General features: G+C 43.9%; 3 protein-coding genes across 3 annotated transcripts in view; 2 read left to right on the forward strand and 1 right to left on the reverse strand.

The window, feature by feature from the left end:
• Positions 1-3,313, forward strand: part of LOC145341942 (histamine H2 receptor) — a 7,163-nt gene extending 3,850 nt beyond the window's left edge. Inside the window, exons 2-3 of the mRNA XM_080187023.1 lie at positions 1,642-1,856; positions 3,299-3,313. Coding sequence (XP_080043149.1) covers positions 1,642-1,856; positions 3,299-3,313 — 230 coding nt within the window. The remainder of the gene's footprint in view (positions 1-1,641; positions 1,857-3,298) is intronic.
• A 2,575-nt stretch (positions 3,314-5,888) lies between these two features.
• sult5a1 (sulfotransferase family 5A, member 1) lies at positions 5,889-13,269 on the reverse strand. Its single transcript, XM_080188093.1, has 6 exons — positions 13,121-13,269; positions 11,736-11,944; positions 9,823-9,949; positions 8,754-8,848; positions 6,506-6,686; positions 5,889-6,118 (listed from the first exon to the last, which is right to left on the reverse strand). The coding sequence occupies exons 1-6, from the start codon at positions 13,257-13,259 to the stop codon at positions 6,006-6,008; spliced, it is 864 nt and encodes a 287-aa protein (XP_080044219.1). The 5' UTR covers positions 13,260-13,269; the 3' UTR covers positions 5,889-6,005.
• Positions 13,270-29,311: 16,042 nt separating this feature from the next.
• On the forward strand, positions 29,312-121,074 carry dpep1 (dipeptidase 1). Its single transcript, XM_080187055.1, has 11 exons — positions 29,312-29,316; positions 80,424-80,591; positions 95,146-95,272; positions 99,618-99,750; positions 102,671-102,821; positions 104,014-104,083; positions 105,838-106,014; positions 110,956-111,040; positions 114,335-114,410; positions 117,648-117,783; positions 120,907-121,074. Exons 1-11 carry the CDS (start codon positions 29,312-29,314, stop codon positions 121,072-121,074), a joined length of 1,296 nt encoding a protein of 431 aa, XP_080043181.1.
• Positions 121,075-121,896: the final 822 nt, after the last annotated feature.

Consider the following 121,896-nt stretch of genomic DNA (forward strand, 5'->3'; position numbering starts at 1 on the left):
GAATGAAATTCTAGGTTGTAAATTTAATTTTTCACAGCAGAGCTTTAGTAATGAGTTTAAAACCTCACTCTGCTGAATATACCTGCAGTAAATTTCAGTTGCTGCTGTAGGAGTAGTAGCCCTGTACAGGAAATTCTCACAGTTGCTAATAGACTCAGATTGAAATAACTGCAGCATGAACAAGCAGCTTCTAGATTTCTATATTTAACTGGGGACATGTGCAGACTCTAGAAGTTGCTGTCAGAGTTTCTTCATTCTTGGAATGAGCACTGACTGCTATTTGTCTTATGGTGGATTCCAATAATTAGTGTAGCTCAACTATCATGAACAAAATGAGGAGATTCCTTACCTTTTTAACATGAGCTACATCAATAGTTTGAGCTATTGCAATCTTATTGAATGGCGGGGCAGGCTCGAAGGGCTAGATGGCCTACTCCTGCTCCTATTTCTTATGTTCTTATGTAATCACCTATTAAAACCATTCTTCCTGTTTTTGTATTCAGTGCCCCTAGGTACAGAAACAAGTGTCCCATATGCTTCTAAGTAGAATTGTTCTGCCATCTTCAAAGATTAGTGAATACACACCCCCAGATCCCCCTCTTGCACAAAATTGTCCATTTAGATTATACTGTGCACTCCCTGACGTACACTATTTGCATAAACTTATTTGCTCAGTAGCTGCCTATTTCACCAGTGTATCTATTTTTTTTGGAAGTCTGTTACTAGCCTGCTTATTGCTGAGTGTATAGTCAGGTTTTGTATCATTTGGCAATTGCAGTTAAATAATTACTCATACTGACCTGCCCCATGGTGAGGGGTCATTCCCCTGCCCCTCTCCCAATCTGCACCATTAACTACTTTAAAGATTAAACAATTATAAACTCTTCAGACATGAATGGTTAGGTGATACACTGGGTTAAATGGCATCTTTCAGCTCAAAATGTGGCTAAGGTTCAGCCATTAAATCTCATGTTTGCTCATAAGGGACCTGTATTTGGGCAGTCATAACACTGTCCCTGATGGGTGTAGCATTAACTGCCCCTAACTTAGCATCAAATACTCCTTTCCAGAGACTGAGGTGGTTAATATGGAAATTGAAAAATATTGAGGCTGGGTAGGGAGCTTAGTTCTACTCAATTGCATGGTGGCACAATAGTTAGCATTACTACCTCAGTGCCAGGAACCTGGGTTCAATTCCTGGCTTTGGTCACTGTGTGGAGCTTGCACATTCTCCCCTTTGGGTGATCAAGATTTCTTCCCACAGTCCAAAGATGTGTGTTAAATGGATTGGCCATGCTAAATTGACCCTTAGTATCAAGGGGATTAGCAGGGTAAATATATGGGTTACGGAGATGGTGCCTGGGTGGGATTGTGGTCAGTGCTGACTCAATGGGTCTCCTTCTACACTGTAGGATTCTATGATTCTACTCTTAATTTGGACAGGATGAGGTTAGTTAATGGTATTTCAAAAATTCTCCCTCAGTTGGAATCAGTTTATAGAATTCTTAATTTGCTGATTTAATATTTAGATAAAAGTTGGTGATGTAATTTGAACTGGTTACTTATTTCAAGCAAGCAATGCTCAGTAATTTCCTGCATTTTGAATTGAGTGGAATCTAACTGATTGTTTTTCCAATTCAGCTCTGACACAGCAGGGGACACCAGACTGGTTAGAATTCGTGGCCCTTTGGTTACCTTGTGGAAATGGTTTCTTCAACTGCATTGTATACTTCTGGTTGAATAGGAGTTTCAGAAAAAAGTTTCAGGAAATGGGACAACGCCTCTGCTGGTCCAAGTGCCTTGTTGCCCAAGATGGTTCAACTTCACAAGTCCCTGATGGAAAAGTTGTCATCAAGGTTTGGAAACACTATAGTGATACAGCAGCAAGAGCTTGCAGCATCTCTTTGTCCACTTGTGATCTGGTGTCCACCAGCAGTGAAACCATTTTATCCAATACATAGAATGCCAGGTATGGGGAGAAGAAACATAATTGTAGAAAGATCCCTGCTGCTGTGAAACAAACACTATATGAATGGCACATTTGATGGTTGTGCTGTAGCAGGAAGTGTATTGGGTGAAGAAACCTGTCTTTGAAGCATTGTTTATGTGAATGTTCCCTTCAATATAATAGAAGCTAGAATTGAAGTGGAATTGGAAATTTATTTCAACTTGATCTTTTGTTCAGATACAACTCAAGTGATAAGATCTATTAAATGATTTGGTAGAATGTGTTTGTCTCAAGCAATGTTGGTTGATTTTCAGTGTTTGATCTTCTGAATTTATTAAAGTTAGCCTGTTGTACTTTGCACCATCTTGGAGCTGTCAAATGCCAAAAACCTGCTTGTGATTTTTAGATTTGGTTGGTTCCTGATGAATTTTCACCCTGAAAAAAAAATCTGAACGTAGCAACTATCCTGGGGAGGGTTGGGGTGGGTTCTCAGTTGAGATTAGGTTGCAGATGTACTGGTGTTTCTAGTTGAGACATTAAATTGCACCAAATCAAAGTGGCTGCCCCATGCTTTTATTTTCCATGGCAAAATCTATTGTGAAATAACCATTGCAATTCTAAAATTATATTTTACTAACTGTAAATGAAGTGATTTTAAAAAAAGATAAATTTCGTCACCTTGCCCCTTGTCCATGACATAAACATTTGATTTTGTGCACTGGGCAGAACTTACATTTTGTTCAAATGTCCAGTGTTGAATTTAAAAAAAACCTCTTTAAACCAATTGCTAATTGTACAGAAAATATGGGCATTGGATCAACACTGGGAGCTTTATAGACCTTGCCTGCATTCAGTATATGGATTTTAACAAATGTCATTTAACTTACAGCTTGTATTTTTTTAAAAATGATCTTGGAAGGCACTCCCCCAAAACATGGGTAAAAGTCCAATAATCCTGCCTAATAAAAAGGAAATAATTTATTCATGAATTGTAAACCAGTGGACCTTTTTCACCTTGCTACTGTTTCCCTTTATTACATTTGACAGTGCTAGTATTCAAACTGTTCAGCTATCTAGTGGGTCTGACTGTCTAAGGAGCCTTGTGTCACTCAAAGAATAGAAGTGCTTGGAGTTTCTCTGGTCAGAACCATTTGAGGTGTCACCATGAAGTAGGCGATCATTTTGATGGAGCTCATATGTTTTGCTTTTTGACTTCACAATTTCAAAAGCTTGCAGTGTTTTCTTCCCTCACAGAAGCTCACTGAAATGAGACTGATATAGTTGCACTCTTCTTCTCTAGCCAGCCATTCAGATTGGGTCCTGTTTCATTTTGGCTTTTCTTTGCTTTAGACCGGCCTGCGTTAGCGAGTGGTAACTCTACAAAATCAATAGTCCCCATGACTGATATTAATACAGATTGTAACTAACTGAGCACAAACAATATTTGCAAGAAATTTTAATAGAAAAAAGAAACTTTTAAAAATTTTTAATGTATTATGTAGTGTTTGGAAATCAGTCTGCATGGTCACAAAGTGAATTTACCTTTTTAGAGAAGTGACTAAAATGTGACAATTTCTTAACAATGACCCTTTTGTCTGACAAACTTTTGAATTCTTGGGATTATCAGAATTTTGCATTTGATTCAAGTGCCTGGTGTCAAATTTAAAATGCTAACTGTTAATAAGGTTGGTTTTTTTGAGCAGATTCTTCAGTTTCCAATTAAAGGAACCAATCTAGCAAGTTAAAAATTGAATTTTGAAATTGCATGCAAGTGTTCCTAGTTTGTACTAACCAAAATGTTGTAGTAAGGAAATTGGCAAGTACAAGTTCGAGTAGTGAAGATATACTACTGCCTCATTACTGGAAAAGTTTTGTAAGCAAGTCTTTTCAAATCTTGTTTTAAAATCTTTATTTTTGGAGGATTTGGGGGGCGGGGGGGGAGCATTGCAGGGGAGGGCAATTTAGGGATTCTTAACTTTTGTGCAATGTTTCAACTTGTTGATGCTCACTTAGCCTTATGTCATGTTGAATACTTTTGGTTTTGTCTGTACATTACACTCAGGATCTGTACATAAGAATTAATAACCTTGAGTTGAATACTTTGTTTCTTTGGCTTGGATGATCTTGAAAATTTATCAGATTGTGACAATTAAACTGAATTAATATTTGAAAATAAAGCTATTATGCCTTAAGAGGATCCTTGTCATTCTTATACATTCAACACTTTTTCACAGCACAAGTGATTTGTTTTCTCCTATAGCTTCAGGGAAACATAATGCTGCGAATGGTCTCTGACTTTTGGTTCATATGGATTTAAATATTGAAATCATAGAATCCCTACAGTGCAGAAGGAGGCCATTCAGCCCATTGAGCCTGCACCAACAACAATTCCACCCAAGCCCTATCCCTGTAACTCCACATTTATCCTGCTGACAGAGGGCAATTTAGCCTGGTCAATCTACCTAACCTTCACATCTTTAGACTCTGGGAAGAAACCAGAGCACCCAGAGGAAACCCACACAGACAAATTCCACAACCTGGGTCCCTGGCCACTGAGGCAGCAGTGCCTAACCACTGTGCCACCATGCCACCCAATGGTTAATATTGGATGATGAACATGTATATAGGTTTGATTTGGTTAAGTTATCAGTTGATAAACTTTGTGACTATAGTGATGGTGATTTTTCTCTATTTGTCATAAACTGGTCTAAGTTCAAAGTGGTAGTTGATTTCAATCTTCCATGTTTAAAGCCAAGCTGCCTAAACATGTACACAGTTTCAAAGCCAAAGGATTCTGATGAAGCAAAACCCAAACCAAACAATTGCAACTTTTTATGGCCATTAAACTGTGCTAAAAATGTTATTCTGTATTCATGCATTCCATTTGAAGAACAAATACATTAGAAACTGAATGTTTTATTAAAATTTAATTATACACACAAGGTAAATTCTTGAACTCCTTCAGCATTGACTATAACTTTTAGAAGCTTATTTATGCTGTCAGAAAATTGTTCTATGTTTAAAAATTGTAGCTTTTTCCCCATCATGAGATGCATAGTTGATTTAAATGTACATGTCACCCTCCTGCCTATCTTTCCTTGTTCCTTCTGTGTTCCTTCTTTCACCACTGCCCTTCTCCACCCCACTCCCCATTTCTCTTCTCCCCAGATCCATTCTTTTCCCCTTGAAATTCAGGGGCCTGATCCTGGCAATTTTCTTGTACTTGCAAGAGGCCATCCTGTATGGGAGCATGGATTCATATTTAAAAAGTTATACAGGCTCATTGATTTGAAACCAAATGCTCACAGCTGTCAACAGATCACCATAAAGGCTCCATGACTAGACAGTAATCTTAGTTAGTTTTTTCTCTCCTCTTCCAGAGAGTTAACTGTATCCTTGGGACTGAGATCCATTAATTCCACATGGAGTAATAGTAGAAGGAGGGGTGGGGGGGTTCTCAGCTGGAGTGTGCTGGTGGGTGCATTTACCCACTGAACCCTGTTGATTCCCCCATACAATAACCTACCAAAATCACTCTTGCTAGTGGCCATTAAGAGAGAGAAGCATCTGGTGACCAGACTTCACAATAGTTGGCGTTTGCAGAAGTTTTTTGAGTTAACAGCTACTCAAATCTGCTACAATTATTTAGTAAATCCCAGTTTGCTCTTAGGCTTACTGCAGACTTGCAGCATTCTACAGTTTGCCAGCTGTGCTCTTATTTACAGACACATTGTCCTTTTTCCATTCATTATTTTGTTTGACTGTACTGAGAAGTTATTATAGCCAATAGAATATCTTAGACCTGCAAGAAGGGTCTCTAGTTTATCTACGCTCACTTAAATACTTCTTTGGTTTCATATATGGTCAATAATGGAACAGCACTTCAAATAAAACTGAATTTCATACTGCATATACTATATCTATACAGTGTTGTCTGCTGCATGTATAGCTGAAATTATGTACTTTATTCCTTTCAATTTTCTGAAGCCCTTCCAGTGCCCACAAGGAAAATGTTTTGGATTCTTGCTTATTAAGCTAGTTTAAATAATTTTCTGTCTTAGAATGTCCAGGTAAACCGAATGTTGCAATCGCTCATTTTGTCCTGGAATATCTTCTCAAAGTGTTTCTTCTGCTCATCTGTGAAATGTTCCTTCCAGTCTCCAACTATACCTAAAACAAGGCAAGTGACAGACCATCATGACAAGGGCAAAAGGTAAAAGTGTAAAGTTTATTTATTAATATCACAAGTAGGCTTACATTAACACTACAGTGGAGCTACTGTGAAAATCCCCTAGTTGCCACATTCTGGCACCTGTCTGGGTACACTGAGGGAGAATTTAGCAATGCACCTAACTTGCACATCTTTTGGACTGTGGGAGGAAACCAGAGCACCCAGAGGAGACTCATGCAGGCACGGAGAATGTGCAAACTCCATACAGACAGCGACCCAAGTAGGGAATCAAGCCTGGATCCCTGATGCTGAGGCAGCAGTGCTAACCATTGTACCACCATGGAACCATAATATTGTAGTTGACTTAATCCTCTGTTTCAACTCACCTTTCCTCATGAATTTTCCTCTTTTGTGATCCATAATTTCATTGGGAATGAGAGTGTAGTTGATCATCTGATTATCCTTCATGTTTGTGAAATTGCAGTGCCACACGATTGTGTCTATGGTCTCTGGTAAAAGAGGATGTTCCAAAAAATTGCAGATGTTTTTGACAGAATATTGAAGATCCTGAGGAAAATAGCAAATGAAGGCTGAAGACTCAAAATTAAAAATACAATGCAAGTTTTATAAAGTTTTCTTGTTTTTCTAAGACTTCAAGGAATAGGATTTCATAGCCGCGCTAGTCCTGAAGCTGGAAAATTGTGCCCCAGGGTCAACAGATCTTTCTGTGGTCTGTTCCTCACCCACTTTGATTACTGTGGTGGGTGGGCTGGTAAAAATCCAGCTCTCCAGCCTCCTCATTGACCATTTCAATCCTTATCCAAACTGTCAGCTAACCAACTTTCTCTCAGGTACGTTCCAGCAATGGTTGTCATGCAACCGTTATCAATTATTATGCATTAAACTTTTATCACTTTAGCCTCGCTGTAGCTTCAGTTTGTAAAGACATTGACCAGAATTTTACCATCCCATCCACCACAAGAATCGGAGCAGGCAAGGGGCAGACAATGGAAAGGTCAGTTGACCTTGGGTGGGATTTTACAGTTTTTGGACAAGCAAGGCCGTAAAATCCTGCCCATTGGATATGATTTTCTGCTGCCGCTGATGTCTATGGCATTTTGCGTCGCTTGCCTGTCTTACTGCCAAAATGCCTGCTGCAAGGGGTCTCCTTCAGTGTGACAGGAAGATCCCATCAATAGGAAGGGCCAGAAAACCCTAGCCTTTGTCATTTCAAAAAGAACTGGGTAGGGCAGTGTGTTAAATCCAGTAATCGCATTACTACAAGTAAGTTAGTTGGCCTTTTAGGATGGCATCTCTGCAAAGACAGTTTCTAATGAACCTTCCAGATCAAAGGGAACAAACATCTACTTATGGGCCAACTGTTCACAGAATCACAGAATACTACAGTGCAGAAGAGGCCCTTTGGCCCATCAAATCTGCATCAAAGCATGAAATCCCCTGACCCGCCCATCTAATCCCATTTGCCAGCTCTTGGCCCACAGCCTTGAATATTATGGCGTACTAAATACTCATCTAGGTACTTTTTAAAAGATGTGAGGTATCCCAATACCACCACCCTCCCAGGCAGTGCATTCTAGGCTGTCACCACCCTGTTGGGCTGTTTGGGAGCAAACATAGTAAAAAAAAAAATCCAACTAACAATTTTAACTTCCATTTACAGATACCACAAAACTTGGACTGAGGAAGGAGGTGATGATTTCAAGAGGGCAGAGCTAGGCTGGTGGAATGGGCAGACACGTGGCAGATGGCACTTAATGCAGAGAAATATAAAGTGATACATTTTGGTAGGAAAACTAAGGAGGGGTGAGCCAAAGATGAGATTTGAAAGAGGGGGCAGGAGCCCTGCAGTTTTCATAAATTGATGCTGGCAGGGTTGGTTGGGGAAGTAGTTTATTTTTTCACAGGATGTAGGCATTGCTGGCTAGGCCAACCTTTATTGTTAACCCTTTGAAGATAGTGGTGAGTTGCCTGTCTGAACTAGTGCAGTCCACACAGCAATCCCGGGTTCTATAAACAGAGGAAGTGTGTATAAGAGCAAGTATGTTATAATAAACCTCTATGAAATACTGGTCTGGCCTCAACTGGAGTATTGTGTCCAATTCTGGGCACTGGACTTTCAAAAGCATGTGAACCTTTTCGAGAGGCTGCAGAGAGGATTTACACAAATTTTCTGGGCATGGGGTTCTTCAGTTAAATGGACAGATGGAGAATTGGAACTGGTTCTCCTTGGTGAAGTGAAGGTTAAGGGGATATTTGGCAGAGGAGCTCCGGGTAGATGGAAGGCTCGAGAACCGGATTTGTTAAGAACCTTGGGTGACATAGAGAAAATCTAGTGCACAGCAAGTGGTTAAGACCTGGCGTGCATCGCTTTAGATGGATAAGTACTTAGAATTTGCATGGCTAGGGGGGAAGGGTAAGGCAGTCGGACTAGCTGAATTTCTCACGCAATGTTGACATGACTGGTCAAATAGCTTCCTTCTGCGTTGAATTTGTATGAAATTGAATGTAACAAAGTTTGAGATACAGGAAACATTCATTCATTTGCCAGAAATTCTGCAAAAATTATTATTAGAGCAATTGTTTTTCACCAGCATAAACCATTTTAAAACCTACCTTCTTCAGTTCCTCATAGGTTATGAACAAGAAGTTGAATTCTTCTCTGTGGCTTAGCCAGTCTTTTATGTGTTCAAACCATGATCCAAAATGCACTGAAATAAGATGAAATAATAACATTTAGATTTTAAGTCCTTTTTACCTGTGGTAAAATTGTCAAGCTGGTCCCAGTGCCACTTTGCACTCTGACTTAAGGATTTCAAAGCTCGTGCTAATACCGAGCTTAATGTGCTCACGTTGGAGGGTGACTTTGAGATCTTGCCTTCCAACTCAAAAGGGAAGGAGGTAAATAAAGAAATCAAACTGATGAGGAATTCTTTAAAGAAAATCTTCACCATCCCTTCTGTTCCTTACAGGATTATTTGTGATACGCTGGTGGGTCATTATAATAAAAGCTTGCTCCTGGACCACAATCTCAATTTTGAGGTCCCTTCTGTTACAATATCTTTTGCTATTATTTATGCTCAAAATACAGAAAATTTGACTTGCATTTTCTGACTCTGACTCCTGTGTGGGAATGCATGAATTCATCACACAAGGACACAATGGAAATCACTTCATCTCTGCTTCCTACTTAATCATGGAATCCTACAGTGCAGGAGGAGGCCATTTGGCCCAACAATAATCCCACCCAGGACCTATCCCCCTAACCCCATGCACTTACTCTACCTAGTCCCCCTGACATTAAGGGGCAATTTAGCATAGCCAATCCAGCTAACCCACATGTCTTTGGATTGTGGAAGGAAATTGGAGGAAAACCACACAGACAAGGGGAGAATGTGCAAAGTCAGTGACCCAAGCCGGGAATCAATAACCAGGTCCCTGGCACTGTGCCAGCCACTGTGCCGCCTTTAAAGATGACTTGAGTGTAAATGATATTACTTCCATACCCCTGAGAAAATGTACACATCATCATCATCATAGTTGTAAGTATCACTGGTTATTGCCTAGCAGCTTGCTGCAAAGGACAGAATTTTTATTTCATTGGTGAAAGTTTAAAATGTCAGCTAAAGAAATCCCCATTTGCCCTGATGTTTGCAAGTGCATTGAACAAGGTAAAAATGTGTACCTTCTCCATGTAAAAATTTCTCCAGAAATTCACCAAAAGTTCCAGGCTCTGGAAGGAACTTTGCTACTTTGTGGAAGTAATAAAATGAAACAATTACATCCATTGGATTTCTTGCAACATAAATCACCTGTAGGAGAGAGGGAGAGAGTGAGGTGTTCGGTAAATTAGAAACCGTTTTGATACAACAGAGATACAACTGTTTTGAAATTCTGATTGCAATGTGTTTTGTTTTTTCATTTCTTTCTAAAGAGTTACAAAACAAATGGATAGAGTAACGGGGCAATCCATCTCCTTGTTTGCTCCAAGAACCAAATGCAAATTGAATCTAATTCATGGTCCCCACAAGATAGACATACAAGATCCAAGCAGACAAGAACAGGTATTGTATCTTCTCTTGGGCTTGATCATACACTTGATCTTAACCAGAAGGCCACAGATATGTTTGTTATATAAAAAAATTATTCCTTTCTTAAGTTACAAAGCCATTGCGGAGAGTGGACAGGGCAAGCCCTTAATCCATCTCCATACTTAGTCCAAAAACCAATTCAAATTGAATCCAATTCAAGCTCCCCACAAGAGAGACATTCAAGATCTAGGCTGACAAGAAAAGGCATTGCTTCCAATCTCATGACGATTGCTTCTTTTAAACAAAAGGACGAATTTGTCCATTCTGCCTGCCGCAGGAATCGGAACAGGCAAGGGGTGGACCATGGAAAGGTCCGTTAACCTCAGGCTGGATTTTCCGGTTTCGGGGTGAGCATGGCCGGAAAATCCCAGCCACAGTTGCCTTTGATTCTGTTCTGTAAGGATTGGGTAGCTCAGCATCCCCTGTCAAATTCAGCCCAACCTGATGGAAAAAAAGCCTTAGACTGCATAAGTGCTTTGTCCGAAATGTACTTGGCAAATATTTATTAGTTCCTGGTGGCAAATACTATAAAACTGGCATGTAGAGAGCTCAATTACAATGGTTGGTGCATAAGAAGTGAAAATATTCTTATGATTCAATCATTGTAATGCATATTTACTGCTGTATCTAATCTGGGTATGCTCGACTCTGAAACTGGATGAGAAAACTGAATGACTGTTTAATTTCTCAGTGTTAATCTTCATAAAACATCAACAATCTTTTCAAGATCACATTCTGCTATAGTGCTGAGCTGGCTGGACCCAGTTCAGAATTGCTTTCGGATTAACTGCTCACTAGCTGTGATGTTTAAAAATATTACATGATATTAGTTGGAAGAAATGCAGAAATTAGCTTAGCAAATTCAAAGATAATCATTAAAGCAAAACAAGATTTTACATCCTGTTTGCAAGCCATAAACAATCTCCCTTTAAAAATGGTTTATTTTGAAATTAACACTTATTCTGTGAAGTATTTTTGCACTAAAACTACAAAAACAAAAAAAAAACCTGCTGAGAAGACTCGTGCCTTGTAACATAAGTGCAATCCTAGCAGGTCAACTCACAAACATGAGTTGCTTAATTTTTTATCTTGTGAAAAGTTGATCTAGCTTACACTTTTCTTCTGGAGCAGGGTTGCATTGTTCCTCGCACTTGTAGCAGACTCTGGTCAAAGCTATGGTTTGGTTGATTTGGTAACTATTTTTTCCCAATAGAACATAGCCTCAAAATCAAATGTTTTTTTTTCACAATGTTTCACATGGCATAACTACACAGTAAAATGTTAATATTACTGCTGCAGTCTCACCCACACTCTGCAGGAAGTTAAAAATTGCATGAAAGTGCAAAGTCAGGCTGGTTTTTACTACAGTGTAATGTGGAGATGCCGGCTAAAATTAACCTGGTGTTGTCAGACTTCTTATTTTACTACAGTAACACTTCTGGCAGATTTTTATAAATAGTGTCAAGTTACAGAAACGGGTTGTATTGTCAATCTGGTTGATGCATACCTTTGCATTAGATTGTTTGAGAGATTTGGACAGTATGTGATAGGGAAGGTGCGTGGTAATGATTCGATGGCTTAATTTGTCCTGCAGAACATCTTCGCAATAGTAATGTTCAATCCATGGAGTTCGAATCCAGTTTGGGGTGGTTTTAGCTGGTACCTGGTTTCCATCACTGTAAATGAGTGTGAGAATCTCCTGCATCCATGTTGTACCTATGAATGTTAAGTCAGTTGAATTATTGCACTACATCAGTCTACCCAGGTCACATAGAAATGAAATGGTTGCAGCAACTAAAACTATTAGCATAATGCTGCAACTTGCAGAATTACTACTGACAAAGCTGAATAGAATTGTACACATTGGTTCCTATTTTATTTAAACTTTGGTCCATGTTGTTGGATTTAGGGTTCCAGATTGTCTCTAATATGAGCTAACTGGTGCAGTACCAGCTCTACAATTAGGAGTCTCCGCTTTACATTGCTTCAACGCACGCACGCACAGACACACACACACACACACACACACTTACAGTTTATTTCTCTCCATACTCTTGATAAAATGTAGAGCATGACATTGTCAGGCTTCACTCCTGGTTCCATGACACCTTCTTATTTTTCACATCCTTGATCTCTAGTAATTGGACCAGGGTCGGAATGAAAAACTAGGACTGATTTTAAACCCCAAGCATGAACTATTTGGCAGCCCTTCACAATAGTTGGATCCTCAGAAGAGCAGAGTCCAGGAAGCAACAGAGATTCTACTCCGTTCAGACCATCTGCACACCCACTGACTGGCAACTAAGTTTTTAAGAATTAAGTTTATTTATTAGTGCCACTAGTAAACTTGCATTGACACTGCAATGAAGTTACTGTGAAAGTCCCCGAGTCGCCACACTCTGGCACCTGTTCGGGTACACTGAGGGAGAATTTAGCATGGCCAATGCACCTAACCAGCACGTCTTTCAGGCTGGGAGGAAACAGGAGCACCTGCAGGAAACCATACAGATATGGGAAGGACATGCAGACTCCCTATAGACAGTGATCCAAGCTGAGAATCGAACCCAGGTCCCTGATGCTCTGAGGCAACAGTGCTAACCACTAGCACGATAAACTAAATATAGCACAATATATAGGACAAAAAGGATCCTGCAAGACACACACACACACACACACACACATACAAATCATGCTAATGAAATACATAACACTGGTGTGAAAACCTTATGGTGCACAGTTGTTTCTGACAGTAGACAGTTGTGTAATAAAATATCTCATTGTAAAGTATTTGACCACATTTATATTTAGTACTGATAGTTGTCAGAATGCAACACTTTGAGTAACTATTGCAGAAAGTAGTGAAGAGATACAGGCATATATGGGTGCTCTTACCTGATTTGGGGTAGGTAACGATCAGAGTGTCAGTTTCATGAAACTTGAACGTCTCAGCAAATCTCATAGACTGCTCTGAGTGCAGATGTCTTGGGAAGTTAATGCCTGAGTAGTTCAATGTCACATCCAGATTAGCCATGACTGCTTACTGTGAGTGAACAGATGCTTTGTGCTGCGCTCAAAGCTTTTTATGTCTTGGTAACAGGAAGTCAAGCTCATTGACAATGGAAAAAAATTGTGGCTGCTTCAGCAGTAATTTCCCTATCTCCTGCCCCACTGCTTCTGTGCTTAACCCTGACGAAATTACACCCAGTGACAAGGTAATTTCAGTGTTTGGTTTTCATGGAGGCTAACACAACAAAATGTGGTCCCAGTTATACACAATATTCACAATCACAGTTTCCATAAGAGGTGACGTGGTGTATGGTCAGGAGCTGCCTTGTTTGTTAGTTACTAAAATTAACTGACATTTGCAATGCATCTTGTTATAGTTAAATTGGGCATTTGGCATAAACTTGTGAAAAAATAGAAAACAACAGGAAGCAAAGGCAATAAGCAAAAGTTAACTCTCAATGGAGGATTGAAGAAACATACTTGGCTCAGGAACATTCTGCAACTCAAGTTTTACTCTTTTTGTTTAGATATCAGAATAGCAGATAATGGAAGGACATCTTCAATATTACAAAACAGAAACCAATCAATTTTGTATCTTTAAGGCTTATTGATTAGTGTCACAAGTGGGCTTACTGAAGTTACTGTGAAAGTCCCCTTATTACCACACTGCAACGCCTGTTTGGGTACACTGAGGGAAAAATTTAGCATGGGCAAAAATCTAACCAGCACATCTTTTGGATCGTGTGAGGAAACCAGAGCACCTGGATGAAACCCACACAGACCCGGGGAGAATGTGCAGATTCCACACAGGCAATAACCCAAGCCAGGAATTAGAACCAGGCTCCCTGCTACTGCGAGGCAGCAGTGCTAACCACTGTGCTATCATGGTGCACCTCCAGTGATTGATGTCTCAAGATAGTACCTTACTGAGCAATACTGATGCTATCATGAAGGAGTCCAATTATTTTGTTTCACAAAGAATACCTTCTATTAAAGATGCCTTGAATTTGGCATAAAACCAGCCTAAATTAATCTTAGAAAGATAAGGAGGATGAAACAACATAAAAGGAAATTGGGGAAGCTATGAAATGGGCTGTAGCCTATTTTGCGTTACGACCCATCAATTTCACGTCCAGTTTTCAAAATCCTGCTGAATAAAATACTCTGGGCTGAGCTTTCAAGTTTGGGGAGGGAGACTGGGGCCCAAAAATAGCGAGACCCTGCTGGCATGCCAGTTTCCCAACCCTTTTCTTGGTGTCGGCCATTTTGGCCAAAGTAGATTCAGGCCTGGCAGGGTCTGAAGGGTATAGATAGAGTAAACAGTGGCAGGCTTTTTCCTAGATTGGAGACAAATATCACAAGGGGTCACGAGCTTAGGGTGAGGGGGGAGAAGTATAATTTGGATACTAGAGGGAGGTTTTTCACACAGAGGGTCGTGAGGGTATGGAATGCACTACCAAGTAAGGTGGGGGAGGCAGGCACGCTGGACTTGTTTAAGGTTTACTTAGATAGGCACATGAGTGAAACAGGGATGGAGGGTTGTAGAAAGGGTCTACAAAGTTTTAAAAAGGGTCAGAGCCTCGGGACATTACTGGAAATCTTACGCTACATGTTGATGTTTTGTCTCTTTTACTCCACAGGTGTGTCGGTCCACCTTGTTGTCTAACGAGGGGCATGCACACGGTGGGTCGTGCATGGGCTGCTCTTGGATGTTTCGAGAGTGGACTAGTACTCCATGTCGTTGTGTGTGCTTAAAACTGGACCAGCAGATGAGCACCACAACAGTTCAGTGACTATCACTGCCATCTGTGCAGATACATGGATTTGGGCCAGTGTCTGTGGGAGTTTGCGCATTCTCCCTGTGGTTGCGTGGGTTTCCTCCGGGTGCTCCTGTTTCCTTCCACACCCCAAAAATGTGCTCTTAGGCTGATTGGTGTAACAAATTGTCCCTAAATTATTCTCCTCTCAATCTGGTTTCCAATGGGGGTACCATATGCATATACATGGGTCAAGGTATGTGTAGGAAAATGCTTTGTTAAGATGGCGGCACAGGCTCGTTGGGCCGAAGGGCCTGTTTCCCGTGCTGGGTTGTTCTTTGTTCTTTGACTGACCATCCCCACGAGGTCAGGTAGCCAATTAGACTCATTAACAGCCTCGTTGACGGGTAAGTTATGGAGGCTAGCTGAGTTTTTTTTTCAGTCAACCTCCTGTTTCCTAACATCATGGTGTGGGCAAGGGGCAGGTCCAGTGCTGGAGATGGACAGCAAGTAACAAGCTAGGATGCCTGTACTCCAGGGTGCCTGAATTCCACTCAGGCCTTCAGGTATGTAGATAAAGGCTGTCCTGTGGAGGGACTCCTCTCCCACACTCACCCAGAGTTCTGCCTTGGCTGCTTTCTCTATTTTTAAATTGCATTTGTTAGAAGTGGCTAAACAGGCACCTTCATGTTGAAGGTGTTGAAACACCTTGTCAATTGTTTAGCATTTATTGCAGCCGATTGCTGCTCTGAAGCTGCAGGGCCCCTTATTGGCTCTCTTGCTATGAGCTATGGCTTGTCTGCCGCCCTCAGTTGAACTGGAAAGCTGTATCTGTCCCAGTTAAGGGATGCCCCTCAATCAAAATGCCTATCAGTGTTTCCTTTTCGGGGGTAGATTCAGAATGGCTCCTGCACCGTGCCCCTAAAGTGAAAATTCAGCCCTCTTAGTTTATTGCCTGTCATATGTTCACAAAGCTTTGGAGTCTGATTTCTTATTCTGTTTGGTGATTGATGAATATTCTTACAGACTTGAATCAGGCTGTTTCTGGGGCTGGTAACTAGGTTAATGTGTAAATGACCTGGGACAAGTCCTCTGATTTCTTATGGAACACAAAAGTGTCCTCAACATGCACAAGCTCAGGCTGTGCAGGGGCTGATAAAACTCCTAATACGTCAAGGGCTAGGAGTGAACCCTTGACACTCCTAGACCTGGGCTAGGAGTGTCTCAGCTCAGGGACACTCTGGGCTTGAGTGAAATTAAATCTAAGTGAAACGTTCCAAGGTTCCAAGGTTGCACCTCCCCTCCTCCGTTTGCCAACTTTTGTCCATTAATGGTGTGGGTGGGTCCCACCAGTTAAGTCCAAGCCTGACAGCCCATAGGAATAACAATCCCTGCGTTGACCAGCGTGGGGGTGGGTTGATTGGAGAAATATTGTGGCCAGAGTGAGGGAATCTGGAAACTCCACCCCACCCCCACTGTGAGCCAGTGACTGTCAGAACTTCCAGTAGCGTGGGGCAGTTGGGCACCAAAAAAAAAGCACCTGAAGCAATCCTTCTGCCCACTGGCTTAATGTTAATGAGGAACTCTCACTTACCCACAAACTTAACAACCTGTTAGACATGGAGGTCACTGGTAGGTTCACTGGAAATATGAGACCTGTGTGCTCAATGTGGTTTCAAACCCCTCCTCCCCCATCTCCCCCACCTCCAGCCTCAATGTCCGCCAGTGAACAATAACAATTACTAATGGAAATAACCTGAACGGCTCTATTTAATGACCCAAACCCTCTGAAGGAACAAGAGTGTTGGCCCTTTAACGCTGAGCGTAATTATCACAATTCCTTTACAACACAAAATAATATTCTTCAATTTTACATGAAAAACCTTCCACCGACTTTAACCACCCCTTATTCATAAGATCACTGGACACTCTCTTTGTCTTTCTCAAGTGGGTAGAAACCATCTGACAGTAACAGTAACAATAACAAGAACACCACAGCTTCAGCCAAGTTACAAACATAGTCAGTTTTTCCATCACTGGGCTTCCTCCACCACACACACTAAATGCCCTCTCTTATTGATTGCTGTGGCATATTGGAAGCATTCACTTCCTTTACGTGCTATTTTTGCAGAGAACACATTAGGCAGGAATTTTAATTTCGAGCTCCTTACACAGAGCCAGCAGATATCAAATTTCTGGGACTTTTAAAATGAAATTTTAACACCCCCCCCCCCCTTCCTTCTAGATTGAATTTATCTCCTCATTCTGTCAGAGGCGTGACCATGGCAAGCTTCCTTTCAGCTGTGACAGCAGTCATTTACACTGCCGCCCATGCGATGAATCAAATGTCTGTCTGCAAAAATGTGTCTCTCTAATTTCTGTCCGTGAAGTTGCTGTAATTGCGTGTAAAAGCCCTGGGATAGTGTCCAATTATGCAAATATTCTTTCTGTTAATGCTTCCACATCTGCCTCGAATGGGATCAGACACACCTTTTGAATCCATTTAAACCAACTAAAGCTTTAGTTGAATTTTGAGGAAATTCTGCAATCGCATCTCATTACTTTCCCCTGATATCTGAGAGTTTTTAGCTCATTTTTATTCTCTTCTGAGCGACTGTTTGTTAACCCCCTCACAAGGTTGCTGTGGTTAATTAAAGTTTAAAGTTAAGTACATCTATTCACGCTTCCTTCCATCATGGCACAGTAATTAGCACTGCTGCCTCATAATGCGAGACCTGGGTTTGCTGCTCAGCTTGGGTCACTGTCTGTGTGGAGTTTGCATGCTCTCCCCGTGTCTGGGGGGGTTTCCTCCGGGTGCTCCAGTTTCCTTCCACAGTCCAAAGATATACTGGATAGGTTAATTGGCCATGCTAAATTCACCCCCAGTGTACCTGAACAGGTGCAGGAGTTTGGCAACTAGCGGATTTTCATAGTAACTTCATTACAGTGTTAATGTAAGCTTACTTGTGACTAATAAATAAACAAACTTTTTTTTAAACTTTCCTGTATATAATCAACATATAGGCTTTTGTCTGTTAATTCTCTCTTTCTGAAAGTACCTAGTATATTACTGTTGCTGACTGCTATCTGAAGACATGGTACCAAGCTAGTGCTCAAATAGAGAGTTGGTTAGCAGATAGGTTCCTCATGGTGAGATTGCATGCAGAGTTCCGTGAGTGGGACAGAGGTCCAGCACCAGGAATAACTCAGTCAGGAATGGCAAGTGATCAGGTGAGGTTCGGATCCATAACAAGTGAGGGACAATCAAATAAAAATACAGAAAAAAGACTGTCCTAAAAATCAGGCCAGAGAACTGTGCAATCATTACAGGCTGAGCTTCAGAAAAGTGTGCGAAAGCGGCTACAGCGACACTCATCCCAGGTACAATAAGAGGAGGAAGATCACAGAATCTACAGTGCAGAAGGAGGCCATTTGGCCCATCAAGCCTGTGCTGATAACGATCCCACCCAGGCCCTATCCCCATAACCCCATGTGTAATTCCCCTGACACTAAGAGGCAATTTATCCTGGCCAATTAACCTAACGCACACATCTTTGGAGTGTGGGAGGAAAGCCATGCAGACACAGGGAGAACGTGCAAACTTCACACAGACAGTGACCCGAGGCCAGAATCGAACCCAGTACCCTGGTGCAGTCAAAGGGATATTGCCAGAATATTCATTCCGGGCGGCACGGTAGCACAGTGGTTAGCATTGCTGCTTCACAGCTCCAGGGACCTGGGTTTGACTCCCGGCTCGGGTCACTGTCTGTGTGGAGTTTGCACATTCTCCTTGTGTCTGTGTGGGTTTCCTCCGGGTGCTCCGGTTTCCTCCCACAGTCCAAAGACGTATGGGTTAGGTTGATTGGCCGTGCTAAAATTGCCGCTTAGTGTCCTGGGATGTGTAGGTTAGAGGGATTAACGGGTAAATGTGTAGAGATACGGAGGTAGGGCCTGGGTGGGATTATGGTCGGTGCAGACTCGATGGGTCTGCATCGTAGGCTGCTACGAACTCTATAAACTATGAAAATGCCCAGCATGAATTTGGACACAGTTGACCTGCTATCTGAACTTAAAATATATAAGCTGTACAAAGCTATTGTCTATGAATCAGCCAAGCAAGCCATAAAAAGTTGCTGAGCAGCTGAGAAAGAAGTTGTATACAAGCTGAACATGTCGGGATTAATAGCAGAAGAGCTGAAGAATCTCTAAAAGATGTGATGAACAAGCAGTTCAGAACCAGATTAAACTTCTGTATTCACCGACTAGAGTTCACTTTGATAACAGCCTACAGAATCCACAGACCAGGTTGGCAGCAGATGCAGAGACGAGGTTACGTACCGTGATTTTTTTGGACACGGTACTAGCAGAGAAAACCGTTGAGTTGGTAATTGCATTCACTCCATGGAACCATTCCGGAAGGATCTGCTGGACCAACGCTTTATGTTTAGCAGCAAAGAGCTACCCAAGAATGAATGTGAGTGAAAAGCAATCCTCGCAAGTCGACAGGGTTCACAGATCCTGAGAACACTTTACACCCAAACCCAGCAAGATAATCTGGAAGGTGCAGCCTTCTGTGTATACCGAGGAAATGCCCAGTTCTCCAGCAATCCTGCAAAGCACATGGCAGACAGGGTCTTTGGCAGTGGGAGTGCAGTGCTTTCGAGCAAAGTCTGATGCAGACGGCCATGTACAGATCCAAACAGATCCATGCGCAACAGATACCCTCAAGCAATAAGAATGACCGCCCAGTATCCCATCAGACACATTTAGATGAGATAACTGACAAACCAGAAAATGATGATGTCATGCTTGATATGACTATTCGTGGTGAACACATCTTTCATATCATTATCATCTCACTATGAAGTATTTGCCAAGATTCAAATTACCTGCCCTGAAAAAATTGGTCACTATTTGTTATTGCACCAGATTGACACACAGGGGGAGGTGGCAATGTGCTAAACCTGTGAATTCTCATACAGGTCAAGTTCTCATAGATGTCAGATATAAAATGGTGAAACTTTCCACTGTGCAACTTTCAGTGTACAACAGTTCATTCATTTTTATTCATTCATTGGACATGGGTGTCGCTGGCTGACCAGTATTTATTGCCCATCCCTGCTTGCCCTTGGGGGGCCAGTTGAGAGCCAACCACATTGCTGTCACATGTAGGCCAGACCGGGTAATGGCAGCAGATTTCCTTCCCTAAAGGACATGGGTTTTTCTGACAATCGACAATGGTTTCATGGCCATCACAGATTCTTAATTCCAGATATTTTTCTTGAATTAAATTGCACCACCTGCCATTGTGGGATTTGAACCTGAGTCCCCAGAATGTTAGCTGAGTTTCTGGATAATATTACTAGGCCATTACCTCCGGCAGGGTCCATAGTACTGGACAATTAATACAATCAATTCTGCTGGGTGCCACAGTTCGTCAACATCATGGAGAAGAAAGGCCTAGTGACCAGAGGTCTACCAGCATGCTGTGATTTTTAACTTTATTTATTAGTGTCACAAGTAAGTTTACATAAACAGTGCAATTAAGTTACTGTGAAAATCCTCTTGTCGCCACATTTCAGTGCCTGTTTGGGTACACTGAGGCAGAATTTAGCACCAAACCAGCATGACTGGATGGAAACCAGAGCACGCAGAGGAAACCCACATAGACACAGGGAGAATGTGCAGACACTGCACAGACAGTAACCCAAGCTGGGAATCGAACCTGGGTCCTTAGCGCTGTGAGGCAGCAGTGCTAACCTCTTCTTCACCCAAAGATGAATCTGTGGAATTCCCTGCCCAGTGAAGGAGTTGAGGCTACCACACTGAATGTTTTTAAAGCAAGGATAGATAGATTTTTGAACAGTAAAGGAATTAAAGATTATGGTGAGTGGGTGGTAAGTGGAGCTCGAGAGGCCAGATGGCCTCCTAGTTCTTATGTCCTTACGTAACCATTGCGTCATTGTGCTGCCCTCTTACACTTATGATAATCCATGGAATTAGTCAGATATCGCAAGACAGCTCAACCTCAGGAACTTCTCCTATCACCTCATTTCACAATCTAACATCAAAATATCCAGAATGCTTTAGTGAAATTGGCAGTTTGCAACATTAAACTTGCAGAAGAACATAAATTGATCTAGTAAATTTTGCACAACACAAAGGCCAGCAGTTACACAATGAAACGGGGAAAGATTTTACTTTACAAAAACAGTGGAAAACCATTATCAAAGGATTGTCTGATTCAGTACCGCATGTCCATGAACATGGGAGACCATTTTGGCCTTATTGTGACAATCTAGACATTTCTGGGGTGCCATTTGTAAAGACAGGCCATTTGTAAAGACAGAACTGATATTCTTCAGCAACTTCATCACTCGCACATGAACACTGATCTGACGAAAAGATTTGCAAAGGAGGTGGTCTATTGGCTAGGTGTGAATAATGGCATTGACTTGGTCATTAAGAAGCATGAAGCACATCAAAGAGCATATACCAAGTTGGCAAAAAGGGCCACTGATTCAACAGGAAGTTCCAACCCATCCTTGGTTCAAAGGTACCTTTTTCATGTCTATGGCATTGACTTCACCATCATCGTCAACTACTTCACCAAGTACCCCATTATTTGACAATTGCTCGGTACATCAAGCACAACTGTCGCAAGCACTCTGAGTGCTATTTTCTGTTTATTCATGTGCCTAGAGAGGTCGTCATAGATAATGGCCCACAATTTATTGGTAAGCCATTTCAGGATATTGTAAGAAGTCTCACAACACCAGGTTAAAGTCCAAAGGTTTATTTGGAATCACGAGCTTTTGGGGTGCTGCTCCTTCATCAGGTGAGGAAGAGCAGTGCTCTAAAAGCTCATGATTCCAAATGAATCTGTTGGACTTTAAGTTGGTGTTGTGAGACTTCTTACTGTGCTCAACCCAGTCCAACGCCAGCATCTCACATCATTTCAGGATATGAGTGAGAAGTGGAATATTGATCACATTACTTCTTCTCCTTATATCCCTAGATATAATGCCTAGTGAACAAATAAAGTACATGGTGAAATTCCTTATTCTCAAATGTAGATCAAGCAAAATCTACACATTGCAATATTACATCTGAGAGTGAAACCTTTAAATGCCATCACCTGCAGAGCTCACGTCTGGCAGGCCAGTGTGTGCCAAACAGCCTACATTTACTCTCAGAAACTAGGAAACAACTTTTAAAAGTACAGGAGAAAATGACCAAGGCGCACAATAAAAATACAGATACAGAATTGCCAGGTTCAGACTTGGGACAACAAATTCTCATCCAGAATCCCACAGAAGATACATTGCCTCCAGCCAGAGTGACAAGGATTTGTTCAGAACCAAAGTCTAAGAAGTCATTACACACAAAGGAGCAACAGTGAGGCATAACTGAGGAAAATTCAGATCCGCTCCAGGTCCTCAAACAATGTACAGTCCTAATGCATCTAGGATAAGATCCTCAATGCAATCAGGAACAACAACCAAGAACGACAATCTCATAGATCACTGTCGTGATTGAAGAAAACCTCCAGACAAGGTTACCATTACCAGCACAGCACCCCCTCGCCTTTGTGACACATTGGATGGGATTTTATGGCCTGGTTCAGGTGAGAAATCCTGCCTGAGGCCAACAGAGATTTCTGTTCCGGGAACCTTGCCCGCCCTGATTCTGGGGCGGGTGGGGGTGGTAGAGTTTCGGCCATAGGGCGGGATTCTTGCCACGCTCCCACTGCAGCGAGGTCGGATAATTTGGTGGCTAGCCGAATCTCTGCTCACTGCAGCGGGATGGGAAAATCCCACTAGTGTGAATGGTGCTAAGATTCCAGCCATAGATTCACTCATCCCATTCCATCCTTTGGCTCTGATTTTCTCTCCACAGATGCTGTTTGACATGCTGAATATTTCCTGTTAATATTTCAGATCTAAATCATCAGGGACTTTAGTTGTTCCTGAACTATGATATTGTAGAACCCAAAATGCCAAAACCTGGAAACTGTCCTAACAATAGCCTTAAAATAATTCTGTATTTTAAACATTGATTGCAGGATAGGAAGCAGAACAAAATAGTGACTGGATTGATTGAAAGGGTTAGATACTCTCTTGTTGCTATTTATAGTCAGATTAGAAAGGTGTTGTTTATAATGATGTTTGAGACGTTATTACCATCAGCAGCAGAGGAAATTACTCCCTGTTTAAACTCACCCAGATTCTCAACACATGACATGGTAGAATAAAGTCAAATAATAAAAATTCACCAAGAACCTGTGGCCGGGATTCTCCCCAAAACAAGTTCTAAGTGTTGAATTTGCGGGAAAGTGGGAATAATTGACGTTGGTTTTTTTTCAGTGGGAATTCACACCAGAATTTCCCACACTCTGTGCAATGCAGAGGCCACCAGTGTGAATATTGTTACATTTCAGGGGGTAGGGCCTATTCCCACCCGGGAAACTGGCAGCACTAACCCCCAACCCTCCCACAGCCTGATCGTGACTCTTCGTCCATTCGCGGGTCAGCTCTGAACACCTCCCCTGTCCTGGATTGCTCGATCTCCAGTCCTCCAGTTCCCCCCCACCACTCCCTCAGCAGTGACAATCCCCCCCCTTGGTTGACCACCCACCACCCAGCCCGCACCAATCGCTGGCCTCACTCCTGGCCCCATTGATGGCAATTCAGAGTGGCAGCAGGACCACCCCCACCGATCACCCCTAGGCACCACCTCAATAGGCCCTGCCCCCACGGATCACCTCCCCTATGCCCCACCCCCCCCAAAGTGCCCACTGGGTATGGGCACTTTGGCTGTGCCAGGAGCTCAGGCTGGCATTGCCAGGGTGCCCATGCCCAGGGGGCACCATCCCCTGCTGCCCAACCCTCTGGAGGGGCCCCAATTGCACCCCCCCCTTCACTCCACTAGGGTCATCCCACTAGTTCCCCAAAAGTGGGGGAATGGTCTGAACCCCGCTGGAATGAAATACTCCTGGCAGGGTGGGAGGTGCTAGCAGGCCTGGAGACTTCAGGACCGGGTCCATTGGGTTGAGGAGGAACTTTTTCACCCAGAGGGTTATGAATCTGTGGAATTCCCTGTCCGGTGAAGCAGTTGAGGCTACTTCATAGAATGATTTTAAGGCAAGGACAGATACATTTTTGAACAGTAAAGGAATTAAGGGCTATGGTGAGCAGATGGGTAAGTGGAGCTGAGTCCACAAAAAGATCAGCCATGATCTCATTGAATGGTGGAGCAAGCTCACATGCACGAATCCCTCGAATGCCCAGATACGAGATTCTCCCACCAAGCTGCACTGGAAAATTAGCGCGGCGGGGTAGGAAAATTGCTCCTTTATTTCTACAGCGGCTTTAGCACAGTGAAATGTCTTATGTGCCTTCAGTGGCGTGCTACTGAGCAACATTTGACACTGAGCCACATAAGAAACATATAGTGAAATCTTTCCAGTGGTGGTGGGCCCTGACTTCAGGATAAAATGCAGCTTCCAAGACAACCTAGCCAATTCGGAACAGCAGCCTGGCTATCCTAGCCACTGGCTCAAGCAGAGAGTCCATAGTCCTGTAACCTTAGCAGGGACACTCCCACATTCAGATACCCTCCAAGGGGTTGTATGTGAGTTAAAGTTAAAGAGAAGTTAATTTATTAGTTTCGCAAGTAGGCTTACACTAACACTGCGATGAAGTTATTGTGAAAATCCCCCAGTCGCCATTACCCCAGTCCAACATCAGCATCTCCACATCACAACTGAGAGAACCTGCAGAGGAGCAGATAAAATCCTGCTGGAGTTAGAGGAGCGCAGAGATCTTCAAAGGGGTGTGGGCCTGGGTGTGCAGCTGAGAAAAGAAGCTCGCTTTGTCCTTTTCTCCAGGATCTGGGAATAATGAATAGTTTTGGCAGCTGAGATGAAGGAAGGAGAATGCTGTATGTGCTGCAGCCAGATTCAGCTAATCTCACCTGCCATCATCCGTAAGGTGGCATGGTGGCACAGTGGTTAGCACTGCCGCCTCACAGCACCAGGACCCAGGATTAGTTCCGGTCTCAGGTTGCTGTCTGTATAGAATTTGCACAAACCCCCTGCTTGGGTTTTCTCCCAGTGCTCCGGTTTCCTCCAACACTCCAAAGATGTGCAGGTTAGATGGATTGGCCATACTAAGTTGCCCCTTAGTGTTAGGAGGATTAGCAGAGTACGTACATGAGGCTACAGGGATAGGGCCTGGTTGGGATTGCTATCGGTGCAGACTTGATGGGCTGAATGGCCTCCTTCTGCACTGTAGGGATTCTATGATCCATTCAAACTTTCATCCCTTAAGCTAACGGGAATGGAGATGAGGACAGGAATGTCTGGGGAGAGAGTAATACTTTTATCGGAAAATGATAGAGGTGGGGATTTTGAAAGTGCAATTGTAAGTGAACTGAGTGATAGTTCTTCCCATGTGATTGGGGTGGGTGGGTGAACACAGAAGGAAGTAGGATTGGAAGGGGAGGAAGAGAATGAAACAGGGTTCAAACACCATTCATTGAGTAGCCACCATGACTCATGTAACTTACGTCCTTCACACATAATGTGGCTTCACTTGACGTTGATTTAGCTTTTCCTGACGTGCATCCTCCAAATAATAAAACTCCTGCTGTTAATGTTCAAGGGTCACTCTCTGGGGAGAGAGTAATACTTTTATTGGAAAATGATAGAGGTGGGGATTTTGAAAGTGCAATTGTAGGTGAACTGAGTGATAGTTCTTCCCATGTGATTGGGGTGGGTGGGTGAACACAGAAGGAAGTAGGATTGGAAGGGGAGGAAGAGAATGAAACAGGGTTCAAACACCATTCATTGAGTAGCCACCATGACTCATGTAACTTACGTCCTTCACACATAATGTGGCTTCACTTGACGTTGATTTAGCTTTTCCTGACGTGCATTCTCCAAATAATAAAACTCCTGCTGTTAATGTTCAAGGGTCACCTGATTACCGTGGGGTTCTTTTTTCCCCTTTGCGTTAACTGGCAAAGTGTTTTCCATCTGTGTATATATCAAATGATGAATGAAGTTGATCACAAAGTGGCTTTCTGGTACAGGTTATAACAGAGCAAATAATTTGGAGCTATTAGAATGTGAATAAATTTGTTAAGTTAAATGAAACCCAAGAGCCCTCTCGTTTAGCAAATCACTCACAGAGTTCTGAAGAAACACGCCTATTCAGAATAAGAACCTAGCTTTTCTCTTTCCTAATTGGTAAAGACTAATTGGTCTTATATTTCTAGCAACCACTGTTTTAACTTCAGGTTTCGAACATTAGTCAGTCTTCGTTTTTATTTCTCCCATTTAATCAGCTGCCGAGTTTACCTTGTTAAATATAGACGGATGCTTTAGTTGCAATAAAATACGGTAGGATAACATTGTACTCCTAGAATTCTAATTCAGGGAGAACGTGGGTGAAAGTTTATAATATGCATTCAGATTTCCTCCAATTTGTAACCAGGTTTTGAAGGATAAACCTCTGGTCAGAAACTGCCTCCAACAATTTCATTAGCAGCTTATACGTTATTTGAGAATGAAGCTCACAGAAATGAGAACAGAGACAATTATGACTTGTTCTATGACAAGAAATTTTCCTGATGTGGGTATGCCGGCGTTGGACTGGTGTAAACACAGTAAAAAGTCTGACAACACCAGGTTTTAGTCCAACCTATTTATTTGATAATATACTCGCAAGCTTTCGGGTTAGCCCCTTTGTCAGGTGAATGGAGAGTTCTGAACTCTCCATTCACCTGACAATAAATAGGTTGGACTAAAACCTGGTGTTGTCAGACTTTTTACTAAGAAATTTTCCCCCATCCACCTCACCTTTATTTTACCTGTAAATCTTTTACATTGTAATTGCAGAAAGGGCAATGCTTGTTGCAATTTTAACTAATTGGCTCATTTACCATGTTGCAAATGTGTGTAACAGATAGACAATATTTAGTCACCATGAATTTCAACATTGCATTTTAGGTGGAAATATTTTTCAGTTGCAACACTCAGAGCTCTAGAGCTGCGGTTTTGGGTTATCACTCAGGATGGTGAAATTTCTACTTTATGGGAGGTGCTGTACACTGGTAGATGCAGTTTTCTGGAGGTGACTTTCTCCTTGAAGGGAAGGAATGCACATTTTGCACAACCCAGGCAATTTGCACTGCATTTGGGGCTGAAAGTAATAGATTAACAGCAATCAACAGTGTCCAAAGCCTAAAGATATTTTGGGGCTGGGGAGTTGGAGGAGTGGAGTAGGATCTTAAATCATTTTTTCCGAGTTATTTCTCTGGTATGCTTCTGTGACCCTCCAGTCTGCAGAGGGCCCTTGGGCAATTCAAGTTGTCAGTTTTCTGGAGCACTTCCTCTCCCTTTACGCTCACTCATAAGAGTGCTGTCTCATCCAATTGATAACATCTCTCCAGGGTCACATGGTCAAGCTCCTCATCTATAGAGACGTTTGTGAGTTCAATATCCCCCACTTCACTGCCACCAGACAGATTGCAGAATATCCAGTCTTGGATGAGCTGAAACTTCCTCCAGTAATTCATTATTAAAAGCCTTGCCTTTGTCCATGCCACCTCGCCCCACTGCCACAGGCTGCTTATTCTTACTACCAATTCCATCCCTTCCCCAGCCATTGGGATCAGGTTTAACGAGCCTGTTTATTTAAAGTTTATTTATTAGTGTCACAAGTAGGCTTACATTGCAATGAAGTTATTATGAAAGTCCCCTATTTGCCACACTCTGGTGCCTGTTCAGGTGCACTGAGGGAGAATTTAGGATGGCGAATGCACCTAACCAGTACATCGTTCGGACCGTGGGAGGAAACCGCATCACCCAGAGGAAACCCATGCAGACATGAGGAGAACGTGCAGACTCAATGACCCAAGTAGGGAATCGATCCCAGTTCCCTGGTGCTGTGAGGCAGCAGAGCTAACCACTGTGTCACCTTGGCGCCCTAATCTCAGGCCTGAAGTTTTCAGATGGTGGGGGCTCTCGCTTCTCGTGTTCCAAAGAGTTAATGGGAAACACATCCCTGCCAATTCCAAGCGTCCTGCAGCCATTTTACCTTTGAATAAGAGTTAAATGGCTGCAGGCAAGACTTCCGTCCTTCATTCAGGAGAAAGTCCTGCAGCTTTCCAGTTCCTTCAGTAACATTGCTGCAGTGGACTGGCACAAACCACCCAAGATGTAAATCTGTTGATGTTTGGCCTTCTTCCACACAAGTACAATCCTCCAGCCTACCTTAAAATTGCAGCGGGCCAGAACGACACTTAGGATGTTAATAATTAGTCACTGAAAAGCTCAACTGGGGCATGGGTGGCACAATGGTTAACACTGCTGCCTCACAGTGCCAAGGATCCAGATTCGATTCCTGGCTTGGGTCACTGTCTGTTTTAGTTGATGCCAAAACATTGAATGTATTCAGGAGGCGGCTGGATATAGCACTTGGGACAAATGGGATCAAAGGTTATGGGGAAAAAGCAGGATTAGGCTTTTGGGTTGGATGATCAGCCATGATTGTAATGATTGGCAGAGCAGGCTCAAAGGGACAAATAGCCTCCTTCTTCTCCTATCTTCTATCTTTCTGTGTGCGAAGGCTGCACCTTCTCCCCATGTCTGTGTGGGTTTCCTCTGGGTGCTCTGGTTTCCTTTCACAGTCCGAAAGACTGGTTAGGTGCATTGGATATGTTAAATTCTTCCTCAGTGTACCAGCTGGAGTGTGGTGACTACTGTGAGAATCTCACAGTAACTTCATTGCAGTGTTAATGTAAGCCTACCTGGGACACTAATAAGTAAACTTTAAAAGGTCAGGCTTCCCACCCCAGACCTTGCCCATCCCAGTGTAAAATCGTTATGTGGTCAGGGGGCAGGTGGAAACTCAGAGGGAATACTATCCCTTCAATTTCACACTATCCACCGCCACCCCCCCCCCCCCCCCCCCCCTCCGCACCCAATGCCTAAAAACCTGATGGGGCAGTATCAAACCCAAGCTGATCCTTTGTCAAAGCTTTGACAAAGGATTGTCTGGACTTGAAAACTCAGCACTTTTCTCTCCTTCCTGGTGTTGCCAGACCTGCTGAGATTTTCCAGGTTTGCTTAAATTTTGTGCACTTGACAGACGTAATTATTTTTCTATTTGTAGTAAATGAGTTTGTGTTTTTGTTTTATTAATTGTTTGAAAGATTGGACTAAATGATAATCCTATCTTTTACTGACACGGATCATGTTGGAAATTATTAATTTTAAAGCTGTGCCTCCAAGAATTGCATCAGAAGCTTATAGATGACGTGAGAACGAAGCTCACAGCAATGAGAACAGAGGCAATTACGACTTGTTGTTCTATGACTAGAAATTTCCCCCCACCCACCTCACCTTTATTTTACCTGTAAATCTTTTACGTTGTAAGTTGCTCAAGTTCCATTTTGTGCTTTCTGGGAAGCCCCGTTAGGTTTGATGAAAGGTTTTGTGTGGTGTAAGTCTTTTAATTTGAAATTTCCACTCACATTGTAAATTGTGTTAGTTTCTGACAGCAGAATATAGTTTCTTTCAATACTGTCGTGTGAAAATCTAGATCACAAAGGTATCAGAAACAAAATGTTTTCCCCTTTGTGTGTATTCCAGTCAATGTTTCATTTACAGTTTAACTTAGTTTCATAGTGGTTTCAAAAACAGATTTTTTTTAATACAAGTCCAGGAAACAATGGATTTCTGTAAATTTCTAATGTGCTCTGTGGAAGAAAACAGTTTTCTTCATGATGTTATTGCTTAGGAACGCTCAAAGTGTCAATCCCTCAATACCTTTGCCTTCAATTTGATTTATTACTGTCACATGTATAATGAAAGGCATTGTTTCTTGTGCGTACTGTTCATACAGAAGGAAAGGAGAGGGTGCGGAATGTAGTGTCATAGTTAAGGTGTAGAGAAAGGTCAACTTAATATGAGGCAGATCCATCCAAAAGTCCAATGGCAGCAGGGTCAGTTGATATGTGACCTAAGGCTTTTGTATCTTTTTCCCGACAGAAAAAGATGGAAAAGAGTAGGTCCACTAGGTTTTTTGCTAATGCTGGCTGCTTTTCCGAGGCAGCAGGAGATATAAACAAAGTCGATGGATGAGAGGTTGGTTTGTGTTACGGCTTGGGCTTTGTTCACTTTGTAGTTCCTTGCGGTCTTGGGCAGAACAGGAGCGATACCAAACTGTGGTACAACCAGGAAGAATGCTTTCCATGGTGCATCTGTAAAAGTTGGTGAGAGTCGTAGCTGACAATTTCCTTCGCCTGCTGAGAAAGTAGAGGCATTGGTGGGATTTCTTAACTATACATTTGTGCGGAGGGACCAGGAAAGATTGTTGGTGACTTGGACACCTAGAAACTTGAAGATCTCGACCTTCTCCACTTCATCCCTGTTGATGTAGACAGGAGCATGTCTTCCACAATGATTCCTGAAGTCAATGACTATTTCCTTCATTTTGCTGATATTGAAGGAGAGATTATTGTTGTCTCATCAGTTCACCAGGTCATCTATCTTTTTCCTGTGTTCCGCCTCACCATTGTTGGAGATCTAACACACTATGGTGGTGTCATCAGCAAACTTGAAAATCAAACTGGAGGGGAATTTGCCCACACAATCATAGGTGTATAAGGAATATAGTAAGGGGCTGAGGACACAGCTGGTGTTGAGTACGATGGTGGATGAGGTGTTGTGGCCTATTCTTACTGATTGCAGTCTGTGGGATAAAAAGTCTAGGATTCAGTCACAGAGGAAAGAACCAAGCACCTGGCCATGGAGTTTGGAGATGAGTCTCGTAGGAATAATGGTGTTGAAGGCAGAGTTGTAGTTAATAAATAGGAATCTGACATAGGTGTCTTTGTCATCCAGCTGCTCCAGGGTTGAGTGTAGGGCCAGTGAGATGGTGTCCACTATGGACCTAAAGATCTATGATATACTTCACTGTGTCCCTGATGTCTGTAGAACTTTGGATAAGTTGGGCATGTTAGTAAAGCCTGTTGTGTATGGCAAAAGTAGATATGCAAACCAAGATCATGTAGATAGCATAGCTGATTCTATTTTAGACTTCAGTAGCATTCTTTAACATGTGAGGTAAGCCCAGAGTTAGTAATTATATTGCAGCAATTCCTCATTTTAGATGGAAAAATTACGCAATTATGGAAATGTCCTTCACCCTCTGTGGCCATGATTATGCTTTTTCTCATTGTACATCGAGTAGCTCTTTACCCAATGGAATGACACAAAGCGACAAACTAATCCCTTCAGGACGCGTTAGCATGCATTGTCCTCCAGACTAGACAACCACCACAGCTCTGGCTGGACCCACAGAAAGAACTATCTGCTGCTGCTGCTTTCATCAACTAAAACAACTCATTCTACCAGGATCATACCAGAAAGCATTGATAATCCCAGCTTATTCTCTGTCCTGTAAACAGTCTATTAAACTCCTCCATCCCCGTCTCTTCCATCCTTACCTCCCCGCCCCACCCCCACCCGCAACACTAAATGTGAATACTTGTGAAGCACCTGGCATATTTTATCATGTTAAAGTTGTTTAAATAGTAAAGGTTATGTTATTTAGTGCTTTTTGTTAAGAATAGTAAATTCTGGTGTAAAGAGCAGTTTTAGTTCAAAATAGTAAAAATGTAATAAAGATTAAACAAATGTGAATAAAATGAAGTCTGAAGAATGGGGTGAAAGAAAAATTGATAGGAGTACAGTTGTTTGAAGGGGTTTTGATATACAAATTAGTTTAGCAGCACGGTAAGCAGATATTTACTTAAGTGAAGTGGGGAACAATAGGATTTTAGGTGTTAAAACTGCAGAAGAAATGAGTTTCAAATGGTGACATGAGAATGCAGTTCACATGTATGTGCAAACTCCACACAGACAGTCACTGGAGGCTGAAATTGAACTCGGGCCCTTGGCGCTGTGGGGCAATAGTGCTAATCATTGTGTCACCATGCTACCCTTGGTCACAATACTCCTACGCCATTCAGTAAAGTGAATGTTTTAACTCATTTACCATTCCATCACAGCTTCAAAAACATCCTTTCTAACCTACTGCCAGGAACGAGGAGAATTCAGAAATTGTTTTGTTCCTGTGTGCAGGAAGTGAAATCTTGCGAGCTGCAGTGAGTTTAGTCTGACATCGTCGCAACCTGCAAAGAGAAATGTTTCCAAAATAAGTTGATCCACGTAGTCATCAGGGCAAAACTATCTCTCGTTACATCTGAAGCTATGTCACTTCAAAACCATGTCAAAGTCAGCATTTTTCATTTGCAAACTGCTTACTTTAAAGCAATTTTTAGAAGTCGCAGCAATGATGAAGTGTTCTCTTGAAAAATCCATAAGGAGCTTTCTGCCCCAATTGTCATGACCTTTCCGCTGATATCCTTGGTGTCACCAGATACCAGACCATTTCCCATTCTCATTGCCTGCTCTGGTACCCCTCTCACCTCAGATCCCCTGATTTTGGGTCTGAATGAACTCCAGCAACACTGGGCTTTGCCATCCATTGTCAGGGAGAGTTTGAAGGTCTGCAGACACTCCCTTACCAGCAGATACCAGAAACAACTCTAAATGTCTCTTCTCTCGGATATTTTGGAAGTCCTATTAAATGGTTGACGTTGTAAAATGGGCGATTTAAAATGGCCCATCCAATATGTGGCCCACTGAATTTTCCTTTTCACTGAAGTCAACGCTAGGAAAATCGTGTGGGGGCATTTAGTAGAACAATATTTGCAACTGTTGTGTAGCTATTTTCATAGCGTCTCTGAGAAGGTGTCCATCCTCAGTGTGTCAGGTATCGGATGTTTTCCAAGAGCGATGTCAATTTTAGCGCAGGGAATCTGGGAATGCGTCAATCGAAGCAGGGGATGCTCCACACAAGAAAGTTTAAAATAGGAATCAACAAGCTCAGATTGTGGAAATGATGAGCATAGCACAAGACCGATGAACAGGCAATCAACATTTTCAGTATGCCGCTAATAATAATGTCGCTGGCCCATGGTCAACTCAAGTGAAAAACAAAATATAATGTTGCTATAGTAGCAGCAGCACCAGATGTTTGTGTGGCAATTGCAAAATGGGAAGTCAATTTGAGAGAAAGAAAGTTATATATATGTTCCTTAAACTATTTATGCTGTAACTATGGCCCACATTTTCTGATCCTGCCTGCCACAGGAACTGTTGCAGATGGGATCCAGGTGGGTAAATTTGATGTACCAGCAAAAGGTTTGCTGACTTCAGGTGGGAATTTCGGCTCCTATTGCAGGTGGATGAGGAAAATCCCGCCCTATCCTAGCATATCGAGTTGAGCAAGCATTTAAAATAATGTCGAATCTGCTCTCATCTTAACTGCAGCTTTGTATTGTTTTCCATACTTTACTTCATAACAGGATCAAATATACAAAAATGTGAAAAGAATCACTATTCTTTTAAAGTTTAAAGGTTATTTTACTGTTGTCAGAAGTAGGCTTACATTATGAATAATTCTGAAAAACTCTGAGATGAGAAAGCCGATCTCACTATGAAAAATATAAACCACATTAATGAACACAAGTTGCCTGAGTTTGCAGAACCCCATCACACCCGTGGACTAAGTTCTAATGCAGCAAGCTGAATGGATCTGCGGTAACTATTGTTAGCCAGCTAGTGAAATTATCCCACTGATTAAATAGTGGCTGAGAAGTGAGAGACTCGGCAGCAAAAATACATCGATTTAAATTCTTTTGAATAGCTTTGAATTGTGAATTAAGGGATTATATAACTTGTGTTCATGTTCAGGACTCAGTGGGCTGAATTTGTATCTCCAGTTTCCAATCTGAAATAAGGGTCAGGAAAGCAGAAATGTCACCGCAGCAAGGTCCCACGGAAGAAGGCAGAGTCCCAGGCCAATTTGGAACAGTGGCTGATGCTGGAGGTCCAAGAAGAGGCCTTCCAGCCATGAAAGATCTGCAGCCCCACTTTCAGAGGTTAGGTGTTACCGATGCCAATGGGAGAAAGATACTTCATTGTTTCAAAATAAAATGTAGCATCAGCTGCCAGGTTGTCACTGTGGAAGGGTAACCCCTTCACTGGAAGGCCGGGGGCTGCATCAGTGAGTCCCTGGCAATGGCAGCTGCTTGGGGATGGGAGGGATTAATTCATAGAATCCCTACAGTGCAGAAGGAGGCCATTCGGCCCATTGAGTCTGCACTGACCACAATTCCACCCAGGCCTTATTCCTGTAACACCACATATTTACCCTGCTAATCCCCTGACACTAAGAGCAATTTAAGTGTGGCCAATCCATCCAACCTGCACATCTTTGGACTATGGGATGAAACCAGAGCACTCGAAGGAAATCCACACCGGCACAGGGAGAATGTGCAAACTCCTCACAGAGAGTGACCCAAGGCTGGAATTGAATCCGGGTCTCTGGCGCTGTGAGGTAGCAGTGCTAACCACTGTGCCACTGTGCCACCCCACAGGCGTTTCTGGCCCCAGGCCTGCAATGGGGAAAGTGCATCTTTTTTTATTCATTCGTGGGACATGGGCGTCACTGGCTGCCCTGCATTTATTGCTCATCCCCAGTTACCTTTGGTCAGAGGGCAACTGAGAGCCAACCCCATTGCTGTGGAAGGGGGGGACCTGGTGTCACATGTAGGCCAGACCAGGCAGATTTCCTTCCCTAAAAGACTTTAGTGAACTAGGTGGGTTTTTCTGACAGTCAACAATAGTTTCATGGTCATCAGCAGATTCTTCAATAGATGACTTGGCACATCCTTCGACTTGGACAAGTTGTCAACCTGCAGGGGGTGGGGGGGGAAGGCGGCTGACCCGACTTCCTCCTGCAAAAATTAACCCAGCTCACAACAGAACTTGCTGTTGGCTTTCCTGCTGTGAGGGGGGGAGGTGGCAGCGGGCGCTGTGCTATTGTCAATGGGCTGGTAATCCAGAGACCCTGGTTAATGGTCTGCGGGCACTGGGTTCGAATTCCACCACAGAAGCATTCAGTAAAACAACTGGTGTGAAAAGTCTAATGATGGCCGTTGTTGATGTTTATGAAAAATCCGCTTGGTTCACTAATGTCCCCTTAAGGGAAGGAAATTTTGAGAAGAAATTAGATATAGTTCTTGGGGCCAAAGGAATATGAGAGGAAGGGGGGGATCAGGATATTGAATTTAATGATCAGCCATAATCAAAATGAATGGTGGGGCAGGCTCGAGGGGTTGAAGAGCTATTCCTGCTTCCAGCTTCTATGTTTCTAAGTATGTTTCATTGGTCTGGCTTCTGCCTCAACATGAGACTATCTGGAAACTGCAAATGGCATTTAGTGAGTGACTTTAATAGGCACTTTAATTGGTACAATTATTAACCCATCTCTGGCAGATGTGTAGCTACCAACCACCTTGAAGCATACAGCATGAACATAAACCAGAGGCAGGAACACGCGGGCAGGTTGGCTGGTAGTGTGGCATTGCTGGCATGCCCACCTCTAAAAACCCTCCCTGGTTGCTGTGTGAAAATTCAACCCAGTGACTCTGGGTTTTAATATCATCTACATCAACACAAGTTGCTTCATCTGCGTGACCCCAGATTTCATAACATTTCCCAGGGGATGTTTCTTTCACAATCCGGAAATGTAAATATACACACTAACTTGAAATGACCAGATCAGATAATTTTACACTACACCTGAACATGAGAAAGAGCCTGAACACTTTACAACTCCAAATGCTGTTAAATTCTGAAGAAGGCTAATACTCTAGAGTCTGTGTCAGTGGAATGGGTCGGGCCTGTTGGTACAGAGGAAGGAATCTCCTCCCTCCTACATTCTGAGACAATCATCCAACATTCCCAACTTAATGGCATAGCTTTGAAAGAAATATCCTTGAGAGAAGCGTATAATTGTGATATTGACACCATTCTCATGGATGTGAGCGCATAGAATGGTACAAATGCCTTCTTCATGAACAACAATCAGCAACTTCATTTTAATTTAACTATGAATGGGACCCTCTTTTTTGGAGCTACCAATATCCCCTTATGCTCTCTTGGGCCGAAAGGGAAGGCCCAACTTGTTCCAGAACCCTGACACTGTTGCCTTGCTACATAATAATTAGCAAGAATGTCTGGAAATAAGCTCTCTCTGGCTTTCCTTTCCTCCTTTGAGAAGATGCCTTCCATCTTCTCAATGACTTTGCACAGCAATCCAGCCAAGATTGAAAAAAAGATGTAGAGAATCATAGTTATACCAAGTACTCTGTGGTGTAGCAAGTGCACTGCATCAGAGCAATCAAACAAAACTTTGGATTCTGTAATTTCAACCTTGAACTAACATTAAATTGCCCTAAACACCAAGGCCTAAATTGCTTACATGTACATCAAGATATTAATCTGTCACACTATCACACAACCGTATAAAATAGAATATATCATAAATGGCTTTGCAGCAATTTATACTGTACTGTGGGCGGATTATCTAATGTCACAAAATAGTGATGATTTCCGATCTGAAGAATTACTGACTTCAACAATTATCAGTAGAGATAAAACAGTATCTATACAACCTACGCTTTATCAAATGACTTTGTACTACTTTTCTCTCAATCACATGTCCTTATACCATTCGTTCCAACATTTGCCTGTATCTTCAACCCAACTAGGTCATAGTTCTTTCTGATGCAATTTTATTGTCTAGCTCTTTTCTTTTGTAATACTCAGCAAACATATGGTATGGGTTTTAATAAGCAGCAACATCAGAAAACTATAGTCAGCAAAGTTAATTTTAGTTGGGTCAGTCGAACCAAATGATCCCTGACTTAGTAATTGTCACTACAGCATTTACACAGTGGAATTGATGTGATTTTGGATTACTATCCACCAGCCAAATTTGAAGAAGAAAGCACTGACAAACATATCTTGTGAGAATATTGAATATAATAAGGGGTAAAGTTAAAATAACAGTAACAATAATTTCCATTCATGTAGCACTTTTAATGTCGGCAACGTTCCAAAGTACATTACGGAAATGCAATCAGCTAAAACTTGATACAGAGTTAAAGAAGATATGAGGAGTGACGAATGAGAAACCAGTCAAAGAGAGAAGTTTTTAACGAGAGAAAAAAAGTGAGGTGGAAAGTAGATACATTTTAAGAGACCTCAGAACCAGACAGGGGAAAGCACATCCAATAGTGGGGCAACAGAAGTAATGGTTGCATGGGAGTCTGGAGTTGGAGGAACTGAGTTCTTGGAAGGTTGTAGAATGGGTGAATGTTACAGAAATAGGAAGGAGAAGACATGGGGATGAGAATTTTAAAATAAATGAAGGATTAGTAGCCAACATAGATGAGGTGTGAAAGGTTATGAAATGGATTTTGAGTTTAGGATGAACATGTCTATGGAGGGTGGAAGATCGGTGGCTTGGAATAGTTAAATATAGAGGCTGATATAAATATAAAAGCATGGATGAGGGTTTCAGCAGCAGATGAGCTGGAGCTTGGATTGGAATGGGGATGTCCAAAACTTAGTGAAAGACCAATGTAGTAACAGCACCAATAACGGTTTTTATTTAGTTCTCGCTAGACTTTAAATGTATCCATAGCACAAATAAGAGATTCCTGCTTGGGCTCCTAGGAAATTAAATAACTTCATCTCTACCTATTTGCTTCATTGTCTCTCACCCGTCAGCTCTGCTCCATATTCTTCAACTTGATGTGAGAATATTGTGAAAAATCAGCAAAGACTATTACACAAATGAAAAAAAGCAAGCAAGAAGGAAAGAAACCATACTTAAGAAGTAGATGAAAATGTTTCACAGTCAATGAGTTATTTATGAAAGTAGTCACTGTTATTTTGAGAGCAGAAAAGGCTGTTACTTTGCACACAAAAGGCTCCTTAAACACATTTGCAGAATAATTGCACTTTCTGCACTCTGGTGTGTTCACCAATGATTATAGAGTGGGCAGTTCCATCGCATAATGTTTCCAAATGCAGCAAGAGCTGGACAACATTCAGGTTTGGACTGATCATGAGATGTAGGCGTCGCTGATGAGGGAGTGTTGCAATGCTGTGGGAGTGTTGCAATGCTGAGGGAGCGCTGCAATGCTATGGGAGTACTGCAATGCTGAGGGAGTGCTGCAATGCTAAGGGAGTACTGCAATGCTGTGGGAGTGTTGCAGTGCTGAGGGAGCGCTGCAATGCTGTGGGAGTGTTGCAGTGCTGAGGGAGTGCTGCAATGCTGTGGGAGTGTTGCAATGCTGAGGGAGCGCTGCAATGCTGAGGGAGTGCTGCAATGCTATGGGAGTGCTGCAATGCTAAGGGAGTACTGCAATGCTGTGGGAGTGTTGCAGTGCTGAGGGAGTGCTGCAATGCTGTGGGAGTGTTGCAGTGCTGAGGGAGTGCTGCAATGCTGTGGGAGTGTTGCAATGCTGAGGGAGTGTTGCAGTGCTGTGGGAGTGTTGCAATGCTGAGAAAGTGCTGCAATGCTGAGGGCGTGCTGCACTGCTCAAAGTGGTGCCTTTTTGATGAGATGTTAAGCAGAGGCCATGTCTGCTGTCCAAGATGAATGCACATCTCTTGGCACCATCTCTTGTTAGCATCCACACCAGGACACTGTGGCATTGCAGTCACTGAGACAATTTGAAGGTCAGGCCTCGCACATTCGGGCCAGAATCTCCACTATGCTGAGCTACTGGGTCTCATTCACTTACTGTTGCCCTTGCAACTCTATTTGTGGACTGTAATCCCATTCCTACTGCCATTTTCTGTATTAAATCGGGAGCAATGCTCCCTCAGCATTGCAACACTCTCTCAACATTGCAACACTCCCAGTTTCCTCCCACAGTCTGCAAGATGTGCTGGTTTAGGTGCATTGGCCATGCTAAATTCTCCCTCAGTGTCCCCAAACAGGTGCCAGAGTGTGGCACGTAGGGCATTTTCACAGTAACTTCATTGCAGTGTTAATGTAAGCCTAATTGTCACACGAAGAAATAAACTTTATAAACTTGAAAACTTAAATCACTTCACCAAACATTACAACTACAATTCCAAATTGGGGCACCATGCCATGTTGCAGACAGAGTTCTGGGAGTAAACTTTTCCATTGCTGCATGAAAGGGTGTAATTCATGATATGACTCTAAAACATTTATATAAAGTGCAGGAATTGAATCATTGCCAAACAAATATTATCTTCTGTTGTTCCCAGCAACTCTTCCAATAGAAACTGATAATAGTTGAGGAACTAAATGGTTGAATGCAGAAATGACCAGAAATGCCTGGGTGTACACATCTGGAAAGGAGTGCCAGGCTGGATCCCTTTTGTCTTTGAGACAAAAGGTGACCTGAAGTTTAAGTTTATTTATTAGTGCCACAGGTAGGCTCACATTAACATTGCAATGAGTCACTGTGAAAATCCCCTAATCGCCACACTTCACCACCTGTTTGGGTACACTGAGAGAGAATTTAGCATTGCCAATGGACCTAACCAGCACGTCTTTCATACTGTGGGAGGAAACCCACAAGGGGAGAACATGCAGACTCCGCACGAACAGTGACTCAAGCTGGGAATCGAACCCAAGTCCCTGGTGCTGTGAAGCATCAGTGTTAACCATTGTGCCACCATGGTGACCTAATCAAAGTCTTTAAAATTATGAAAAGTTAATTCGGAAGGCATACAGAACATTACTGGTGGTGGCCCCTGGCAGGCGATCCACAACCAGTGAGGCACGTGAGGGATCACCTCAGTTGTATGGGAACCCTTCTGAAGGAAGGGGTCGGGACATAAAGGAGGATCCAACTCCTTGCTACCCACCTTATTTCAGAACAGGGCAAAGGTCAAGCCCAGCAGTCTATCTGACTTGGCCAAAAACTTCAGGATTCCCAAGATTGGAATCCCAGTTCAACATGTGCTGCACTAATATGGCCAATCGGTAAATCCTTTCCCTCTCAACATAGGACTCAGTTCCCCCCATATCCATGGAAACGTGACAATGAAGACCAGGTCTGGGCCTAACCAGGATCTGACCTGTTCTGAGGGATTCCTTCTATACCTCCCTCTGATTTAAAGTGCAGGCTGTGCATCTTTTCTGAGCTTATTTCCCCTATCTCCTTACCTATGATTGATAAGCATTTCTCTGCGGGAGCAGTAATTGTGGAACTAGGCTACAGATTTTCAGTATTAGTAGAGTGACCAGTCATCCTGGCTTCACTGGAAATGTCCCAAATATTCATTATATGTTTCAGTAAAAATGTATAAAATATCCTGGTTTTCACTTTTTCTTGTCAAATATAAACCTGACCTACGGAGGAGAAAATCTGTGTGAAATGTCATCCTTCTTCCTGTAAACATGCAGCACATCACGTTGCACTGCATGCAACAGATTGGCATCCCTCCTCCCACCACCAAGGGAGTGGTCACTACCCTTTTGGTGCTGATCAGTCTATTGCTGATTACATTTTTTAAACAATCTATGGAATAGGGAAGCCAGCCCCTGCTGGACATAGTCTAAGAAAAATCACATGACTTCCCATCTTCAACTGCCCCTAAACCAGATTCCTGTCGTTGGTTGGCTAACATGTCAATCATCACAGAGCCTTGCCTCACTTGGCTTTCCAATGCGCCCCAGTTTTGACTTTTGAAAATCTGGCCAATGTAATGATTCAAACTGGCCTCCTCAAGCTGGCCCGGGTTCTGTTCTTTTTTGTAATGCTCTGCAAGTAGCTAAATACTTTTGAGAATTTGCATGTAATGGCAAAGTTAGTGGCACACATCCGTCACACTCCAACACATCCTGTCTGAAACTGAGATAAGCTTGCAAAGATTTCCTGTGTGAACCCCTTTGAGATTTCTACCCTCTGCTGCTTAATACAGAATACTGAGGTCTGGACAGAGTGGATGTGGAGAGGATGTTTCCACTAGTCGGAGAGACTAGAACTCGAGGAACAACCTCAGAGTGAAGGGACGTTCCTTTAAAATTGAGATGAGGAGGAATTTCTTCTGCCAGAGGGGGTGAATCTGTGGAACTCATTGCCACAGAAAGCCGTGGAGCCCAGGTCATTGAGTGCCTTTAAGACAGAGATAGCTAGGTTCTTAATTAATGAGAAAATCAAGGATTATGAGGAGAAGGCAGGAGAATGGGGATGAGAATTATATCAGCCATGGCTGAACAATGGAGCAAACTCAATGGATCAAATGGCCTAATTCTGCTCCTGTATCTTATGGTCTTTTAGCCTTATAAATTGCCATTTGGATTTGTCTCCAAGTACACAATTAATCTTCATGGTAAATTTGCTTCCATTTGGGATTAGGATGGGCTTTTACAAAATAATTTACAGGTTATGAGGATCCACTTTGTGCTGGTGTACGGGAGTCTATTTTAATTGGGTCCATGATGATCTCTGACCGGAAACAGCACAGTGAGGAAAATTGCTGATTTCTTCAAAATGTCTCTGGAAGCTATAAATGTTTATAAGAATGCTTGAAAAGGGACTTCTAAGAGTTTGCATCAATCATAAAGGAATTTTCTTGGATAATAAGAAATAACTGGTTCATGTGAGTTAGCAATCTATGGCCTGGAAGCAGTACCAACAGGGACAAAGTTAAGAAGGAAACCATGTGGCTGGCAGACATAAAGGAACGCTGCAGACACAATGAGGGTCAAGATGGTCAACTCAGAGGCAGGCACAAAGAGAAAGCCAATAGAGACAGAAAGAGAAACACAGAGAGTTCTTGTGAGAAGAATCAAATCAGTCTCAGGAAGATACTAATTTTTCTGTTTGACAGGAAAGGAGACAAAAGCTCCTGGACGAACTGGATAACAAAGATCTAAAATCTGGAAAGCAGTGTGAATAGCTTGAAGATGCTGAAGGGCCCGAGTGGTTTCAGCATGGGCCAATCCATGGTCCAAGCTTTAATTGGTTGGTCGGCTGAAAAGGAACTTCGGAAAGCTGCACCATTTAACGTTCATGACCCGAGGACGGAGTGTTGATGGAAATCTGATGATAATCGTACCTGTGAAAGTGAAAGTTTCTTTCAGATTAGACACAGCCTGAGCTACATGAATAAAAAAAAACATATCATGGAACAGTGTAGCTGTGCAGCGCTATATTTGTGTAGGAAGTAATGTGGGTGGTTCTGTAAGATGTATCTTTGTTGCAAGAACTATTGAAAGTGGCCTTGCTATGTCGACCTTCCACATTCAGGGCAGGTGCCTGACACAGATGTCAATAGGAACTGATGTTGGCATCAAATCCGATTGTTAATGAGCAGCATGCACAAGGTGATCCTCAGTTTGCTAGAGACTTCAAAGTGAGTGTAACAGCTTTTTGCTGTGCCGCTCCTGATGCACTGTACACCACTCTGTTGGGGCAGACCAGTTCCTGCCTCCATCTCTATGCCAAGTTGGTCTTCGTGGGCAGCGCTGTGCAGCTGGACCCATAGCCCCTCCTGTGTCACTGAATCGGATCAGGACTGTGCCTGGGATTAGTCAATGGTGCCACACAGCAGTGTTTAGGAGTGTGCTGTGGAACTTATGCTGCCACTGCAACAAAGGATCATAGTTTTCACTAGGGGTGGTGAGGCCTGTGGGGGGAGAGAGGGGTGTGGCCTATTGAAAACAAAAGAGGCAAAAGGGACTGTGCTAGAAAGGGGGAAGGGCAAGTGTTTACAGGTGCACACAGAGGGGCAAGGAGATGGATGAAGAAGACAAACAATGGAAGGCAGAGGGAAGCTGAACTCCGACATGAGAAACTCATAAACAGGAGGGTCAAATGGATAGCACCTTGTTTACTGGTGGGGGATGGATGAAAACTCCAGATACAGTGGGTAGAGATCTGAGTGGGACATGGGCAATGGGATGGGGAGGATGGTGGATTCGAGGAACAGATTGCTTCTTAAGGCTGTTAGTCTTTTGCCTCTGGGTTGTTAACACCCTGCACAGTCTGCTGAAGACAGTTGTGCTGGAGAGACTGATATGAGTCTGCGGGACTCGAGTTTAAATGTGGAGCTGAGACCTTCAAACTCGTCAGCTGAGGACGGATGGACCATTCAGCTGCCAAATCACCAGGATAGTCAGAGGGGAATTCATCTGTATATAATTATCTCCAAACACAGAATCTGGTACGAGATCCCTCTGCACTGGTCAGTGGGCCAGGCCCCACCAGAGATGCCGCAATTAGTAAATATCCTTCTGTCCTTAAATATTTAAATCTGTGTCATTCTAAACCAAACATCAGTGGACCAAAATTATGATTTATTAGTGTACAATGCTATTTAAGATTTGTTGATGTCTCTGTTAATCTCGCAGGAATTTCTCACACATAGAATCCCTACAATACAGAAGGAAGCCATTCAGCCCATTGAGTCTGTACTGGCCACGATCCCAAATGTGTGGGAGTATTCCCATACTCCCACACATTTACCCTGCTAATCCCACAGACACTAGGGTCAATTTAACCCGGCCAATCAACCTAATCCGCACATCTTTGGAGTGTGGGAAGAAACTGGAGCACATCGAGGAAACCCACACAGACACGGGGAGAAAATACAAACTGCGCACAAACATGCATAGTTACTGATGCAGAACTCAACAGTTTCAGACCAAAATGGAACTACTGAATTCAGCAAGTGTAAAAATTGTCCAGTATCCAACAATAGAGATCTTAGTAAGTTGAAGAGTCAAACATAACCACAAAACTAATCATTTGTTTTTAAATCAAATTATATACCATTCTGGACTTTTTTCAAAGGGACCGAATGCAGATGAAAATATGCCTGAATGTAGTGGAAAGTCCAAAACTTAACAATAGGGACTTTAATGGTGCGGGTAATAATGATGATTCATGTGGACCCAGTTCTGAGCATACTCAAGGCTTCTTCTGATGGCTGTTCCCACAAAAATTCACTAATTATTTATTGGTCTTTTTAGTCATTGCAACCTTTGATGGGAATAGTCTGGGTCCCAGGCATCCCAAACAACTCAGCAGGGGTTACGGGACCCACCTCGGGATGGAGCAGAATGGGGCATGTGCTTGTTAAGGCAGAAATTGGACCCACTAAAATCTGCTCCTGACTGTTTCATTACTTTTTTAAGTTAAAAGTTCCTTGAAGGAAAGGAGTCAAGCAATGTGATCCCTCCGACTCCTTTGCTTTCTGCCTCCCGTATGGTAAATGATCAGTTAGCTACCAAAACTCACTTGCAAAGCCACATCACTTTCCTCAATAACTACCTCCAGCGCCAACCTATTCCACATAGCTTCTATTTTTGAAATCCACTTACTTAAAAGGCATTTCACCACATTTAGCGATTCTTTGAACTATTATGCTCACTGTATCCTAAGATCCACAGTTAATGCCATAAGCCACTGCAAACGTGGTCTTAATCGCTCTGTCCAGGAATACTGATGATGATCTATATCAAATCTGTCCTTATTTGCAGTTCCAGTTCATCTTTCACCTCATTCAATGCTTTAATAAAGAATTTTTTTTCCTCTTTTCAGATCTCAAAGATTACACGTTTCCACAACCTTTCGTCTACTTCACTTGCCTCTGACCCCCATCCCTTTTTCCAATCTCACCCATTACTGTGTTCTTGCAATCCTCTCTGACCTTCCATTTTCTGATGCTTTACACGTTATTATCAAAGGCCTGGACAGGATGATCCTTCCTTGAACAGAGGCCTAACCAGCCCCAATCCTTCACCACCCTCCTCCACCAGGCTAAACTAATTCTTATAATGAACACCTTCCCTTTTAATGACGGCCACATCTTCCAAATTAAACCTGTTGCTATGGAAGCCTGCATAAATTCTATTTATGGCTACCTTTTTGTGTGATATGTCAAACATTCTTTGTTTCAGTCTTATTCAGATCCTCTCCCACACCTCTTTTTCCAGAACATTCACAACTGTATTGGTGTCCTTTCCTGTTCCCTCCCTGAACTGGCAAATATCTCATCAGCTTGACTTCCAATTTTCACCCTTCACTCTCCTTCACCAGGTCCATGTCCAACTCTTCCCTTCTCTTGCTCAACTTCTCTGTCTCCATTTCTGGAGTTAGGCTATCAACCTTGTACATTCTGAGCTGATGGGCTGTGAGCTACCTTGGCTGCACTTCCTCACACCCCACTCCCAGTGAGAGCTCTACCCCACTTTCCCAGATTCTCCATCTCTCTCACGTCTGTTCTGACAATGCCATCTTCCATACCAACGCTTCCAATAGTTCTTCGTTTCACCTCAACCAAAGACTCACTCCCATTGTGGTTGATAGGACCCTCAACCATATCTGCACTCCTGCTCTTATCCCTTCTTTCCAAAGCCATGTTAAGGTTCCCCTTGTCCTCACCTTCCACTCACCCGACTCCATCCACACCAAATCACCCCCCACCGTTTCTGTCACCTCCAGCGTGGTGTCACCAACAAAGACATCTTCCCCTCCATTTCCTTTCCATCCCCTCAATCTTTCTCAGTAAACCCTTGCATTCTCTCAGCACTCAGGAGATGGTACACCTGCTTTCTTACTTCTCAAGACCCCAAATGTTCCTTCCAAGTGAAATAGTGAGTTGCTTCTTATAGTTTGTGCTCTGTATTTGCAGAGAGAGCGGGTTAAGTGACTGCTTTGAGGAGCAGCTGCATTCAGTTCACAAGTGTGACCACAACCTACCAGTCCCTTGTGAGTGAAATTCTCTATCTGCTCCCACAATGATGTCTCTCTCTCTCTCCTCAAGCACTACACTGTTCCAACGCAAGCTTGAGAAACCACTCCTCACTTTTTCATTCGGCCAGGACTAGCAGTCTTTAGCCAGAAATTTCATGCTCTTTGCTGGGGAATTTTGGGGATGTCTCAGTTGCACCTCCTGTGAAGGGGATAGAAGAGGACATCTACCCAAATGGGGCATTCCATGGAAATTCTGAGCTAATATTCGGTCACTCATCTTATTTACTCTCTTTGAAACTTTGCTCTGCCAATTGATTGGCACTTTTGCTGACATAACAACTGTGGCTTGACTTTTAACTCAGTTCATTGAGTGCGAATTACATTGGGGTATTTTACAGTTATAAAAGGATACACAAATGCCAGTTAAATTTTCTTCTGGTCATGACAGACAAATGAATCCTGTCAATGACACTGAAGAAAAATTTACCGTTCTGTCCAAATTCTACCCTCATCTGTGTTGTTGCTCCATACAATGTGAACTTGCACACATGACAGAGTGCCTATTAACACAAATTAATTTTTAGAAAGCTTTTCACCCTGCTTGCAAATATTTGCATCATCACATTTAGCAATATCAATTGGAAGTATAAAATCTAATCTAAGTAGATTACTGAGGACTGAACAATGGCTAACCAATAACAATTTAGCATTTGAAAGTCAAATACCATTGGGGGCAGGGTGTGACACCATTGGGGGGCAGGGTGTGACACCATTGGGGGCAGGGTGTGACATCATTGGGGGCAGGGTGTGACACCATGGGGGGCAGGGTGTGACATCATTGGGGGGCAGGGTGTGACATCATTGGGGGCAGGGTGTGACACCATGGGGGGCAGGGTGTGACACTATATGGTGCAGGATGTGACATCATTAGGACGGTGTGACATCATTGGGGGGTGTCACACCACTGGTGGCAAGATGGACATCATAGGAGGTAGGCTGTGACATAATTGGGAGCAGGGTGTGACACCATTGGGGGTAGGGTGTGACATCACTGAGGCAGGGTGTGACACCTTTGAATGTGAGGTGTGACACCATACGGGCAGAATGTGACATAATTGGCGCACAGTGTGACATCACTGGGGACAGCGTGTGACACCATGGTGGGCAGAGTGTGACATCATTAGGGGCAAGATGGACAGTAAAGGAGGTGGGGTGTTGCATCATTGGGGGTGGGATGTGACATCATTGGGGGTAGGGTGTCACCATTGGTGGCAAGATGGGCATCATAGGAGGTAGGCTGTGACATAATTGGGAACAGTGTGTGATAACATAGGGGGCAGGGTGTGATCACTGGGGGTAGGCTGTGTCACAATTGGAGACAAGATGGATACCATAGGAGGCAGGATGTGGAATCATTGGGATCAGGGTGTGACACCAGTGGGGGCAGGGTGTGACATCATTGGGAGCAGGGTGTGACACCAGTGGGGGCAGGGTGTGACATCATTGGGAGCAGGGTGTGACACCACAGGGGGCCTGATATCACTGGGGGTACCCCAGTAATGAAGGTTAGTGCAGGGCCTCACAAGGCATAAGTCCACCACTGCAATCAACAACATATTCTACTCATTTCTCCCTTAGTACGTAATTATATAAATATATGTAGTACGTACTTATATAAATGCCCTCTGAAATGTACCCTCATTCATCTCAATCGCTCCATGTGATAGTAAATTTCACGTTTTGTCCAGTTTTTGAATTCTTATTAGATTTATAAGTGACAACCTTGTATTCATAGCCTTTAGTTTTGGTCTTTCCCACAATTGGGAACATCTCTGTGGAAATCCTATCGATCCATTTAATAATTGGAATCAGTCTCAGCCTTCACTTTTCTAATGAAAATAGTATCTGCTAGTTCAGTCTTTCCTATTGGTTAGAAACTCTCAGTTCTGCTTATATGTTTGTGTTTGGCAGTGATAGAAAATGGATGCTGTTGGATTTGATGCCAATGTACACAACCCCTGATAGTCAGATCCCTGATGGCGATGGAATTAAACACCTTTACTTCACAACCTTAGACACAGCTTCATGAATCAGTCATGGATCTATCTTCAGACAATATTCTTAGCTTAAGAACCTATATAATAGGAGCAGGACCACACTGTTCTCGAGCGTCCTCTGACATTCAGTATGATTAATCTTCAGTATGATTGCTCTGTAGAATTATCATTTAGATCCAGAACGTTAACTCTGTTTCTCTCCCCGCAGGATGCTGCCAGATCTGTTGAGTTCATTCAGCATTTTCTGTTTTTACTTCAGATTTCCAGTGCCCACATTTTGTTTTAATTTCAGTATGAATATGATTGATATTCTGCCTTAAGTCCATTGCCTCATTCTAACTTACATCCAAACCCCAAGCTGTGGTCTGCTCCCCATGCTTCACATAGGAGGCCAGAAGAATTTTCAGTTTTTATCAATAGCATGTGTGTAGGAGGTTTCTCCAGCTGTAACTCATGGAAGCCTGAGTTTCAGAGTAGGAGCAGCATCTGGTACACTGTGGAGGTGGAGACTATCATGGATAGCATGTATAAGAGAAGTGGTTACACCACAAGCTTAGACTTCATAGGCAGCAAGGCAATAGTGACCATCAGGCAGAGCAAAAGGGCTAGACAGGCAGTGCAGGAATCTCCTGTGGCTATTCCACTGCAAAACAGATATACTGTTTTGGATACTGTTGAGGGGAATGGCCTCTCAGGGAATAACAGCAGCAGCCAAATTTGTAGCACCATGGTTGGCACTGTTGCAGAGAGGAGGAGCAATAGGCAAAGAAATGTAATAGTTATAGGCAGTTCAATTGTAAGGGGGATAGATAGGTGTTTCTGTGGCCGCAAACACGACTCCAGGATGATACGTTGCCTCGCTGGCGCTAGGGTCAAAAATGTCTCAGAGCAGCTGCAGGGCATTCTAAAGGAGGAGGGTAAACAGCCAGTGATCATGATACACATTGGAACACACGATATAGATAAAAAAAGGATGAGGTCCTAAAAGAAGAATATAGGGAGCTAGGAAGCAAACTGAAAGGTAGGATCTCATATAATGTGGATAAATGTGAAGTTATCCACTTCAGTAGCAATAAAGGAAGGCAGATTATTATTTAAATGGGTGTAAATTAGGAGAGGTAGATACTCAGCGAGACTTTGGTGTCTTTGTGCATCAGTCACTGAAAGTAAGTGTGCAGGTACAGCATACAGTAAAGAAGGCAAATGGTAGTTGGCCTTCATAGCAACAGGAATAGGGATGTTCTACTGCAAATGTATAGAACGTTGGTGAGGCCACACTTGGAGTATTGTGTGCTGTTTTGATGACTTTATTTAACGCAGGCTGTCCTTACTACACAGGGAGTGCAGCGAAGATTTACCAGACTAATTCCTGGGATGGTAGGTCTATCATATGAGAAAAGCCTACATCAGTTAGGATTATATTCTTTGAAGTTTAAGCCTTTTCTAAACGTACATTGTATAATGGTAGCCAAAAGAAAAGTAGTGTTCATTAGGGGCCAAAATGGAGGTATTCATGTGGAGGCAGAGTGCTTGATTGAGGTACGAAAGGAGTACTTCGCATCTGATTTCACTTAAAAAGCAAATGCTGTGAAAATAGCAGTAACGGAGGTAGTAAACAAGTTGATTAGAATAAGAATGGAAAAAGATGGCAGCACTCAATGTGGAAAAATCAGCCCATCCTGAGGTAACTCATCCAAGTAGAATCAAGTAGATAAGGTTGTTAAGAAGGCACACGGTGTCTTGGCGTTTATTGGTAGGGGGATTGAATTTAGGAGTCGCAGCGTCATGTTGCAACTGTACACAACTCTGGTGCGGCCGCACTTGGAGTACGGTGTGCAGTTCTGGTCCCCACATTACAGGAAGGATGTGGAGGCTTTGGAGAGGGTGCAGAGGAGGTTTACCAGGATGTTGCCTGGTATGGAGGGGAAGTCCTATGAGGAGAGACTGAGGGATTTGGGGTTGTTTTCATTAGAAAGAAGGCGGCTAAGAGGGGATCTTATTGAAACATATAAGATGATTAGAGGTTTAGATAGGGTGGATAGTGATAGCCTTTTTCCTCGGATGGAGAAAGCTAGCACGAGGGGGCATGGCTTTAAATTAAGGGGGGGTAGTTATAGGACAGATGTCAGGGGTAGGTTCTTTACCCAGAGGGTGGTGAGGGATTGGAATGCCCTGCCTGCTGCAGTTGTAAATGCGCCTAGTTTGGGGGCGTTTAAGAGATCCGTGGATAGGTTTATGGACGAAAAGGGATTGGTTTAGATTAGTGGGTCATTGTTTTTTAACTGGTCGGCACAACATCGTGGGCCGAAGGGCCTGTTCTGCGCTGTAATGTTCTATGTTCTATGTTCTAAGTTGCTGAGTGAAGGAAGGGTAAATGTTGCAGAGATGTAGGCCACACTTGTTCAGTCCTCCTTGGGTATGGGAGCAGGGCCAGAGGACTGGAAGATTGCAAATGTTATATACCCGTTCAAAAATCAAAAGAGGAATAAACCCAGCAGCCACCGGTCAGCAAGGCTAATGCCTATGGTGGGAAAGCTTGTTAGAGGCATTGGCCCTGATTTTGTAATCTGTGGCGAATGAAAGGCATTAGCCATTCATTGCACTTACATTTGCACACAGACTTCCTGTGGACGTTCATACAGTGAGTTGAGGTTATTGAAATCAATCTCAATGCGGCATCCACCATATGGGATCTGGGCTCTGTATGAATGAAACAAGGTACAGCACTTCTCCTTAAACAATCAAATAAAAAAATTATTATCCAGGTTTGAATAAGGAAATTTGGGGTGTGAGTTTCCTCCCATTCTGGGGTGGTGAGAGGTGGCACTCTGCTTGTTGGATCTTATGGCCTCTCCATTGTCAATGGAGTTTCCCAATGAACACACCCCTCTCCCCCAGGAAATCTACAGCAGTGGTGGGCTGTTGGTGGGACTGTAAGATCCCACCAGTGTGAATGGCAACAAGATTTTGGCACTAGGTTTGAATAGTTCCTTTCAAAAAAAATCACGGAGAGAATTAAAGGGAGGAAGGGAAGACGGAGCTAAGAGAAAGATAAGAGAAGCAAGAAGAAAAAGTAAAAAAAAACTGACTTTTTAGTAAAATCTTGAACAATGATTAAAATCTGAAGGATTGAGATGCAATACTTGGAAAAGATAATTTTCATTAGCAGAGGGTTTTTCAGCAGTCATTTACATTTGAAAAGTCTGGCCCTAACCTTTTCTGATATGTTTAATCGGTACTTATCATGTACATATTGGATCTATTCTGTGATTTTGAATGCCAAGTTTTTCAGTGAGGTACAGATGCAGCAAATCTTCTAAAGGAACTGGAGAATCAGAACTTCCAAGAAATTCATGAGAAAGTAGCGCCAACTATGGACCATATAAGTTATCTGCATGTGGACCCAGAAGACATGAGTACAGTCCTCAGTGAATACTTTGCACGGTCTTCACAATGGAAAAGAATGATGCTGGTGTGGACATCAGGGTGACAAGGTGGCACAGTTTTTAGCACTGCTACCTCACAGTGCCAGGGACCCAGGTACAATTCCATTGGCACATTGAATCCAAAATTGGCAGAGCAACAAGAAACAGAGGGTGATGGTAGAGGGATGTCGCTCAGAACATCCAAGAGGGCTTCTTGAAATAGTATGTGGATAGTCCAACTAGAGAAGGGGCCATACTGGACCTGGTATTGGGGAATGAGCCTGTCCAGGTGGTCAATGTTTCAGTAGGGGAGCAGTTTGTGAAGTAAGTTTAAGATACTGATGGATAAAGATAGGTGTAGCCCTCAAGTTAAGGTGCTAAACTGGGAGAAGGCTAATTACAACAATATTAGGAAGGAACAGAAGAATGTAGATTGGGGGCAGATGTTTGAGGGCAAATCAACATCTGGCATGTGGGAGGCTTTCAAGTGTACGTTGATAGGGATTCAGGACCGGAACATTCCTGTAAGGATGTAGGATAAGTATGGCAAGCTTTGGGAACCGTCGATAACGAGAGATATTGTGAGCCTAGTCAAAGAGAAAAAGGAAGCATTTGTTAAAGCTAGGAGGCTGGGAACACACAAAGCAAATGTGGAATACAAGGAAAGTAGAAAGAAACTTAAGCAAGGAGCAAGGAGGGCTAAAAGGGGTCACAAAAAAGCATTGGTCAGTAGGATTAAGGAAAATCCCAAGGATTTTTATACATATATAAAGAGCAAGAGGATAGCCAGAGAGAGGGTTGGCTCACTCAAGGAAAAGGGATGGAATCTATGCGTGGAGACAGAGGAAATGGGTGAGGTATTAAATGAGTACTTTGTGTCAGTATTCACCAAAAAGAAGGACTTGTTGGATGATGAGTCTGGGAAAGGATGTGTAGATAGTTTGAGTCATGTTGAGATCAAAAAGGAGGAGGCATTGGGGTTCTTGAGAAACGTTAAAGTCGACAAGTCCTCAGGGCCTGATGGGATATATCCCAGAATACTGAGAGAGGCAAGGGAGGAAATTGCTGGGGCCTTAAGAGAAATCTTTGTATCCTCACTGGCTATAGGGGAGACCCCAGAGGATTGGAAAATAGTCAATGTTGTTCCTTTGTTTAAGAATGGCAGCAAGAATAATCCAGATAATTACAGGCTGATCAGCCTTACATCAGTGGTAGGGAAATTATTGGAGAGAATTCTTTGATACAAGATTTATTCCCACTTGGAAATAAATGGATGTATTTGTGAAAGGTAACATGGTTTTGTGAAGGGGAAGTCGTGTCTCACTAACTTGAGCGAGTTTTTTGAGGAACTGATGAAGATGATTGATGAGGGTAGGGCAGTGGATGTACATGGACTTCAGTAAGGCCTTTGACAAGGTCCCTCATGGCAGACTAGTGCAGAAGGTAAAGTCACATGGGATCAGATGTGAGCTGGCAAGGTGGATACAAAACTGGCTCGTTCAAAAAAGACAGAGAGTAGCAGTAGAAGGGTGCGTTTCTAAATGGAGAGCTGTGACAAGTGGCATTCCTCAGGATCAGTGCTGGGACCTTTGCTGTTTGTAAAATATATAAATGATTTCAAGGAAAATGTAACTGGATTGATCAGTAAGTTTGCAGATGACACAAAAGTTGGTGGATTTGCAGATAGTAATGAGGACCATCAGAGGATACAACAAGATATAGATTGATTGGAGACTTGAGCGAAGAGATGGCAGATGGAGTTTAATCCAGACAAATGTGAAGTAATGCGTTTTGGAAGGTCTAATACAGATAAGAAGTGCACAGTAAATGGCAGAACCCCTTAAGAGTATTGATAGGCAAAGGGATCTGGGTGTTCAGGTACACAGATTACTGATAGGGGCAATGCAGGTGGAGAAAGTAGTCAAGGAGACATATATCATGCTTGCCTTCATCGGTCAGGGCATTGAGTTTAAAAATTGGCAGATCATGTTGCAGCTTTAAAGAATCTTAGTTAGGCTGCACTTGGAATATAGTGTTCAATTCTGGTCGCCACACTACCAGAAGGATGTGGAGGCTTTGGAGAGGGTACAAAAAAGATTTACCAGGAAGTTGCCTGGTACGGAGGGCATCAGCCATGAGAATTTGGAGAAACTTGGTTTGTTCTTATTGGAACGACGGAGGTTGAGTGGTGACCTGATAGAAATCTACAAGGTTATGAGAGGCATGGACAGAGTGGATAGCATTTTCCCAGAGCGGAAGAGTCAACTACTAGGGAGCCCAGGTTGCACAAGTACAAACTGCTGATTCTATCCCAAGACCGCACCAACCACAAGAATCAGTTCAATAGTTATACCTTCATCTTATCAGCTTACATGACCTCAGGAATTCAATTAATAATACAAGTAGTAGCACATCATTAATTGTATAAGAACATAAGAACATAAGAAATAGGAGCAGGAGTAGGCCATCTAGCCCTTCGAGCCTGCCCCACCATTCAATAAGATCATGGCTGATCTGTCGTCCTTTGAGGGGACAAAATGGTTCTGTGATTTCTGATCATGTCTTGTTTTCTGATATAATAAAAAGTTCTGTGCCTCCCTCACCCGACCTTATCTAATTTCCTGTACGTTATATGGAGCCAACCTGATCAAGATAGACTGAGGTCAGGCATTTGGCCTTCTCGGGTGTTCGTCATGTCTTAGGCTATGCAAAGTCAACCTTATCAAAACAGACTGAGGTCAGGCATTTGGTCTTCTTGGGTGTTAGTCATGTCTTAGGTTATTCAGAGTCAGTTTTACAGGGGCCTGGCATTTTGGAATAGCTTGGTCAGCTTTCCTTATTTCATATCAAATACTTGACTATTTTTCCCATCATGCCACTGCTTCATTCGTACACTATCACAGAATGAAGGGTAAAGGAGGTGTTTCAAGGAGACGTACGAGGCAGATTTTTTACACAGGAGGTGGTGGGTGCCTGGAACTCATTGCTGGGGGAGGCAGTGGAAGCAGATACGATAGTGAGTTTTAAGGGATGTCTTGACAAACACATGAATAGGATGGGAATAGAGGATTATGGTCCCTAGAAGGGTCAGGGGTTTTAGTTAAGTCAGGCAGTGTGGTCAGTGCAGGCTTGGAGGATGGAAGGACCTGTTCCTGTGCTGTAATTTCCTTTGTTCTTTGTTCTTTTTTGTTCTTCTGCTGGGTTTTCCACAGGGCTTGTTGCTGGGATGCTTACTATTTGTGATGTACATTAACGATTTGTACTTAGATGGAGAGGCGTATCCTCAAGAAGTTTGTGGATGACACAAACATTGGTGGGTAGTAAATAGTGAGTAGGATAGTTACAGACTGCAGCGGGTATCAATGGATTAGTCAGGTGGGGTGGACTGAGCAGTGGTAAATGGAATTCAACACAGAAGAGTGTGAGGTAATGAACTTGGGGAAGGCTAACACGGTAAAGAATTATGTTTATGAATGATAGGATCCTAAATAATACTGAAGATCAGTGGGACATCAGAATGCGTATCCACAGATCCCTGAAGGTGGTAGGGCAGGTAGCTAAGGTGATTAAGAAGACATATGGGACTTTTATCTTTATAGGCATAGAATACAAGAGTATGGAGGTCATGCTAGAACTATATAAGATGCTGGTTAGGTCACATCTGGAGTACTGTATGCAAGTCTGGCCCCACATTATAGGAAGGATTGCACTGGAGAGGGTGCAGGAGAAATTTGCCAGGATACTGCCTCAGCTGGAGGGTCTGAGCTGAGGAAAGATTGAAGAGGCTGGGGCTGCTTTCCTTGGAGGTAGAAAGGGGATCGGATAGAGGTGAATAAAATTATGAGGGGCATTGATAGGGCAGCTAGGAAGGCTCCTTTTCCATAAGTATTGGAGTTAATAACCAGGGGTGTAGAGTTAAGGTAAGAGGTAGAAGACTAAGAGGGAAGCTGAGGAGAAACTTTTTCACTTAGAGGATAGACGGAGACTGGAACTCATCGGCTGAAAGGGTGGTTGAATTGGAAACTCTTGTAACATTTGAGGGGTATTTATTCATGTGTCTCCAGAGCTATGGACCTAGCATTGGAAAATGGGAATAATGTAGTCGGAGCTCTGCTGACCAGCATGGACACAATGGGCTGAATGGCCTCCTTCTGTGAAGTAAACATCTATGACTTCCTGAATTCCATTTTAGCTACACACATGTGCAATTTGCTGTCTGATTTATTCTATAACAATGCTGAACATTCTTTATCTTAAAATTATTTTTTTGAAAGAATAGACGAGAAACTTTGTAAAGTTTGGAGGTCAACTATCAGTGATGTCACATTCATGAGGTATACTACCTCTGGAAATATATTTTTCAATGTCATTGTTATTTGTTCGCACAAGTATTACATGAAGGATCAACCGCTGACAAGCATGAGGCAATATCCATACTTGTTTGTATTGAGGAAGTGCAGGGTGAGTGGAGTTTCCTGTCTTATTCGAAGGGAAAACTTGACTGACCTTTCTAATGTTCTTAAAACCTCTTACTTCTGCTTACAACCATATTAGAAAGTTTCTAAGAATCAAGTTATCCCGCACTGATGGCTTAGCTCCCTCACAATCTCATAACTTCTGCTGTTGTTGATTTTTATTTTTGGGCTGTACATTTTTCTTCTGTTTTCAGTTGATCATCATTTTCTCTGTTTTATCTTTGTGTCTTGTTGTTTTCCCCAAACCATTCAGAATTCTTCACGTACAGAATGTTTACTCTTCTGCATTTATCTAGTCAAATCTGCTGCATATAGTGAAGTGACACTACCAAATTAACTAAAAAAAGTGATGAATTCAGTTAGACTTAAGAAACAACAGAAGTACCATCGTATTATTCTACAGACTACCAACTAGGAGGAAAGATATAAGAACATAAGAAATAGGAGCAGGAGTAGGCCAACTAGCCCTTCGAGCCTGCCCCGCCATTCAATAAGATCATGGTTGATCTGTCGTGGCTCAGTTCCACATTCCCGCCCTCTCCCCATAACCCTTAATCCCCTCTCTCATCAAACTTTCAGGGAAATTACAGAAAGAAGCAAAACTATTGAGGCATGATAATGAAGGAGTTTAATTATCCTAACATAAACTGGGATAGCAATAATGTAAAGGGCAGTGAGGTGGAAAGGTTCTGAAGTGTGTTCAGAGGAATTCATTTGATCAACATGTTACTGACCTTGTGAGGAAGGAGATAATGCTGGATCTGGTACTGAGCGATTAGGTGGATCAAGTGTCAGCGGGAAAACATTAGGGAATAGTGATCATAGTATCATTGAGTTTAGATTAGCTAAAAATAGCAAGGGACAAGCTAAAATAAAATAATTCTTAATTGGAGGAGGGCCAATTTTAATGGTTTGAGAATGGATCTGGCGCAGGTAAATTGGAATGGTAGTTTGGCAAAAAAAAACTATTGGAACAATAGGCCATCTTTAAAGAGGAGATGGTTCTGGGTATAGTTGTAGTACATGGCATAATGATAGAACAAGGAAAGACAGAGCTCACTGGATGACAAAAGAGTTAGAGAGCAAGATGCAGCAGAAAAGGGAGACCTAACAGTTGTTCAGGTCGATAACACAAGTAAAAACTGGATTGAGTGTAAAAGGTTCTAAGAGGCAGTGAAAAAGGAAATAAGGGAGGCAAGGAGAGCGCATTGGAAGAGACATGGAAACTAACAAAAGGGCATCCAAAAGCCTTCTGTAGTGTTATGATCCTTGGTCAGACCCCCCTGTTGTTAGGGACCAAATGTTTTGTTTAAAGGGACAAAGTTTGAGATCCAAGATATTTGCTCAGTGAGGAAAGTCGCCAGAATCCACAGACTATGAACAAGCAAAAATAAGCTTTCCTATACAAGGTCAGAAAGGTAAAGCAATTTACAAGATCTATCTTATACTCTAACATTTAGAGTTATTATAATACATATAATTAACAGGCAAACAGTAGTCAAACTCATGACACTACATAATTGGCAGAAATTGATAATGATCTGAAATGTGAGGGTGGTGAAAGGGAAGATGCTCAATGATTTCAAAAGGAAATTGAATAGGCACCTCAGGGAAATAAACTAGCAGGGCCACAGTGATAGAACATAGGAATGAAACTGATTGGATTTCGCCAGCATAAACTGGATGGGTTTCCCTCGGTGCTATTGTGACTCTAAGGGAGAATTATACAATGGGCAGAGAAGTTTCATTTGAGGAATAATAATTTGCCGTTGTTTTAAAATCAATTGCTTCCACGGAAGATTGAAAGCTTAACCAAATTTGAAAGTTGGACAATCTAACCTGGCCCAGTTTGAACTAACTTGTAAGATACCAACAGCTGGCCTAGTTTGAGTTAACTTGTAAGATACCTACACATAGCACAGTTTGAGTTAACTTGTAAGATAACTACACCTGGCCCAGTTTCAGCTACCTTGTAAGATAAGAAACATACATAAGAAACATAAGAAATAGGAGTAGGCCATCTAGCCCTTCGAGCCTGCCCCACCATTCAATAAGATCATGGCTGATCTGTCGTGGCTCAGTTCCATATTCCCGCCCTCTCCCCATAACCCTTAATCCCCTCTCTTATCAAAAACCCATCAACCCGCGTCTTAAAAATATTTAGCGAGGCAGCCTCCACCACTTCAACGGGCAGAGAATTCCAGAGATTCACCACCCTTTGAGTGAAGAAGTTCCTCCTCAACTCCGTTCTAAACCGCCCCCCCCCTTTATCTTGAGGCTGTGCCCCCTAGTCCTACTGTCCTTTCTGAGCGGGAAGAGTCTCTCCACCTCTATCCTATCCATCCCATTCATCATCTTATACGTCTCAATGAGATCTCCCCTCATTCTTCTAAACTCTAACGAGTACAAGCCCAGTTTATTCAGCCTCTCCTCATAGCTCAACCCCCTCAACTCTGGCATCAGCCTAGTAAACCTCCTCTGCACTCCCTCCAAGGCCAAAATATCCTTGCGTAAGTACGGCGCCCAAAACTGCACACAGTACTCCAGCTGCTAACTACACTTGGCCCAATTTGAGCTAACTTGTAAGATAGAAACACCTGGCTTAGTTTGAGTTAACTTGTAAGATGCCTACACCCAGCCCTGTTGATAAAGCCAACAACTGGGTTGCTCTTAAAAACAGAAAATGCTGGATAAACGTAGCAGATCTGGCAGCATCTGTGAAGAGACAAAGGTGAGATAGCATAATGTGTAAATGAGAACAACTGATCAGCCAGGGATAGCTGGCTGCATAGGAGAGAGGTGGGGTAGCATTGAGGCAGTTCACCTGCTCCTAGTTGTTCAGCTGACCCTGTGAGGAAGGAGATATGCTGAAACTGGTACCGAGGGATTAGGTGGGTCAAGTGTCAGCAGGGAAACATTAGGGAATAGTGATCATAGTATATCATTGGGTTTAGATTAGCAAAAAAAAAGGGGTAAGCTAGAGTAAAATAACTTCTAATTGGAGGAGGGCCAATTTGAGAATGGATCTGGCGCAGGCAAATTGGAATGGATATCTGGCAAAAAAAGACTATTGGAACAATATCTCATCTTTTGTCACCATTAGCACACTTCATCCCTGATGGCACCGTTATCTCCAAAACAAATCTGTCAATGTCTCCTTTGCTCCAACTTATCCCTGTTTATCTATTCTGCCCAACCTCCTCTGCCCCTCTTCCTAATATATAATTCTATACATTCCTACCTTTCTTCAGCTCTGTAGAAAGATCATTTAGATCCAAAACGTTGGCCAGAATTTTAGTGTCCCACCCACCATGGGAATCGTAGCGGGTGAGAGCCAGACGATGGGAAGGTCTGTAGACCTCAGGTGGGATTTGATGGTTTCAGGACGAGTGAGGCTGTAAAGTCCCACCTGATAAATCTGTTTCTCCCCATGGACGCTGCCAGACCTGCTGAGTTTATCCAGCATTTTCTGCATAAATTTCCAGCATCAGCAGTATTTTGCTTTCAATTGATTTGTCACCTCAGGTTAACTTCTTAAAATCAAATTCTCCATCTCTAAGCTGCATATTATCTGACCTTTTAAGAAAGATTCTACGTCATTTTCTACCACAAACAAATCTACATTTCTCTGAATTACTTCTATCTTCCTTCTCAAAGAGCTACTTTTGTTATTTGCTGGTTGTCTGCATTGCTTATATCTCTTGCAATTTTGTACATGTGGTTATCAGTGCCTCTGTCACCTCCAACTTACTTTCTTTGAATATAAACAGATGGGGAGGAACGGTGGCACAGTGGTTAGCACTGCTGCCTCACAGCGCCAGGGACCTGGGTTCGATTCCAGACTTGCGTGGCTGTCTGTGTGGAGCTTGCACATTCTCTCCGTGTCTGCGTTGGTTCCCTCCGAGTGCTCCAGTTTCCTCCCACAGTCCAAAGATGTGCAGGTTACGTTGATTGGCCATGCTAAATTGCCCCTTAGTGTCAGGAGGATGAGCAGGGTAAATATGTGGCGTTATAAGGATAGGGCCTGGGTGGATTTCTGGTTGGTACAGAGTCGATGGGCCAAATGACCTCCTTCTGCATTGTAGGGATTCTAAGATCTGGATAACTGGGAACCAACTGGAGAAGGATCTCAGAGACTTCCTGAAGAAAAGAGGTGGCACAGTGATTAGCACTGCTGCCTCATGGCACCGGGGACCCAGGTTCAACTCCCAATTTGGGTCACTGACTGTATGGAGTTTACATGTTCTCCCAGTGTCTGTGTGGGTTTTCTCCGAGTGCTCCAGTATCCTTCCATAGTCCAGAGATGTGCACATTAGGTGGATTGGTCCTGTTAAATTGTCCCTCAGTGTCAGGGGACTCGCTAGGGTAAATGCATGGGGTTATGGGGATGGGGCCTGGATGGGATTGTGGTCAATGCAGACTCGATAGGCCGAGTGGCCTCTTTCTGCACTGTAGGATTCTTTGTTTATAATCCAACAGGGCCTGATTCTGGGCATTGCAGAGGCCATCAGCATGAATATCATTATAAATCAGTGGGCTCAGCTTACTCCCAGCTGGGAGGCTGAAACCAGCAGGCCTCAGCACATCCGAGTGGCCCCACAGTGCTGGTCAGCTCAATCTCTGGCCAGTCCCACAACCCCCATAATGCTGTCCTTCTTACTCCCCCTGTTGGCCCAATTGCAGGCTCCCTGACCATTCCTGGGCCAGTCCCCACCCCGCAGGGCTGATCCCACCACACCCCCCTCCCCGCAGGCACTATCCCCTCAACCCCCCCCCCCCACCCAATCCTGGCTGACCCCCCTTCCCCCCTCCCCCCCACCAAGCGGATTGACATCCCTCCACTAGCTGAAACCACCTGTCCCCCTCCCCCGGAACCGGCCCCGATTGCCGATATCCCTACTTAGTTGACAATTCCCCAAGGCAGGGAGGCAGCGGGACCCTCTCACTCCAACCGATTACCCCTTAGGAATCACTCCCTTGGCATTGTCCCCTGCCCAATAAACAGTTCTAAGATGCTGCCTGGACATTGGCACTTTGCCCCTTGGAAGGTGCCATGGGGCACAGGCTGGAACTGCCAGGGTGCCAATGCCCAGGTGGCACCATCCTGCCATCAGCTGACCCTCTGGGGGGGGCCCCAATTGTCTCCCTTTCACTCCAGTGGGGTCCGTGGGGAGCTACTATAACCCCTTTCACTCTGGTGGGGTGAGAGGATGGAAAATTCAGTCCCCGGCCAGCTATAATTTATCATTAAAACGCTAGCCCCACCTCCCCACTGATTTCCGGCGTTGAACAGACTGAGGCACTTGCGGAACACGAAATGCATTGCCCCCTCCCTGCGCAATTCTCCTGGCTTGCTGCACTAAAAAATTAAAATTTTTTTACATTTCTTTATTAGTTACAAGTAAGGCTTACATTAACACTGCAATGAAGTTACTGTGAAATTCCCCTAGTTGTCAAACTCCGCGCCTGTTCGAGTCAATGGACTTAACCAGCACGTCTTTCAAACTGGAGGAAACCAGACCACCCAGAGGAAACCCACGCAGACACGAGGAGAATGTACAAACTCCAAACAGACAGTGACCCAAGCTGGGAATCAAACACGAGACCCTGGCGCTGTGAAGCAACAGTGTTAAGGTGCAATGGGATAGGAGAATCACGGTCAGTGTGGGAGATTCTAGACTGAACTCCCACTGAAAAACCCGCATTAATTACTCCAGTTTTCATGTGAATTCAACGCTTAAAACTTTCTGGGGGGAATTCCAGCCATTGTCCTCCTTAACTTTGGCTAGTTTGCTTAGTATCTCCTTTCATTCTATTCTATAAACTGCAATTCAATTACTTCTTGATTTATTGTTATTTCCACATTGATATCCTCTCCTGTGAAACCTAATAGGAGTGTATATTCAGTATCACTTCAACTTCAGTATCATTTCCTGTGAATTTATCTTGCTTGTCACTTAATGGACATATTCCTGTCTTAATTCTATTTTTTATTACTTATCAGCCTGTGGGATATTGTACAATTTTGAAAATATTTTTAATATTTTCATTTTATATTGTCTTATGCTTTTATAGTGTCTTGTGTTTAAAGGAGATTACAAAGGGATGAGAGAGGAGTTGGCTAAGGTAGACAGGGAGCAAAAACTTTATGGTGGGACAATTGAGGAACAGTGGAGGACTTGCAAAGCGATCTTTCACCGTGCTCAGCAAAACTATATACCAGTGATAAGGAAGGACTGTAGAAAAAAGATAATCAGCCATGGATATCTAAGGAAATAAAGGAGGGTATCAAATTGAAAGAAAATGCATACAAAGTGGCAGAGATTAGTGGGAACCTAGAGGGTTGGGAAATCTTTAAAGGTCAGCAGAAAGCCACGAAAAAAGCTATAAAGAGAAGTAAAATGGATTATAAAGTAAACTAACTCAGAATATAAAAACAGATAGCAAAAGTTTCTATAAATATATAAAAAGAAAAAGAGTGGTTAAAATAAACACTGGTCCTTTAGAGGGTGAGAAGGGGGATGTAATAACTGGAAATGAGAAAATGGCTGAGGCATTGAACAAGTGTTTTGTGTCAGTCTTCACAGCGGAAGACACAAATAACATGCCAAAAATTGAAGACAGGAAGGCTATGGCAGGTGAGAATGTAGAAACTATCAGTATCACAAAAGAGATAGTGTTGGGCAAGTTAATGGGGCTAAAGGTAGACAAGTCTCCTGGTCCTAATGGAATGCATCCCAGGGTACTGAAAGAGATGGAGGGAGTAATAGCAAAAAGCACTAGTGGTAATTTACTAATATTCACAGGACTCTGGGGTGGTTTCCACAGATTGGAAAACAGCAAATATGACCACTGTTTAATAAAGAAGGTAGACAAAAGGTGGGTAACTATAAGTTGGTTAGCTTAACTTCTGTAGTAAGGAAAATGTTTGAATCTATCATCAAGGAAGAAATAGCGAGACATCTGCATATAAATTGTCCCATTGGTAAGACGCAACATGGGTTCATGAAGGGATGATCATGTTTAACTAATTTTCTGGAATTCTTTAAGAACTTTACATGTGCAGTGGACAATGGGGAACCTGTGGATGTGGTATATCTGGATTTCCAGAAGGCATTTGATAAGGTGCCGCACCAAAGTCTGCTACATAAGATAAAGGTGCACAGTGTTATGGGTAATGTATTAGCATGGATAGAGGATTTGTTAACTAACAGAAAGCAAAGAGTGGGGGTAAACGGGTGTTTTTCTGGTTGGCGATCAGTGATTAGTGGTTGCCTCAGGATCAGTGATGGAACTGCAATTGTTTACAATTCACATGGATGATTTGGAGTTGGGGGCCAAGTGTAGTGTGTCATAATTCATAGATGACACTAAGATGAGTGGCAGAGCAAAGTGTACAGAGGATGCTGAAAGTCTGCAAAGTGAGACAGATAGTCTAAGTGAGTGGGCGAGGATCTGGCAGAAGGAATACAATGTTGGTAAATGTGAGGTCATCCATTTTGATAGGAATAATAGCAAAATTATTTGAAATATTATTTAAATGGTAAAAATTTGCAGCATGCTGCTGTGCAGAGGGACCTGGGTGTCCTTGTGCAAGAATCTCAAGGAGTTGGTTTGCAGGTACAGCAGGTAATTAAGAAGGCAAATGGAATTTTGTCCTTTATTGCTAGAGGGACAGAGTTTAAAACGGTAAGATTATGTTGCAGCTGTATAAGGTGCTGGTGAGGCCACACCTGGAGTATTGTGTACAGTTTTGGTCTCATTACTTGAGAAAGGATATCCTGGCACTGGAGGGGGCGCAGAGGAGATTCACTAGGTTGATTCTGGAGATGAGAAGGTTGGCTTATGAGGAGAGACTGAGTAGGCTGGGGCTATACTCATTGGAATTCAGAAGAATGAGGGAAGATCTTATAGAAACATATAAGATTATGAAGGGAATAGATAAGATAGAAGCAGAGAAGTTGTTTCTACTGATGGGTGAAACCAGAACTAGAGGGCATGGCCTCAAAATAAGGGGAAGCAGATTTAGGACTGAGTTGAGGAGGAACTTCTTCACACAAAGGGTTGTGAATCTGCGGAATTCCCTGCTCAGTGAAGCAGGTTGAGGTTACTTCATTGAATGTTTTTAAGGCAAGGATAAATTTTTGAACAGTAAAGGATTTAAGGGTTATGGTGAGCAGGCACGTAAGTGGAGCCAAGTCCACAAAAAGATCAGCATGATCTTATTGAATGGCGGAGCAGGCTCGAGGGGCCAGATGGCCTACTCCAGCTCCGAGTTCTTATATTCTTATATATTTCTTCATTGCTTCCTATTTTTTAAAAGTTCTTCCTTATGTCCATCATATTGCCTGTGTCACTGCCTTTTTTTACTGCTTATGTATACTGCCTATGCCTTTATTGTTAGATTTGATTTTATCCTTTCTTCTTTATTTATTCATTGTGACTCTCCTTTGGTGAGTTGATCTTATTTTTTAGTGGAAGATGCTTCTCCTGTATTTATTTTTAACGGGTCTTACTTCCTAGAACTTTTACTGTTGTCTGCATATTTATGTTACCTTTCTCTCTTGTAGTATGATAATCTTTGGTGCCACAACTTACTTTCCCTTATCTTTAGATTACTATCTACTCCCAAACTAATTCCTTGCCTTTCCATGCCTTTTACTATTTACTATTTAAAGTAATTTTACAGCCCATTATTCCTTATCACTACAACCTTGGTCTCAGTCTCGCTGAGTTCAATTCATCCCAACAGTCTCAATATTGAGCCCAGTCCCATAATTTGGCACCCCTCATTCTCTTTATCACATTTTCACTTATTCTGCTTATTCCCCTGTCACAACAAATGAGCTGCATAGCAATCTGGAGGTCACTATCCTCCAATGGTCTGTTTTTTTAATTTAGTTACTGAGCATCCTTCAGCAGGACCTTTTGTTCCCAATATTGATGCTCTGATATTAAGTTTGTGAAGTTTATTTATTAATGTCACAAGTAGGCTTACATTAACACTGCAATGAAGTTACTGTGAAAATCCCCCACTTGCCACACTCTAGCGCCTGCACTGAGGGAGAATTTAGCATGGCCTAACCAGCACATCTTTCAGGCTGTGGGAGAAAACCGGAGCAACTGGAGAAAACCCACGCAGACACAGGGAGAACGTGCAGAATCAGCACAGACCGTAATCCAACCCCGGAATCGAACCTGAGTTCCTGGCGCTGTGAGGCAGCAGTGCCAACCACTATGCCACTGTGACATGGATTACAATAGGTGGTTCTTCCCGATGCAGATCCTATCCCTCCACATCTAAATATCCCTTCACCCGGCACCAGGTCAACAAGCTTTTAATTTCCAGCTTCACCATTTCTCTCTTTACCTGATTTTTCTTTTGAAACCTATAGGATAGGTTTTGAACTTGCCACCCAGACATTAAACTGGTATTGTGGAACAGGCTGCCCATACCATATAGAAACAAATTCACTGAACACACACTCTGAAGCAGAATTTAACACGCTCCCATATGTTGCTCACGTGGCCAGCGAAAGGAAACATGAATTTGAAGCAAATGGTTTAAAATTGTGCCCAGCCCCCTCATCTTTGAGAGTTACCTGCCTGCATGAGAATCTATGGTCTGCCTCCCTACAGTGCTCCTTTCCAGATGATTGGTAGTTGATGAACTCACTCTTTGTTAACCACTGCATCATGCATATCTTCCCTGGGGTCAAGGTCCCTATCAACATCGTCAATTCAATGAACATTATCTTCCAGAAACTAAACAAATGCATACCTAATAGCAGCCATATCTACTGCCACTCCGCAGGTGATCGGTGGGAGAGGGAGGAAGGCCTTGCTGCCACTCCGCAGGCGATCGGTGGGAGAGGGAGGTAGGCCTTGCTGCCACTCCGCAGGCGATCGGTGGGAGAGGGAGGTAGGCCTTGCTGCCACTCTGCAGGCAATCGGTGGGAGAGGGAGGTAGGCCTTGCTGCCACTCTGCAGGCGATCGGTGGGAGAGGGAGGTAGGCCTTGCTGTCACTCTGCAGGCGATCAGTGGGAGAGGGAGGTAGGCCTTGCTGTCACTCCACAGGCGATCAGTGGGAGAGGGAGGTAGGCCTTGCTGTCACTCTGCAGGTGATCAGTGGGAGAGGGAGGTAGGCCTTGCTGTCACTCTGCAGGCGATCAGTGGGAGAGGGAGGTAGGCCTTGCTGTCACTCTGCAGGCGATCGGTGGGGAGGGATTGAGGGGGTGGTGATCCATCTGGGAAGCAGGGGGAGTGAGGACCATATATCCAGGTGGAGTGGGGCTTGTGATTGGCCATACAGCCCGGGATAGCTGAGGGGATCTGGATCAAGACCGGCTGCAACAACAGAGGGATGACAGGTCTCTGTCTCAGGCCTGTCAGGCCTCTGCAGGTTGCCATTGCGCACGTGCAGCCACAGAAGCCTGCATATGCGCAGTGGCGCACTCTACTGCTACAGAAGGCTTGCTGGTGATTTAAGCACTGTCCCTTTCCCTTGCAGGCGAGGAATGGTTTAGCTCATTTTTTCTTGCACTGAATGGATAAGATACTGAATTTGGACTTGCCCAAAAAATAGGTCAGAAACTCTCCTGTTTTCACACTCGCTCTGGACTTAGAATTTTGTCGTAATATTGTCCCCATCGACTTCAATCCCTGGACTCTGCTTGTTCACCTCTCTGTCCTCTCACTGCCAAGGCCAATCACACCTGATGAGTTGGACAAACATGTGTTAATGTGTTTTTTTGTCAGCAGGGTAAATGTACTGTACAGTTCAGAAGCCATGACATTGAATGTCCGCTCACTCTTATATCTTCCACAGTGTGCGAACGTGCGTCTCCCGTGGACCCAATCCTGTTTCCCCTTTGAAGGATCCAATGGCAACTGAAATTATGGGTGATCATCATTCAAATTGTTCAGAGGTTTCTCCCCGTGAAGAAACTGCCACTGCTGATAGCTGAAATTACACACACGCGATTAGTGGGGAGATTTTTGCAAGAATATGTTATGCACAAAGGAAGGCAAAGAAAATTATCTGGGTTTTGGGGCCTGTGGTGATTTGTGCTAATTACCCTCTTTAAGGGCGACACAGCAGAGCAAGGGTCACCTGACCAATTGGGATTCAGAGTAGGTAATCACTTCAGGAGGTGGAGTCCTCTCTTAGGCAGGAGACAAATGCCTCTTATATTTCTGATGAGGTCCATGAAAGTGCATCGTGACAGATGCCAAGCATACAACCCCTGAACCACAACTAATACCTGAGATGGGGCAGATCCAGATAATGGGCGGGATTGTAGGGATATGGGATGGTTTTGGTCAATGAGTCACTGCTCTCGAGACACTGCCTGCACCAACTTCTGAATGAACCGCTCTCTCAGGATAACGTGCCCTGAATGTGCTCCAGACTTAGGCAGAGGGACACAGGGATAGGTAGCTGAGTAACTTCATGCTGTTGTCCATGCCGCTTACAGGAGGTGGGGGAGGGTGATGCGTTTGTCAATTGTGGTAGCCAATTGAGAAGAATTAAAAAACAATTATGGTCAATGATCTATCTGACTGGGCTTTTTAGCTCCTGCAATATTGGGAACAGATCCACTGATTTCCCAGCACCACAGAGCTGAGTCAGTGCTCCAGAAAGACTCTGAAAATCCCCCTGGGTTTACCTGGTCAGATGGGTCCCCTTCAAGAATGGTGGCCCAGCAGCTGTAGCTCCTTTTTAGTTTAGATTGTCTTAAGTTGCTGAAGGCTAAGGCTCCTCCATCGGCCGGGGCATTGAGTTTAAAAATTGGCAAGTCATGTTGCAGCTTTATAGGCTGCAGTTGGAATATAGTGTTCAATTCTGGTCGCCACACTACCAGAAAGATGTGAAGGCTTTAGAGAGCGTACAGAAAAGATTTACCACGTTGTTGCCTGGTATGGAGGGCATCAGATATGAGGACTGGTTGGAGAAACTTGGTTTGTTCTCACTGGAGTGACGGAGGTTGAAGAGCGACCTGATAGAAGTCTATAAGATTATGACAGGCATGGACAGAGTGAACTGTCAGAAACTTTTTCCCAGTGTGGAAGAGTCAATTGCTATGGGGCACAGGTTTAAGATGCGAGGGGCAAGGTTTAAAGGAGCTAGCTGTACAAGCCAAGTTTTTTACACAGAGGGAGGTGGCTGGAACTTGTTGCCGGGGGAGGTAGTGGAAGCAGATACGATAGTGAGTTTTTAGGGGCATCTGGACAAATACATGAATAGGATGGGAATAGAGGGATACGGTTCCTGGTAGGGTACCGGGTTTTAGTTCATTCGGGCAGCATGATCGGTGCAGGCTTTGGGGGCCAAAGGGCCTGTTCCTGCGCTGTAATTTTCTTTGTTCTTTGTTCCTGTCATAACAATAAGTGTAGGAGGAGCTGCTATTGGCCTTCCAGCTTTGAAAACCTTCCAGCTCTCTGGAATTGGTGATAAGTGCATACCATCACTTACTTGCCAACTTGGGGGAAATCACTGCTGACATTGTTCGGGGTCAGGACCCCATTTTGACCCCAAGTGGTCATTTGTCATGATCTTGACAAAAAAGATAATGTCAGGCCTGATAGGTTACAATGGGAGCACAACTGGGGTCAAGGGGCAGACAAAATGGTGTCCAGTGCAAGGTCAGAACAGACATGGACCTTTGTTCAGGCTGCCTGCCTACTCTCCCACCAAGCGAGAGATGTGAGTGCAAAACATTGGACAGATTGGGGGAAGTAGGTTCGTGCTTCGGTTAAACTGCAAAATATTCCACTACACTTAGAGAAAACAAGAAGAAAAGGCTCAGTATTTTTATAAAATATTTTAGATCCTCTTATGCAGAAACCAGTCTGTTGTAATGGTTGATATTGGTGAGGAATATGGCGCACTAACTAACCATATGTACCCTGTGATCAATGCAAAGCCACTTCCTTTTACTTTCTGAAACGTAGAAGTAGGAATTTCCACACTAAGGTGTTCTCACAGCAAATGGATGTTTTCCAAATAAGAAACCAAACATATGTCTTTGATGCATGAGTCACATTGTGCTTATGAGATGTTACCTGGAATCTTTCAGCTGCTCACGCCAGTGGCAGCTTCTGGCCCTGCCGACTGCATGAATTCCCACTTCATGCTTCCTGGCAATGTGGGGAGGAGTTAACGGGAATTTCCGCTGACATTGGTAGGATCGGAAAATCCTGCTATCAGCCAACGACACGCTGCTTCCTACCATGAGAAAGACAGCACGGGGATGCCCGAGAATCCCACCCAGTGTCTATCATAGGCTATCCGTGGGTTTGTTATTTTTAAGTAATCAATAAGCTCCAATATTAATGCAAAGATAGCTTGCGAGCGGGAGGAAGGCTTTTCTCGGTGAGATCTGGCAGTAAGTTTAACAGGAATTCCCCAATTTTGACACAATGTAATAATCATTAAAACTGGAATTTCGGAGAGTCGTGGAATCTCCTCGGAGGGGTGAAGGTGACTGCAGGGACTGGGATTCCAGGAATCCCGACCTCGTTACAGGATTTCCAATTTTCCGCCATGTCGTTTCGCTGTGGGGATGGTTCAGGTCGTGAACCCACACCTTGCCTTCCAGACCTGCTGGACTCCATTAAGGAATAGGTGTGCCTTAGTCTTCTGCAATTTGCATGGAGTCGGGCCAGTTTTCCGAAGAACCGTGCTTCTGAGGTGCTGTGAATCATAGTCTGGACAAGGGAACCTTGTCATGAGGTTTCGAGATCATGATCATGAGGTTTCGAATGCTTGCAATTTCTGATGCATTGAAAGGGTCTCCTTGCTTGACATTTTCATTGAGCTGTGGTGAAAGCATTCTTTATGAGCGACTGAGCTTTTTTTACACATCCTATTGTCATTGTAGGGTTTATTCTCCCCCACACCTCATCTTCACCACCCCGCTCCATCATCCTGAGACCTCCACAACCACCAACTCCACCCCCTGCCGCCCCCCCCACACACCCCACCCCCCCACCCCCACATGAAAATCCCACTTATACTGGCACTTTCTCCTGAAGCTTGGAAAGCTCCCATCTCTCACTAGGATGAAAATCTAGCCCTATATGCCAAGTTTCACATCTCATAGCTGTGTAACAGGTGAGAGGCGCACCCATGAAACCCATCTGAAGCCTAGCGTTTACAGGGCCAGTGCAGAAATGGAATTTGGAGAATCCAGGGAGCGTTTCACAAAGACCAAGGGCAGCATCCCGATTCAGTGGTGCATCCCTTGAATTACTGCTGGCTGCCGTTGGGAAGAAGAAGGAAAGACTTGCCCCAGCATTGGAGAACAAGGTTGTCAGCAAGAAGATGCACTGAATTTTGCCTTGGAACTTGGAAGGGCTCAAAAGGCTGCAACACAGAAAGCTTTATGGGATGCATTCCAGAAAATCCTACCTATTGCCCTGGGGAAGGGGAAGATATCTGTGGCAATGGAGTTCTGAACAGGACGAAACTGATTGTTTCACCGAGGAGGAACTTCAAACACTACTGCAGGTAAATGACGTTTCCTGGAGTTTCGTGAGGGACAAGAAGAAATTCTTTCCCATCACAGTTTTAAATCAGGAACTATAGAAGGAATTGGAAGGTGAAGAAACCAAAGCCCTCATGAGCTCATTGGAGGACAAGTGATGTCCAGAGATGCTCTGGAATCCAATATTGTTAATTTTGTGTAAATAGTGCTTTTGGAAATGTTTCTGTCAGCAAAAAGGTATTGCTGGAGGTAGTTGAGGAAGTGAACAGGAGTATTGTCTGTAGGAAGTGGTTTATGACTTCAGCAGGTCAGGAAAAATTATTCCTTTTGGTTGACTTACTTGCATTCTGTGGTCTGAATATTACAGTCCCAACCTGCAAAATGTTTATTATCACATCCGGAGTCATGCTCACTGAAGTTTCAGCATCATCGGCATCCTACACTTCCTTCATCTTTCCTCACCTCCCACACATATCTGGTCCATTAGTAATCTCACACATTTTTTGTTAGTCACCTTCACTGAACAATGAAAATCTGACTTTGATTCAATCACAAGTCTGTTCTATTGCCCTTTTGTAGAAGACAGCACAAAATACAAAGAAAGAGGAGGGGCTGGAGGTGGCCTGCGACAAACTAATCAACTCACAGATATAGAGGAGTGACCTCTTAGTCAGAGATGGAGAGACCGCTTACGGAAATTAAACATCTCTGATACATGCTGGAAAATCTCAGCAGGTCTGACAGCATCTGTGGAGAGAGAATAGAGCTAACGTTTCGAGTCTGGATGACACTTTGTCAGGTCTGAAGACAAAGAAAATAGGATGAGATTTACAGGATTAGCCCCCCCCTCCTTTCACCTCACCAACCTCCACATTCAGGGAATTGTCCTCTCCATTTCCACCAACTCCAGCATGATTTCACCACCAAAAGCATCTTCCCCTCACTCCCCCTGTCAGCATTCCACAGCGACTGTTCTCCCTGGTGCACCCTGATCCACTCTTCCATCACACTCAATACTTTATCCACCGCCCCGGCACTTTCTCAAGCAATCGTCGAAGGTACAGCACCTGCCCCTTTACCTCCTCCCTGCTCACCATCCCAGGGCCTAAACACTCTTTACAGGTGAAGCAATGCTTTACATGCAGTTCCTTCCATCTGGTCTATTGCATTCACTGCTCCGAATGCGTTCTATTCTACATCGGAGAGACCAACTGCAGACTGGGTGACTGCTTTACAGAACACCTTCAGTCCAGCAGCAAGCAGGACCCAGACCCTCCTGTCACTTGGTTGACTTACTTGCATTCTGTGGTCTGAATATTACAGTCCCAACCCGCAAAATGTTTATTATCACACCAGCCTGCTGTCCTGTCCACATAGAACATAGAACATTACAGCGCAGAACAGGCCCTTCGGCCCACGATGTTGCACCGACCAGTTAAAAAACAATGACCCTCTAACCTAAACCAAACCCTTTCCATCCATAAATCTATCCACGGATCTCTTAAACGCCCCCAAACTAGGCGCATTTACAACTGCAGCAGGCAGGGCATTCCAATCCCTCACCACCCTCTGGGTAAAGAACCTACCTCTGACATCTGTCCTATAACTACCCCCCCTTAATTTAAAGCCATGCCCCCTCGTGCTAGCTTTCTCCATCCGAGGAAAAAGGCTATCACTGTCCACCCTATCTAAACCTCTAATCATCTTATATGTTTCAATAAGGTCCCCTCGTAGCCGCCTTCTTTCTAACGAAAACAACCTCAAATCCCTCAGTCTCTCCTCATAGGACCTCCCCTCCATACCAGGCAACATCCTGGTAAACCTCCTCTGCACCCTCTCCAAAGCCTCCACATCCTTCCTATAATGTGGGGACCAGAACTGCACACAATACTCCAAGTGCGGCCGCACCAGAGTTTTGTACAGTTGCAACATGATGCTGCAGCTCCTAAATTCAATCCCCCTACCAATAAACGCCAAGACACCGTATGCCTTCCTAACAACCCTATCTACTTGATTCCCAACTTTCAGGGATCTATGTACACGTACACCTAGATCCCTCTGTTCATCCACACTATTCAGAGTCCTACCGTTAGCCCTATACTCTACACATCCGTTATTCCTGCCAAAGTGAATTACCTCACACTTTTCCGCATTAAACTCCATCCTCCACCTCTCGGCCCAGCTCTGCAACTTGTCCAAGTCTCCCTGTAGACTAAGACACCCTTCCTCACTATCTACCACACCTCCGACTTTGGTGTCATCAGCAAATTTACTAATCCACTCAACTATACCGTCATCCAGATCATTTATAAAAATTACAAACAGCAGTGGCCCCAAAACAGATCCCTGAGGCACACCACTCGTAACTGAACTCCATGTCGAATACTTACCATCAACAACCACCCTCTGTCTCCTATCCGCCAGCCAATTCCTAATCCAATTTCCTAAATCACCCTCAATCCCATACATCTGCAATTTCTGCAGAAGCCTTCCATGGTGAACCTTATCAAACGCCTTACTAAAGTCCATATATACGTGAATAATTTGCCGGGTGTTAGCGATGGAAAGGTGGTAGGACTGGCGGGCCTTAATGACATTACTGTTACTAGAGAGGTGGTGCTCGACAGACTGGAGGGGCTGATTGTGGACAAGTCCCCAGGACCGGATGGAATGCATCCGAGGGTTCTGAAAGAAATGGCGGAGGTGATAGTGGATGCCTTGGTGGTTATTTTCCAGACGTCGCTGGATTCCGGGGAAGTGCCGGATGATTGGAAAACGGCTAATGTTACGCCGTTGTTTAAGAAGGGTGCCAGGCAAAAGGCGGGGAATTATAGGCCGGTTAGTTTAACATTTGTGGTAGGTAAAATGTTAGAATCTGTCATTAAGGAGGAAATTGCGAGGCATCTTGAAGGGAATTGCTTGATAGAGCAGACGCAGCACGGTTTCATTAAAGGGAAGTCGTGTCTGACAAATTTACTGGAGTTCTATGAGGATGTGTCTCGGGCAGTGGATAGAGGAGAGCCGGTGGATGTGGTCTTTCTAGATTTTCAGAAGGCGTTTGACAAAGTACCTCACAAGAGGTTATTGCAGAAGGTCGAGGGACATGGAGTTGGGGGTAGGGTGTTAGCGTGGATAGAGGATTGGTTGTCAAATAGGAGGCAGAGAGTGGGGGTCAACGGGTGCTATTCGGATTGGCGGATGGTGACTAGTGGAGTGCCCCAGGGGTCGGTGCTGGGGCCTCAGCTTTTTACCATTTATATAGATGATCTGGAGGAGGGAACCGAGTGTAGGGTGTCGAAATTTGCTGATGACACCAAGATTGGGGGAACGGCAAATTGTGCGGAGGGTGTGGAGAGTCTGCAGAAGGATCTAGATAGGCTGGGCAAATGGGCCAGGAAATGGCAAATGGAATTTAATGTTGGCAAGTGCGAGGTGGTCCACTTTGGTAGGAATAATGGTAGGAAGGATTATTACTTACGTGGAGAAAAACTACAGCAGGCGACGGTGCAGAGGGACCTGGGGGTCCTTGTGCATGAGTCGCAAAAACCCAGCTTGCAGGTGCAGCAGGTGGTCAGGAAGACGAATGGGATGCTGGCGTTCATAGCGAGGGGGATTGAATATAAAAGTAGGGAGGTCTTGCTGCAGCTGTATAGGGCATTGGTGAGGCCGCAGCTGGAGTACTGTGTCCAGTTTTGGGCGCCGCACCTGCGCAAAGATATTTTGGCCTTGGAGGGAGTGCAGAGGAGGTTTACTAGGCTGATGCCGGAGTTGAGGGGGTTGAGCTATGAGGAGAGGCTGAATAAACTAGGCTTGTACTCGTTAGAGTTTAGAAGAATGAGGGGAGATCTCATTGAGACGTATAAGATGATGAATGGGATGGATAGGATAGAGGTGGAGAGACTCTTCCCGCTCAAAAAAGACAGTAGGACTAGGGGGCACAGCCTCAAGATAAAGGGGGGGTGGTTTAGAACGGAGTTGAGGAGGAACTTCTTCACTCAAAGGGTGGTGAATCTCTGGAATTCTCTGCCCGTTGAAGTGGTGGAGGCTGCCTCGCTAAATATTTTTAAGACGCGGGTTGATGGGTTCTTGATAAGAGAGGGGATTAAGGGTTATGGGGAGAGGGCGGGAAAGTGGAACTGAGCCACGACAGATCAGCCATGATCTTATTGAATGGCGGGGCAGGCTCGAAGGGCTAGATGGCCTACTCCTGCTCCTATTTCTTATGTTCTTATGTTCTTATACCACGTCAACTGCCTTACCCCCATCCACCTCTTTGGTCACTTTCTCAAAAAACTCAATAAGGTTAGTAAGGCATGACCTACCCTCCACAAAACCATGCTGACTATCTCTAATCAATTCATTACTCTCCAAACAACTATAAATCCTATCCCTAATAATTTTTTCTAAAACCTTGCCCACAACAGAAGTAAGACTCACCGGTCTATAATTCCCGGGGAAGTCTCTGTTCCCCTTCTTAAACAATGGGACAACGTTCGCTAACCTCCAATCTTCTGGCACTATACCGGTGACCAACGACGGCCTGAAGATCAGAGCCAGAGGCTCTGCAATCGCCTCCCTTGCCTCCCAGAGAATCCTAGGGTAAATCCCTTCCGGCCCAGGGGACTTATCTATGGGGACATGTCTATCCTTGTTGCAATGCTCCAGTGAAGCCCAATGAAAACTGGAGGAACAACAACTCAGCTTCTGATTAGGCACCTTACATCCTTCTGGACTGACCATTGAGTTCAATAATTTCAGAGTATGAATGCTCTCCTCCACTGCTACTCCATTTCCATTTATTTTACTTCATTTCTTTCCTTTTTATCTTATTAATCTATTTTTTTTTATATTCTTATTACACATTTTTAATTTTAATTTCTTCCATCATTTCATTTGTCCACTTCTAAATCTCACTTTTCATCTTGTATCCTGCACCTGCCTCATCCCACCCGACTAAGGCTACCTGCCACATGCCTCAGGTTGTCCTTTGATACCCTGCACCTTTGTTCTGCCACTTACACATTCCGATCTCTTAGTGGACACTATTAGCACCATTCTCAGCCTTTATCATCACCATTTACACTCCCTTTGTCTTTTTGTCTGTGACATCTTGGTCAATTACACAAACCTTACATTATAAATCTTGTCGTATGTTCTTTGTCTTCAGCTCTGATGAAGGGTTATCCAGACTCGAAATGTTGTTGGCTCCATTCTCTCTCCACAGATGCTTTCTGACCTGCTGAGATTTTCCAGCATCTTCTGTTTTTATCTCTGATAAATGCTGACTTTTCTTCATCAAGGATTGAATATTGTGATTGGCAAAACTGTGACTTTTGGAGAGTTAATTCCACTTCCTAACCTTTTGTTTTCCAGGGTGTTCATTGATAGAATAAAAATTTGGGAGATGCCAAGGCAATTTTTCAGAGGTCCTCACTCCTTCTGGGAGTACACCATCACAGCATATACACACATGCAATATCCTGGTGGGTCCAGTTGGACAGAGAGTTAGGTTAGTTGGAACAACTCTGGAGATTCAGCATCAAGGGGAGCAATCAGCTCAGCTAGATACACATACTGAACTCTGAAGTCAATAATTGATAAGGAAGATAATAAAAGTACAGCAGAAATTTTACAAGGCACAGATAAGGTAAGGCTGACACAATTGTTGTTAGCACTTCTGCCTCACAGCGCCAGGTTCGATTCTTGGCTTGGATCACTGTCTAAGTGGAGTTTGCACATTCTCCCTGTGTCTGCATGAGTCTCCTCCGGGTGCTCCAGTTTCCTCCCACAGTCCATGCTGGTTAAGTACATTGGCCATGCTAAATTCTCCCTCAGTGTACCCAAACAGGCGCCGGAGTGTGGTGACTAGGGGATTTTCACAGTAACTTCAATACAGTGTTAATGTAAGCCTACTTGTGACAATAATAAACTTAAGCTTCCAAGTTCTGCACACTCTCCACAATAGCAAGGAGAAAATTCTAACTCCAACAGTTGTGGATTGGTGGCATCGGAAATTGTAAGATTATCTGCCATGGAGAGAGTATTAGCATCGATAGAGTTACCAATGTCACCCGGTGGATCTTGTTATCACTGGTAATAATTCAGCAATCACAGTAATTAATAGGAGTTCACATGTTTCACATAATATTAAATCCAGCCACACTGAAGAATTATGCATAATTCCATGATTGTGTATTTTCCTAGTGGGTTTCAAAACTGCCATTTTTACATCTTTATTTCAGATGAGATATTAAACTGAAAATCCATTGGCTCTCTGAGGTGGATATAAAGTATTCAATGGTTCTATTTGGAAGAACTAAGCATTAATAGATGTATTCCTGATGGCCAATATTTATCCCTTATCCAGCAGTACTAGAAACACATTATCAGGTCATTTTCATAGAATTTGCCGTGCCGGAATTAACTGCTGCATTTCCTACATTACGACAGTAACTATACTACTGGCTATGAGGTACAATATCCGGAATTAAGACTCTACTGATAACCATGAAACCATTGTCGATTGTCAGAAAAAACCATTATCAGCAGGGTAAATTAGCTGGGTAAATACATGGGGTTATGGGGATAGGGCCTAAGTGGTGCAGGCTCAATGGGCCAAATGGCTTCCTTCTGCACTGCAGGGATTCTATGATTCTATGGTTCACTAATGTCCTTCAGGGAAGGAAATCTGCCAGCCTTACTGGGTCTGGCCTACATGTGACTCCAGTGCCACAGCAAGAACAAGAGCAACTAGGCATTGGCAATAAATGCTGGCCAGCTAGCATTATCCATGTCCCACGAATGAATTTAAAAACTTTGCACGTCCTAACATCATGTGCTATGTAAACACAATTCATTATTTTCATTTATTCACATACTCGACCCCTGAAAATGATGCTTGTGCTACTAATTCTTCATACCCAGTCTCCTTGAGAGCCCCAACAATTCCCTATCCACAACATGAGTACAGTTCTGGAGTATCTAAAAGACACTGTAGGTAAAAGTATGTCGCATGTTATCTCAGAGTGTTTGAAGAGGCAATTCAAAATCACACTCTTTGTGTCTATACCATCTTTGTCAAACCTCATCATTAACTGAAAATATTTTTATTCTGTATGTCTAATTTTGCACATCTGTGATTACAAATCACAGAATCTTAACAGTGCAGAAGGAATCCATTCAGCCCACTGAGTCTTCACTGTCTCTCTGAAAGAGCATTCTACAGAATCCCATTACTCTATATTATCCCTGTAACGTGGTATATGATTACATTTCAGATAGCAACCTCAGCATTTGATTTGATTTGATTATTATTGTCACGTGTACAGTGGAAAGTATTGTTTCTTGTGCACTATACAGACAAAGCATACATACATGGAGAAGGAAATGAGAGGGTGCGGAATTCAATGTTACCGTCGTAGCTGGGGTGTAGAGAAAAGTCAGCTTGATATGAGGTAGATCCATTCAGAAGTCTGATGGCAGCTCTTGAGCTGTTCTTGAGTCGGTTGGTATGTGACCTCAGACTTTTGTATCTTTTCCCTGACAGAAGAAGATGGAAGAGAGTAGATCTGGTGTGCATGTGGTCCGTGATTGTGCTGGCTGATTTTCCAAGGCAGTGGCAAGTGTAGACAGAGTCAATGGATAGGAGACTGGTTTGCGTGATAGATTGGGCTACATTCACGCCCTTTGTAGTTTCTTGTAGTCTTGAACAGAGCAGGAGCCATACCAAATTGTGATACAATCAGAAAGAATGTTTTCTATGGTGCATCTGTTAAACCTGGTGAGAGTCGTAGCTGACATGCTAAATTTCCTTAACTTCCTGAGAAAGTAAAGGCATTGATAGGCTTTCTTAATAATAGCATCAGCATGGAGGAACCAGGACAGGTTGTTTGTGATCTGGACGCCTAAAAATATAAAGCTCTCAACCACCTCCACTTCATCCCCGTTGATGTAGACAGGGGCATGTTCTCCACTATACTTCCTGAAGTCAATGACTATCTCCTTCCTTTTGCTGACATTGAAGGGGAGATTATTGCCTTTCCTTTCCCTTTCGAGGGAATATGCCTTAACATTGCCTGCGCTGCTCTCTATTTGAAGGTAACCCATTGTTCAGTCACCATCTTTTCAACTCACTCAACTCAGATGCATTCTCATCCCATCAAAGGTGATTTTCCCCCAATCCCTGCTCTGGATTATTCCTTGTCCTTTTCCATGGCCAAACTAAACCCTATCATACTTTGATCACTGTCCTCTAACCATTCTGCCTCTAATATTTGATCCATTTGGGCCAACTCCTTCCCCAGACCCAGGTCCAACAGTGCGTGCCCCCTGATTGGGACCAGAGACATACAGAAAATTAAGCTGAACACATTTCAGGAACTCTTGCTCATGTTGTCTCTTAACACTATTCCCATCCCATCTATATTGGACAATTGAAATCTCCCATTCTAGTTACTCGATGCACCTCTCTGTAATTTCTTTGAAATTTTGTTTCTCTGCATCCCTCCAACTAGTTTATATATTATATCAATCAGTGTTATTGCACCTTTTGCAATCCTTACCTGTGGCCAGAGAGATTCAATCCTTGACTTCTCTGGAACCTCCTTTTCCTCCAATTCTGCCATACCATCTTTAATCAATATTGCCACTACCGCCACACGACACCACCCCCTTCTTCCTTCCCTGTGTCTCCATACCAGCGATGCCCACATCCCATGAAAGAATAAAGAAGAAAGGATACTTAATGCCCAAGCCTGCCCTGTGTTGAGCCATGTGTCTGACACAGCAATAATATTACAGTTGCACCTGTGCCCATAGCTCGACGATCTTATTAATGCACTCTGTGCATTCACATACACGCACATTAACCCTCTTCTAAGCTTTTTTAACTTACCCCCTTGCTCTGATCTCATCTAACGACTTATTATTGCCTTCGCTAATTCTATCAAACTCTCCAAAAGTGAGCAGGAGACGATGGGAAAGAACAAAAATGAAAGTTGGCGAACACCCACTGCTCAGGAAAATGGGGGCAGTGGGGATCTGATCAGAAACTGCTGACATTTCTGAACTCAGTGTTGAGTCTGGAAGCAGTAAGATGTTTTAATTGGAAGCTCGAGGAACAGAATCTCACCCTCCAGTTAAGCACCCTGCAGCCTTCTGGATTCAACACTCAGTTCAACAATTTCAGACTGCAACCGGTGCAGTTTTTAGTGACAATTCTGCTGTTGACAGTTCCTCTCAACCGATCTTCTCTTGTCCCATTACCATCCATTCTTTTTGCATTGTTTAAATCACTCCCATCCTATTGCTGACCTTCCCAATTGGCCTTTCTCCCCCTTCTCCCTTTCAATTTGTTTTAAACCTATAACATCTTTAACTTCTTCCAGAGTTTATAAAATAAAACAGGTGGCCAATCCCACCAACTTCAAACTATCTCCCACAATATAGTAGGTGGGTAATGCTTCAGACATCCCACCCATCCTTCAGCCTACTGAGACCCTTCAGTGTTCACTATGCACCCCCCTAAGTGCCTCAATCTACCTCTGCTGCTATTCTACCCATGTCTGCGGAAGGAAGAGGGAAGGCAAGCAGTCAGCAGCTTTTACTGCGTGGGCTGCTGTTAGGCAGAAAGGGGTGGGTAGCTCCTGTTGGAATGGAGAGGGGGTGAAGAGGCATCTGTGCCTGTCAAGGGCAACCCCCCAATGTCATAGCCCACCTTTTAGGAGCATTAGAGGGGTAAGTACGTGGGATTACATAAATAGGGCCGGGGTAAGATGCACTGTTGAAGTGTTGGTGCAGACTCGATGGACTGAATGGCCTCCTTCCGCACTGCAAGGATTCTAAGCCAGTCTCAGTGGGAAAATCCCTGAAGAAAATGATTTGAAAACATGTGCAAAGTAAGTTTGAGGAGCCTGTGAAAGTTTAAAAGGCTCCTTATCATCACTAGACTGGGGAGCATCTGGACTTTGATTATCAGACTGTATATTCATCTAGAATGCAGCAATGATATTAAAGCTGTAAACCCCGTGCCCATATAATGAGCACCCTTTTACAAATGAATCAAACGTAGTTTGTTCAGGTTTCTCAAATCAAAGATTTAGTGCAACAGCCCTGAGTGGTTCAGTGCTCCAAAACACGGACCTGCTCACTCTGTTTGATTCTGAACTTCTCGGGATAAGATCCGACCTGAAACATTCCTAGTTTTCTCACTAATTTTCGCACCAATCACCTTGACTGTGCAAAGAGATAATGAATTTAAAAGCAGAGAGGTTAAAGGTTCGATTTACCACTCTGGTATAAAGAGCACAAGAAAACAAGAAGTTCAGCCAAGTGAAGCCTGAGACACAGTTAACAATGATAAAGAAGATGCGGATTTTTCTTTTCCTTTTGTGTGTTTGCACATCCTATTCTGTCGATCAATACAGACAACTGGCTGAAAAACTAATGAAAGAGACTCCTCTGATAGATGGGTGAGTGAAATCTATTCTTATGTAATAATACCAAGCATAAACTTGCTCAAAAATCATTAAGCTAGACTTCCAGTGAATTCTCACACAAAGACGCTGACATTCATTTAGATATCCACAGCTTCCAGCATTCTTGGTCATCTTACCCAATGAAATTTTCTTGATACATGTTCAAGGATATTTTGGCCCTGGAGGGAGTGCAGAGGAGGTTTACTAGGCTGATACCGGAGTTGAGGGGGTTGAGCTATGAGGAGAGGCTGAATAAACTAGGCTTGTACTCGTTAGAGTTTAGAAGAATGAGGGGAGATCTCATTGAGACGTATAAGATGATGAATGGAATGGATAGGATAGAGGTGGAGAGACTCTTCCCGCTCAAAAAAGACAGTAGGACTAGGGGGCACAGCCTCAAGATAAAGGGGAGGCGGTTTAGAACGGAGTTGAGGAGGAACTTCTTCACTCAAAGGGTGGTGAATCTCTGGAATTCTCTGCCCGTTGAAGTGGTGGAGGCTGCCTCGCTAAATATTTTTAAGAAGCGGGTTGATGGGTTCTTGATAAGAGAGGGGATTAAGGGTTATGGGGAGAGGGTGGGAAAGTGGAACTGAGCCACAACAGATCAGCCATGATCTTATTGAATGGCGGGGCAGGCTCGAAGGGCTAGATGGCCTACTCCTGCTCCTATTTCTTATGTTCTTATGTTCTTATATGTTCTTGAAAATTGATCAAGGAAAGTTCAAGTGCCACTAGAATTTCCTACCCACCATTGACTTTTTTATTAACAGAGATTCTGATTTCTACCCAAGCTTAATGCAAGCTATGTGTTTATCCATGGAAGTTACCTTATTCATTAGGGGCACAATAATACGCCTGGCACCAAGGGGGCCTTCTCTACAGCCAGAAGTTGGCAGCCATTCGATTTCCGGGCATGCCTTCAGAACCCAGCCATAAATGTCACTTGGGGTTTGTTCATTTCCAGGGTGGGTTTGAGGCCATTCTCCCACCCAATCAGTGTTGAAGGGCAGGAAATCCAGCCTCCTACTTGGATGACCTTGCCCCAGAATGTGGTCACAGCCAGTACTGTAAAGGGTCCCCTGACACCCGTTCAGCAATGATGTGGAGATGCTGGTGTTGGACTCGGGTAAAAACAGAAAGTCTCACTGTCCAGCAAATGCATGATCGCTTCAAACTCTGCAGAATAGTTTTTTTGTTGAGCAGTTTGCAGCATTCGAAATTGAGTGCATTTCATTTTGAGCCTACTTGTTTTGTTTCAGCTGTGGTCTTTGCTAACTTGGCTTACTTCAATAATTAGAGTGAGACAAATGGATATATACACCAAGAAGGTTTTGCAAGGGTGTTGCAACCGGCTGGCTTCCTCTTTGGTGTCCCACACATTCTGACACCCGAGCACCGGTTGACACATACACAAACACATACATACACATGCACACACCAACACATGCATACACACTAACACACACACAGAGCAACTCACACACACACGCACTAACACACATGCACTAACACACACACACACCACGCACACACTGTAACACACACAGTACCACATACAGTAACACACGCACACTAATAGATAACTACACACACTTACACTTGAGCAGCTTTCACTGGCTTTCATCCTAGTCTGTGTATATTCCTGGAAGATAGAATCCACAAATCCACCTGGACATTACTCACAAGGTATTTCTTGATGAAATGATATTCATGTCCCATTGTCCCCACTGGAGATGGCAATCAATTTCTGGATGCACTACAAGTATCTTTGTTTGGGAATAGGTTGTGGTTCCATTATCTCCCAGAGTGTTACCCACCAGCAATTCAGCCAGTGACTGACTTTATATCCTCTGCTATATCTGGCTTGCATGTTCATTGAAAAATAACACAGATGGGGTTGAGATGTTTAAGTCCACCTGTTAGCTGTTTTATACAAAACTGCTGCCATGATGTGTATGATGTGGGAACTGGTGGACCCCAGGGTCCTCCCCAGTGACCATGTCTGCAGTAAGTGCAGGTTGCTGGAGGAGCTCCAGCTCAAGGTAGATGAGCTGGCCTCTGAGCTACAGACACTGAGGCTCATCAGGGGGAGAGAGGGTGCCATTGTCAATGAGGTGCAAGTGACATCCACCCCCACTAGACTGGCTAACTCTAAGGGTCAGGAACAAGAGGGAGCTGCTGAGGGGAGGAAGGAGGGTGGGGAGAGGAGGAAGGAGGGTGGGGAGAGGAGGCCTCAGACTCTCAAGCTGCATAACAGGTTTGAGGTTCTTGCTTCCAGTCTGGACGAGGACGAGGGAGGTGAGGTCGGTGAGCAGACTGCACACAGTGCAGTGATGCAGCAGGACATAGGCAAAGAGAAGGGGAAAAGGAACGTAGTAGTAATTGAGGATAGTGGGGTTAAGGGTATTGACACTGTCCTTTGTCACAATGACAAAGTGCACAGAAGGGTGTGTTGTCTGCCTGGTGCTCGGGTCCGGGATGTCGCATCTGGGCTGCAGAGGAACCTGGAGTGGGAGGGTGAGAATCCAGTCGTTGTGGTACATGTGGGTGCCGGCGACGTAAGCAAAATGCGGACTGAGGATCTGGGGAGGGAGTATGAAAAGCTGGGAATGGAATTAAAAAGTAGAACCAACAAGGTGGTCATCTCTGGGCTACTGCCTGAATCGAGTGCAGATGGGCGTAAGGTTGACAGGATTAAGGAAGTGAATGGGTGGCTCAGGGATTGGTGTGGGAGGAATGGGTTTGAATTTATGGGGCATTGGCACCAGTATTGGGGTAGGTGGGACCTGTTCGGGCGGGATGGGGTTGGTCTGAACCGTGCTGGGACCAGAGTGCTGGCGAATCGTGTAAAGAGGACTGTAGACAGGGCTTTAAACTAATTGGGGGGGGGGAGGGTGTGAGGGTAGGTGACATTACGGGGCCTAAAGTTAAGGAGAGGGTACAGGTAAGGATAGAGGCCGAGGATGTTCCAATAATAGAGGGAGTAAGGGGCGTGAGTATGGTTGGTGGCGTTCCAGCAAATAGGGTCCAGGTGAAGGCTGGGATGAAGGCGCTTTATCTGAATGCGCGAAGCATTAGGAATAAAGTGGATGAGCTGGTGGCGCAGATCGACACAAATGGATATGATCTGGTGGCCATTACAGAGACGTGGCTGCAGGGTGACAGGGACTGGGAGCTGAATGTCCAGGGGTATCAAGTGTTTAGGAAGGATAGGCAGGAGGAAAGAGGGGGGCGGCGTAGCTCTGCTGATTAAGGAAAGCATCAGGGTGGTAGCAAGGGATGATATTGGAGCCAAGGAGCAGAATGTGGAATCGTTGTGGGTGGAGATTAGGAACAGCAAAGGGAGGAAGACGCTGGTGGGTGTCGTCTATAGGCCCCCGAATAATGATCTGGAGGTGGGGCGGGCTGTTAACGCGCAAATAAGTGCGGTGTGCAGGAATGGGACGGCCGTAGTTATGGGGGATTTCGATCTGCATATTGATTGGTCGACCCATGTTGGACGCGGTGGGCTCGAGGAGGAGTTCTTGGAATGCTGCCGGGATAGTTTCCTGGAACAGTGTGTGTTGGAGCCGATGAGGGAACGAGCTATCTTGGATCTGGTGCTATGTAATGAGGCGGGTAGAATTAGGGAACTTGCGGTGAAGGATCCTCTTGGGGAGAGTGATCATTGTATGGTGGAGTTTCTGGTGCAGATGGAGGAGGAGAAAGTGGGTTCCCGGACACGCGTCCTTTGTTTGAACAGAGAGGAGTATGGAAGGATGAGAGAAGAATTGGCGAATGTGGACTGGGGGAGCGCGTTGGAAGGTAGGTCTGCTGAGGAGCAGTGGAGGATCTTTAAGGAGATCTTTCTTGGTGCTCAGCAGAAATTTATTCTGATGGTCAAAAAGGACCGTAGGAGGAGAGGTAATAAGCCGTGGATAACGAAGGAGGTGAAGGAAAGTGTTAAATTAAAAGCGGAGGCATTTAGAGTAGCTAAGAGTAGTGGGCGGGAAGAGGATTGGGAGAGGTTTAAATGTCAACAAAGATTGACAAAGAAGTTGATAAAGAAGGGTAGGAGAAACTATGAAGCTGGGCTAGCGCTTAATATAAAAAAGGATAGCAAGAGTTTTTATAAATATATAAGAAGGAAGAGGCTGGCTAGGGTGAACGTTGGTCCCTTAGAGGATGAGAAGGGGGACTTAGTGGTAGGGGATGGGGAAATGGCTGAGGTCTTGAGTAACTTTTTTGTTTCGGTCTTCACGGAGGAGGACGTGAATAATTTGCCGGATGTTAGAGGTGGAAAGGTGGTAGGACTGGAGGGTCTCGATGACATTACTGTTACTAGAGAGGTGGTGCTCGACAGACTGGAGGGGCTGATTGTGGACAAGTCCCCAGGACCGGATGGAATGCATCCGAGGGTCCTGAAAGAAATGGCGGAGGTGATAGTGGATGCCTTGGTGGTTATTTTCCAGACGTCGCTGGATTCCGGGGAAGTGCCGGAAGATTGGAAAACGGCTAATGTTACGCCGTTGTTTAAGAAGGGTGCCAGGCAAAAGGCGGGGAATTATAGGCCTGTTAGTTTAACGTCTGTTGTAGGTAAAATGTTAGAATCCGTCATCAAGGAGGAAATAGCGAGGCATCTTGAGGGGAACTGCTTGATAGAGCAGACGCAGCACGGTTTCCTTAAAGGGAAGTCGTGTCTGACAAATTTACTGGAGTTCTATGAGGATGTGTCTCGGGCGGTGGATAGAGGAGAGCCGGTGGATGTGGTCTTTCTTGATTTTCAGAAGGCGTTTGACAAGGTACCTCACAAGAGGTTATTGCAGAAGGTCAGGGGACATGGAGTTGGGGGTAGGGTGTTAGCGTGGATAGAGGATTGGCTGTCAAATAGGAGGCAGAGAGTGGGGGTCAATGGGTGCTATTCGGATTGGTGGATGGTGACTAGTGGAGTGCCCCAGGGGTCGGTGCTGGGGCCTCAGCTATTTACCATTTATATAGATGATCTGGAGGAGGGAACCGAGCGTAGGGTGTCGAAATTTGCTGATGACACCAAAATTGGTGGAAAGGCAAATTGTACGGAGGGTGGTGAGAGTCTACAGAAGGATCTAGATAGGCTGGGCGAATGGGCCAGGAAATGGCAAATGGAATTTAATGTTGGCAAGTGTGAGGTGGTCCACTTTGGTAGGAATAATGGAGGAAGGATTATTACTTACGTGGAGAAAAACTGCAGCAGGCGACGGTGCAGAGGGACCTCGGGGTCCTTGTGCATGAGTCGCAAAAACCCAGCTTGCAGGTGCAAGATTTGTGAATTTCTGCCTCATCAAGCCTAATGCATCGAATCACAGCTCGTACACATTTAGCTTGCAAGCGTACTCATTCTTCTCTTTCTAGATACTTCTTTACATCCCCATCTATTTATCTACCATTATTACTCATCCATATCCTTCTGAAATTTAATATCTTTCCCTTCCAGTCACCCTCACCAAACACACTCCTTCCATCAGATCAGCACACACCATCACAGTCTGTCAGTCTGCTCATCCTCCACTGCAGAAGAAGGGAGTACAAAATGCAAAAGAGAGGGGAACTTCACAGATGCCACCCCAGAGGAAGCACTGGACAATCAATGGCATCTCAATTTGCTTGGCCATTAGAGATGGTGAGATTCCAGCTTCCTGCTGACAGAATGAAACTTGAGGCACACATATGTCACATAAAACTCTGTTATGTTAACTTGATTTAGCAGTGAATCAGATATAATTATCTCCAGAATGGTACGTTGCAAGTCTTCTCGATACTAACTCATATCATTCATCTCTTATTCATGCATGCAGCCATCTTCCAGGAATCTCCAGGATGATGAATCCTCGGAGGAGTTGAACCCTTCTGAAGGAACATTATCATGGGCCTCATGCTTTGTGTGCACCTGCTCACACACTCACACTTCAGTGGGACAAGTTAGACCAATCATTATTATTTATGTGGTCACTCAGTAGAGAGGCCGCACAGAAAAATGCAGCCATCTCCAAGCTCTGCTCAGCTGGACACAGATGCTGTATCTCAAAAGCCATGATGAAAAGTAACTGAGGAGCTGCAGAGAATGTCCATTGTACTTGCAAAATCTTCCACACTTACCAAAGATAAACTTATTAGTCACAAGTAATGTTTACATTAATGAAATTACTGTGAAATTCCCCTAGTCGCCACACTCTGGCACATGTTTGGGGGACACTGACAGAGAATTGAGCATGGTCAATCCACTTAAGTCTTTTGGAGTGTGGGAGAAAACCAGAGCACCTGGAGGAAACCCACACAGACACGGGGCGAACGTACAAACTCCACACAGATAGTGATCCAAGCCAGGAATCGAACCCAGGTCCCTGGCTCTGTGAGGCATCAGTGCTAACCACGGTGCCACCGTGCTATCTAAAATAAAAAAAGGATGAAGCAGAGAACTTCATACACAAGTGTGTTGATGTTGCGGGGCATTACAATGATGCCTTCTTGCATGGATAAAGTGGCCAGTTCCATATGGTAATCACTCTAGTCCATGCCAGCTTTGACAGTGGCTGTGCACATCTATTGCCTTAAATAGAATGACAGATAAGTTACCAGTGCCACACTGATTAACATCTAGCTGTCCAGCAGAATGGTTGCAGTGAAGTGTGGCTGGACCCTGAGAAGATTGGAAAACGAGTACCTGGAAATGAGGACACAATTCAAAATGCTTCCATTTGTCATCCATTGACATTCCCCTCCATCATTACCTAACTGCATCTTGTCCAAATGCTTGAGTTTGTCCTTGCACAGGTACTGGTGGGACAGTGTTTGGCAAGGCTCCCAAAGTCCCAGAGACATCAGTCAAGAACATCTCAACATTCAAAACAGAATCTGAGCAGGAGGGAAAGGAAGATAAAAAGCTTGTGGTTCACCAAGGGCAGGCACATTTTTTTAAAAAAGGAATAAGTGGGTCATTTTCCGAATGGCAATTACTGACTAGTGTCTCTCCACTTGAGAACAAGAAGACTAATGCTGAGTATCTGTTTGCTGACCACACTTGTCAGTTCTTGTTGGATTTAATCGTTTTGTTTGGCTTTAGAAGTGCCAGAACCCTATTTATTCACAATGTATACTCATGGTTTAGATTAGGGAACGAAATGTAACATCTCCAAATTTGCAGAAGACTCAAAGCTGGGGGGTCGGGTGAGCTGTGAGGAGGATGCAGAGATGCTTCAGTACGATTTGACCGTGTTGAATGAGTGGGAGAATGCATGGCGGACGCAGTATAATGTGGATAAATGGAGGTCATCCACTTTGGCAGCAAAAACAGGAAGGCAGATTATTATCTGAATGGCTATAGGTTGAGAGAGGGTAATGTCTTTGTGCACCAGTTTTTGAACTGCAGATGCAGCAGGCATAAAGAAGATAATTGGCATTTTGGCCTTCATAGTGAGAGGACTGGAGTACAGGGGCAGGGAAGTCTTGCTGCAATTATTCGGGGCCTTGGTGAGGTCACACCAGTGTGCAGTTTGGTCTCCTCATATAAAAATGGATGTTCTTGCCACAGAGGTAGTGCAGAGAAGGTGCCACGGTGATTCCTGGGATGGTGGGACTGATATATGAAGAGAGATTGTTTCAGTTAGTATTGTATTCCAAAGAACGAGTGGGGAATCTCATAGAAACCTATAACATTCTCGCAGGACTAGACTGGGTAGATGCAGGAAGGATGTTCCCAGTGGCGGCAGCGGGGGAGAGGGGGTGGGGGGCTGTGGCAGTGTTCAGAATCAACAGTCTAAGAATAAGGGGTAAACATTTTAGGACTGAGGTGAGACATGTCTTCACCCAGAAGCCTGTGGAATTCACTGCCACAGAAAGCAGTTGAGGCCAAACATTGTATGTTTTCAAGAAGAAATTAGAAATAACACTTGAGGCAAAGGCGGTCGAAGGATATGAGGGGATCGAGTTGGATTATCAGCCATGTTCATAATGAATGGTGGAACAGGCTGGAAGGGTCAAATGGCTCACTCCTTCCTGCTTCTATGTATACTGCTTTCACCCTTAACTTGCCTCAATTTAGATGATGTTAGTTCATTGCTGATGGATCTTTTACACCCAGATCTTTTATAGGCTGCTTCTCATGTTATGACAGATAAGATATGGCATCAAAAACCATATTTCTCCTTGGTTTGTATTTCAGTGTAAACATGTAAGCTTGATGCCACAAGAGGAAGCTCAGCGATCTTGCTGATGTTCTACACAGATTTCTCATCAAGATCTGTTCTAGTTGATCACTTCCCAGTATGAACTTTCTCCCATCAAGATAGACATAGGATTACTTGCGTCAGATTTACCCTATCTATATTGGCATCTCAGGTCTGAGCTGAATGGAGAGATTTTGTGGCAAGGCTGCTCCCAGTCCTCTCGCAAAAGCATCTATTTGCAGAATGGCAGTTTGCTTTCTGCTGTCATGTGACAGGCGTGATTACTTGCACACTGTTCTTTGTTTTTTTTTAGGAGTGTCACAAGTAGGCTTACATTAACACTGCAATGAAGTTACTGTGAAAATCCCCTGGTCACCACACTCCGGTGCCTGTTCGGGTACACTGAGGGAGAATTTAGCATGGCCAATGCACCTAACCAGCATGTCTTTCGGACTGTGGGAGGAAACCCGAGAACCCGGAGAAAACCCACGACGACAAGGGGAGAACGTGCAGACTCCACACAGACGGTGACCCAGGCTGGGAAGGCGAACCTGGGTCCCTGGCGCTGTGAGGGCAGCGGTGCCAATCACTGTATCACCGTGCCGTGCATGAGCTTAGAATTTGCTGCAGCTTCTCCTGTGTGACTCTGAGGACTACATGTTCTCTCATCAGTTCTCACTGGCTTGCTACGTGTTCTGAAATGTGGGGTGGGAATTAACTCATTCTGGCTCAGTTTCAGCCGAAAAGGTAGCCGTAGGAATTAATACTGTTGAATGTTGACAACAGCAAAGATTCCTTGTCAAGCTTCCTGTTTCAGTAGCCATATTTGGCATCAAGCTTGCAGAAAGTTTTTGCTCTGCTGGTGCTGGTGTCATCTCTTCCTGTGCTGAAGTAAAGATTTCTCTTTTATTACTTGATGAAGATCTTTGGGATGGAAGCAAATTCACAGCCATCCACTAGGCTTCATTCTCGTCATGACGGAATTTTCCCAATCTGTAAACTCTGTGACTCTGGCGATCACTTTCTTTTCTTCCACCTCTCGGAACTATCTTTTAAGCATTTTTTTTTACTTTACGTGGGAAATTAATCACTGGTCTCTGGACCTTTGGTCGTGTGATACTCCAAATCTTCAATGTATCCAACTGCCTCATCAAAACGCTCGGGATACAGTTACACGGGGACCAGGACCCTCCCAATAAGTGCCGGGTCCGCGTAAAAACTGGAGTAAATCCCGCTGGTTTATTTAGTGGGATTTTCAAAATGAATCTCCCACACACTGTGCATCACAGAGTGCCCTCGCAAGATTCACACTGAAAATCCAGGCCGGGACCTATTCCCGCTGGAGAGGCCGGCAGCATATCGCTGAGTGGATCACTGCGTATGCGCCAATCTGTCACAGCGGAGATCGGCACAGGCACAGTAGCCCCACACTGCCGGCCTCCCGATCGCTAGCCAGCCCGATCTCAGGCCAGCTCAGCAAATTCCCCCATCAGTGCCGCCCTGATTTCACCACCACCCCCGCAGCCTGAACCCCCACCCTCAACCCCCTGGGCAGGCTGAATCTCCCCACCCCACCCCTACACCCAACCCCGATTGCTGTCCACCCGCCCTTTGCCACCATTCCTAAATGCATAGTGGCAGCTGGACCCACCACCCCCCCATCTCTCCTCCGATGGGCATTGCCACTTTGCCCTTTGGACAGTGCCAGGAGGCCAGAATTCCACTGCCACGGGGCACCCCCTTTACCCCTGACCTCCTGTGTTGGGGGGGCGGGGGTCTCCATGGCCTCCCGTCATTCCAGTAAGGTTGGACTGCCAGCTCCCTGTTAGTGGGGAGCTGTTGTAAACCTGCTGGAGTGAACCACTCCTGGCCAGGGGTAGGGCAGAGGTGGGGTGGGGTGGGGTGGGGGGGTGGGGGGGTGGGGGGGGTGGGTGCAGTGCGGTGGTTAATGGGCCCAGAGGCTTCAGTCCGGGCCTGCTAATAAAATTATGATCTTCATTGAAATATTTAAAGCAGCTCTGCGCCGATTTCCAGCGTGACGCTGACACTGCCAGAACTCCGGGGCCTAGAGACACACAGAGGCCGTGGCGCCCAGCAAGAAGCCCGCAAAATGGCCTCCGCCTGAATCTCCCACAGCGGGCTGGAGAATCCCCCAGATCGTTCTCAATTCCCTTCATAAGGTGCTTCCCAGTGGGTTTACTAATTTCATCCACCAGTGAAGCCACCTTCTACTTCATCATTTACTGAAATCAGCCTCACAACTGTTCAACCCTCGGCTAGCAGGAGGAGCACCTGTCCCAGGGATGAGAAACATGCAGTGGATGTTTTTTCCCTTTGAGTGTCTCTCTGGTTTGGATCATTCCTTGCAGTGGAATCTCAGTTCCACCCGCGCAGCCAGCGTGATTTCACTCGATTTCAGAGCAGCTTTCTTTTGGGGGACTATTCTCTTTTTGATTTTCAGGATAGATTTTTTTGGTGCAGTCTGAGGGGGACTCTGTGCTCTGGCATCAAGCTTCAGCTCAGGCTTGTGGCTGTGCAATTATTTCTCACCTTATTTCAGATCTGAATGATTTCTTTCCTCTGGATACTATCTCAACTCAATACCTCATGTAGGTGTTTGCTTCTATTGTTTATTGAGTCTTCAAACTCACCATCGTCTTCCAGGGAATGGATGTTTTGGTTTCTTACTTTTCTCATCCGTCCCATTACTCTGCCTCTGGTAACACCTTGGCTATTTCTTTGTTCTGGACATTGGGGTTTCTAAAGGTTGTGCAGTTTGATCCATACTTCCTTCTATCTGTGAACTCATGGTCATCCAAAGTTCTGAAGCATCTTTCTCTCTGCCTGATGTGCATTCTTTTATTGTTATCTTCCAGCATCAGTCCTGCTGCCCTTTATCTTGACTTAATTGAAGGCTAGCCACGTAAATATTCACCACCTGTATCTGCCTACTTGTGGTTTCCTGTGCTGTTGAGCTGTTGAACTTCACATGTTCTTCCCAATGAGAGCCCTTTGCATATCAGAGTGCGCGCAGAGTCCCCAGAACTACCAGCCTTCCATCCATCCTCCATTTACGTTTCTCATTCTCATCATCAACAGACTCACCTGGTTCCTCCCCCATTGCTCTGAAATTCATATCCGTAGATCCAACTTTGACTGGAGCTGTGTGGTGAAGATTTTGTCTGAGTTTTTTATCACTCACTTCCCGACAGCTGAAAAGATCGAAATCTTGATCACCTTCCGACAAAAGGGGTATAGCTGACTCCTCTTCACTCGAGCCTGTCAGAAAACCACTTCATATCAGTCAACATTTCTGTTTTATCTTCTCAAATGTTTCCACAGCATCGTCAGTCTCCCAGTTTGCTCTGGGCCGGGACTGTGTGCTCATTGTCAGGGCGGCAACCATCTCTCATTTTGCACAATTCACTCAGTTTTCACACTCTGGTACTAACTCAGGTTGATTTTTCTTAATCGAATTCAGCAATTTATTACGTTTATAATGTTTTACTCATAACCACCTGCTGCCATATGTTAAGTCTTGTGGATCCCAGAGGTTCAAAATAATCACATGTATTGGCACAGATACTGGAGCTTTCATCAAGTATATTTTTCCATGGTGGAATGATACATTGTAGGTTCAGTGCACAGGCTGCAGCCTGGATATACATGTGCATGACAATATAGTTCCTAAATCACTCTGGAATGATATAACAATATTCCAGGAGGATCTCTTGCAGCATGGTAGCACAGTGGTTAGCACTGCTGCTTGATAGTTCCAGGGACCTGAGTACGATTCCTGGCTTGGGTCAATGTCTGTGTGGAGTTTGCATGTTCTCCTTGTGTCTGCGTGGGTTTCCTCCCACAGTCCAAAGATGTGCGGGTTACATTGATTGGCTATGCTAAAAAAAATTGCCCCTTAGTATCCTGAGATGTGTAGGTTGGAGAGATTAGTGGGTAAATGTGTAGGGATATGGGGGTAGGGCCTGGGTGGGATTGTGGTCGGTGCGGACTCGATGGCCTCTTTCTGCACTGTAGGGTTTCTATGATTTCTGACAGCCACATGCTCCCAAGACCAGAGGTGTCAGGGACCACCACAGATTGACAGCATCTACAACTGCCTGGGAATCTCGTGCACACCAGCTGCACATTAATGGAATGAAAACTCCTGCAGTTTTTCAACCAGTTTGAATCTGGATAGCTTTATGGATTGGCTTTTTTTATTCATTAGTGGGAGATAGGTGTCACTGGCTGGCCAGCATTTATTGCCCATCCCTAGCTGCCCTTGTTCAGTGGGCAGTTGAGAGTCAACCACATTGCTGTGGATCTGGAGTCACATGTAGGCCAGATCACATAAGGGCAACAGATTTCTTGCCCGAAAGGACATTCTTGAACCAGTTAGGTTTTTCCGACAATAGTTTCATTGTAGACTCTTAATTCCAGATTTTTTTTTACTGAATTCATATTTCACCAACAGCCGTGATGGGATTCGAACCCCGGTCCTCAGAGCATTAGCTGAGTTTTTGGATTAATAGTTTAGCGATAATACCACTAGGCCATCACTTCTATACACACAGCTCCATACCTGTAGGAAGACAGGCCCAGACGCAATCCTGAGAGCCCACTCTGACTGGTGTCACAGGCAAAATTAATCTAATTGTCATTCGGTCACCCATCTCATGAGCTGCCGACTGGGACTTCCTGATTTAATTCTGGATGAGATTTGGAAGGATCTGGAGGCAAATAAATTGAGGTGATGTTGCTGTTAACTGCTACAGGCGAAGCATAAACACCAAGTCCCGCAGGGAGAGGCCTTCTCCCAGGCTATCGGTATTTGACCCACCTGACTAGACAATCCTGGAACACTGCTGTTCCAACGCAATAAGGAAACTCTGGGTGGAGTCTTACCTAAAAATGGGTGTGAGGATCTGACTGAAAACTGGCCTATGAGAAACAGGCAGTTTTCCTCTCCAGATCTGATGACACTTTATCAAAATAAGGAAGAAGGACGTATTTCACACCACCATCTTGAGGGGTGAGGCCTGAGGCATAGCCGGCTACACAAAGACCGGGGCACCTTTTTAAAGGGTGCCCTGATCTGAGCAAAATCTAACTATCAGGAATTCCCCCCAGACCCCCCAACAGCCCTCACCAGCATTTACCTCCTTAACCCCATCATCACTGGCATTTCCCTTTCCCCAAACATCCCCGGCATCTCCCCTCTCATCCCCGTCACCACTGGCATCTCCTCCATCATTGCTGGCATCTCCTCTCTCATTCCTTGCATCTCCCCCCTCATACCCGTCATCTTCCACCTCATCCCCCTCATCGCCGGCATCTCTCTCCTCACCCCCACCATTGCTGGCATCTCCCCCCTCCCTGATCATCCCCAATATCTCCCCCCTCACCCAGTCATCACGGGCATCTCCTCCCTCATGCCCATCATCACTGGCATCTCCCCCCCCCCTCACTCCCCCTCATCACTGTCAGCTCCCTTCCTCACATCATCAGCATTTTATTCTCCCCCGTCCTTCCACCATCATTAACGGCATCCCCTCACCACCCACATCCCCAGAACATCTCCACTGCCCCCCACATCCACTCCCACCCGCCATCAAAAAATAAATGAATCCTCACACGTGAGCCTCCCCCTAGGTCCCACCCCATCTCTGCCCCTGTATTTTGGGAGGCGCCTCGGGGGAGCTGAGCCTACCTCCTGTTTCTTTCTCTGCCCCCTCCCCCTTTCTCTGCCCCCTCCCCTCTCTGACCACCCCCCCCCCCTCACCCGCAGTGTTGTGCTAAGCCTGCTTGTGACAATGATAAACAAATTTTAAAACTTATTTTAACTGATATCCGAATTTCAGAGAAAAGAAATGTCACTGTACTTCTAAAGAGTTAAGGTTCTTTCTCCATGGGTAATCCTTTAAAAACTGCTGAAGTGTCCACAACGCAAAGACATTAAAATAGCTTTTCAAAATTCTCTGAAAATTACATTGTTTTGCACACGTCCTGATTTATCAGAAATTCATACAATTCCTAGAGTACAGAAGGCCCAGTGAGTCTGTACCGATCACAATCCCACCCAGACCCTATTCCTGTAACCCTTATTTATCCTGCTAATTCCCCTAACACGAAGGGGCAATTTAACATGGCCAATCACTCCAACCCACGCATCTTTAGAGTGTGGGAGGAAACCCGCACCATTGCAAACTCCATACCAACAGTCACCCGAGGCTGGAATTGGACCCGGGTCCCTGGTGCTATGAGGCAGCAGTGCTAACCACTATGCCACCGTGCCACCCATATTGTAATGAAGTGTTTCAAAAGTAATGTCTCACAACCACTCTTGACAGTATGTTTTCTAAATTCAGACACAATGACCTCCCGTGGCAGCTTCTCCAACGTTACAACAACCAACTGAGCAAGGTGGACCTGAATAAGCTGGAGGGAACCCACACCAATATCCCCAAGCTGAAAGCTGGTCTTATAGGAGGACAGGTATTCAGTTTGTTTATTATCTGATTTTCACATTAATATTCAACATTCAAGATTAGATTTGCTAGGCAAGTGAAAGAAGGAATAGGGGGATAAGTAGGGTAAATATGATTGAACTATTTGTTTGCACAAAAGTAATTGCCATCATAAACCAGTTAGACTGAAAGGCCTGTTTCCAAGATGCACCTTCTGTGGATTACCAACATTAATTCTGAAGAAACATTGACTTCATGGCAGTTAGAATAGTGAAGAATCTGATATATTTTCCCCAGACCGCATCCATGTAACTATTATGGTGGGGAGGCAATGACTTAGTGGGAACCTGAGTTCAAATCCTATGATGACAGATGGTGACATTTGAATTAAAAAACATCTGGAATTAAGAATCTACTGATGGCCTTGAAACCATCGTCGATTGTTGTAAAAACCCATCTGGTACTTCAGGGAAAGAAATTTGTCATCCTTACCTGGTCTGACCTACATGTCAGTCCGGAACCACAGCAATGTCTTAAATGCCCTCCGGGATGGGTAATAAATGCTGGCCTAGCCAGCGACAATCCAAATCCATGAATGACTAAAAAAAGTCACTTTATAAACAACAACAACCTTTATCACAGAAAAGAAACATCTCTCAATGCTTCACAGAGATGCAAGCAAAAGATAACTGATGCAATTTGGCCAGTAAAGCTAAGCCAATGCAACACTAATCATGGCTTATATTCATGATGCACTGAGTTAGGGGGACAATAACTTACTATAGGAAGAACCAAAACATCTGCAATAAGGAAGAATATAGTCCAGCATCTTACTCTGGGTTTTCTGGAAGTCTTATCAGAATTTGGAACAATGGGCGTTTGAATTTGCTTGTACACACAAAGATATATAAAAGTGATTGGAAAGATATTGCAAGATGCCAGGAGAATGAGAAGGCAGGTGAATGAATAATTGGAGCTTAGTTGGCGAAAACTGCATACACAATTATTTGAATCACTGTGTTTTCTGATTGAAGAACAGAAAGCACTAACAGTACTAACAGGTGTTATAAAGGGAAGTGACAGAGGCAGAGACAGTCAATGCGATCTCCATCTCCTCAGGTTCTGTAAAATAGCGACAGTAAAGCTTTGATGGCCTTAAGATTGGTCAAAAGTAAAGGTACGAGTTCCCATGTATCTCCCGTAGGGATTCTAGCGGTATGACTCACTTCCATACAAATTCCAAACCTCACAGAATAATCAGTATTATGATCTCTTGTGTCTTTCTGCTTGAAAGGGATTGGTGGCCCACAATCAACACTAAAGGGCAATCACAGAGGAAGGATCAGCCAGAATAGGAACATTAAGTGTGTTTGAGGAGAAAATAATGTTAGCTCTCAGAATGCACACGGCAGAGAAAATGAGAAATGGGGAAGTAAGCTTTGAGTTGCTAAAAGTGGGCTGATGCACACAGAATGCAGATTTCAAATGTACAGCTTATGATAATACTGTGCTATTTTGATATATTTTATGTGTGAAGTGGGGTTGCTTTGAGAGGCAGTCATTTTGTTGCAGGAGTTGATTTGTCTGGTAAACATGTAGTAGATGCTAAGAATACAGGCTAATAATTGTTTTAGCTAGGAATGTGTTACTTTGTAGAGTTAATGGACCTTTTGTTTATTTAGGTTCTCTTGGACTTTTAGACTAGATATGCAGAATCACGTTTTTCATTAGGTTGATTGACAGGGACAGAGTAACGTGACTAATGGGAGGAGCTAAGCTTGCAGCAGAGACCAGTTTCAATTTCATTTTTAAAATACAAGCAGTTGCTGCCTGAACTACTAGAAGAAATAGGTGTCTTTCTTTGTGTCTCTCTCCACAAGTTTTCTTAAAGCTCTGGGATTGTTAATCTAACTCACAAACAAGTATGCCTGTGTTTTGCTAACTAATCATAAAGAGAGGTTTAAGTCTATAAGGGAAATTTTATTTTATTGGCACTCATAGTGATAGATTAACAGTTAAGAATTGTATCTTGTCTTAAATATTGTTCAATTGTTAAAAGTTAAGCTAATTCATTTGCTTTAATTGTTTAATAAGGTTTGTTTTGATAAAAGCTTCCCAGTGTGTCAGTAGAATCACACTTCTAGTGAAATATCTCATCTTCACAGTGATACCAAAATAGAAAATAGTTGGGATCTAGTCTGCCTTCATAAAATACATTAGGGTTTCTGATCTAGCACCCTAATAAATTGGTGATTACTGACCTGTAACATCTACGAAGTGACCATCGATAGTCCAACCCTCTAAATTAATTTCCTTTCTCTACCCATGTAAACAAACAGTGAATCTTGGACCCATTCTTCAAAAGAAAAATGACATGGGATTATCAACCTGACATGCAGACAATGGAGCTGGTTCCCATACATGTGCCAGAAAGTGTCCCCTTGTCAGCAACACTGTGTAGTGCAGTGGTTAGGCCATGCAGAACCCTCAGCAGTCTGAGTGGTAACTGCAACAACATAGTGTCAGATAGTTCTGATGATAGTAGTGACTTCTGGAATGGTGATTACAACTGCTTCAGTAGAAGCCTGACAGGACAAGCTTAGTGGGTTGATTGTTGATTCCATAAATATTCCATGATATGCTTGGAGCTAATGTGACACACTTTCAAATCATCCATTGGACCAACTGAGCCCATGCCCACTACCAGTGTGCTGCAAGGGGTAGTTGTGGGTATCTGTCACTCAAGATACTCACAGTAAGGCTATATCCTTCTAATACACTCGAATGTCAGCAGATGTGGAATCTTCAGGCCTATGTCTGTGTCCCTTTACAATCAAAGGAGAAAAGTACCTGAAACTGGTTCTTTAATGGCCTTGGGATCATTCCAACTCAGCCAGTGATGAATCCAATGGAAATGGCCTGGCCATCAATTTTAATCTGTGTAGCTCATGCGGCAATACACAGAAGCGAACAGAATCATAGAATCCCTACAGTGCGGAAGGAGGCCATTTATCCCATTGAGTCTGCACCAATCACAATCTCACCCAGACCCTATCTCCATAACCCCATTTATGTACCCTTCTAATCCCCTGACGCTAAGGGGAAATTTAGCATGGCCAATCAACCTAACCCATACACCTTTAGGCTGTGGGAGGAAATCAGAGCACCCGGAGGAAAACCACACAGACACGGGGAGAATGTGCAAACTCTACACAGTCACCGGAGTCTGGAATTGAACCTGGGTCCCTGATGCTGCAAGGCAGCAATGCTAACCACTGTGCCACCCATCACAGAATGGAACATCATTCTGTGCAAGACTATAAAACATGGAATGGAGTGAGAAAAGGTCATTCACCCATCTAACCTATTTCATCCTATAGGCCAGATGTGTCCCTGAAAGGAGTTGAATTAGTTAATTCTCTTATTGGGGTCATTTATAATATCTGTGACTCCTTTAACACTGAAACAGTCCATTTCCAAATGCAGCAAGATCTGGACAATATCTGGGCTTGGGCTAACAAGTGGCAAGTAATATTTGTTTCACACAAGTGCCAGGCAATGACCATCTCCAGCAAGAGATAATATAACCATCGCCCCTTGACATTCAATACGTTATCATCAATCGCCCACTATCAACATCCCTGGGGTTACCATTGACCCAAAACTACATTGGACTAGCCACTTAAATAGTGTGGCAATAAAACTGGCCAGAGGCTGGGAATCCTGTGGCAAGTGACTCACCGCCTGACTCCCCAAAGTCTGTCCACCATTTACAAGGCACAACTCAGAAGTGCAATGGAATACTCCCCACTTGCCTGGATGGGTACGTCTCCAACAATGCTCAAGTAGCTCGACACCATCCAGGGCAAAGTAACCCGCTTGATGGACACTCCATCCACAAACACTCCTTCACCACTGACACACAGTGGCAGCTGTGTGTGTCATCCACAAGTTGCACTGCAGAAACTCACCTTCCACACCCACAATAACTATCATAAGACCAGCAGATACTTAAGACACAACCATCTGGATGTTCCCCTCCAAATCACTCACCATTCTGACTTGGAAATATATTGCTGTTCTTTCAATGTCACAGGGTCAAAATCCTGGAACTCCCCCCCTAACAGCACTGTGGATGTACCTACACCTCATGTACTGCAACGTTCAAAAAGGCAGATCACCACCACCTTTTCAAGGGCAAATGGGGATGAGCAATAAATACTGGCCTAGCCAGAGACACCCACATCCCAAGAATTAATTTTAAAAACTCATTAATAGCCAAGGTATAAATTTGATTCTTGTACACACAGTTTCAGTGGATTTAATTTGTCAATGTTCTAAATTGGAAAATAATGTCTCATCTCTCCTTCCAGTTTTGGTCAGCATATACACCATGTGACAGCCAGTACAAGGATAGTGTGAGACAAACCCTGGAGCAAATTGATGTTATTCTCAGGATGTGTGAGAAGTATCCTAATATTTTCCAGTTTGTAGGTTCAAGCACAGGTGAGGCCATCTATTTCTAATACTTGTTGTTGTTAACAGTGCCAAATAATGCTTCAAAATTTTGGTTAGCTACATAAACTGTGGTGAACTCTTGCACAGCACATTCTCTGATGGATAATCATGATTAGAAACTCTGTATTTGTGCAAAGTGTATTACCAGCACAAATACAGATAGTATTACAGGCAGTGGCATAGCTGGGGGGGCAGGGTGAGGGGAGCAACCACTCCCCCTGAGCACATTTTTCAGAAGTGACGTCTTTTATACTCACTAACTCCCACCCACCCACAACTCCCTGACTGACAGCTCGATAAACCAATCCAGAGCATGGCTCCTCACTCACTAACTCCCGCCCATACCCAATCATATGACTGACAGCTCGATAAGCCAATCTTAGGATGATACGTCACCCCCACCCCCCCCCGCCCCGCTCTGCCAATCCAGTACATGGGCCCTCAGCTAGAGCTGACTGACAGCTGAGTTCACCAATCACAGCACGGCGCTACCACAAGCTCTGCCAATCCGGACACGGCTCCTCAGCTGTCAGTGGGGCAGTCCAGCCTATGGATGAACGTCAGGATTCAGCAGTAGCCATTTTTCAGAAGTGGCGCCTTTTCAAAAATAAATGTTTTCTTAAAGGAAAGACAATAAATTACTGAGAAAAGAACGGTTGTTTTGTGTGCGACGCGATGACGCCAGACTGTGATGATGTCAGTGTGGGGCAGGGCATGGACAAGGTGGGTGGGATTTGGGGGAATAGTAATAAGAGGGCAGTCATTTTTTATTTTGTGACATCTTTTTCATATGCTCATAAGAACATAAGAAATAGGAGCAGGAGTAGGCCGTCTAGCCCTTCGAGCCTGCCCCACCATTCAATAAGATCATGGCTGATCTGAAGTGGATCAGTTCCACTTTCCCGCTCTCTCCCCATAACCCTTTATTCCCTTGTCTGTCAAAAACCTATCTACCCGTGACTTAAATATATTTAGCGAGGCAGCCTCCACCACTTCAATGGGCAGAGAATTCCAGAGATTCACCACCCTTTGAGTGAAGAAGTTCCTCCTCAACTCCGATCTAAACTGCCCCCCCCCCTTACCTTGAGGCTGTGCCCACTAGTCCTGCTCCCCCTAACCTTCGAACCTGGCTACGCCACTGGTTACAGGGCAGCAGATTTCAGCATATCATCTGCTTAGTCAATGTGGTAAGGAAGAACTTCAAATCTGCAGGTTCTTGCAGTGTAAGCTAAGCTGAAAGTCCACACAATCTTCCAGCATTGACCCCGCTGGAGTTTGACCACTTCATTAACAAGGGTCAGGCTTGCACAGAGGGGCTGTTTTGGATATATCTCTGGCCCCTATCTGTCCATGATGGCCAATAGATTCTGCATCCAACCAGTCTTGTGGAACAATGACTTAGACGCCATAGGATCTGTACAATGCAGAAGGAGTCCATTCAGCCCATTGACTCGGCACTGACTCTCCAAAAGAGCATCCCATCTAGGCCCTCCCATCCACATGATGAATCTACCTAACCTGCACATCTTGGGGATGCTAAGGGATGATTTAGCATGGCCAATCCACCTAAGCTACACCTGGGCTGTGAGAGGAAACTGGAGTACCCGGAGGAAACCCACACAGGCACGGGGAGAACATGTAAACCCCACACAGTCACTCAAAGCCGGAATCAAACCTTGGTTCCTGCTGCTGTGAGGCAGCAGTGCTAACCGCTGTGCCACCATGCCACCCACTGGAAAGAGGAACAGAAATTTCAGCAGGATTCAGTGTGTAGCAGGGCTCTTGGCCAGTATGGGTATTGAACCAACCAAAACCACCTGAACTAACCAGCATTAATGGAGTGGATTAATTGTAAGCTTTCTCCTCTCCCTACATTCTCATACCTACCTTTCCTCTCCCTTCTTTTGCGCCCCCAGCAATATGCCCACCACTGGCTCCTGAATACATATTTCAAAGTAAAGTAACTCCTATGTGAGATTAATTCATCGTGCAGCATTGTTAAAGTGAAATTAAAAACATTTCCCTTCCTTAACCTCACATGATGGGACTCTCTGAGGCTCATCACATTTGATAGGTAGGTCTTTGCACGCAGTAGCTCACTAATCAGAAAATCAGCGTTGCTCGCTATAAAACCTTACATCCATTTTTTGTTAGCGTGTTTTCACACCCATGCTGCGTTTCCCTTTGGAGAATGGCTGGAAAGATTCCAGGGCTCGTTATCAGCCCACTAAACCATGTAATCAACCTTCTTTCTTGGCCACAAAGTGCTGGCATTGGACTTGGAGTGGGTCCAGACGTACGGTTGCTACCCCTGCACCACAAGACCTCCTATTTACACTCATTAATGTCACAAGGCAATGCACTTGTGTTTTCCCATTTGTATAGTTCACACACAAATCCTCACCAATTCTTCCCACTCACTCATGGAATTTCGTAGATGGACAGTTATTAATGACTAATGGCCAAAGAGAAAGGTACAGCTGTAGTCAAACTTCACTACTTTTATATTCCATTCCTCTTCCAATAAATACCAACTTTCCATTTGCCTTTTTAATCACTTGCTGCACCTGCAGACTAACCTGTTGTGTTTCATGTACCAGGGCACCCAGATCCCTCTGTACCTCAGAGTTCTATTGAATAGAGCAAAATTCTTACTGTGTTTAGGTATTTGAAGGACGAATTGTTTCTTGAAAGGTAGAAAGCAACAAGACATTCTGTGGCTTTTCAATCAATACATATATTCCAAAATTGGTTTTGAAATTAAGTAAAATATATAAATTAAATAAAACAATTAGAATCAAGTGTTAAAAACAGAAAAATTTGTTTGCCAAGTCTGAATGTACTAAACTGCCTTAATCTGATTTAAAATGAATTTTTGTATATAACCTGTTATTTCTTTTAAATGCAGAGCTTACTAACGCTTTCAGACAAGGTAAAGTGGCCAGTTTAATTGGTGTGGAGGGTGGACACTCCATTGACAGCAACATGGCCACATTACGCCTCTTTTACCAACTGGGTGTTCGGTATATGACCCTCACGCACAGCTGTAATACACCATGGTAAGACAAAGTTCAGAGATTCCTTTCCTCTTTTTTTTTGAAAGGTCATTGATATATGTTTGATAAAGGTTCAATGAAGAGTGCATGAGGGCATGCTGAGAGCAGCACCAAGCATACCAAAAAATGAGGTGCCAACCTGGTGAAGTTACAAGGCTGTACTCCTTGCATGCCAAACAATGGAAGCAGCAGGCAATGGACAGAGATTAGGATTCCCATTGCAAATGGATCAGATCAAAGCTCTGTAGAGTTGCCACACTCAGCCATAAGAGGTGGTGGACGATTAAACAACTATGCCATATGAACTGCAGCAGTTCAAGAAGGCAAACTCCACACACCTTCTCAAGAACAATGTGTAACAAAGGCTGGCAAAAATAATTGTTTTAAAATGTTCTTGATTGAATGCTTGATATGTTCAATGGTGGGGTTAAGAGGGCAGAAATGGTACCTCCCATTGATTGTTGACACTTATCTATTTCTATCAGACTTCCAGTGTCCATATTAATCATGTATGGTCTCGTCTAATTCCTGCATGTTTGTTGTTCTGTGGGTTCACAGCTATGTACCCATTAAATATAAGTGTAATGTCAATAGTCAATTTGTGCTGTTAGCCCAAAATCACTAGAAGCCATGACAAATGATTGATTAAGGCTGACAGATTGATTTCACAAAGAACACTTGCAGTTAATAAACACAGGGAACTTTCAGCCCAGGGAGGCGTGGTGACAGAATGGTTGGCGCTGCTGCCTCACAGTGCTAAGGACCCAGGTTCAATTCAGTTTTGGGTGACTGTGTGGAGTTTGCACATTCTCCCCGTGACTATGTGGGTTTCCTCTAGGTGCTCCACTTTCGTCCCATGATCCAAAGATGTGCGGGTTAGATTGATTGGCCATGCTAAATTGCCCTTTGGTGTCCCAGGATGAATGGTTTAGAGGGTTTAGCGAGGTAAATATGTGGGCTTAGGAGAAAGGGGCTGGGTGGGATCCTCAGTCAGAGGGTAGGTGCAGACCTGACGTGCCAAATGGCCTCCTTCTGCACAGTGGGGATTCTGTTCTATAAGTCGATGCTTCTTTGGAATGCCTGTCCAACAGATATAATGTGGAGATGCCGGCGTTGGACTGGGGTAAAACAGAAAGAAATCTCACAACAGCTTAAAATCCAAGAGATATAAACTCTGTCTTTTTAAATCTTTCAGGGCAGATAACTGGCTTGTGGACACTGGAAATGACATAAGCGAGAGTAACGGATTGTCCGAGTATGGGAAGGTTAGTGTGTTCCACTAATGCTGAAGGTTGTTTAGTTTGAAATTTCAATGTGTAAATCAATGTATTATTTCCATAAACGCGAAGCTTCTATGTACTAATCCAACCTATACGTTGAATACATTTTCCAAAACTTCAGGAGGCAACGTCTTCAATGAAAACTTGATTGAACAAACTTATTTTATCATTCTTTGTAGAGGTTTATCTCCTTGAACAACATCATTGCATTGCTCGCCTGGACATTATCATGGCTTTTGGGATTCCGTTACTTACACAAAACAGAGAAGTTTTACAAAATCATATTCTTGGCACAGAGCCTTGACCACAAGGGGCATGTGTTGCAAATTTGGACAGCTGCCTTCCTGATTTCTCCAAGTATTAAAACGGACAGAAATTCGTGAGAAAGGAGCAGCCCAAATTTATGATGCATACTCCAGGTAGCCAAGGCTCCAAGTCAGAGTACAGTTTTGCAAAATGATTTGTGTGCCTTTTAGATGAATCAGCTATAAACACTGCAACCTATGAACGAGAAAGGACGTGGCCCTTGTGACTAAAGGGATCAAGAGATATGGAGAGAAAGCAGGAGTGGGATACTGAAAGTTCATCATCACCCTTGTTCACGTTGAATGCTAGTCAGGCTCAAAAGGCCGAATGGCCTACTCCTGCGCTAATGTTTCTATGTTTTGGTATATACAATGAGGGAAACACACAAATTCACACGTGAACAAAACAGGATCATTTGCTAACATGTAAATGTTGCTGTTTTCCATCTGAAACTCAGAAAGACATTTTTAACTGAGAAAATATTCCCTTTTTAAAATTGCGGACAGTGTGAGCAATATTATAGTTATTGCCCATCTTTAATTGCCCTGAGAAGATAATGTTCAACTTTTTCCTTGAATTGTTGCTGTCTGTGCTAACAATAACTGAAAAATACTCCTGCCAACCTGGAGTAATGCACATGGAGAAGACTTAAAGAGAGCAGATTATTATACTATCCTTAGTTCAAATTATTTGTAACTGAGCCAAATTATATTTTGTTTCATTATTGTGCCAATAATTGGAGTGGGGCAAACTTTAAAAGAATAATACCTGCAAAAGTTAATGGCTGGAATTTTACCACCCCGCTGGCCATGGGAATTGGAGCGGGCAAGGAGTGGACCATGGATTGTCTGCTGACCTCGGGCAGGATTTTACAGTTTCAGGATGAGCAAAGCCATAAAATCAAATTCATAGAATCCCTATAGTGCAGAAGGAGGCCATTTGGCCCATCAAGTCTGCACTGACCACAATCCCACCCAAGCCCTATTCCCATAGCCCTGTATATTTACCCTGCTAATCCCCCCTGACACTAGTGTCAATTTAGCATGGCCAATCAACCTAACCCACACATCTCTGGACTGTGGGAGGAAACTGGAGCACCCAGAGGAAACCCACGCAGATACGGGGAGAACATGCAAAGTCCACACAGATAGTGACCTGTGGCTGGAATTGAACCCAGGTCCCTGCTGCTGTGAGGCAGCAGTGCCACTGTGCTGCCCCTGAATTAACTAATTGAGCTAACAAAGCTCCTTAAAGTGAATTAGAAATGAAAGTGGGAAGTTGGTGCAGTTTGGTGACAGAAAGGAGACTGGGAACTGAGACCCAGAGGCATTGCATTTGATCACAATGAAATTATTTCAAAACTCATCTAATAAATAAGTTTCACACAACTTTGAGTAAGTTCTTTATTTGTTCTTTATTTCATTGAATCTAAGAAAATCATTCTGGAGATGAACCGCCTGGGAATGATCATCGATTTAGCACACGTTTCTGTCAAGACCATGAGGGATGTGCTGCAGCTTTCGAAAGCTCCTGTCATATTTAGCCATTCATCTGCCTATGCTCTATGTAAACATAAACGCAATGTGCCAGATGAAATTCTGAAGATAGTGGTAAGAACCCCTGTTATAAATTCATGCTTTACTGCTTATCTTGATCGGATTTTATGGAAGTTTTGAAGGATTCCATTGAATATTTCGAAGAACGTGTTTGTAAAACTGGTACAGATTTGATGGGCCAAATAACCTCCTTCTGCACCATAGGGATGCTATGAGTTCCGTTCTATAGATAAAAGTGAGAGTGTTGCGGAGTTGGTGTTACCACAAATGCTCAAAGTCCAGCTGTAGATGCTGTGAGGGTAAGTTTACTCTTTCAGGGGAATATAGAGTAATAATAGAGTAATAAAGTAAATCTGAGCTGTCCTGAGTTGTAAAGGTTATTAAACACTCAGAAAGATCTGGAAAAAAGGCAAAGATAAAACACAACAGTAAAAAGGTCTTTCCATATCACATTGGATCTGAAGACAATCGAAGAAGGCACGAGAACTATGATATGGATTTTAAGTCGGAGTGGGGTTCTATCACTGGGCCGGCTGCATTCAGGGATTCTAGGTTTATACACGGCCTAATCGTCTCCTTCAAGGTATTTCTGCAAATGGCAAAATATCTCACCTCCATGTCAACGTGGAGTCAGGAGGAACAGCAGTGCTCCTAGCCTCACAGTAAAACCACATGCTGCTGCTAGCCACTGCTCACCCCAAACTCCTCACTCTCGCATCACCTTAATCATCCTGCTTTCATCTCCTTTCTACAGTATTTGCCTCCCCCCACCATCTCTGTCATCACCAGGACCTTCCCTGACCACAGCTATCTTGACCCATCTCTCTCTTCTCACTATCAGCCCCATCTACCCTGCCTCACCCTCTCTCCCATCTATATTACTCTGACCACCACTCAACACTGCCTTACTTCTCCTCATTCTGATGCCGAACTCACTCTCTACAGCTCCCTCGGCCGTGCATTTTAGTGTTACCTCACTCTCCTCTCTGTTGCCGCATCAAAGCTTTTCTCCACTGCTACCACGACCCTCCTCCATATCACTACCATGGCCTTTCCTCACTAGCATCATCTCAAACACCATTCCCTATCATTGTCTTGATGCTCCTCATTACCAGTGTCATCAACCCCCTGCAGTGCACATTCTCTTTGACACCCCTGTCCACTGCATCCTGACTGCTGTCCTGACTGCAGCCTTGACTCTCCCTCCCAGTGACCAAGTTGCCTTGCCCAACCTTCTCAATCCATCCTCTTCTTTGCTGGTGAGCTGTCTGGGAGAGGTTCAACAATTGTTGACAGCTCACTGGTCTCAGTTACATAAAGTTGTAGTATAGACTAGCCATGACCTAACTGGATAGCAGCACAAGGATTGAATGGTCTAATCCTGTTCCTATGTTCTTTAAAACGTGTGAAGCTGAATGTATAATTTGCAGAACAATGATAGTACATCAGAGAAAATACTTGTGAATTGAGTTGATTTATTAATGTCACATGTATTGGGATACAGTGAAAACCATTGTTTTTGCAAGACAAAACATACTGTTTATAGAATACATAAGGGAGAAGGAAAGGAGAGGGTGCAGAATATCGTGTTACAGTTACTGATGGGCTGTAGAGAAAGATCAGCTTCGTGTGTGATAGGACCATTCAGAAGTCTAATGGCTGCAGGAGAGAAGTTATTCTTCGGGCAGAACAGTGGCACAATGGTTAGCATTGCTGCCTCGTTGTGCAGAGACCCAGGTTCAATTCTGGCCTTCGGTCACTGTCCCCGTGTCTGTGTGGGTTTCCTTCGCGTGCTCCAGTTTCCCCCACAGTCCAAAGATATATTGGTTAGGTTGATTGGCCGTGCTAAATTGACTGTAGTGTCATGGGGTTATGGGAATTGGGCCTGCGTGGGATTGCAGTCAGTACAGACTCGATGGGTCGAATGGTCTTGTTCTGTACTGTAAGGATTCTATGATCTATAGATCTCTGCTTATGAGTTTCAAGATCTATGAGTCAGATGGTACGTGATCTCAGACTTTTGTCTCATTTTCTCAACGGAAGAAGGTGGAAGAGAGTATGCCCAGGATGTGTGGTTTTTTTTGATTCTGCTGACTGCTTTCCTGAGGCAGCAGGAAGTGTAGATGGAGTGCATTATTACAATTAAATATGTTCCTTATTTGTTTAAATGAAGAGGTCATTGTGGTTGATTACACAGATGATAATGGTATGGATGATGGTTTTAATCTAAAGCATGCCAAGTCCTGATCCTAAGCCAATGTATTGGATGTCAAGTGGCGTCCAGTATTTCATTGAAAGGTAGTAGGAAACTCAGAATGAGACGTGTCACAGGATACACTTAGACTAACATTAGTAAAAGCCTGGGAGGAAGTCCCCAACTCTTCAACCAAATGTTTGTGCTGTGAAAAGACTCAAAATACAAGGAAGAATTCATGCATTTGTTTAGCTCCTTTCACAACCTCAGGAGGTCACGTAGTGCTGCAAAAGTAGTACTTTCAAAGTCACCATTGTAACATTGGAAACATGACAGCTAATTTGTGCAAAGTAAGATCCCATAAATATCAATGTGATAATGACCAGATAAACTTTTCCCATAAGGAATAAATATTGGCCAGGAAACCAGGCTTCCTCCCCTGCCCTTCTTCAAGATAGTACCACAGGATCTTCTATATTGACCTGAGAGAGTAGACAGAGCCTCAGTTTACCATCTCAGCTAAAGATGACGGTTGGAATGTTATAGCCGTTCTCACTGGTGGGGTTTTCCCATCCCGCTGCAATGAATGGAAATTTGGTGCCAAATTCTCTGACCCCGTTCCAGCGGGATGGTGGTGTGAATGGCAAGTAAGGTCACGCGCGATATTTCTGGTATAGATCTGCTGTGACAGCGCAGGTATTTGTGCTCAAGTGTCTGGAGTAAGATTTCAACTCACAACCTCCTGACTCAGGGACTACAGTGCTATCCACTGAGCCAGGGGGTGCAACTTGAGGAAAAGGACCTTTACTTAGGAAAAACAAAAGGCATGAAAACTGTCTCCCCTTGGCATATTAACAATATGCATGAGGCAGTATGGTGGCATAGTGATTAGCACTGCTGTCTCACAATGCCAGGTTCGATTCCTGGTTTGGGTCACTGTCTGTGCAGAGTCTGCACATTCTCCACTTGTCTGTGTGGGTTTCCTCCCACAGTCCGAAAGGCGGGGAATTATAGGCCGGTTAGTTTAACGTCTGTTGTAGGTAAAATGTTAGAATCCGTCATCAAGGAGGAAATAGCGAGGCATCTTGAGAGGAATTGCTTGATAGAGCAGACGCAGCACGGTTTCGTTAAAGGGAAGTCGTGTCTGACAAATTTACTGGAGTTCTATGAGGATGTGTCTAGGGCGGTGGATAGGGGAGAGCCGGTGGATGTGGTCTTTCTGGGTTTTCAGAAGGCGTTTGACAAGGTACCTCACAAGAGGTTATTGCAGAAGGTCAGGGGACATGGAGTTGGGGGTAGGGTGTTAGCGTGGATAGAGGATTGGTTGTCAAATAGGAGGCAGAGAGTGGGGGTCAATGGGTGCTATTCGGATTGGCGGATGGTGACTAGTGGAGTGCCCCAGGGATCGGTGCTGGGGCCTCAGCTTTTTACCATTTATATAGATGATCTGGAGGAGGGAACCGAGTGTAGGGTGTCGAAATTTGCTGATGACACCAAGATTGGTGGAACGGCAAATTGCGCAGAGGGTGTGGAGAGTCTACAGAAGGATCTAGATAGGCTGGGCGAATGGGCCAGGAAATGGCAAATGGAATTTAATGGCAGCAGGCGACGGTGCAGAGGGACCTCGGGGTCCTTGTGCATGAGTTGCAAAAACCCAGCCTGCAGGTGCAGCAGGTGGTCAGGAAGGCGAATGGGATGCTGGCCTTCATAGCGAGGGGGATTGAATATAAAAGTAGGGAGGTCTTGCTGCAGCTGTATAGGGCATTGGTGAAGCCGCAGCTGGAGTCCTGTGTGCAGTTTTGGGCGCCGTACTTACGCAAAGATATTTTGGCCTTGGAGGGAGTGCAGAGGAGGTTTACTAGGCTGATGCCGGAGTTGAGGGGGTTGAGCTATGAGGAGAGGCTGAATAAACTAGGCTTGTACTCGTTAGAGTTTAGAAGAATGAGGGGAGATCTCATTGAGACGTATAAGTTGATGAATGGGATGGATAGGATAGAGGTGGAGAGACTCTTCCCGCTCAGAAAGGACAGTAGGACTAGGGGGCACAGCCTCAAGATAAAGGGGGGGCGGTTTAGAACGGAGTTGAGGAGGAACTTCTTCACTCAAAGGGTGGTGAATCTGGAATTCTCTGCCCGTTGAAGTGGTGGAGGCTACCTCGCTAAATATTTTAAAGACGCGGGTTGATGGGTTTTTGATGAGAGAGGGGATTAAGGGTTATGGGGAGAGGGCGGGAATGTGGAACTGAGCCACGACAGATCAGCCATGATCTTATTGAATGGCGGGGCAGGCTCGAAGGGCTAGATGGCCTACTCCTGCTCCTATTTCTTATGTTCTCATGTTCTTATGTGCTGATTTGTGCATTGGCCATGCTAAACTCTTGCTCAGTATATCCGAACAGGTGCCAGAGTAAGGCAACTAAGGGATTTTGATAGTAAGTTCATTACAATGTTAATGTAAGGCTACTTGTGACACAAATAAATATCAACAAAGGATCCTAAATTCATATTTCACATTCACTGCCTTTTTAAAAATTCATTCTATGGATTTGGCTTTCGTCAAATGGAACAATCCCTAAGCAATTGTATGCTGCCTTCTTTAACTGCTGTCAGCCATGTGTTGAAGATGCTGTATCATTGCTATTAGGAAGTTCCAGATTCCTGTTTCTGTGACAATGAATTCTTCATGCAACCTTTACTTTGAACAGGAAAATGGCTAAATACATAAAACGCAAATATAGATTTGTACACAGAGATTATCATTAGACCTGTTGAATCATTTCTATGAACGGATTTACTCCACAGAAGGAGAAGGGAGGTATCGTCATGGTGAACTTCTACAATGAGTACGTTACCTGCAGCTCTGCAGCTAACCTTTCAGATGTGGCAGGTCAGTATTTCCATTGTGTTCTCAGGTCAAATTTCTTCGGAAAATTGATTTCTGCTATTATAACAAAGGTTTACTGGGAAACCATACAGCCTCCCTTAACTGCCATTCAATGGGGCAATGGGGGTAGAAGGCCTAGGTTGACATGGATTGGGTACAGTAGGCCCTATTTTACCTTTTTGATTCTAAGTGCTGGGCAGACTTGAAACTGGGAGTGTTTCAGATCTGGCTTTTAGACCTATTCTCAGGTGCCACCCTATGCAGTCTGCCTGAAAAAGTATCAGCAATTCTGACTTGCGTTTCACAAGCCATAACGTGCCCGAAACCCTACATCTCTGATTGGGACCTCCAACCGCGCGTGCGCAGAAAAAAATGATAGAATGCAGCTCCCCTGCCACATTCCTCATGAGCTGGATAATGCCTCCCCTAGCCTGCACGGATACTGCCCCACCCTCACAACATTGCTGACACCCTTTCTCCCCGTGCCTCTGCCACCCAGACCGATTGTGGGCCCTTTCCCCCCTTTCTCTCCATCGATCTAAGGAAGGGGGGAGAAGATCCCCTTTCCCGTGCACTGGCCACAGGCAGAGTGGCCGTGGACTGCCCCCCCCCCCCCCCCCCACCCCGCACTGGTCTCATTTACCCCTGATACTAAAGGTCAATTCAGCACGGCCAAGCAACCTAACCCACACATCTTTGGAGTGTGGGAGGAAACTGGAGCACCAGGAGGAAACCCACATCGACACGGGGAGAATGTATGAACTCCACACACACAGTTACTGGAGGCTGGAATTGAACCCAGATCCCTAGCGCTGTGAGGCGGCAGGGCAAACCACTGTTCCACCGTGTTGCCAGGGTGCTTATGTTGGTGGGGTTTCCCTTCCTGTCACCCGAAGAGTCAGTGGTCTATGCATTGACACTGATACTGGCTCTATATACTGGTTATAAACCCCATTAGAGTGAAACACTCCTGGTGTGGGGTGGGGGAGAGGTGGGCCCAGACACTTCATTCCTGGGCCCGCTAATGGTATTCAAATTTTAATTTAAATATTTTAAACAGTTCCACGCCCATTTATGGCGCAGAGTTGATGATGCTGGAAATCTGGCAGCTGGTGATGCGCGGAGGCTATGGCACCCAGTGAGAAGCCCACTAACTGGCCTTTCACAGCACACTGTGCAGCTAGAACAATGCAGGGGGCTTGGAGAATTGCCCCCTTTCTGTTTTTACTTTGGCTTCCTGGATCTGCAGTATAAATGAACCACAATACAGTGCACACAGTACCAAGCCACTTCTCCAGTCCCGTGTTAGGGGTCTTACTTCAAATCATAGACTTATTTCTGACAAACCGGTGCTGCTGTAAATGTAAGGAGAGAGAATAAACAAAAAAGACAAAACAAAAAGAATGTTTCAACCCATTTTTTAAAAATTCATTTAAGTTGTGCATTGGGCTTAACTCTTTCGTTTTAATGCAGCTTTTCAGAACTTGGGTTCCTTTTCAAGAACGCTTATTTCAAAATTGACTGTGACTTTGGGCCGATAATGCTAGCAGCAGGAACTGATGTTATTATTGTGTGAGACCACAGAAAGACAGCAGGTGTAGGAGTGATAGATCATATCTTTCTCAGACCCAGAAATATTGCCATCAGTCCAAAACACAGAGGATGCTGGAAAAAAGCCCAACACGTCTGACAGCATCTATAAGGAGAGAAAACAGAGCTAAAGTTTTGAGTCCTCTTGGCTCTTTGTCACAACTGGTGGGAGGGAGATTGTGTTAGATTTTAAAGTGCAGCAGTGAGAGATTGCAACAAGAAGTAACAATGTCAAAAACACGAGAGACATGGCCTGGCGTGGGAGGGGGTGTGGCAAGGAAGGAAGGTCATATTGAGGCAATAATATATTTTAAAATAGGGGTATAAAATGGAGGAGAATGATCACACTCAAAGTTGAGTCCTGAGGGTTGCGATATGTCAAATTAGAACATTGTGCCTCAAATACGTCTGCTGCCATATTCGTTCAGTTAAGTTCTCCATAAAGGCTGTTTGAAAGAGCCATTAGAAACTTAGAAAATAGAAGCAGGAGTAGGCCATTCAGCTCTTTGAGCCTGCTCCACATATATTATGATCATGGCTGATCACCAAATTCAATTTCTGATCCTGCCTTCCCTACATATCCCTTGATCCCTTTAGCTTCATTAAGTATATCTAATTAGGCCCCTTCCATCTGCTAACCTGGGGTCTAATGCCTGTTGCGTTCATTTTGAAATTCAGCCAAGCTTTCACATTTTCTGCAGCTTAACTAGCCACCTTGAAAGGAATATCTTCAAACCATTAACAAAAAGATAACTTTTTAATTTTGACTGAATGTGTCCAATTTTGTTGCTACGGTGTCAAAAAGTGAACTAATTGAGTAAATTAACATACTTTGAAACTGCATGACATAAATATTTGTACGGTTAGAGCTTTAAGTGACTAAAGATTAAAAACCCTGATAGTTTGTTGCATTTCTGATATACTTATTAGTCTTCCTCAATGATATGCATGACATTGTTTTAAATTATTGATCAAAAGCCTTTGCAAGCATTGACTCCAGTTCTGTGGAAAACTTTTTCAGCTAACTGTAATAAAGTTATTTGTTGTTTTTCTTTATTTGTCTGTGTAATTTTGTTGGTTAGATTTCTATTTCTTGTTCTGATTCTGCCCCATATCAGATCAGCCATGATCTTATTGAATGGCGGGGCAGGCTCGAAGGGCTAGATGGCCTACTCCTGCTCCTATTTCTTATGTTCTTATGTTCATATTCTTCAACTCCTCGATGTAGTACATTCACAGCTAAGAGCGTGACCTTCTAGGATGTTGACATTGCTGCCTGCAGCATCTAGGCATCCCAAGAATCCTGCAGATGTGAGTCCTCCGATTGATATTTTTCTCCCTACCATACATCTGTTGGGAGGCGCTGCATACTATGCAGAGTCTTTCCCTGCTCAATCTGCTTCAGCTCATGAGTAACACGGAAAGGGGATTCAACCTTCATGGTCATCTTTAGGAGGTAGCAAAGCAAGCAATTATTGCCCATCGCTAACTATCCTTGAGAAGGCACATGGTGAACTATCTTTCCTTTTGTGTGGTGACAGTGCCCACACAGTGTTGTTACTTGGGGAGTTCCAGGTGTTCTGCCACCGATTTCTGGCAGGGAACTTTAACGCTTTTAGCTTCCCCAGAACTCTGAATTTAAGTTATTGTAATGACATTCAAATGTGATTTTAAAAATAAGTTATGTTTTTCAAATGATTTCTACAGATCATTTTGACCACATCAAAAAAATTGCTGGTTACGAGACTCTAGGCTTTGGTGGAGATTATGATGGTGTTACCGGGTAATGCTCTATATCAATCTAGCTGTCTATCTACACTTCTGTCTACTATTCTATAACTCACCTGCACCTGCTTAGAGAAATCTATTCTGCTATATATTAAACATTTGTCAGCAGAGTGTAGAATTGGTTTGAGACAGTAGATTGGATTTGATATTTGATTTATTATTGTCACAGGTATTAGCATACAGTGAAAAGTATTGTTTCTTGCTCACTATACAGGCAAAGCAACTTAATATGATGGCAGCAGGGAAGATGGTGTTCTTGAGTTGGTTGGTACATGACCTTAGATTTTTGTACCTTTCTCCCAATGGAAGAAGGTGGAACGAGAATGCTTGGGGTACGTGAGGTCCTTGATTATGTTGGCTGCTTTTCCAAGGCATCGGGAAGTGCAGTCAGTGTCAATAGATGGGAGGCTGGTTTGCATGATGGACTCTGTTTCATTCATAGCCCTTTATAGTTTCTTGTGGCCTTGAGCAAAGCAGGAACCATATCAAGCTGTTATACATCCAGAAAGAATGCTTTTATGGTGCATCTGTAGAAGTTGGTGAAGAGTTGCATGTACCACTGTGAGGAGACCTTTTCCTTCTGCTGAGAAATGGATTTAGTTTGCAGTTTTCTACACACCTGATGTTGGAAATAAATAGAACATTAAATATGAGAACTGACAAAAACGACTGAAATAAAAAAACACAGAGAGCAAAGAGTACACGCTGAAGGGAATTGCATTTGATGTTTCAACTGAGGCTTTTCATCAGGACTCGCCAGGAAAATTAGTGGGGTTTTCCCTTCTTATTTCTTATTACCACAAATATTATTTCCTTTCCTATCTCAAAATTTCTAACTTATCTTTGTTTACGGTGCAGCTCCAATGCTTTCAGTTGTTAAACACACTGAAAAGTCTCATTAAAAATGGCATCTCCACTATTCAAAGTATAACTGTCAAGATCATGTCATGGAATCATTGAATACAGTGCAGAAGAAGCCATTCGGCCCACTGAGCCTGCACTAACAACAATCCCATCCAGGACCTGTCCCCATGTCCCACACATTTACCCTGGTAAACCCCCTGACACTAGGGAGCAATTTAGCATGACCAATCCACCTAACCCACACATCTTTAGATAGTGGGAGGAAACCAGAGCATTCAGAAGAAACCAACGCAAACTCTGCACAGTCACCCAAGGCCAGAATTGAACTTGGGTCCTTGGCTCTGTGAGGCAGCAGGGCTAACCACTGTTCCACCATGCCACCCACAAGGTATTGCTATGAGTGGTTTCTGTTAGTTGGAAGCTATTGGAATGGAGCCATAAATGATTGGCCCATGTTTGACAGTTTGCTTGGGAAGTTCTCTGTCTGAGGCAAAAAGAAAATGAGAAGTTATAAATAAAAAACAGGAAATGTTGGAAAGACTCAGCAAATCTGGCTTGGTGGAGAGAAACAGAATTAATGATTCGAGTCCGTATGACTCTGGCTTAGTATAGGCTTGTCCAATCTTTTCATAAGGTGGAGTGGGGAGGGGAGTGTGGTGAAGTGGAGAGGGGAGACGGGAGGGGATGGGGGGCATATTTCAATTTTTCTCTCACTTGAGGGCCAGTGACCAAATTTCCAAGCGATAAGTTTTGCACAACATTAAACATGAATTTCAATGTAACATTGCGGTATGAAGAAAAGGAACAACTTTCTGAGCAAAAATGAAGCAATATCAAAGCATTAAATTGATAATTCAAATTTGGAGTAATTAATAAAGATCACCATTAGTCTGAAAGGGTCAAATTGTGTTTTTTGCTTTGTGACTAGTTTCAGGGTACTTACTCACTCACCCTCACCCACTGCAGGAATAGGTGTGAGTGTGTTGCTGTGCTGTGGGGGTGAGTGTGAACCCTAGACATGGAGTGAGCCTCGCACTCCCTGTCTAAGGTTCACACTCACCGTCATTGCCATACACACACACAAACATACATAAGAAAGTAGGAGTAGGCTATTCAGCCCCTCGAGCTTTCTCCACCATTCATTTTAACCATGGCTGATCATCAAATTCAGTATCCTCATTCCCCCCTTCTCCCCATATTCCTTGATCTCTTTAGCCCATAGGGCTACATCTAGTTCATTCTTGAAATCAGACAACATTTGATCTCAACTACTTTCTGTGGTAGTGAATTCCACACTCTCACCACCCTCTGGATGAAGAAATTTCTCCTCACTACAATTCTAAAAGGTTTACCCCATATCCTTAAACTATGATCCCTAGTTCTGGACTCCCCCACCATTGGGAACATTCTTTCTGAGCCCTGTCTAATCCTGTTAGAATTTTATAAGTTTCTACGTGATCCCTTCTCACTCATCTAAACTCCAATTAATATAGTCCTAACCAACTTAGTCTGTCCTCATATGACAGACCTGCCATCCCAGGGATCAGCCTGGTAGACCTTCACTGTACTCCCTCTATAGCAAGGACATTTTTCCTCAGATAAGGACACCAAAACTGGACACAATACTCCAGGCGCGGCCTCACCAATGGCCCATACAATTGCAGTAAAACATCCCCATCCCTATACTCAAATCTTCTCACTATGAAGGCCAACATACCATTTGCCTTCTTTACTGCCTACTGTACCTGTGTGCTTGCTTTCAGTGACTGATGCATGAGGATACCAAGGTCTTGCTGAGTATCCACCTCCGTCACCTCTCTCCTCCCAGAGGAAATCCATGCAGACACTGGGAGAATGAGCATACTCCACACAGACGGTGACCTGAGGCTGGAATTGTTAGCACTGCTGCCTCACAGTGCCAGGGACCCGGGTTCAATTCCGGTAACTGTATGGAGTTTGCATGTTTTCCTCGAATCTGTGTGGGTTTCCTCCGAGTGCTGTGGTTTCCTCCCACACTTCAAAGATATGTGGGTTCGATTGATTGGCCATGCTAAATTGCCCCTTAGTGTCAGGGGAGTTAGCAGCGTAAATACCTAGAGCTACGAGAATAGAGTTAGCAGGGATTGTTGTCAGTGCAGCTCGATCAGCCAAATGGCCTTGTTCTGCACTGTAGAGATTTTATGATTCTATGAATTAGGTCCCTGGCGCTGTGAGGCAGCAATGCTAGCCACTGTACCACCCAAAATATCTGCCAGTGTCTTTGTAAACACTATTGGAAATTTTGTATGTGTGTGAATAGTAGACAAGATCTGACTGACTGCCTCTCCATCAAATAACCTACTCAATGCTAATATTTTTCATTTTGAAGTCTTCCTACAGGTTTGGAGGATGTGTCCCACTATCCAGATTTAGTAGCTGAACTGCTGAGGAGAAAATGGAATAAATCGGAGGTGAAAGCAGCTCTTGGAGGCAACTTCATTCGAGTTTTTGAGCAAGTGGAAAAGGTAAGGGTTATCTAACATATCAAACAGTGGGCTATGTCTGGATGAAATTACAGATTCGATGTGATTGTGAATTAAAGGGTCCCAGGGTGACGATTGTAAATGTGCTGGCATGGGGGCAAGTACAGTGGCACAGCAGTTAACACTGCTGTCTCACAGTGCCAGAGACTTGGGTTCAATTCTGACCTTGGGTGACTCTGTGCGGAGTTTGCACATTCTCCCCATGTCTGCATGGGTTTCCTCCCACAGTCCAAAGATGTATAGATTAGCTGGATTGGCAACGCTAAATTGCCCCTTAGTGTCCCAAGATGGGTAGATTAAATGGTTTGACCATGGTATATGTATGGGATTATGAGGATGGGACGGGGAGAGGGTTGGGGCAGACTCGATGGGCTGAATGGCCTGTTCTGCACAGTAGGGGTTCTATGAAACTGGGATAATATAAACTGAGATGAATGGCCTCCAATAACCACAACCACCTTCCTTTATGTTAGGTTTAATTCATACCAGCAGAGAGATTTCCCCCCTGATTTCCAGAGGTTTTTGCCAGCACTCCCAGGTGTCACACTTAGTCAAATGCTGTCTTGATATCAGTGGCACTCACTCTGACCTCAGCTTAGAAATTTAGCTCTTTGGTCCATGTTTTCACCAAAGCTGCAGTGAGGTCAGGCACAGAAAGCACAGCATTGCTGAGTATCTCCTGCCTTATAGCATTTTCAACTACATCTTCCATCACCTTGTTGATGATTGACAGTAGATTGACCAGGCAGTGAATGATTAGATTGCATTAGTCATGCTTTCTGTGGTCAGTGCCTCCCTGAGCAATTGTCTATATTGTTGGGTGGATGTCAGTGCTGTGGTTATACAGAAACAGTTAGCTAGGAGCATGGCTAGCCCTGGGGCACAGGTCTTCAATACTGTAGCTGGAATGGTGTCGGGATCCACACCTCTTGTTGTATGCAGTGTCTTCAGCCATTTCTTGATATCCTGTAGAGCGAATCAAATCATCTGGGGACTGGCATCTATGATGCTGACAAGCTTAGGGTGTGGCTGAGATGGATCATCCACTTGGTACTTCTGGATGCAGATGGTTGCAAATGTCTTTTGCACTGACATTCTGTTCTCTTCCACCATTGAGAACGGGGATGTTTTGATGCCCCCTTTTCCTCCAGTTGATTGTTCAATTGTCCACCGGATTCACAACTGAATGCTTTCATAGAACATAGAACATAGAACATTACAGCGCAGAACAGGCCCTTCGGCCCACGATGTTGCGCCGACCAGTTAAAAAACAATGACCCTCTAACCTAAACCAATCCCTTTTCATCCATAAACCTATCCACGGATCTCTTAAACGCCCCCAAACTAGGCGCATTTACAACTGCAGCAGGCAGGGCATTCCAATCCCTCACCACCCTCTGGGTAAAGAACCTACCCCTGACATCCGTCCTATAACTACCCCCCCTCAATTTAAAGCCATGCCCCCTCGTGCTAGCTTCCTCCATCCGAGGAAAAAGGCTATCACTATCCACCCTATCGAAACCTCTAATCATCTTATATGTTTCAATAAGATCCCCTCTTAGCCGCCTTCTTTCTAGCGAAAACAACCCCAAATCCCTCAGTCTCTCCTCATAGGACCTCCCCTCCATACCAGGCAACATCCTGGTAAACCTCCTCTGCACCCTCTCCAAAGCCTCCACATCCTTCCTATAATGTGGGGACCAGAACTGCACACCGTACTCCAAGTGCGGCCGCACCAGAGTTGTGTACAGTTGCAACATGACGCTGCGACTCCTAAATTCAATCCCCCTACCAATAAACGCCAAGACACCGTATGCCTTCTTAACAACCTTATCTACTTGATTCCCAACTTTCAGGGATCTATGTACACATTTCAGACTATAGAACCTAGGAAACCTATGGTGGCACAGTGGTTTGCACTGCTGCCTCACAGTGCCAGGGACCTGGGTTTGATTCCCAGCTTGGGTCACTGTCTGTTTAGAATTTGTGCATTTCCTCCAGGTGCTCTGATTTCCTCCTAAGATGTGCCGGTTAGACGGATTGGCCATTTTAAATTTCCCCTAAATGTCAGGGGCACTAGCTAGGGTAAATGATGGGAATAGGACCTGAGTGGGATTGTTGTTAGTGCAGACTTGATGGGCCAAGTGGCCTCCTTCTGCAGTGCAGGAACTTATGATTCTAAAATGAACAATTAAAAATAGTTTGAAATAGAACATTTAAAATTAAATTTCTTATTTCTACTTACCGCGGCTTCCTTTTTTTCCTATTCTTGCTTCCCTGTTCTATAGAAATATTGACTTTTGCTTTATTTTATCTGTTGACTTTAATTTTTGATCAATTTTCTCTAGCAAATTTAATATTCTCAATAGATCCTATCATCCATTTTAGAAGCTGGTTGCTCAACACTATCATTGTTTTCTGATTGGATAGGACCAGTTCCAAATGCTAATTTTTTAGTCGGTAAATACCCCAAAGCATAACCCCTGAGTTTGAACAGAGCATGAAACTCAGTTGCAACAATCGAGCCTTACATTAAATGTAAATGTCTACTGTATGTCACTCATCTGTTTTTATATTTGATGGTTGTGCATATAATCTGTAGAACTGTCCATTCCATTAAAGAGAGGAAAGTCAGTATAAATTAAGCAATAACATGTGTTCAGTACGTTCAGCCTATGAATTTTATTATCATAGGGTGGCACAATGGTTAGCACAGCTGCCTTGCAGCGCCAGGGCCCCCGGTCCGATTCCTGGATGGGATTACTGTCTGTGTGGAGTTTGCATGTTCTCCTCGTGTCTATGTGGGTTTCCTCCAGGTGCTCTGGTTTCCTCCCACAGTCTGAAAGGTGTGCTGGTTAAGTGCATTGTCCATGCTAAATTCTCCCTCAGCGTACCCGAACAGGTGCCAGAATATGGCGACTAGGGGATTTACACAATAACTTCATCGCAATGTTAATGTAAGCTGACTTGTAACACTAATATGGAATTCATTATTTCAATAAAGTTTTACATTCATATTTTGGCTGGCAATTATATTTTAAGCAAGTTCTAAATGGTAACGGACTAGATGAACAAATGTATGTGTATTTCTGTTTTGTTTTCTAGTTTAAATCCAACTCTTCTGGAGATGATGAACCCATTCCTTATGAACAGATTAAGAATCAATGCAGAACCGGCTATGGCTATGGGAAGCAAGCCAATAATGGAAATCCACCGGTGCTATTGCCTGCAGTTGTCATATTAGTTTACCTAGCACACTACTTATTAGTATAAGGGTTAAATAAGGTGATAGAAATCCAGCAGCAGCGCCTAAGCAAATATCCAGAGAATACAATTTGAATATAAATAAATATTTAGAGGCAGAATTTCCATGGAGTTTCTTCCAAACACCCAGTACAGTGAGCAAAAACAGGAATAAATAGCAGTTTATATCACTCTGTAGAGCTCCCTATGTAAAGTTTATCCCTTAGGTATGAGCTAATGGCTGGTTTATTTAACAGTTTAATCGATATAAAAGCTGAAAACATTTTTTTCTCGGTTAGTTATACCTCAGTTATTTTGGACATTGTAGTTCCACTAAAAGAGAGTGAAAAGTATGACTTCTGTTGTTCAATTCGCCCTTCTCCCTCCTTCATAGATGCAAAACACAGGAAGTAGACAATCGGGGTCCTTCTACCCTTGCAAGGATTTCCTGCAGATTACGGTTGCGCTAAAGCAGGGCAAGAACAATTCCTATACCCCGTACCCCTCCCCTCACTCAAAACGTATAATTGAAATGCTGTAGCAATACCTAGAATTCCAACATTGAGATCCAAGTGAAATTTCCAATTAAAATTCAAGGCATCAAGTTGAGGTCCTATCTGAAGGAAAATTCAATCATGGTATTCTCCCCTCTTAATTTAACAGAGATATTCTATAAAATCATAGTGCAGTGTTGTACATTGCACAGTACTGGGGCAACTTGCTGGCACAGTGGTTAGCACTGCTGCCTCAGGAACCCAGGTTCGATTCCCAGCTTGGGTCACTGCGTGTGTGGCGTTTGCACCTTCTCCCCATGTCTGCACGGGTTCCCTCCAGGTGCTCTGGTTGCCCCTC

Source organism: Carcharhinus amblyrhynchos, chromosome 4 (assembly GCF_965287045.1).
Source record: "Carcharhinus amblyrhynchos chromosome 4, sCarAmb.v2.hapA, whole genome shotgun sequence".
Lineage (NCBI taxonomy): Eukaryota > Metazoa > Chordata > Chondrichthyes > Carcharhiniformes > Carcharhinidae > Carcharhinus > Carcharhinus amblyrhynchos.

What these genes read in the sequence shown, in the direction of transcription:
- sult5a1 (XM_080188093.1), bottom strand. Translation starts at nt 13,259, where the DNA reads ATGGCTAATCTGGATGTGACATTGAACTACTCAGGCATTAACTTCCCA. An exon ending in CGTTACCTACCCCAAATCAG is followed by an intron (nt 11,945 to 13,120) that starts GTAAGAGCACCC and finishes TAACATTCATAG; the next exon opens with GTACAACATGGATGCAGGAG. An exon ending in GAAATTTTTACATGGAGAAG is followed by an intron (nt 8,849 to 9,822) that starts GTACACATTTTT and finishes ATCTTATTTCAG; the next exon opens with TGCATTTTGGATCATGGTTT.
- dpep1 (XM_080187055.1), top strand. An exon ending in ATGAAATTCTGAAGATAGTG is followed by an intron (nt 106,015 to 110,955) that starts GTAAGAACCCCT and finishes TTTACTCCACAG; the next exon opens with AAGGAGAAGGGAGGTATCGT. An exon ending in GATTATGATGGTGTTACCGG is followed by an intron (nt 114,411 to 117,647) that starts GTAATGCTCTAT and finishes TTCATTTTGAAG; the next exon opens with TCTTCCTACAGGTTTGGAGG.